Source organism: Atheta coriaria, unplaced genomic scaffold (assembly GCF_025399875.1).
Source record: "Atheta coriaria isolate IRGN ID8LTWV9N9 unplaced genomic scaffold, Caltech_Dcor_3.1 hic_scaffold_5_pilon, whole genome shotgun sequence".
In the NCBI taxonomy this organism is placed as follows: Eukaryota; Metazoa; Arthropoda; class Insecta; order Coleoptera; family Staphylinidae; genus Dalotia; species Dalotia coriaria.
The window spans coordinates 5,069,650-5,192,112 of record NW_027045447.1 but is presented as its reverse complement, the minus strand read 5'-3'; the positions used below and the strand labels follow the sequence as shown (position 1 = coordinate 5,192,112).

The 122,463-nt window shown below is 37.2% G+C and overlaps 21 protein-coding genes, 4 long non-coding RNA genes and 1 other non-coding gene across 40 annotated transcripts; 14 read left to right on the top strand and 12 right to left on the bottom strand.

Moving 5' to 3' along the window:
* The first annotated feature begins 10,002 nt into the window (after positions 1–10,002).
* Positions 10,003–10,074, top strand: TRNAD-GUC (transfer RNA aspartic acid (anticodon GUC)). The gene has a single exon. It is a non-coding gene; the product is annotated as a tRNA-Asp (tRNA).
* A 6,433-nt stretch (positions 10,075–16,507) lies between these two features.
* LOC135791786 (uncharacterized) lies at positions 16,508–19,300 on the top strand. Its single transcript, XM_065302326.1, has 3 exons — positions 16,508–18,117; positions 18,435–19,043; positions 19,127–19,300. The coding sequence occupies exons 1-3, from the start codon at positions 16,689–16,691 to the stop codon at positions 19,129–19,131; spliced, it is 2,043 nt and encodes a 680-aa protein (XP_065158398.1). The 5' UTR covers positions 16,508–16,688; the 3' UTR covers positions 19,132–19,300.
* Positions 19,301–19,336: 36 nt separating this feature from the next.
* Ankle2 (ankyrin repeat and LEM domain-containing protein 2) lies at positions 19,337–23,539 on the bottom strand. The gene is made up of 7 exons (XM_065302325.1): positions 22,777–23,539; positions 22,417–22,722; positions 22,183–22,338; positions 20,829–22,119; positions 20,602–20,770; positions 20,404–20,541; positions 19,337–20,350 (listed from the first exon to the last, which is right to left on the bottom strand). The coding sequence occupies exons 1-7, from the start codon at positions 23,251–23,253 to the stop codon at positions 20,131–20,133; spliced, it is 2,757 nt and encodes a 918-aa protein (XP_065158397.1). The 5' UTR covers positions 23,254–23,539; the 3' UTR covers positions 19,337–20,130.
* Positions 23,540–23,930: 391 nt separating this feature from the next.
* On the top strand, positions 23,931–26,687 carry LOC135791787 (uncharacterized). The gene is made up of 3 exons (XR_010548119.1): positions 23,931–24,138; positions 24,752–24,839; positions 25,011–26,687. It is a non-coding gene; the product is annotated as an uncharacterized lncRNA (long non-coding RNA).
* Positions 26,688–33,386: 6,699 nt separating this feature from the next.
* Tim8 (translocase of inner membrane 8) lies at positions 33,387–34,044 on the bottom strand. Its single transcript, XM_065303561.1, has 2 exons — positions 33,818–34,044; positions 33,387–33,714 (listed from the first exon to the last, which is right to left on the bottom strand). Exons 1-2 carry the CDS (start codon positions 33,917–33,919, stop codon positions 33,550–33,552), a joined length of 267 nt encoding a protein of 88 aa, XP_065159633.1. The 5' UTR covers positions 33,920–34,044; the 3' UTR covers positions 33,387–33,549.
* Positions 34,045–34,171: 127 nt separating this feature from the next.
* LOC135792808 (protein AMN1 homolog) lies at positions 34,172–37,440 on the top strand. Its single transcript, XM_065303553.1, has 5 exons — positions 34,172–34,549; positions 34,846–35,407; positions 35,474–35,639; positions 35,790–35,856; positions 37,320–37,440. Exons 1-5 carry the CDS (start codon positions 34,299–34,301, stop codon positions 37,321–37,323), a joined length of 1,050 nt encoding a protein of 349 aa, XP_065159625.1. The 5' UTR covers positions 34,172–34,298; the 3' UTR covers positions 37,324–37,440.
* Positions 35,843–38,706, bottom strand: Clc (clathrin light chain). 5 transcript variants are annotated; one of them, XM_065303554.1, is made up of 8 exons: positions 38,431–38,705; positions 38,093–38,191; positions 37,933–37,965; positions 37,618–37,662; positions 37,466–37,558; positions 37,175–37,286; positions 36,986–36,997; positions 35,843–36,813 (listed from the first exon to the last, which is right to left on the bottom strand). In XM_065303554.1, exons 1-8 carry the CDS (start codon positions 38,564–38,566, stop codon positions 36,630–36,632), a joined length of 714 nt encoding a protein of 237 aa, XP_065159626.1. In that variant the 5' UTR covers positions 38,567–38,705; the 3' UTR covers positions 35,843–36,629. The 5 variants fall into 5 exon arrangements, with proteins under 5 accessions (XP_065159626.1, XP_065159629.1, XP_065159628.1 ...); XM_065303557.1 differs by lacking the exon at positions 37,618–37,662 and having other exon boundaries at positions 38,431–38,706; XM_065303556.1 differs by lacking the exon at positions 37,933–37,965.
* A 225-nt stretch (positions 38,707–38,931) lies between these two features.
* On the top strand, positions 38,932–39,872 carry mRpL21 (mitochondrial ribosomal protein L21). Its single transcript, XM_065303559.1, has 4 exons — positions 38,932–39,191; positions 39,254–39,417; positions 39,483–39,639; positions 39,712–39,872. Exons 1-4 carry the CDS (start codon positions 39,038–39,040, stop codon positions 39,813–39,815), a joined length of 579 nt encoding a protein of 192 aa, XP_065159631.1. The 5' UTR covers positions 38,932–39,037; the 3' UTR covers positions 39,816–39,872.
* A 474-nt stretch (positions 39,873–40,346) lies between these two features.
* On the bottom strand, positions 40,347–61,371 carry Btk (tyrosine-protein kinase Btk29A). 5 transcript variants are annotated; one of them, XM_065303547.1, is made up of 12 exons: positions 60,781–61,371; positions 59,453–59,657; positions 54,732–54,917; positions 44,488–44,636; positions 44,051–44,115; positions 43,914–43,979; positions 43,612–43,740; positions 43,228–43,421; positions 42,996–43,167; positions 42,519–42,925; positions 42,305–42,438; positions 40,347–42,208 (listed from the first exon to the last, which is right to left on the bottom strand). In XM_065303547.1, the coding sequence occupies exons 1-12, from the start codon at positions 60,934–60,936 to the stop codon at positions 42,107–42,109; spliced, it is 1,965 nt and encodes a 654-aa protein (XP_065159619.1). In that variant the 5' UTR covers positions 60,937–61,371; the 3' UTR covers positions 40,347–42,106. The 5 variants fall into 5 exon arrangements, with proteins under 5 accessions (XP_065159619.1, XP_065159622.1, XP_065159620.1 ...); XM_065303550.1 differs by lacking the exons at positions 59,453–59,657; positions 60,781–61,371 and adding an exon at positions 56,163–56,621; XM_065303548.1 differs by lacking the exons at positions 54,732–54,917; positions 59,453–59,657; positions 60,781–61,371 and adding an exon at positions 51,236–51,879.
* On the top strand, positions 59,781–60,836 carry LOC135792812 (uncharacterized). Its single transcript, XR_010548471.1, has 2 exons — positions 59,781–60,110; positions 60,173–60,836. It is a non-coding gene; the product is annotated as an uncharacterized lncRNA (long non-coding RNA).
* LOC135792813 (uncharacterized) lies at positions 61,359–63,121 on the top strand. 2 transcript variants are annotated; one of them, XR_010548473.1, is made up of 3 exons: positions 61,359–61,602; positions 62,100–62,436; positions 62,516–63,121. It is a non-coding gene; the product is annotated as an uncharacterized lncRNA (long non-coding RNA). The 2 variants fall into 2 exon arrangements; XR_010548472.1 differs by having other exon boundaries at positions 62,100–63,121.
* A 1,922-nt stretch (positions 63,122–65,043) lies between these two features.
* LOC135791791 (intraflagellar transport protein 74 homolog) lies at positions 65,044–68,074 on the bottom strand. 4 transcript variants are annotated; one of them, XM_065302333.1, is made up of 7 exons: positions 67,568–68,074; positions 67,420–67,437; positions 67,093–67,356; positions 66,286–67,034; positions 65,837–66,223; positions 65,529–65,753; positions 65,044–65,470 (listed from the first exon to the last, which is right to left on the bottom strand). In XM_065302333.1, exons 4-7 carry the CDS (start codon positions 66,361–66,363, stop codon positions 65,249–65,251), a joined length of 912 nt encoding a protein of 303 aa, XP_065158405.1. In that variant the 5' UTR covers positions 66,364–67,034; positions 67,093–67,356; positions 67,420–67,437; positions 67,568–68,074; the 3' UTR covers positions 65,044–65,248. The 4 variants fall into 4 exon arrangements, with proteins under 4 accessions (XP_065158405.1, XP_065158402.1, XP_065158404.1 ...); XM_065302330.1 differs by having other exon boundaries at positions 67,093–67,344; positions 67,420–68,074; XM_065302332.1 differs by having other exon boundaries at positions 67,093–67,338; positions 67,420–68,074.
* On the bottom strand, positions 66,384–67,167 carry LOC135792100 (intraflagellar transport protein 74 homolog). The gene is made up of 2 exons (XM_065302720.1): positions 67,093–67,167; positions 66,384–67,034 (listed from the first exon to the last, which is right to left on the bottom strand). Exons 1-2 carry the CDS (start codon positions 67,165–67,167, stop codon positions 66,384–66,386), a joined length of 726 nt encoding a protein of 241 aa, XP_065158792.1.
* LOC135791789 (zinc finger protein 143-like) lies at positions 67,743–69,633 on the top strand. The gene is made up of 4 exons (XM_065302328.1): positions 67,743–67,841; positions 68,127–68,833; positions 68,885–69,289; positions 69,352–69,633. The coding sequence occupies exons 1-4, from the start codon at positions 67,838–67,840 to the stop codon at positions 69,577–69,579; spliced, it is 1,344 nt and encodes a 447-aa protein (XP_065158400.1). The 5' UTR covers positions 67,743–67,837; the 3' UTR covers positions 69,580–69,633.
* On the bottom strand, positions 69,532–70,478 carry LOC135791793 (ferritin-1 heavy chain-like). Its single transcript, XM_065302336.1, has 2 exons — positions 69,984–70,478; positions 69,532–69,928 (listed from the first exon to the last, which is right to left on the bottom strand). Exons 1-2 carry the CDS (start codon positions 70,476–70,478, stop codon positions 69,668–69,670), a joined length of 756 nt encoding a protein of 251 aa, XP_065158408.1. The 3' UTR covers positions 69,532–69,667.
* Positions 70,412–72,242, bottom strand: LOC135791792 (soma ferritin-like). Its single transcript, XM_065302335.1, has 3 exons — positions 71,861–72,242; positions 71,166–71,390; positions 70,412–71,107 (listed from the first exon to the last, which is right to left on the bottom strand). The coding sequence occupies exons 1-3, from the start codon at positions 71,975–71,977 to the stop codon at positions 70,916–70,918; spliced, it is 534 nt and encodes a 177-aa protein (XP_065158407.1). The 5' UTR covers positions 71,978–72,242; the 3' UTR covers positions 70,412–70,915.
* A 27-nt stretch (positions 72,243–72,269) lies between these two features.
* On the top strand, positions 72,270–72,678 carry LOC135791794 (uncharacterized). Its single transcript, XR_010548120.1, has 2 exons — positions 72,270–72,404; positions 72,460–72,678. It is a non-coding gene; the product is annotated as an uncharacterized lncRNA (long non-coding RNA).
* On the bottom strand, positions 72,391–74,513 carry LOC135791790 (PHD finger protein 21A-like). Its single transcript, XM_065302329.1, has 7 exons — positions 74,198–74,513; positions 73,935–73,973; positions 73,662–73,864; positions 73,355–73,598; positions 73,088–73,298; positions 72,898–73,029; positions 72,391–72,840 (listed from the first exon to the last, which is right to left on the bottom strand). The coding sequence occupies exons 1-7, from the start codon at positions 74,282–74,284 to the stop codon at positions 72,446–72,448; spliced, it is 1,311 nt and encodes a 436-aa protein (XP_065158401.1). The 5' UTR covers positions 74,285–74,513; the 3' UTR covers positions 72,391–72,445.
* A 381-nt stretch (positions 74,514–74,894) lies between these two features.
* Naxd (NAD(P)HX dehydratase) lies at positions 74,895–76,116 on the bottom strand. The gene has a single exon (XM_065303332.1). The coding sequence runs from the start codon at positions 76,020–76,022 to the stop codon at positions 74,964–74,966; it is 1,059 nt and encodes a 352-aa protein (XP_065159404.1). The 5' UTR covers positions 76,023–76,116; the 3' UTR covers positions 74,895–74,963.
* A 120-nt stretch (positions 76,117–76,236) lies between these two features.
* On the bottom strand, positions 76,237–78,998 carry LOC135792669 (N-acetylgalactosaminyltransferase 6-like). The gene is made up of 8 exons (XM_065303330.1): positions 78,400–78,998; positions 78,129–78,343; positions 77,905–78,071; positions 77,482–77,848; positions 77,191–77,419; positions 76,905–77,126; positions 76,597–76,851; positions 76,237–76,542 (listed from the first exon to the last, which is right to left on the bottom strand). Exons 1-8 carry the CDS (start codon positions 78,544–78,546, stop codon positions 76,372–76,374), a joined length of 1,773 nt encoding a protein of 590 aa, XP_065159402.1. The 5' UTR covers positions 78,547–78,998; the 3' UTR covers positions 76,237–76,371.
* A 234-nt stretch (positions 78,999–79,232) lies between these two features.
* e(y)3 (enhancer of yellow 3) lies at positions 79,233–84,642 on the top strand. Its single transcript, XM_065303336.1, has 5 exons — positions 79,233–79,672; positions 79,762–82,757; positions 83,243–83,485; positions 83,544–84,233; positions 84,296–84,642. The coding sequence occupies exons 1-5, from the start codon at positions 79,531–79,533 to the stop codon at positions 84,500–84,502; spliced, it is 4,278 nt and encodes a 1,425-aa protein (XP_065159408.1). The 5' UTR covers positions 79,233–79,530; the 3' UTR covers positions 84,503–84,642.
* On the bottom strand, positions 84,643–87,915 carry LOC135792668 (V-type proton ATPase catalytic subunit A). 2 transcript variants are annotated; one of them, XM_065303328.1, is made up of 5 exons: positions 87,766–87,915; positions 87,140–87,222; positions 86,736–87,076; positions 86,387–86,676; positions 84,643–86,326 (listed from the first exon to the last, which is right to left on the bottom strand). In XM_065303328.1, exons 2-5 carry the CDS (start codon positions 87,210–87,212, stop codon positions 85,189–85,191), a joined length of 1,842 nt encoding a protein of 613 aa, XP_065159400.1. In that variant the 5' UTR covers positions 87,213–87,222; positions 87,766–87,915; the 3' UTR covers positions 84,643–85,188. The 2 variants fall into 2 exon arrangements, with proteins under 2 accessions (XP_065159400.1, XP_065159401.1); XM_065303329.1 differs by having other exon boundaries at positions 87,711–87,868.
* A 206-nt stretch (positions 87,916–88,121) lies between these two features.
* On the top strand, positions 88,122–89,886 carry Vha36-1 (V-type proton ATPase subunit Vha36-1). Its single transcript, XM_065303333.1, has 5 exons — positions 88,122–88,283; positions 88,390–88,507; positions 88,577–88,724; positions 88,830–89,045; positions 89,106–89,886. Exons 1-5 carry the CDS (start codon positions 88,243–88,245, stop codon positions 89,330–89,332), a joined length of 750 nt encoding a protein of 249 aa, XP_065159405.1. The 5' UTR covers positions 88,122–88,242; the 3' UTR covers positions 89,333–89,886.
* Positions 89,887–90,323: 437 nt separating this feature from the next.
* Positions 90,324–92,599, top strand: LOC135792672 (uncharacterized). 2 transcript variants are annotated; one of them, XM_065303335.1, is made up of 4 exons: positions 90,324–90,509; positions 90,919–91,147; positions 91,591–91,860; positions 91,920–92,599. In XM_065303335.1, the coding sequence occupies exons 2-4, from the start codon at positions 90,950–90,952 to the stop codon at positions 92,103–92,105; spliced, it is 654 nt and encodes a 217-aa protein (XP_065159407.1). In that variant the 5' UTR covers positions 90,324–90,509; positions 90,919–90,949; the 3' UTR covers positions 92,106–92,599. The 2 variants fall into 2 exon arrangements, with proteins under 2 accessions (XP_065159407.1, XP_065159406.1); XM_065303334.1 differs by lacking the exon at positions 90,324–90,509 and having other exon boundaries at positions 90,769–91,147.
* Positions 92,600–93,753: 1,154 nt separating this feature from the next.
* Positions 93,754–112,152, top strand: LOC135791708 (sushi domain-containing protein 4-like). Its single transcript, XM_065302195.1, has 7 exons — positions 93,754–94,766; positions 101,942–102,145; positions 102,257–102,487; positions 102,552–102,787; positions 106,302–106,462; positions 110,735–110,928; positions 111,101–112,152. Exons 1-7 carry the CDS (start codon positions 94,052–94,054, stop codon positions 111,229–111,231), a joined length of 1,872 nt encoding a protein of 623 aa, XP_065158267.1. The 5' UTR covers positions 93,754–94,051; the 3' UTR covers positions 111,232–112,152.
* On the top strand, positions 95,002–98,679 carry LOC135791709 (phosphatidylinositol-binding clathrin assembly protein LAP-like). The gene has a single exon (XM_065302197.1). The coding sequence runs from the start codon at positions 95,300–95,302 to the stop codon at positions 97,118–97,120; it is 1,821 nt and encodes a 606-aa protein (XP_065158269.1). The 5' UTR covers positions 95,002–95,299; the 3' UTR covers positions 97,121–98,679.
* Positions 112,153–122,463: the final 10,311 nt, after the last annotated feature.

The following is a 122,463-nucleotide window of genomic DNA, read 5'->3' as shown; positions in this document are numbered from 1 at the left end:
TATAAAAAAGCTGTTTTTACAACATTTTGAAATGTTTTGCATATTGTGCTGTCATCTTACATAAAATTTGAGTTTTTTTATTCTGTTCTTCAAGTACAGTTACAATTCTATTGATAATAAAAAATCTGGAGTACTTTTTATGACGCTAATTTAAGTATTCTGAGAAGAAGTTTTCTACCTACTTGCTGAATGAATTTCTTCGTTAAAATCAGGGCAATCTGTGTTAACCACCAGCAATCACCACATTTTCAGCTTAAGCACTCTTAAAAGTTCAGCGAAACATTTTTCTCGACGAGATCAATATCAACGTGACGGCTGTATACTGTATCATATCTCCTGCGTCATCTTTATATAGGATCAATAGAAGAATAGCCAGTGGAAGAAAGCTATAAATGTATAAAGCTGTAGAGGTATTTTAGGACGAATTTGGATTGAAATTGATAATCGATTAAATGCGTAGATAAAGTTTGTTATAATGGTCTGTATTGCATCATTAGGTATCACATTAATGCCTATTTAAAGCACATGAAAAACACGTTAAAAATATTATTTCATGATTTAATTTCATGTTGACAAAAATTTTCTCACACCTACAATATGTTTACATTCATATTTTAAATTTGAAAAAATATTTAAAATACCTCTGGTGTCGTGTTAAGCAGATTTTGAAAGTATTATCGTAAGAAAAAAGTCATCGATGCGTGAATTTCATCATTTCGGTCGTTTTTAAAGAGATATAATGCCAAAGTTGTCATCGGTAACTTATACCCATGCTACATGTACGCATCAGAATATAAGCAAACATGTCAACCGATTGACTTAAAATTTTATAATCTGACCGGTCGTGAGGACAGAATGCAAAAATCCGATTTTTGACTTACGTATATTTAACGTCGCTTTCGACATCAGTACAAGCGATTTTCAAAATCCAATGCAGTCATAAGCGGATTTTTTCCCACATCGACATTGCTCATAGCTACACCAACCATCAACACTTTTACGAATTTATTTCAGTTTGTAATATTTTTTTAGTATTATTTCCCAGGTTGTAAAATTTTTGCCTAGTTTTGTACATGCACTGATAAGTCACAAAGAGTCGCCGAAAAGATACATATTCATTTCGACAATTTCAGTAAAGTCGCGTGAAATGTGATAATATTTTTGCTAAAAATGGATTTCTGTCAACGATGTCTACACCAGCGGCAGCGGTGACAAAGGGTGCAAATAATGGCACAAAAGAAGCGTGTAAAGAAAAAGGGTTCATCGATTTACATTGTGTTGTTATACCTTATACTGAAGTCAGCACATACGTGTTGGTGAGCTAAAAAAGAAAGACGGAAAAAGTCTGAAAAGAAAAATCGATTTTTTCCATCGTTTGACGAGCCGATGACATCGCACAAATAGGCTCACGACTCACTCATTGTGTCGTGATACGTTTTAACAACAAATCCATTTCGATACGCAGCTACTCTTTTCGTCCGCCGAGCGAAAAGTTGCACATTGCTAAAGATATTCATTCTTGTGCACTTGAAAACTCAACCGATGATAATGGAGCAGATTGAGGAGAGTCCCAAAGGGCTACTTAGTGTTTAGTTGGTTTTGCTTTGTGCAAATGATTATAAAAAGATGTCAAAGGAGAAAAAAGCTTGCTGTGTGGTAAGCTTTTGGTAGATTATGAACCGATTATTGTATTAAAAGATTAGAAATCATAGATTACTAACATTTTAATCAATTATTACTCAGCCAGGGTTCAATAATAGGTAAACTCATAAACAACAAAAACTTACCGAAAAGTTGAAACACATTCACAAATAAATATTTTTTTTGTAAAATTATCAGAACACGGACTGCTAGTGTCATCTGTGTGCAACGCAAATCACTAAACACATTATTTGTGTTATTTTACGCCGTTTATCTTGACCTCTTTTCTGATAATAAAATCATTACTAAAATATCGAAAAAACTTTTAAAATGAGTCATCAAACTCAACAATAATAATAATATTATTAGTGGCCTACCAATAAACCATTTAATTGCATTTTTTCACATCCCTTTCATCCATCATTTCTCTAGCAATTCCTCAGCCTCGTTCGTTTGTTTTTTGTTGTTGTTTGAACAAGCAAGCTCAAGACGCAAGACAACCTTTATGATACTTAGTTATATTACACATAGTTAAATAAATGTTACAGGTGGGATTTTGGAAGCTGCATCGCAAGATACAAGAGGTTTCGAGCACAGGTGACCCAGTAGATGCATACTAACACGCCGTCATCAGACGCTTCTCGTGATTACAGCCATAACGAGCATCATAAACGTGTCTATTTATTCGTTTATTTACAACGCGCAACGCGAGGTTATGGACATTCTCAAGACGCTTGAGACACATGTGAACCACGCGGGACAATCAGTGTGTTTAACATTGCACATAAAAAAATTCAACATTAAACGCTGGGAGGTATTTAGTCGAATACATTTCTGAATTTGTTGGTTTATTACTTAACGAACCCGTGAGTTACACCATGTTGCTAGTGCATATATAGAATGTAGAAGTATTCAAAATGGAAGCCGTGGTACAATGACAACAAGTAAAGATTGCAGTGGTAAGAGAAATTGAGCTATGTTTAACGAATCAAGTCATAAAACAATATAACACACCGGTGACGTTGATATATTACCACAGACAAAGAAAATTATAAATCTTCTAAAATTTTTAATTGGAAATAAATGCAAAATTTAACAAAACTACGAGTATAGTGTTTTTCTAAGATTTGCTAAACAGGTGAAGAAGAAAAATGTAAAAATTATGTTTCTATAACACTAATTCCAAAGTTTCTAGCACGTAATAGTTATAAAATTGATTATTATCATTTTACGATCGAATCATGCCTCCGAAAACGCACATTCTCGATTGTAATGTCCGCGCGCATAAAAATAAAAAATAAAACCAACAATAAACTAAAAGCCAAACATAAAACGAACGCATTGGAATTTAAAGAATCCTAATCTAAGCATCCTATTAATGTTATACTCAACATAGGTAGGTACCTACAATATCAATAAACTGACAAACAAATAAATTAAACACAAATATCACTCCTGGATTTCATCGTACAGCGTCGAAACGTCGTGTTTTTCTCGTTTAGAAAAAAATACTCAAAGGTGTCTGAAAATCGGCTTAAATTTTTGATTACAAACAATAATCGCTTCTTTATGTCTTCTTTAAGTCACCGCACGTTGCATTAGCTTTATTTTCGTGTGTTTGAAGTTAAAAGAGTCGCAAGTTGTTAAAATAACTCAAAATAAAGCGTTGACAGGTGACTTATTGATTCTTTAAAAAAGAAGCCTGAAGAAATGGACACCACGGGACGCGACAGGACAATGACGAGATGCAAAGAAGAATAAAGAAGGTCATAATAGAGGCAAGCACACATCAAAGTCGACCGCGTTGGACCGACAACGACAAAGTCGGAAAAATAACAATTTCGTTACGTTCTTTTTTCTATTAGTTACACGACGTTTGTCGGATTGGTTGCGGAAGATTAGGATTCATCGTCGTCCAGAGGTAGAAAAGTGCACCATGCGCGCGTGACATTTTACCTATTGTTAATTATTACTTTAATGTTTTTTTTTCTATTTTTTTTTCTTGTTTTGCAAAAAGATGCAAAAGTTGCAGATGTAAAATGATCACTCTGTATAATTTATGTTTACCACTTGTTGCGAACGCTACCCGTCTTTATAGATGCTTTTGTTTTTGGAAATTTTTGCCAATAAAAGACAAGCTGAACCCAAAGCGCACGTGATTTATGTCGGACGATAAAAACAAACAAGGCCCAAACAAGATAGAAAAATGAGAAGCTCAAAGTCAGTCCGCTAGACACGCAAGACACAACACTGACACAAGAATTATTGACTCCCCGCATCGGTAATCGATATCTGTCCTTTATTTGCGTTTTGTATCTTTCTATATATCTTTTTGCGTTAATGCGACGACAGCAAGGGAAAAAATAAGAGAGATGTCAAAGTCGAAGCCGCCAAACAGCAAATCTATGTGTTTTCGTCCGAAATGCACTGATGTGCCGCAGTCAGGCCAAATTTCACTCAGTGTTGTATCGATTGAGACGTCGTCGTCGTCGGAGACCGTCTGGACAACATAATTTTTTGAAAAATGCTCTCGTGGATAGGGCGTGACCGCATCGTTTGGTTTTTGGCGTGCACGGAATGTGAGCGCAGTCGTTCGGAAGGGAAATATTATGAGGTCAGTTTTGGAACGTTTTCGAAAACATGTCACTACTAAATGTCTATATCCACTGCATTTTGCAGTCGAATAGGGAGGAAACTGAAGGCTGCAGAAGTTAATTAATCGTTTGTTTCGTAAATACATATTAGGCGAAACGGACATCTTGCAAACGGAATGCGAAAAGGAATCTATTTTGAAATAGTTCCAAGAAAACAAAACACCTTCATTTAGAAAACATTAAGAAAATAATAAAAATATTTTTAAAAATAATAAACACAAAAAAATACAAAAGTAAAGAGCAACTGATGAAGAATTGATCATTCATCGATTAAATTGAGCATCACTCATTAATTCATGCATAATTCATGAACATTTATTAATCTTCAGGGTCGTAAAATCTTTAAATCTAAATGAAGCCACAAAAATGTTATTAAATACTATTCTATTGTCTTAGAATATCTTGAATGGCTTTTGTTGACAATTCTTTTTAACTTTTGATACGTTTTTGATAGTCAAACATTCATTCAAGTTCAGTTACGCAATCAAATTCGAATTTATCATCGTTACTTTATATTACAACTTAAATCTGTTGATGTTGAGTGGTTATATCGCGTAGAAAGCATAAAAGACGATTAATTTACAATTCAAATTCAATCAATGACAGCTTATCTTCGTTTTGACACTTCATCATATTATTTTCATTCATAAAAATATATTTGAATGAAAGAAATCAGTTTTGATTAATGAATTTAATTCTGGTAAAAAACTTAAATTTTAGACTTAATATTTATGCATAATTTTTCTAAAAAATTGAACCACTGCTTCCGGATATTATTTCCTTGTAAAATTTATTCCAAGTTGTATAATTTTATAGTTTTATTAGATAGCACTTTGAGGTTTACCTCCGTGGAGTAAATATAATATAAATTCTATATTTCTACAGCATCTTCGCATCTAAGTTTTCAAGAAAAAGCAGTACAATGTACCTAAATCACAACCAGCAAACAGTAAGTTACAGTAGCGCGTCAAAAAAGAAACCAAATTTTATGGATTTAACTCTATACGGATGGTAAACCGAAAATTTTATGATTGCTATTCTTCCACGAGCGGATTTTATATTCCTGACCCACAGACCACATTTGACTCGCTTTCATTTCCATGAAAACTCGGACCGAAACTTTCACGTTTCACAAATTTTACGGTAGTACGTTCAACGTTTGTCTTTTACTACAAAGAGGTATATGGTAAGTAAACAAGATACAAGATGGACGCCAGCAACCATTTATGATTTGTTTTTATTGCACTTGACTTGACTTATGCATTGTTGAAGGTGCACAATGTCAATATCGCACGTTACCACCCTGAATTTCAAAATCTAAAGCAATTTTTTAATTTCAAATTTATTTGGTTTTTAGAACTCTGACAAACAATCAGAGGGGTTTTATTCGTACCTAAGTAAATGTTCTGCATCTGTCGATCGCCGCACTAGGTGCCTACAGAACCCTACAAAATACTTTTAATCATCATAGGAATATTTTAACCAATAAATTTCTAAAATTTTATTCCCCTGGTTGTACACTGCACATTATTTGCGTTTGGAAAAACTTTGCACGCCATCATCCGTTAAGCAATTGATTATTATCGATTGTTTGCATTCTTGTGGCGCGTTTTGTGTTTGTGCGATTACACTGATTGGAATAGCATGTGGGTCACTCGAATTCAAGTCGAAGAATGGATTACGAAGCGTGAAACTTGAATTCAAACAAGGGCCACATTGGCGAAACAATAGAATCAATGATTATTGCACACGAATAATAAGCGCAACAAAAATCACTCGATTCCGCAAACAATACGCCCAGAAACAACCCAGAGGTTGGCGGTATTAATTATTTCTTGATGACCACACAAAATAATTCTCATGAGAACTATAAAATTAACACAATTAGTTGTTTTGATGCACTAGTTTTGAAGTTGTTGTAAAGTTTAGCTCGGAGCATAAATTCTTATTAAATCCGAAACCCTCAAGGGCTGAAATAATGTATAATATTGCGTCCATTCGTTTGCGTTGACCGGTACAAAGTTTGTGTGCATTTAACAAGTCAGTACGCTCCGATTCGCACTTCTTGTATTTCACTCGTTGGTTGTTAGGCTTGCACAACTTGCGAACGATGTTGGACAAACGAGCCCACGCGAATTCGAGCACGAGCGCACCATAACGAGAATTGGAAACTTGCGTAACGAGATGCGAACGTGCTAAAGGAATAGGCGGACTCGTGCCGTGGACGTCTGGACCGTGGCCAGTCTCTTGTTACATTTCTCCAACTAGTATTAAACTTGTATTAGAGAAGAAAATCAATTCGATCACAAAATGTTATTTCAACTTCCGTAGGGTTACGACTATAGCAGTCTGAAGTGCTGAAGTTGTACCAACATTAAATTTAATTCAATTAAAACTAATTGCTGTGCTCGCTTTTAATTTTCAACCCGTTGGCTGTTTCGACCACGAAAACAAACAAAAATGTTTTAATGAAATGAGTTTGTCGGTCGCTATTCATTCGGAGTGTGTCCGCCCGCAATGTCATCCTTTCCGTTTTATTTTTATGCCTAATGTCAAACGTCGCTGAGACGCATCAAGGTTCGTTGTGCGTTTCCATTCAATTTCATTGACCAACTGAACTTGTGTGCTGCACGCAAGCCGGGGATGTTTACCCATCAATTAGCATGCGGCGCGGACCCGCATCCAACGCAATTCAGCCATGCGTAGCATGCATCAGCTTTTATTACAGATGCGTAGAAAAGTGAATGAGACGATGGGTTGACCAGGGGACGATTGTCCTAGAGTAGTGTGTCGGAATTTCAGCGTGTAGACACTTCAATTGACGATGATTGCATTCACAATACGCCAACATGTTGCGAGAGAAGATCTGCGGAAATAAAAATTCATTTTTGGCATTTTATAAATTTATAGGTTTACGTTTAATGAAGACGTAAAACATAAATTATAATCTGTAAATTCTGTCAACAAAAATTAATATTATTGAAGATAAAATTATGTTTGTTGTTTGTTGTGGAAATCTTCAATGCATTTTATGAGAATTAGAAAAGGGGACGCCAATATAATAGAAATATATGTTTCATCTATCATATTGTGAGATTTCCGAAAAACTGTCGGAAATATGCTGGTATATTGTAAATAAATCAAAATTTATTTGAATTATTGCTTGAATCCACATTAATTTCTCAACCAGATAAAATTAACTAATATTTTACTCCGTCCACGACAATTTTATTTCCCTGAATGTAAAATTTTGCTTGTTTACATACAAAGTTTTGACTTTTCAATCTTTTACTAATCTTTATTGTTATACCATCTGACTTTTCACGCCCACGTTATAAAATTAGCGCGTGCCCTCCAAGAATCGACCGTCTGCAATAAATTGCTGTTAATCTTTAAATCCATGCAATAAAATCACAATTTCAGTGAGTCGTCGCATGTAAAAATAGTAGGCGTTTCAATTTGCCCCAGCGAACACACGCGGCAATAAAATATTTAACTCCGAAAGCCAATGTTTGCGTGGCGAGTGTTGACTTCTTAATCCTTCAACGATTGTTGCTAATATGCGAAAGTCACCTTAATACAAGACACCGCACGACAACGGTCGTAAAATTTCTCCGCCCATTTCTCAATATTTGATGAACGCGATGCGAATAAAATTATCCAGTAGCTAAAGCCCTTTTAGCATGACTTTTATTTAACTCTTTCTTCAGCGATGCGCTTGACAATGCAACAATGCAAGCGTGTAACTTGAGTGACTACGAAGCAATCACCGAAATGATTTATTGATGCTTGTTCCATGAAGGCAACCTCCTAGTCAATTATATTCTCATGCAAAATCGAAATGTGAATTTAAATATTTAGACGTTGGTAGTAACTAATAAATATTACATTTTGGATTATGTTTGGAAAGTGAGTAAATGCCGTTTTAATCGTTATTGTCTACAGTCAGGCCATGCAGGCTGCTTTCTATGCTTAATAAATATGATCACAGTTTCAATTTATGTGGAAGCGTAGCAAACGCGAAGAAATTTCGATTTTGATGGAAATATTTTCTGCCCGCATCATGTGGACTGTGGACATGTCCACTCAAAATATTCACCCTTATTTATTAACGCAAGAGAAACTGTGGCATAACATAATATTCCCACGAATCTAATATAAACAAAGTTTAAATTATGATTTGATGAAAAATACCAGATTACTTAATGAATTTAGTAAAAAATACCAAAATAAATATTTTTTCGATTAATATTGGTATTATTCATTTCCTAAGCTCAAAATACCTCAAAAAATAACATATGTCCAGATTTTGAACCTATTGATTGTCAAATAGTTGACGTAAACATTTGTCCATGTAACACAGACATCCGTCCAATTTTTTTTTTCTGAAAAACGCACAAACAACTAAATAAAGGCACATAAAACGACTCGTTAGCTGGACATTGTACAACCGCATAGTGTTTTTGTTCAAGCCGTGCTCGTGCCAATCGCCAATTGGAAATAGATCATGCGGTGCGTTTTTGGCCGACTCAACACAATGCACTTCCTGGTAAGCATGGCGGCGTCCCAAGACGCACACGCATTGCTTAGACAAGAAAAGCCAAAGCCAAAAAGTCAACGCCGTGCGTTTAACGCCAAAGCACACAGAGGAGCAGATGTTGGAAGTCGATAATAATGGCAAAATGTCAATTTTCAGCGGCAGGCCTCGTTTAAATGTAGTACTAATAGTGGGCTTGTGCTCGTTGCGCGCGTTGTGTACTTCCCCATTCTTCGCCACTTTTTGGTCGCTTTTCTGGTTGCCTTTTGTGTTGCTAAGCGTCTAAACGTGGTTGAATGAGACGTCAAGTTTTACACAAAACGACGATTTTTTGTTGTCGACAAGCGAGCAACGGGACAGCACGTTCGCAACAGGAGATGGTGATTGAGATGCATAATTGGAAATCGTAACTGCTTGTTTTGTTATTCTGCTGCTAGGCTTTCATTTTCTTCTTTTGCTTTTTGGCGCATCTTAATAGATTTCATTGAAGTAGTCAATGACAATTGACTCTGGAAAATACCTCCACCTTTAGATTTCAAATCATTTACTAATATTATTAACTAAGCGTGTTTCTTAACGACACAGTAATTGTAAGCGTGTAGTAGATTTTTATCAGTTGACTTTTAAATCTGTATTTGCGATGTAATCGGCATACTTGGTTGCCTAATGAGATTTTTAAATCGTTTGTTTATATAGTGATAAGTTGACTTTATAATCTTATCGTTATTGTCTGACGCGTTTATTACAATTTCTACGAGGAATTGTAAACTTTCCGAACATATAAACTAATGGGAATTAAACGCTTGTGAATTGACTTTTAAATCTTTATGCAAATTTCGTTATTGTCTAGGATAATATTAATGTCTTTAGGCAGAAGTCAGGTAGCTTAATTGCTTCGGAAATCCTTTGTTTATATTCAATACTTTTGACTTTATAATCCGTTTCTAGGCGACATACATTATTGAATTATTGACAATAGAAGAATAACAAGCATCACTTTATTAAATTTCAGAATACAAGAGTAGATTTTCGTCGGAAAATATATTAAAAATTACTTTTTTCTGGGTATACATGAAATAAACGTAATGCTGTAGTGTTGAATGGTATATTTTAAGTAGTTAGACGTAACTTTCCTGCTAAAAGCCTAATTTTTCCTGCTACTAACACAAGTCCTCGGTAGTATAGTGGTCAGTATCCCCGCCTGTCACGCGGGAGACCGGGGTTCGATTCCCCGCCGGGGAGGACCTTTTATCCTTTTTCATAATTTTTTATAAAATTTTATTTTAACCCTATATTGTTAATCTATTTTTATATTGAATTTTAGCCATATCGGGCAGTTATTAACTTTATTTAGATCATGGTCCAACTTTTACAGGTTTCGAACTGTCTATATTATGTTAGTGCTAAGTGCATACATTTTTTGTGTGTATACTAGTGTATTCAAGAATAGTTTATTTATGTTTATTTTAGTTTATTTTATGGGAAAATATTTATTTAAAAATTGTTGCTGATTTTTGAATGTTAATTCAGTGTAATCCGGCAGAGGGCGCTGCAATGGAATTTTTAGATATGAAAAAATAATTCATTTTAGTCCCGATGGTGGCGCTACGATCAGAATCAAGAAAGTTTTGCAACTTTGTGCTGTTCTTATGTTCTAATAATTCGCGTGCTTATTGTAATATTACAGTAAGATATACCTAGGTAATTAGTGTGTGAAGGGTTTGGAAGTGCTCATAAAAGACTATATGCTTTACTGATTCAGTGTGAGTATTCAACATGATTCTTTTTATCAAATGTACACGCGCGCTGGTTATCAACCAATCAAACCTACAAATTTTTTTGTGTCGTTGATTTCATAACACATTTTTTAAATTCAGTTAAACATGCGTACTGGACAATATCTGTTGGGTCCGCTAGTAAACAATATTTCAAATATTAATTAAAATCAACTAACACACCCACACAATATTGACAGAAGGTGGTAAATTGTTATCCCACAAGATTATGTAAAACAAAGAAAAATATTTATATTGCTTTGACATCCCACATCTTGTTTCCTCTGGTAGTGTTTTCAAAGTATAATTTAATACCAGCCAAGCAAAACCACACAATCACGCCGTTGTTTATCCACCACCGGCACTAGTCCACCCTAGTTCCAGTCGAAAAAGCACCCCTACGCTGGCTGTGTGGAAGTGAATGATGGCACAGAACAAGAAATCAAAACAGAAAACAAATACACATTCCCATTACACGTTTGTATAGAAACGGCATTTTCTCAATTCCCAACGCCCCGCCGTTTAGCGCAACAAACCAACAAAACGATAACGCACGTATTCGTAACGAGCACGCACTCCAGGCGCTCCAGGCGATGATGCAAGCGCGGATGACCCGAAGTCGGCGCCGGAGACAAAAACATTAAACCACTTCGGAAAAACGTCGAGCACGGCGGGGCACGGGTGTAACGCATGCCAAATGCGTAATCAAAATAATCACGCGTTGAAAAAAGCACACCCCCTCTGAACCAGGACGTGTGCATTGCACGTGTCCAATGCCAGTGATAATAAGATCTCACCATCTCTATTATTATTCAATCTTGTATTACTATATAACCAGGAACGGGCTTAATATTATTCGTACGATAGTTTCATAATATAAAAAACCTAGATACAGTACTAAAACATACTACAACACAACCAACTTTAAACAGTAAAAATATTGCCCTAGTCCATCCCTGTAGTGCGTGGTTATCGTTAGATAAACAATTACATTGGGTTTTTGGGATTTCCGATTTTAATAGACGCGATGAACAGGATCAACAGATCAGAACGAGCCGGCACACGCGCGTTCGCAGGGTGCAGCGAGATGAAAAAACAACGAGCCCAAAACAACATTATAATGAAGTAGGAAACGTGCGCCGCAACAATGGGCGTCGTGTCCGCACACGCGTGCGTTGTTTGAGACGCGAAAAACGAAAATATAGTACAGTGAGTCTCTCACATGAAGGGGAACCCCCGCGGCTTCCGCGTCATAATCTCCGCGTGTAACAAAACCAAAAGCCTGCGACTATGCCGTGATAACAATGCGCGAAACGGGCGAGTGCATAATGTACATAACAACGATATAATTGTAATAACAAGTAAACGATGCGAGACTGCGTTCAGACTAACATAAATAAAGGGGTGCAGGATGTAAAAAATATTAGTTTGGATTGATTTATGATATTTGTCATTAGAAACTTAAATTTATTCAGTTCATTTGTAGTATGACTTGAGTTTCATATTATGGATTATTAACGCGTTTCGAATTGACTTTTAAATCCGTCTGGAAATTTGCTTACGTTTATAACTTAATCTTTATTAACTGTCGCTAGTAGAAACAGGTAGCCTAATGACTTTTCAAATCCTTTGTTTATATGCTTAAAATAGTGACTTTATAATACCTTTTATTAAATTTTCTAAAAAGGAGCCACTTGCTTTTGTTGAACTTTATTAATATTTTTATAGTGAAACCTTAGAATAGAGAATATTGATAAAAACTTGCTGTGAAAACTTGTCATAAAGAGTTGACTTCTTAATCCGCTTATCAATATATGCATTGTGCGTTTATTGAGGGCAATACAGTAGCAATTTATCACCGAAAAGTCTGCCTTAAGTCAACTAAACCTCATAAATCCTCCGTGATTGCAACTAAATGTGAAAACAGACGTCGGAATTGTAGCAATAAAAGTCTTTAACTTCCAAGCCAATGTTGTCATGCAAAATGTTGACTTCTTAATCCATTCTCGCTTATCTCGCTTATTGCAATTGGGGGGTTGACTAAAATCAGAAGGATTATTGCGATTAATATTTGAATTTTATTGCTACGTATTCTTCAGCTGTCAAAACTTCAAAATCAGCAATCCGATGATTTACCTATATCCCAGAGAATTCAAACACTTTGTATATCTGCCTTTGATTTCGTGCGATATTTGTTATTTTAAAAGAAAACGGCAAATATTTATGTTTACTTTCCAATAAAACGAAAATTTACTTTGTACTACATCGAAGAAATTACACATGATTCACAGCCGCGCGCCGCGAGTTAATTTCTATAATTAATTTTGAAATATTCCCTCTGATCTGCGGCGTCTGAGAAGGTTTTTCCGCGAAACTTTTTCCTCTCGCGCATGTATATTATTGTGAGTCGTTTGTTTTTGATGCGCGCGCGGTGCCGCCTTTGATGCGGAAAACATCGATCCGATTGATCAAGAAGTGGCCGCAGAGCACACACACGATGCGCAGCTCAGTCGGGCACACGGTGATAAATATTTACGCGGGTACGTTTCGGACGATACGAAACACATCTCGGTGCTCGTTAGAGCTGCACGCACTCGTATGATGGCAAATAGGTAGTTGTGTATTATTTGTGCGCGGCGTGGACGCGCCGCCGAATAAAAGATCAGACGGAATCGACGTTTGAAATTGTTTTTGATGTGCTATTGGTGTTTTGCTTTCAAAGCGCGCTGGTCCCTAGAATTTGGGCTGATCACGAGAATCGTGTATTCTGGAAATTACTCAATTTGATGTAACCTCAATATACCTATTACCAACAATTTCTGTTTTGTATGATATTTAATATTTTTAATTAAAATTTGAACTTAATTTGGTATGTGCCATGGCACAAAATGCGTTAATTTCTTTTGGCCAATATATGCAAATAATAATCCCCCTGGCAAAGGATTAATAAGTCAAGAAATTGCATGCAAACATTGACGTTAGAGTTAAATATTTTATTGGGGCTATTCAAATGTTAATCTTAAAATATGTATGAGATTTATAACATTTAGTTCCTAATGATACAATTGCACTTAGTTATAGATAAACGGATTTGAAAGTCAAAACTTTAACAGTCAAATTCTTAGATTCTATGCTTTTCCAGTTATCACAGTATGAATTGTTTTTTAAACTTTCGAATTCTACCATATTGAGTATTGAAACGTTTGTTAACTTTACATTGAATGTTCAAATTTTCAGATTTCTAATTTGATTCATTCGATAATTTACACCCCGGTTGTAAAATACTCGACCAATGTAGAACGCATTGACTTTTGGTCAGTTTTATAACCTACATTCACGTTCAGAGTTGTAAAAATGAGAAAATATGACACAGTAAAGCCTAGCCAGAGATTTTCGATGCGCACACGCGGACAAGAATGCAAGAATGCCACGAAGAACAAATGGATGCTTACAATGGCAAAGAATAGCATGGTTGGCCAGAAGATGGCCCAGAAAGCATTAGAACTCGGTCACGTTTATGACGGCCACCCTCAATATATCAATTTTCTTGCTCCTTAAAAACGGAAAATTGAGGGCAATAAAATTGGGCATCTTTTTCTTACTTGCTTCCCTTTTTTCTGTTAGAACTGATATACACTGAAATGACACACTGTATGAGTGTGTTATGTTGATCGTAAATAAATCGAACAATGGCATCGATCGTATAACCCCAGAACTCACAATCGACAACAGTAATGTGGAACAAAACGATGGCAGCCTTCATAGAATGGTGACTATTATTTTAAGTTGGTTTTCCAAACATCAGCGCAACAATGGCGACTGCCCACCGCGTGGTTTTCAAATGCTTTTTGTCTGCTTCAATTGCTTGATTTATGATTGACTTATAACTTGTTAGTGCTGTAAAATTGGGAAAATATAACAGTATCATTCGATTAAGTTTTATCAAATACACGTGTGGAGTTAAATAAAATGGCGCCTCCTTTTTTCTATTCTATTGATTAGTAACTTTGTATGTATTCATAGCTTCCATGAATATCTAAACATAAATCAAACAACTTTAGACAAAACGAGTAACTTTCCGTTAAAAATAAAAATTAACGATTGTGAAGCACAAGCTAAAAACAATAAGCGAATGCGTAATAAAGTTAAAACACTAAATAAAAGAATAAAGCACCAAATAAACCCAAAAATTACCAAACTCAATAAATCATCCACCATTTTACGCACGACAATGATTTATACATGGCACTTAAAGCGCTATTTCGTTTTCCATCGTTACGATGCTTATTTGTTTCTTTCATTATAAGGACATTATGCTGTGTGTTAGTTTATCTCAAATTGAATTTCCCATCATTCGACTCCACTGACTTTTGACTTACAATGTACGCACAATGAATATTTAACGTTCGGTTTTCGTTTATTGTTTCTAATATTTGGTGAGTAGTAAACTAAGTTGTGTGTATTTCTGAGAGGAGCCGAAAAAATAATATAATTTTTTGGTTTATGATGGTATTTAATTTAAGTGCGAGTTAAATTTTTAGTACCCGTGTATATTGTTGATTCTATCACACGTTTTATGTGGCTTTTTGTAATTCTACGCGTGGACCAATGAGGCCACCTTGTCGTCCAACTGTGAAAACTATTCAACAATTATTTAGGAATCAAGCTGTGGCTTGTTATTGCATCGCAGGCTGTAAAACTTGTAAAACTATTAAAATATTAACATTTGAGAAGACTGCTGCATGTTAATATGGAGTTAAAACACAATAAACAATATGATAATGAGAATTTTATGTTTGGGTAATTTTTAACCACTTTTTATTGCAATATTTTGTAAATGAGTGTGCATTTTAACAATTTCAAGTTAACACATTGTTTAGATTAGTTTATTTCCATAAATTTTGGGATAATGTTGATTTTTTTTTGTATTGTTGTACCAATTTTATTGCTTTTACAACACATTTTCAATTTAAAAATCAACTCACTCAGGTTATCTCAACTCCGTAAAATTGCAATTATTGTGATATTGTATACGAAACCAAATTCCAAGGATAGCCGTCTTGGTAAGACTCATGTAATTCGAAAACTGTGAATAAATTGCGCAAATTATGGTTATGACTTTACGGCAATTAAATCAGTATGATATCAACACTATTTATTTGTTATTGCTATTTCGTTGGGATTGTAAAAAATCGCAAGCATGTAAATAGGTAAATAGCGTGACATATTTTACTACCCTGTTCATTATAATTTGAACGATTGAGACATAGACACGTAGGTACTAGGTTCTTCATAATCGGTAAATTTCTGAAAAAACGTTTTCTCGCGCTCGCACTTGCAGTAATTGATTTGCACACTTGCCAATCGATATTTGAGACGAGTTAGCGTTGCGGTCACAATTTAACAGCCCTACCAGATGGCAAACATTTCAAACATTGTTTTATTTAATAATAGCAAAACGCACAAGCGCATCGCGATGTCGTAAATACTTCTACGCGTTTATATGCTTGATTATGAATTTTAATTTCGTTTATATTTCATTGGTATTAAAAAAACATCGATGTCAAAACACACGTTTTATTGATTTCGTTTATTGTCAGGTTCTAATAGAAATAACGCGTGCATGTTTTTTATAATGCATACAAAAAATGTAAACAATACAATATTTATTTTGATTTTATGGTTGATTTTGATATATGTGGCGCCATCTTTCGGTTCTAGTACAAATTATACGTTTCATTTTATTTGAATTTTAGAACCTAAACAAATAATTCAGTTCATACTACTATTATTATTATATTCAGTGTTAATAAAAACTGCAAATTATTAGTTCATGTAGACATAAAAATGTTATAAATCATCGGCAATGTTCGATTAGGCAACTTGCTCGTCGGTAACCCACGCGGTCGGTTTGTTTACATTGTTAAATTTCCTATGGTTGTGTTCGGGACGTTTGAAATTGCATCAACAACTTTAAATAACAATCGAATAACAATAAATTAAGTGTCAATCAAATGAAAGAAGAGGTTCGTAGAAAATTCCCGTACGAAATTATTTATTCTCTATTCATCCACCAATATCATGGATTTGGAAGACAAAATCAAGCCTGCACTCAACATCATTCATGGCAAAGAACTCAGTACTGAGGAGTTCCAACATTCATTGTTTGAATACTTTGAAGAAAAGGGTATTTTATCAAATTTGAGGGCACACCTTCGGTCGCAGATGGTAAATGTGTTGCAGGAGACTTGTTTGGGTAAAGCAATTATATCAAAGAAGCCTGAAATATCACCAAAACTTCAAGCACAAAACCTATTAATTGCTGAGTATCTGCTTCAAAGAAACTATCACTACACATTGTCCGTATTAAGTTCAGAAGTACCTTTAAACAATGTGTTTCCATCTAAGCCCATAGATTGCCAGAACAAAAGTCCTGCATTTAGATTTGCAAAGAATGATTTGAGTGATATCCTAGAAGCTATAGGCTTCAATAGACAGCCAGAATTGGCTGACATGCTTCTTTTGAACTATAAATCAAATGATAAGGAGTCATTGCTTACATGTATATTGCAAAGTGTTCCAGGTTTAATAGGACAATGTAATACAGCAAAACAAGAGAATGTTAATACTTGGCTGAGCAAGCAAAACATGAATTCACTAAATCTAGAATCAATGATTGGCTTGTTCAGATCAGCAGGTGTGCACATTGATACCATTTTACAAATTTGTGAATTAGTTAAAGAAGCAATTGTTAAAGAAGTCTCAAGTTTGAAGCAGTTGAAAGATGATCAATTGTCCAAAATGAAAAAGAAAATGCATCATGAGGCGTCGTGTAAAATAAAGAGATACAAAGAAAAGGTTGCTAAATTAGAGACATTCTACAAACAAGAAAAGAAGCGATTAGAAAATGAGTTGAAAAACACAAAAGCAAATTTAAATGAAGCAACAAATCAGGTGCAAGCTAAGTATAATGATATTAATGAATTAAACACTCATATAAAAGAATTAGAAGCGCGTTTGAAACAACAAGAGGTAACGTTGCTAACCAAGGAATTGACGCTTCAGCAGCGTCAGGAGTATCTTGAGAATAGGCAAAGCCAAATAGACCAGCAATTTGACGAAATACGATTGGTATCGCGGTCTCAACAAGCATTACCGATTGTTATTGAAACTTGTGAGCAAGAAACGGGAATGCGAAAAACTGAATGTAAGGAAACAGGAACGAAAACCATCACAGGAACCACGGCGAGTGTTGAAACAATGGAAAATCAGCGAGAAGTTGAATTAGTTGCTGAAAATACACAATTGAAGCAGAGCAGCGCCGAGATGCAGGATAAAATCACCAAGCTAAAGGATGAAAACATATCATATCAGAATAAAATTCAGGAGTTACTTCTCCGAACGAATTCTCTTTTAACACAACTTGAATCACGTGGCTACGATGGAAGAATTCGATCAACTATTTCCATGCGCAATATGCGTCTTTTCTTTCAAGACGGCGGCGAAGAAGGTATTTTATTGTTTTTAATCGGTTACTTGCGAGTGCATAGGTTCTGCACCAATGTTACTCATTTGTCCTTCAGTTTGGTACTGAATTTTATCTGTACTACTTTACAATTAATTGGTCAACCTTTTTACATTGATGGTATAGTTAATGTATGCAATTATTACATACGCACAGCGATTGCACGTCAATGGGGATTTTCTAAGGAATAAAATAATTTTGGCACATTTCAATTGTTTTATTTATTAGAAAGTCGTTAGTTGTAAGGTCATGCGTACCACATAGAATCATGATTTACTTATTTATATATTTGATTTATATAGATCAGATTGGTCCTGCGTCGTCACCCCATGAATCACGCCGAAAGAAACCTCCCTGTATTGTCATTCCATGTAGCAGTTCCGACGAAATTACACCAACAGATGAAGTTTTGCAGGAAGCAAAAGAACGTTTGCTTGAACTGGAACGCGAAAGTGCCGCTATTGACAAACACTTTGAAACACTACCGAAAGGCACTCTGCGCACTGTTGATTCTAACGCAGCTTGCTTAATTCAGAACTTTCAGAGCAACGTAGCGTTAATTCGTGACAGTCTAACTAAGATTTTTCCAACTGAAACACGTCACAACCCGACCCCGCAGAGTATCCACTCTGAACTTAATATTCCGGGAAAAAACTGTGTGAACAATACCAATGAAACGCATGAATTTACAGAAGTTATAGAAACATGCAATGCTGCTGGTGACGGACCTCAAGTTGTGTTAGAATGTAAATCTAAACCACCTGAAATAGATGTTATATGTGAAGAAGATGAAGAAATTGATGTTTATAACAGTACAACCTCAAGTGGTATGATCATCAACACGTCGATATCAACCGTGGATGTAAGTGAGGAAGCTGGTCGATGTTCATCTCCAATGTGGCTGGATGTAGGTGAGTTATAATTTAAACATTATTTAAATCTAGCTAAATCATACAAAAAACTACATTTTCACAATTTTCCTTTGGGTTTTAAGATTAATTTGGATTGGTATTTAATGTTGCTGAAATGCAGTTGTCAAGTTTATGAACATTTGAAATATTGGGTTTATGATCCTCTAGTCAACAAAAGAAAACTGATGGTTATTGTTGGCTTGTTAGGTGAATTATCTTGTAATAATCTAGTCTGAAATAAACGTGTGATAAAAGTACATTACTTATTCAGATAATTAAATTAAGTCAAACAATTCTGTTATACGTTTTTATTTTACTGTAAAATCCATTGTGTATAAATTTTTGGCATTTTATTTTTATTGTGATTAGTTTAATTGTTAAGTATATAGAAAAATATAATCATCACATAATTTTACAGCGGTAAACTTACTTGAATATATCAATCTTCATCGCCTAACTTATTTAAATTGTGTTAACACGTTTCATTTCTGACTATTTTATACATTTCACATCTTAGCAAATTCTTCTTTGAACTCTGAAGTCTTTACTTTATACTCCAACACCCAAATATTAACCAGTTGAAAGAGTAATGTTGTAAAGGTTGATTAGTATTTTTGTTTTCAAGTTAATATGAAAGCTATAATTCAACAGTCTTATTTCTTGGTAAATGTTGTCTAAAATCTTTAATACAGTTCTTTGTTTTGAAACTTTCGATTTGTGCTTTGCATAAATGCATATTTCTTACAAACTAGAAGACTATGCGGTTTTTAGAATTCTTTGCGGCTTTCATTTCGCTTATCAATTACATATTTCAACACATAAAATGCACATTTGCCATTGGAAGAAAGAACAAAAGGGAACATTTCAAACTATCTTATAAATAAATTACATAATATATTGTCCACATGGACTTCCACCTCATTTTTAAAGACGGGTATACATAATTTATAGATTATAGTGGCTGGAATACGTGTTGTAGAACGAACAAAACATGTGCTAACTTCACATAAATAACTCACCGTTGTCTTCGAAACAATAACTTGTTGCTTTTGCGAGTTTTAATAAACGCAACGCGCATGAATTTTGCTTATGTATTAAAACTGGCGTTACCTCGCTGCAATTTCAGGCTGGCGCGCGGTGAATTGGCACCGGTCACTCGCAGCCATGATTGTGGCGGTGTGTACGGTGGCGAAGATGAGAGAATGTCTTTCGCGGTTTGGTTGCCACGGTTTGTACGATGGGATACAGGAGTTGATGTAACACTGGGTGATCCGATGTTATATTTTACTACACTTGGACTTGCCCAACTGAAAAATAATATGTGTAGAGATTTGGGTCTAGATAGTTTCGTGCAAATTACCTAACGCGTTCCTTTTCATTGTACATGCCGACAGCATGATGCCATCGGCATATATTGGGATAGTCTTTTGAATTCAAATCAGCTTCAGCGTACTTTAAGGCGTTAAATGCTGCGTAGTCGATTTTAGTTGGAATATCCCTGTAACGTAAATCATTTATACAAGTTGTATGATTTTGTAGATAAGTTAGATGAGTTTACCCTTCAATGTATATGTCATCATCTGGAAGTTGAGTTTCTTGGAACATGTCATCATCATCTTGATCATCTTCTAATAAACTAGGTGTACCAGGCGGGGTGTAATACATTTCATCGGTGTCGTCATCGATCTCTTCACTGCTTGATGTATCACTATTTCCATATGTAATAACTAAAAGAAAAATAGTTAAAAGCAAGTTTTTTAAGATAAATATGACTGTTAAATATACCCGCATCAGGATTATTTTCTTCAAACGACAATTTTCTGGGTATATCGTGCAGGACCAAAGAAGCGAATTTGTTCTTCAAATGCAATCGCTTGCTGCCATTTTGCTTTTTCGTTTTACATTCCCATGTACACCCGCACGGTTTCATATGATTCCAGACGTCTACGCATTGCGTTTCGGACACAATATCTTCGTGCACACAATCGCTACTTAAAAATTCTCGCAAACATTTCAACAGACAAATTGTATGCTGACTTTTCGAATGCATTGGGCTGTTGCCTCCTTGTGCGCTTTCATCATCCGAAGAGAAACAGTCTCCGTGCGTGCCACTGAAATCCAGCCAGGACGCTAGACGTTCCATGACTCCTTTAGCAGACATATCGTGCAGATATTTAGAGAGTTGCGCTTTAATCAAATACGCGAGGCGAGAATGAGCAATCGAAATATCAACTGTTTCGAAACGTTTGTCGCATCGGTAGCTCACCATCAGCAACTGCAATTGTTTAACTTGTGTCTCTATAAGCGTACAGGTTTCACTTTCAGCGTCGATAAGATAAATAATATCATTGGATATACGCTTTGCAAAAACTTGCAGGGATTTCTCAATGCACAAAGTGGGATTAAGGGTCAACGAAAGAGATTCGTGACCGTTCATCGTCTCCGAGTCGCGGAGATGAATTGGGTTGCCATTATTGTTCATAGCACAAACACCATTGGTATAACCACCATTTATATTCGAGTGTGAGTGATTGTTGTTGGGCGAATAGTAGCTGTTATCATTTAATTTACATGCTTGTAACGCACGACATAGCTCCGTGAGTGGGCTGCATTCCGCGCTTCGATTGCTCGCCATTTGGTCCGCTAAGCTTGTATGCTCGGTAAAACATGGAAGCTTACCCACTCCACTATGACGTGATGGAGGTGTTGCTGATGTTGTCGGTGACGGGGTATCGCAGTTATACTTGGCAGCCATCTTTTCGGCTAAATAGTTCTCGAATTGTCGCAGACCGTCTTCGGATGCAAGGTCGACGAAACTATCCAAGAAGGGCCAGTATTCTTTCCAAGGCACGTCCATTTTTCTAGCGAGGTTGTTTCCGAGTCGTTCTAAACCTTTTTCGTGATCTTTTAACTTAAGAGACGCAATTGTAGCTGGTGTACGTAGTGGACTGCCAAAATTTAATATTCTTGGAGGCGTCTTCATCATTTTCCGAAATCTCTCTGCACCTTCTTTATTCATTGGGCCGGCGTATGCGTGAATTTCCATTCGTGGACTAAGCGGATCTTGATTAAAATTCTAAAAGCATCATTATGTATCATATACTGTTACCCCATTTATAATGAATTTGAGTATATTTACTGGTGGACTGGTGGGCGAAAATGGTGTGCCGATAATCGGTGGCGCACAATTATCTTCTGACCTGAGAACTGGAACGTAGAAGTTATCTTCAAGCAGACCAGCGATTTCTTCACTGAATATTTTTGCGTCTGGTCCATCATATCTATCACAAATAATCTGAAACACATTGTAACATTTTAATATTCGATTGTTTAGATATTGCAATTAGTTTTGTCTATGAATTAAGTTACAAACTTCTTTCGGTAAGTTCCCGTGTTTATTTCGTAAATTTTTATCACATTGTGGAAATGAAACAAACACTGCAACACATTTTGGTGCGCCAAATTTAACAGCAAAATGCAAGGGCGTTTCATTAAGTCCCTTATCTGGTGTGTTCAAGTATAAATCTAGCAATATTTTTGCCCTCTCCTCTGGTTCTTTGTCATCTACATAAAGCTTCTTAATGAACTTGATATTAGAGATTGTGTTTAAGATCAATTCACACATTATTGGATTTTTGGCTTTTGCTGCAACATGAAGGGCATTATATCTGAATCCCTCCTAAAATATAATCAGTCAATTCACAAATATTATTAGAAACAATGGTTGTATTACTTGAAGTATTGATGGTGTATCCCCTGCCCCAATCAAATATCTTGGATTATCCCATATAGTCTTCTGAACAAAATCAACATCACCAGTCTCAATTCCTTTCCTCAGCTTGACCAAATTTTGTGATGTGGGTCCCCTGAATGGGCTGTGTTTCTCACCAACACTAGGACTATCCCCATTTTTGACAACTTCTACAACTGTGTTTGGATACTCAGATCCATTCTCAGCAAATTCTACAGCATCTTTACTGTAATCAAATGCTTTGAACCTGGCTTTTTTGTACTTTTTAACAAGCTTTAATGCTTCTACTTTGTTATCAAACACATTCATGAATAAATCTGTTTCTTGCACTTGCACATCTGCAGGAATGTATACTCCATAGAATATAGTTTTTGTGCCAATTGCATCAGTACTTTCGTTCATATCGATTGAAGTTTTCGTGTTGTTTACCACCAGATCATTGTCTTCCTTTTCACCCATTTTGTCTGTTATTTCTGTGGCATGAGCCACAGCACTGAGGTGCAGCAAACTTTGAATACGTTTAAGGTTAAACGTATGTTTTTCTCATTTATTTCCGTGGAAAGTGCACTAAGATGATCTAAATTTGAATGGCCCGTTTCGAAACAAGGTCGCGCAGCGTATTTCCGTGCGAAACGTGGTAGATAATCCAAAAATAAAACCTGCTACCGTGGTTTTTGTGTTCGCTTTTGTGGAACTGAAGTCGTTTTGAAATAACACGTCAACTGTCATACATGTTGTTTGTTGTTTTGCGACAGTGGCGCTGTTTGACGCCGATCACGCCGAACTCGAAGGTTACTCAGGCATTTGTGACAACGGGTGTTCGATCAATTTATTAAAACAATGATTCATATTTTTATTATATTTGCATAGTTAATAGCTGTAATTTATTAGGTGAAGAAAGTATGCGGATTAATTTAAATGCTTTATGTCGCTCGTACAATATTATTTCGCCTTGAGGCGAAATATGCCAATCTCAATTTAAAAATTGAAATCTGAGGAATAGTGTTAAGTTTATATAAAACATAATTTGAATTTTAAATAATAGATTACGTATTTTTAAACAAATATAAAACCCTTTGAATTTATTTATTCATTGTTTCTGTTATAAAATCGTGTAACACTGCGTGCTTTGCACATGCGCTGCACGCATTCCGCCATATTGTTTACTCTCATCGCTTTCATCCCGTACATCCCGTACACGAAGTAGGTATATATCTATACTTCGTGATCCCGTAGGTCAGTCAGTCCGTAAATCGAGTGTAGTGTGTGCGTACCTGGCGTAAAACAATACTTTCCATTATATCAAATTCAAGAAGTGCAGAGAAATTAGTCCAGCATAAAAGTGTAAGTTTTCATTTTATTTTTTATCAAGGCGGTTTAGCGCTTAGATCGTAGGTGTTATATGCCGGTAAATGTATAACGCAAAGTTTTAAAATCGCTGCCAAATTCCTATGATTTTGTGTGTTTTTTGAAGTAAAAGTTCTTTAGAATCGTTGTGGTTTCAAAATTAATGATACGACACTAAAAAGATTTAAAAGATATATAAGGGGTATTCCATGCCAAATCGACCACTTTTGAACCCGACCCTTTTTGATTTAGCTGAAACTTTTCCATTCTTTTCTACCCTTTGAGCAACGTTTATTAGAATTTTTCAAATTTTTATTTTCTAACCTCAAAAAAGTTATAAATTTACCAAAAAATGACAATTTAATTTATGCATCGTTCTAGAAGTTATATTCATAGGCGTTCTGTATTTTTTAAATGTTATGCCGGGTTAGAACGAAGAATCTTATCTTGTGAACATTCTTATCTATTTGCGTGCGGTGAATCAACAATCTTAAACTTGTGTATCCGTGTCTAGTAATATTGTTTTTAAATATGATTTTACTTAAATTCTTGGTGATTGTTTTTATTTTATTTTGTAGTATTATTGTGATTAATTGTGATTTAATTTTAGAATTTTGAGCATTTTGTGTTAAATTCACGTCAGTTGATGTGTCCCCCTTGTCCATTTCCAGTCGTCTGCATGCTCACTGCGATAAAAGGTATAGTATAGAATTCATTATTTATGCTTGCTGGAATTGTAAATTCTGTATGTCAATTCTGTTTTATTTATACGCGGCAGTGAACTTCACATCGCATCACATGTCTTTTTATTAAAATATCAAATTTCTAAACTTTTCCACTTTTATTATGATTAATTATTTTTATTTTAGAAATTGGAGCTTAAGGAACTCCTTGATGCAATACTACGGTGGAACATACACTGGAGAATCGCCTGACATTCGATGTGATGTCATCTCACTGGCTTTGCTACGACATCAACCCCAAGGGACACCAAGTGGACTATTGCTTGAAGACCACCTTAGTTTCAACGGGATTCGATACCTCTATAATTTGTTGCTCGTCTTGCAATCATTTGCGCCCACACATCCTTTTTCAAACCAGTACAAATAATGCGCACATGGAAGGGTACAAGAGAAACTTCCCGATTTTTAAACCACGAACGCATTCTTTTAGTTCACTTATAATTAGAATTGTATATATTTAGGGACCTTTGACAATCAATTTGATGAATGCTTGTGGAATAATATGCAATGTAAACTCTTTATAACGATACTTATAAAGATTAGCTGATTTAAGGACGGATTTTACCCATACAATAGATAGAATAAACCTTCTTGTACATATTTTTACGTCATTATAAAAAAGGTTATCAAGAGTTTACATTTTATTACACATTTAAACGCCTCACATTCCTGGTCGTGTTTATAGGACGAGTTTGCGTTTTATTTGTTGGTAATGCGGATAAGGGTATTTGCCGCACTGTTGTTGTCTAGCTTTAACTCTCGAAGGGGGCGTTCCTAGGGATGTTAAATTAAATTCTCCGTCGTGTTGTATTAGTTTGTTGCAGGAGCGACGCCTGCAACATTGGTAAATTTGAAAATTGGGTGGTTAAGTGGAATTTTCACATGAAGAGTGAAATTGTTGGAGTTTTTTCGGAATAGCTTGCGAGGGAGGCGGGAAATTTCCGCGCGGTCTCTAGTGATGTCAAATTAAATTCTCCGTGGGGTTGTATTAGTTTGTCATAGAAGTTGCGTTTGCAACATATCTAACGTCGAAAATTAGGTGGTTAAGTTGGATTTTCACATGTGGGGGAAAATTGTTGGGGTTTTTGGATATAGCTTGCGAAGGGAGCGACCTAGAATTTTCAACACGGTATCTGTTAGAGAAGCTTCAACAACAGTGCGCGTAATCCTAGATTTGTGTACGTGCGTGTCATACTCTGGAGCACATTTCCTTGAGTGCTATTTGTGATATGTAATTATGTATGTATAACTTGAGAACTCCTTTTATTGTGTATATGACGTTACTGTAAGAATATTTGGGTTGTGGTGCTAATGTTGTGCAACATTTTTAACTTATAAATGTATTTTCACTGAGGGCGTTTTTAGACGAAACAATTGTAGATCCTTTAATCAAATCCAGTGCAAATAGACTAAAAACGCTCTCAGTAAAAATACATTTATGATTTTACTGTATTGTCTTATGTATTAATGTGTACATACATTTTGTTGTACTGTCCTCGTAGAATTCGTTTTTATATGTAAATGTTTTGTATTGTAGTGTAGTTGTTTGTGTTTTAATGTTTGCTTGCACCTTGTGTTGTGTGTTTTAATTAGTATAAATAAACAACGTTGATACCTGTTGAAGAAGTTTAGGAGCACTTGTGCCAAGGAGTCTACCGTTTCCATCGCAGAAATGTTACTGATGTGCGTCTTACAAGGCAAGTTTTACTATCTGGAGATTTAAGAACTGTCTATGATTTTCAATTTAAATAAATGTATGTAGTTTTTAATGTTGCTAATAAAACATAATGTAATACTATATAATTCTTCATAATTCTTTCTGCTTTCCCGTTTGCGTCGAGCGTGTACAATATATAGCTGTTGTTTGTGTTGTGTTGTTGTTTTAAAAAGTTAAATAAAATAGAATTATAAATAGAAGAATCAAATGTCAATGATAAAATCACTCGGTGGATGAGTGGATACGTGCACCTGCTGGCATGCTAGTAGACACGGATCGAATCTCAGGTATAGAAGGCATTTTTCTCAAATATAAAAATAACAGGTGTAATTTGGGTTTCATATGTAAACTCAAATAAAATATAAGAGAAATTGTAATACAAATGAAGAGGCAATAAGAGAAGTAAGAAAGTAGTAAGTGTAGGAACGGGGAACAGAGAAATATAGGAGAAGTAGAAGTAGAAGATCTAATAGCAGTGAAGAGAAAGAATAGAAGACAGAAGGAAGAGAACAGAGTAGAGAAGAGGAGGAAGGAGATAGAAGAAAAAGAATAGGAGAGTGGATGGATGAGATTTTTAATTTTTTTGGCGGCATGGCGTTATGACAGTCCACTGCTTCGATGCGTCCATTGCTCCCGGCCCATCCTACAGCTACGATGTCTCTACGCTTCATCCCCAGAATACTCAGGCATACCAACAATTTTTATGGTGGGGGATCACCCCCAAAGAGAGGGAACTCCTTATAAGGACAATCCTTATAAGGTTTTGTTCAAATATTTCTAAGTTTTAAGTCGCCTCAAGAGAGGTGACACTTAAAAGATTCTTACAAGTTCTGACCTGTAGCTGAAATGAAAGAAGCAGCACACAAATCACACAGGATACCTTAACAATTTTTATAGTGGGTATCATCCCCTGAGAGAGAGAACTCTCTTAGAGACCTGTTCCTGAAATGATAGAAAGGGTGCACTCAAATCAAAGCAGTCAATATATCTTACTATTTATTTATTAACAATAGAATACAAGTTTATATTTTACAAGTTAACAGAATACATGCCGCCATATTGAAACAGGACTTACGACCTGCATAGCCGCGCACATGCCAAAAGTTCTACCGAAAAAAGAAATTAGCAATAGCCCATTTTCTACGTTGTTAAAAGGGAAACAAATATACAGGGTAATACAAAAGGAAAATTTAATGTGAAAATAGAAAAACATTTTAACACTACAAATATCATTCGTTTTTCATCCGAGGCTCCGGGAAACTAACATACAGGGTGTCACAAAAAGAAAATTTAAAGGGCAATGAGGAAAACCCTAAAAACCACAGTCAAAGCAAAATTAATATATAGGGTGTTTCAGAAAGAAAGTCTCTAGTTGGAACAAAAAACACTCAAACCACCCAAATACCGGCGATTTTCTACGTAGTGCTATGAAAACTAATATACAAGGTGTTACAAAAAGAAAACTTAAGAAACTACTAAGGGAGTTAATATTCACAACATGAAGAGGGAAAGTTACAAATAAACAACAATATTTTAATATAAAATCCAAGATTTTACCCGAAAATCATAGGGGAAATTGAGCAAAAAGATGGTACAAAAATTAAACACTTACATTTTAACATAGTGTGAATGTATATTTATTAATTTGCATCAACTGCATAAAGTAACCGACATAAATTGATAGGCGGAAAACATTCAAATAAGCTGCCGGTCAACAAGAAACTTCTTAATTTAATGATGCTAAGGAATACAAATCGATTAAAAACATTCACGTGTTCAGCAAAAAGATGGCCGAGCCGACGGCCGATGGCAGAGAGAGCGTGGTCGACCATATGAATATTGCCAATTTTAATAATCTTCAGATACTTTTTTAAAACAATGTTGGTAGTAATTAAATCATCCATGTTATTTTCGGAAACGGAACCAAGAATTCTGATAAAAATGTTACATACCATGTGTTTGTAATTTGCAAGATGATACATGCAAATTTCATATCACTCAAATAGAAAAATCAATTTAAGTTAAACCGGCGTAACTTTCCGTAATAAAATTTAATTACACCTATGCATTGATGAACGGATTTTATATCCTGGAATATATTCTATCAACTTAAAACACACGCACCGATTAATGGACACTTATTTCTTATTTAAGGAGACTCTAAACGCCACAAATCATTAAACAAAACAGGCACACATGCCTAGTGCGAAAATTTTGCCTGATGGTCGAAAAAGTACAAGACGATTAATCCAATTAAAACCTCAAAACGCACGGCGATTAGAGAAACACGTTCGCGGACCACGCGGTGAAACGACTGCCGTGTGCGTTTCGCTTAGCCAGGTACCAGGCTGGTACGTAGCGATAATACGCGTCAGTCGAACAAAAAAAGTTGTTTATACACAAACGTACTGATAAACTCGTAGTTGAAAAGACCAAACTAAAATTTCACAATGTTGAAACAACCGACATACACGAAATCTACTTTTACTTTCAATATTTCTCGGCATTAGAAAAGAATTTATTGGCGGAGAATTTAATTCCGCATCTTTAAATGCCACGCTGAAGTTATTGAGACGCTATGATCGCGTGTAAACTCAAAAAAATACAAACATTTCACGAGAAAGGGTGACAAAAATCACTCTTTTATGGAAATTTTCGCGGGTTGCAGGTCGAATTCCTGCAACAAACAAATACAACCTGACAGAGAATTTAATTCCACATCTCTAGATGCCGCGCTGAAGTTAGTGGGCCGCCTAGTTCGTGGGCAAACCCGAAGAATTACAATCATTTCACGAGAAAGGGTGAAAAAATAATCAGATCGTGCAAATTTTCGCCGAGTTCATACGGTGCCCTGAACACGAGTCACTTTTACCGCTAGCCTCGTAAGGTTCCTTAATTCGAGTCACTTATAGCGCTAGCCTCGTAAGGTGCCCTGCACGCGTGTCACTTCTACCGCTAACAAATACAACCCGACGGAGAATTTAATTTCGTATCTTTCGAGGCCACGCTGAAGTTAGTGAGCCGCTTAGATCACGCGCAAACACGAATAAATACAAACATTTCACGAGAAAGGGTGACAAAAATCACCCTTTTATGCAAATTTTTGCGGGTTGCAGGTAGAATTCCTGCAAGAAACAAATACAACCCAACGGAGAATTTAAAAAGGGTGACAAAAATCATCCTAAAATACCCGTACCTATGATACAAAAAGAGTATCCGACGGCCGACGGAACATCACTCACGCTTTACCTCTGCGTATGTACAATCCGCGCTTAACGAACGCCGCACAGCACCCGTGCACAATCGAAGGAGCATTTAGAAACAGTACGTAATAACGCGACATAAAATTAAGGAACTCAAAATATTGTACCGAAAATATGCGTCCAGATCACCTGACGACAAAAATAAGACTAACGTGGTACGCACGCCAACCGCGTGACCACCGCACATAACTGCAGGAGATAAAGAAACTTGTTTGTTTGTAAACACTGATACTTTCAGTGTGGTAGTGTTGAACATGAGAAAAATTGTACTCGCAATATGCATGGAACTATTAATTTTTATTAAATTCTTAACCGGATTCTGATAGATAATTTAATTCTATATCGTTTATTACGATACGGTGGACCATCAGTGGTCCGCGGACATTTCTCCCATCACGTAAGCAAACCAAAATAAAAATGTTACAATTAACTTACGTAGCAGTTCTTTATAAATACTTAGTAAAAATTTGTTGTTAAGAAAATATCACTGATCCGCAATTTTTTTTAACGAATTCTACTGGTCCGCGGGTCAAAAAAGGTTGAGAAACGCTGGTTTAGACCCTATTTTCAATTTTAGAGAAAAATGCAACACGACGTTAAGAAACTTCAAGACTTTCTACACCATATTGGCAAATCACTTTGCAGGGCGGTGTCGGATTAAATTGTCGGATTATAGAGAACTGCTTAAGACCCCTTACAGTCCGGAATTTTTTACAAAAAAGTACCTTGTAATCCGACAAATTACAAATCCTAAAGTACAAACATATGGCATATGACCATGTCGGATTACAAGAGGTGCCGGATCAAGCCGGCTCCGGATTACCGGAATTCCACTGTATATTACAAAACTAAAGAAATACTGTTTTGTCACATGGAAGCTAGTAATTCTAATATTCTAATACACAAAATAAAAATGCACATTTTGGGCACTTAAGGCGAAATTTCGCGATGGAACCGAATTGCAACTTCAAGAATGCCTCTTGGGCTAACAGAATCCGTAGAAGAAATGCAAATATCAAGAAGGGTTCGCGAGATATGGCCCGTTTACCACTGCAAGTTTTAAAAATTCGAAAAAAAGGCACACTAGATTGAAAAAGTGACTCTCTTTCAGGGCACCGTACGAGGGTAGCGGTAAAAGTGACTTCCATTCAGGGCACCGTACGAAGGTAGCGGTAGAAGTGACTCTCATTTAGAGCACTGTACGAGAATACCGGTAGAAGTGACTCCCATTCAGGGCACCGTATAAGGGTAGCGGTAAAAGTGACTTCCATTTTCTATTAGCTAAGCTAGTGAAATTGGAGATCTAAGAGATTAATTCATTAGAAATTCATAAGAATTTATTATTCTAATATATATTCTTATAATTTTATAATTCATAAGAAAAAATGGGAAAAGGGGAGTGCTGCATGTTTTTTGAGGATCTTCGGTAGTGAATACCTTATAAACTAAAAGAGATAGAGAGGAACGTACTGAAAAGTATTAATTTTCTATAAGACAAAGTATTGAAATATTGCATGCAGTTGGCCTCAGCCAAGCAAACAAGGTCGCAACAGATAGCAATAGACGATACATGCGATATATAACTCAACTAAACTCAACTAAAACGCCAGCAGAGCGAGACTGGAGAGGATGGCAACGACAACACACGGCAAGTTTGGACGTTGCTATACGCACGGTAATAAAAAAGTGTAAATCGTATTCAAAACAAACACAATTCTCATGTCGAATGCCTACGTTTGCTGATCAATATAGATATAAACAATACAAGTCTGTTTTATGATTTTTAGTTCATGCTAGTGCCATTTACAAATGATACAGGTAGTAGTTCCACAATTTAGATTAAATGAAATTAATGAAATAATTAAATTCGATTTATGAAATTCAAAAGTATTATGCTGAATATTACGCTTTTACATCAAATATTTAAGAAAATTTTACTAAGATAAGAAGTTGAGGAATATGTATTACTGAATCTTCTCCAAATATAACTTCAAATTTCTGTTCCTAATGAAAAAACTTTGTCATTTGGTAATAATGCAGAAAAAGAAACGAAGAAAAGTAACTCTTTTTATAAATAATGAAATTATTTTACTTACCAGTTATGGAAGACGGTAAATCGAAGGTAAGTTGCTAGATACTGAAATAAATAAGAAACATAACATTATTTTCATTATTTATATGTTGAAATAAATTATAGTTCCGTCGGAACGCAATCTCGAAATTTAAATTCTTGTTATTCGCAAAATAATGAAAGGTATGACAATATTTACCAGGTTGAAAATTAGTCCATGCTCCTCTGTTGATGACACAAATGTTTTGCACAGTCAATTAATTATTGGCATTCACAAAATATCGCCGACCGTCGCCCGACGGCAACGGACTCAGAAACACGTGAATAAATGAAACACGCAAAATTTAGAATTAAGAAAATTACACACGCGATAAATAGTTGATAACATATCAAACACGTTTATTAATACTAATTATCACCGGCGATCGGGAAATATAACGCGATTTAGCCAATTTATATCAAAGAATAACACGAGCCGAAGGTGTGGAATGTGTGCTCGTCGTTAACGCACCGATGCAACAAGACAAAATTCACTCGCTGGAATATTTTGAGATAATACTGCATTGTCGCGCCGTCTGAGGACACTTTCGAGTACCTCACAAAAATACAAAGTGTGTCAAGCAATGTGGCGCGCATATGTAGCAGTGAGTGGTCATGCACTTAGCTAGCTGCGTCCGCGTGATACACGTACGCGACAGTGTGCATGCACCACCTAGTCTAAAGGAATAGCAGTTTTGTACACAAATGCAATAAGTTAAACCCAGATGAAGCGTGATCTTCAAATTTAAAATTTGAATTTTTCGTTGAATGAATTAAATTAACCACCCATGACTTTCGCTGTTCTTCAGTCTAATTAAATTGAAAACAAAACAAAAAGTGTTGCGATGTCAGTTTCATTCTTCCTTTATAATTCATGGCAATATTCGAAAAGTACAGAACTTCATCACTTACATTTTGAAAACAAATCCTCCTGTAGCTCGTTGCGTAGCAACCTGAAGATGCTTTTAGTCATGAATTCCAATTGGCTCTTCAATTTCCCATGAAAATCTCGAAAGGCAAAACAAGAGAAATTGGCGTAATTTTTGGGGTGGCAATAGCGCATCGTTAAAAATAACTCACGCGCTATTAAATATCAAAAACGGTTCACGAATAAATTTATGTATAAATCGCGAAAAACACACTACGGTACATGCGTACTAGCTCTGGGATAATTTGAATAAAAAAATGTATCATTTGCGGTACAATTCCCACAAATAATAATTAAATAAATTCACAGCTGCTCACAATACATCCACCACGAAGGCTACACTCGACCCGATCTGTGTGCAATCAGCCAAGGTCTACATTTGTAAAGCAACCGAACGCGCAAATTGGGTGGCCTAACAATAACGATATTTCAATTATTGTAGACAATTTGATTGACTTGGCTATTTTATATAAAACTAAATAAATTCAACAAACATCAATTTATTGAAAATTTTAACAAAAAAAACTTAATGCTGGAATTAGCACATAATAAAATTGCTTCCATAATATTCACACAAGTTATCTATACACGGTCACATTTTGATAACTTCTACATTATGCTAAATTGTTCACTTAGTGAGATACAGTTTATGCACTTTTTTGCAATAATTGCGCAAAACGGTTTGTGATTAACAAAGACACATCAATAAATCTATCAACACAGTTTGTGAGGCATGTTTCTGTTCTACTGTCCAGTTTGTTGCTTGGTTTATCAATGCATTTATCCCAGCACACATCGTTGAATTCGTGAATCTAATGAAAAAAAATGTTTTATACATTTAATTTATCTCTAAATATACGCCGATAGACGAAATCGGGAATATGTCGCTTCTAGGTTAGAACAAAAGTCACTCACTTGTGCGTTAAACTGGGCCTTCTGTTTTTCCATCATCAAGAAATCTTGCAATTCTTTATCGCCGGCCTTATCAGCAAAGTTTGTATCACCAAAATCTGTCATGTTTAATTAATCTCGCGTTATATTTGAATGGCAGTGAAGTGTACCGTATTTGTACAACCAAAATCGAAAGGCGACTCTGATCCAGACTGAACTCACACTGAACTTATAAAATCAAGCACATGTCACGGATGTCAGTAGATACGCTTTAGTTTCTATATTTCAAAAGCGAGGGCACTACATGAATAATTCAAATGTCATACGTGTAAAGTCTAATGAAATATATAATATTAAATTAGAATAAGTCCATATTCAATCTTAATCTTCAAACTTTAGTTCAAATTTAAGTTCATTGTAATTATTTTTTATTGTAATCGATTTCGATCAAAACAAGCGGTAGAAACAAAACAAACTCAACCAATCAGAGCTTGTTTTACATCACATGGCTAACTGTGTGTTTCTGTGGGGGCAGTCGGCCAATGTTCTTGCCAGAACCCAAACAAAAGTGTCGCAGTCGTGGTCGTCCTGTTTATGTTGTGTCAAATTAAGAATATATTTGGAATTTAATTTTATTTCAATCATGTTTCGCGCATGGAATGTCGAAAAACCATTCATTCTTGACCGTCCGCAGCAGCAGTCCCATCATGATCCATTATTGGACTGTAAGTGCTTTAAAGGCGAATTCTCACTCAGGTATGTGCATTCTGGATTGAAAATATATAACAATTGTTAAAATAAGTAAATACCAACGGATGAATCCCTGTTGTATTGTTAAAAAACATCATCTTTTTTTTTAAATAAAAGTCGAATTTTGTTAGATATTGATTATTTGGAAGTTAATTTTCTCCCATTTTTGTTTGTTTTTAATGTTCTCTACATTTTTTGTACAATATTAATCTTATCATACAATAACACTTTTAAAACACGCCATACCTGCATTAATCTAAAACTTGAATTGCACAAGTCCTAGTATAACGTTCAAATCATAGTTCCAGCGCGGTGCAAGCATTTATGAACAACCTTGACCGTTACACAGACGAAGAATTGGATTGTGTTAAGTATTTTCCTGCACACGTGAAGTCTCTCATCGCCCGAAAGTTCCTCTCATCCCACGCCTTCATCCAACATAAAAGCGTCAATCTCAAGAAAATAATCAGCGTAATGCTTCATGATAAAATGGATGAAGTTAATTTCACATTTTATGCTGTTGACGACGAAGTCATGAAGTCGTTGGAGGTGTGCAAAAATCTAGAAGTTTTGCGCATCGATGGTCGTCCAAATGACCATCTTGTAAGATGTTGCGGCGATTCGGTCATGGCAAACTTATCGTCGCAGGCAATTATTGAAGCGCTTGCCAATTTTCCTCGTATGCTTGATTTGCGCATTATAAATTGTGATGCTGTTTCGGACGAAGTCGTGAGTGCTATCGCAGCGAGTTGTCCAAAGTTGCAAAAATTAAACTTAAGCAATTGCAAATATATTACGGATGAAGGGCTGAAGGCATTGCTGCATTTGCGTGAATTGATTGCGTTGGACATATCTGGTTCACAGGTAGTATCCCATAAAACTTTTGTTTGATATCCCATAATTATAATGTGTTTTCAATTATTTATATAGGTAACAGATGAGGGAATGAATGCTCTCATTAATAGTGATTTTATTGACATCTTGGAAGATATCAGAATTGATCACTGCAGAGAAATCAAAGACTTTGATTTGAGTTTGTTTGCCACCAAATGCAAGGCGTTGATGGTGTTCTCGTGTCGGGGGCATATGAGTGCAGGTTGGATTCTTTACTTTCTTGTTTTGTGTCAATGCTTTCCGCTTGCTATACTTCCAATAGATTAAATATTATTAAAAAGTTTTTATCTGCCTGAAAAAATGTTTCATTTTAGTTCTGAAATTATAAATTTAAATTACGTTCTTATTTCAGATAAAATGAACAACTTTAATTCCGAACATCTGAAGAATTTGAAGCAGCTTAACTGGGCTATAGAATGGTAATTTTATTTCTAATATTTTTCATATTTCATCATAATCTTTGTCATTTTTTGTCTTTCAATTCATTTACACATTATTTTCAAGCAACGATTCTTTAGTTATCTAGTTTTTTCTCTTCTAAAAGTAATTTCACATTTGAGTGTGTTTTGCACAAATTTTACATTCTGATTTTTACATTTTGCCATTATTATTGTTGTGTGTTTTGCATGTCATTTAACTCCTAACAAAACTGCGTTCAACATTGGCTTATAGTTCGCTCATTGTTAAATGTTCGTATCTTGTAACATCATATCATTTGTTGTTGTAATTTTATAAAACAAGATACATGACACGCAACTATACACAAACGAATTAATAACTAATAATTCGACGGAATGCTATACAACAACAATCAACTCAAAATTTCGGTGCTCACTTTAATTTAACATGATATATTTGATTGCAATTATATATTAAATGCTACAATCTAAAATTTTCATTACTAAAATGAATCAGTACGGTATCAGTAGTATTTTCGTCTGAACATAATACTCGGTTTGTTTCGGAATTACATTAAAGTATACACGTGAATAAGATGAAATATCGCCACCACTTACTTAGAATTAAAAATACAGGGCGGATAAACAATAGTACAATTCAATTACTTAGATCGTGTTAATCATACACAAAACAATCTATGATGAAACAAACAAACATTGAGTTAACCAAAATATAATAATAAAATTAAATAGAATATGTATATTTCTCGTTTTACATACTAGATAATGTCTAATTAGGCATTGTTCTTCATTGGCAGAGGCGATTGCTTCAATTGCAGAATCATTGACCTCATACGCGACACATCTTTGCTGCCCTGCTTTGCTTTAGGATTGAAGTCGCACAATTTGGCGATTCGCTCCCATTCCGTGCCCGGTTCTATTTCATTATCGTCGGCGACGAATTGTTTCTCAGCATTCCTAATATACAATGACAAGATGTTAATATCGCACCGGCACGAGATTTTTAGATGCAAACATAGTCATTGTTGGTCGTGATCAGATAAAATATGCACTGTACAGACTGCGCAATAACATATTACACATCTACGAGTTTAAGATAGAAGAAAACGAAGCACACGCATATACTTACTTCGCCGCATCCCTTCGGAAAACGCAAGCATGAGAACAGCACATTTGTATAAGCGGGCGTTACATTAACATAATAATATTAACAGAATTAGTTGGGTCAAACCAGCCAGAGATATGAATATGAAAGTTAGTATCAAAAGTTATCATTGATTTTCCGAATGCGTAAAAATTGAATACTAGTTTTGGTTACCTGTTTGCTGCTTTTGTTTTTGCTATCGTTTCTTCGTGATTTTTGTACCAATCTTCGAGCTCCTTTTTCGCAATTTCCCGCCATTCCTTTTTCTTTACTTCTTCCTCTTTATCTGTAACAATAATAATTTATTTTATATTTTCAGGTAAACTACACCTGACTGGAATTTGGATTTATCAGCACCAGCACTTTTGAATTTATATTTGTACATGCAATCATATATGTATACACTTGAGAATAATAATATATTTATAATTGTGATCCAATTTTAACTTTAATTTTACTACACACCTTTTTCCTCCAGACGTTTTATTTGTTCTTCGCGCCACTTTTTGATCTTTTCAGGCTCCTCTCTCACTTTTTGTAGAGGTGGCGATGGAGAAGCTAAAAGACAAAGTAATTTAGTCAATGTGTTTAATAACCAATGTTTGATTGTAATTTACCATCATCTCGTCCATACATATCAAAATCATAATTATTAGTATTACCTAAGAACAGAAAAATATCAACTAGATGCAGCATGCATGTACATACAAAAAAAGGTAGATGCAATAAAGTCTAGTAAGATTATACAAGAATATATAAACTACAATTTCAAATAGTACCAGCTTCAATTGATAATTTTGCAATAAATAGTATTCAAAGCTAGTAGCATTTGTTTCAAAAACTATAAAAACTAAATTGCCCAGAAAAAAATACAATTTTCCTGGACAACTTACTAAAAATATATATTACTACCCAAGTACAGGTATCCTTACCTGTTTCAATAGGCTGATTGAAAAAATTCTGTTCTACAAATAGGAGCCAAAGGAAAGAAAAGTAAGTATGAAATTAGAAACAGAAAGTAAAGAGTGTGTCACCATTACTTTGCAAAGAGCAACTAAGATCAGAATTTACAGCCCCCAAAAAAATACATACCAGATGGGTTCTCTTTATCAAAACCATCCTGTTCTAGCCCATCAATCATTTCGAAGCTGGATCCAGAATTTTCTTTAAGACCATCAACATGAACACCATCTACAGTGAAAGCTCAACTTAAAATTCACAAAATCTTAGCATGCTCAAAAGCGCACAGTCCGCGAATTCATGGTGAGTGTTACATGGTGTGCGAAATAACAATGCACGAAGAGTAATCGAGCTTTACGTTATTTTCATTAGTGAACAATCATAATCAGAGATGGTAAGAAGTAGATAACAGATAGAAATAAAACGGGGGGCGGACTGAGACATGGGAGAGGTTAGCTCGATGGACTCACCGCCGTTGACCTGCGACATCGGATTGGACGGCTTGAGATCATCGTCGATGATGGCACCCAACTCGTTCTGTTCACGAGCGAGGAACTCAGCCGCTGGATCTACCTCGTTGTCGAAATTGTCACCGAAGTCCGCCATTTCTTCTATGATTATTCCTATCACTGGTTTCTCAAGCGCAATAACAAAATCAACTGCGGGTGACTCGGCTGACACAAGATTGTCGGAAAATTTGACCGAGTCTGACACGACACACGAATCACTTTCTGCCGCCCGTAGGTGCTGCCCTCACTCAAGTACGGTGGATATGATAACTAAAAACATTTAAAATTGGATTACAACTCAATACAATTCAGGGTTTATTACTTTTTAAATATTAAATAGATATATTTATAACGTTGTAATTATTATAAATTAAACTATTATTATTATTTAACTATGAAATGTATACATGTTAGCAGAAAACAAATATTCCGGGTACCGCGGTAAAGATGGAAAAATGGAAAGGTTTGCAACTTGCTACACATTGCTAAGGTTAACTCCGCTCATATTTCCCACATGAGTCTATAAACATCTAAAATCCTAACAAATTTGTTATAATTTGTAGGAAAAATGTCATTAATATTAAGAAATCTATTTAAACAACTATCAGTAAGATCTGCGCTTAAACCTCCGGTAATAAGCACGGTGCCAAGACATTTTATGTCCAGCAAACCAGTCCCTTATGAAATTGTTGATCCAAATGAGAAAAAGCTTCTGAATCAAGGTAGAACTATATTTGGTAGTCATTAATTTTAATATATTTACCTCTATGTCTTTTATTTGTAGATATAATAAACAAAGTAAACTCACAGATTGCCAATAATGAACAAGGCAGACTGTTTGCTGTGGTGCACATCAGTGGTAAACAATTTAAGATTACTGAGGGTGATATTATTATTGTAGAAGGCTATTGGCCTCCAACAGCAGGGGATAAAATAAAATTGGAGAAGGTATTATATTATAATTCATGTTTCTAATCAAAATATTCTACTTTTATGATGATTTTTATTTCTAGACAATGCTTGTTGGATCAAAGGACTTTACTTTGATTGGTACTCCATTGTTACAAGATGGATTAGTTGATATCTATGCAACTGTTATAGAAAAAACATTATCCCATACAAAAACAAACTTTAAGAAGAAAAGAAGGAAGCAGTACACTAATATTAACTGTAAGTATTACTTTAATAACATAATAAATAGATCAATGTTTGGGAATAATTAGTAATGCTGTGAAATTATAGTCTACAGAGTACAACAAACAATGCTGAGGATCAACCAGATTGTTATCAAAGGAACAGTGGATAGTCCGCCGGATGTAACTGGTCTTGAACATCGCATTTTGTAAATGTTTATACAAATATAGAGTAAAAATAGAAAATAAATTTCACACTACAAATATTAATTGAATTAGATATTCCTTTCTACACGTATTTGTATATTTAAGTTGTTACTTCAATTTATTACAAATTACAATGCAAATGCATGAACACAGTATGAAAGATTAGATTCCCTTAGGGCTTAGATCGTACAAATGTGGTAGGTAAATGATACAGAAACGTGTTTGATCAGTCGTGATCAATTTAAATGCGGATTATTAAAAACTGGTTAATGTGGAGAATGTACAAATCCAAGAAGTATTGTATTATCCTACATATGATCATGCAATTCATTAGCTTGCAAAACATACCCCTGTTCTTTCCATATTCATCCTTAAAGTTAACGTTTAATTATTTAATTGTTCTGATTTTCTACACAATTAACGTTTACTTTTGTTCTCTATTGTTTGGAAACTGTAATATGTTGCAATCAGGCTCAACGTGTAAGTTGTTGTCTCTGAAAATATTCTGATAATTTGTTTCAAATAATAGAGGCACTATTTGGAGTGACAAAGATATATTCAAGTTTTTTTTGTTTGTTTATCTTATTGTGATCATGTATTTTCTGTGAGCCTGAATATGGGATCTTGAAAAATTGCTTTAAGTTTTTTCATTGGGTCTGTTTCCACAATTGGATGTTTCCTGCCATAGTTCTCTCAACTACCCATTTACAAATTACAATCATCATTATTATAATTCTATCACATTATTATTACAGACTATAAGTTCAGCACACATTTATTTATTACTTTCTGGATGATTTCTGCCAATTTTTGTTACATTTTTTGTCTGTTCAGTAAAATTTCCAACTTTTTTATACATTAAAACATTTTTTTTTACATTTCACACTCAATTACACTTAGTGTTCCGTTCATTCAATCATTTCTCTAAATTTATTTGTATGCATCCGAGCATTTGCATCATTTTTGCTTGATTACATACCTAATTAATTAATTAAATACAACTGGCGTTTCCATCGAGCGAAATGCGTACGATTATCTAAAATTAAATACTTCATAAAAGTGATATTTTAAATCGCAAAATACAAGCTTGAAAATTATCACAAAAATTATCAATCAAAATTATAAGGTTTATGTTTGGCATCAAGATTGACAAAGCTCCAATAGCAAACACTACCTATTTTTGTCAATCATTGTCACAAAAAACACAAATATCTAATAAAAGTTATATCATAATATAATATCTACGATGTATTGGTAAATTCCGGTTCATTCAAGGTTCTCAATTCATAGTGTTGCGTTTCGGGGGCTTGAAAAACATTTATAATGGTGATGATCTACTATTGCTATTATGAATTGATTGTTTTATCAAGTCGTCGTGAGGCTGAAACCTCAAACGGCCGCTTTCTGCGCTTCTCGTGAATGTAATATTAGATTGTTCTAGAAACTTGTTCCATGGTTGGTTTTGTTTTCAGTGTGTTAGATAAATTGGTCCAATATACAAAGACTAGCATTGGAAATTTTGCAAATACACTGGCACCAAAATATTAAATATGTATCTCATTATTACATAGTATCATTAATAATAATTCGTCAAAAGTTATTATTTCTTACAAGTTATGTGTATGTTTTGTTTTCGTCGGTGTTCATGGATTTCATCCGTGACTTGTGAAAAAGAAAGATGGATTTCATCATCATCTCAGGTCAATACTTAATCAAATTGCAAAGGTCAACTGCACTGATAAAACTCATGCAATTAATCAACTTTGCAATTGGTTGATATTAATTAATTGGCTTCACTTTTCATTTTAACGCTTTAACATTGTTTCATTGGTATTGGAAATATTCAAGTGTTGATTAACTTATCTCTTAAATACATATTAAATATCCTTGCAGCATCAATCGATTCGATTGACGCTGTACATATTGATAGTATTAAATTAATTCATTAATAAATTCAGTCGTTTAGTTATCGTTCCTTCGATTGCCAACAAATAAATGCTTCGGAAGAAAGCGGTCCTTCCGCAATGGAAAACCATGAATAGCATAAATCGTAAAAGTGCGTATTTCATATGTCGTTTTCTCTCCAATTCGATTTATATTATTGTGCACAGGTCTTATTTCTTTTTTTGGAAGTTGCGTTGATATTTTTATTGTTGCTGCAGCTGATCGCGCCGTTTCGCCTCCCTGCACAGCGTCTGACAGAAGCCGATCCAGGATTGCTCATAGTGGGTGCACAAGTCGCAGCTGGACGCCGAAGACGAGCTGCGCGTCGCCGTTTCGCACACCAGCTGGGCCAGTCAATCAACCAAAATGCCCTGCGACACGTTGATTAATTGCTCTTTGAGGTTGCGGAACGATGGTCGATGTTCTGGCAGCGGGCTCCAACACTTTCTCATTATCTGTTAAACCACAACATAAAAAAAATAAATATACCAGCGTCATTAGCAAATATCAGACTTTGATTGAACGTTTTAATCAAGAAAATTGTCACATACATCGTACACCTCCTTATAGCATCCCTTCGGTTTTTCCAAAATCATGCCCTTCTGCACGCGTTCGACAACCTCGGTGTTTTTCAAGCGCCCATACGGCATTTTGCCACAAGTGAAGACCTCCCACATTAAAACGCCTGCAAAATGAAACTCAGCATTAATCAAGTGTCAAATGCGCGAAGACCTAATTATTCTAGTTGAATGTATGCGCAGTTACCGTAAGCCCAAATGTCGCTTTTCGATGAGAATCGCGTGTAGTTAAGTACTTCGGGGGGTGCCCATTTAATAGGGAACTTGGTACCCCCAGAGGACGTGTACTGATCATCGAGCACGTATCGTGCAAGTCCAAAATCGGCCACCTTGACGATGTTCTCAGATCCAACAAGACAGTTTCTTGCGGCGAGATCACGATGAATATAGTTATGTCGCTCTAGGTATGCCATACCCTTGCAGATCTGAATACACATATCAAGAAGGAGACCTTGGTTACTGGATAATGACTGCTCATGTCGTCGCAAGTAGTTTAGCAAAGAGCCGTGTCGCATGTATTCGGTGACTATGAAAATGGGCCGGTTCTTGCTGCAGACGCCGTAGAGTTGCACGAGATTCGTGTGTTGTAATTTTCTATATAAATGAAGAGAAACAACAATAAATAAGATTTAGTAGCAAAGTTAGGGCAAAATTGCGGACATACGTCATGACTTTGGCTTCCTCTATGAAATCATCTTCGGACATGGTGCCTTCCTTCATCATCTTAACAGCCACATCAATAGATCCCCGCCATTTTCCGCGTCGCACCACACCAAACTGACCAGAACCCAATTCCTCTAAGAGCATAAGTTCGTGTGGATCGATTTCCCATTTATCTAAACAGTACACAACAATGAAACATCGTTTTTCCTAGAATAACTCATAAATGGATTTACCATGACTTAAACCAGCTGTGGCGGGCGCGGGCCGATCGCATGGGCTTGTTTTAAGACGCGACGCCAAACCGCCGCTGTTATGCTTGTGGTAGTTTATGAGGTCAGGAATTGACGTGCAGCAGTGCTTCTCCGATAAGAAGAATTCCCCTTTCGAATTCTGCTTAATATGATAATGTTTGACGTGCGGATGCGGTCTGAAAAAGCAACGCAGGTTGTTAACGTAATTTCTAATCATTTAAACGTCTCAGCAGGCGAGCCAGACTGAGTGGGCGATTAAAAATAGGCCATCATCACGCAAAAGACACTCTTAAACAATAAACTCGACGCGCGTCAAAGTCGAGTGCCTCTTGCGTCTAAAATATGATAATGAGTCTGGACACTTACACTTTTGTATAAAGCGATAGCGTGTAGAGGCCCCTCGTCGACGAATTTCGCACGACGAAGCAGCCCTCTTTGTCTTCGTGCTTCAGCAACGATTCAGAACGTTGACGCGACATGTCGTTCACGTACCATCTATAAAAAAACAAGAAAAAATTAATATGATTTCACCATCTCGGCAACAAAAACTATGTTCAACTCAATTATAATCATTATGCTTTAAATTAACTTTAATTAATTAATTAATTAGGACGTAAAGGCATATTTTACACGCGGGAAAAGAACGTATGGGTACGTGCGCGACTTACTCGTATTGCTGCAGTCCAATTAGTTCTTTCTCCTTCACGTAATTGCTTGGAATGAAGCCGATGGCGCTGCAATGTGGCGAAGACGTTAGACGTGTGCAAAACAATGCGAGGAGCATATTGTAATTATGTCATCTTACCCGTCGCGGTCGCGCACTTTCCACCAGTGCTCTTGCGAGTCGTCCATGACTTCATACTCGGCATTCTGAAAATCGAACGAAAAATGTTGCATTACAAAATTGGCGAACGTTCAAATTCCATGCGATCCGTAAGCATATTGTAACGTGCGCGCTCTTTACGATCGAAGTTTGATATTTGATCTTCTTTGTGGTCTGGCATAACTTTGGTAACAATTTTATCAAGTTTAATTTAATAGTCTGTCTGTACGTTGAAAGTTACAAAGTTACAACCACTTTATTTTAGATGCATTCGATCTAAATAAATTGTTATACAAGTAAAGTTATCATGAAAAAATGATGATAATTTTTTATCACGATATAAAACAAGTATGAAATTACTTACGACCTTTACCAGGGTGTGCAAAAAGAGTAAAGAAAAAAGAGACGTAATTAAATACCTTTTCGAGCGACAAATCCCCGGTTTCGATGGCTTTGTAATTATACAATGCGACGACGAGCTTCGGCCGTATCATCGACTTTTCTTTTTGCTTGGCACTCGGGGTGCCCGGCGTCGCACCACCCGGCATAATTGGACTTGACTGAGCACCTAAAACAACAACAAAAAACCAGGCACATTTAATATTGGCTCAATTTTTCAGACTAATATTGTACTTGCAATTAATAAATTTACATAATAAATTTTAATTAAACGACACTCGGCGTCTCTTAACAACACGAACTGAAAACTACAGCCTCCAGACTGCACTCAATCATTTATTATGAATAACATATGAGCCAAAGTGACCGCCAATCAAATATGTCACACCGATAATAATTAATTAGGATGTTATTTAAACATCGCGTCCTTAAAATGATTAATTAGAAAATTAAGTTTACAGTGTCAGCGTGCGCACGATAACAAAGTGTTTATTGTTATTATTAAATGCATGCGTGACGAGTTAATCATTATTTACAGTTTGTATCCGAATAGATAATTTATTTAACTCCGGGATGGAAGATTTTCATCAAGAAGGGTAATTTATGTTTTTATTGCATGTAATCGCGACTGCACGTTTTAACAATGTAATTGCCGAGAGACAAAAATGATCCGAACAAAAAATATCGTTGCATGATGTAATTGATAATTATACAATAATTATTTGCTCATTACACGCTAGATGACAGCAACGAGACGAGGAAGAAATCAAAATTTAGCTTCGCGCTGCAATTACGAAATTGCAGAAGCAATTAGTAAATCATAAATGAATCAACACATGTGACACAACACAGCATAACATTTTTTCGCTAATGACAATTTTGCGAGGCGAAAAATTATTTGTAAACTATACACACTTTTTTATGTTGTTGTTACTAAACTTTGTTTTGTTTTGTTCTGCGCGGAATATTTTTAAACCGTAATTATTGCTATAAATACAGGTACCATCATGTTATTGTCTATGAAATTGTCTACGAACGGCAATAATAGCAAAATGAAATTAACTATTGCAACAAATGGATATATGGGTAATATCAGCATGTGTGGCTCTCTAATGGCACACATTGCGCAAACATTCGCGACATCGCAATCGGACAATAACTGATGGCAAGAAGCCGCCGTCCCGCAAGCACGAATTACGTGCTACGTGCGCGCAGATTACACACATTGTACACACGCAGAATAATGCAGAATTTAATAGACAAACTGGTTGGATAAAAATGTTGAAAATGATCATTGCGGCCACATCCGAAGCCATAATCATAAATGCAAACGACTAAAGCAACGACGATGTTGCATGTAATTGCGAGGCCTATCAACATTTTGCCGTGCCGCGATTTGCAATTATTTCGTGCCGTTTTAATCGACTTGGTGAGCTTTAGTCTGATCTTTTGTATATGCGTAAAGGTAAATCGCGATGTATTGGGGAAATTGTACGTTTGCGTATTATTATCGGTGTCGTAATCGGTTTTTGGATTTGTAGGTTTTATCTTGAACATCATAAGAGTCAAACTTTCAATTATAGTAACACCACTCTGAAAATAATTTTTATATTGATGCAGAAATATAAAAAAATATTTTTATAATTTTTACCGAAAATAAATAATTTCATTGTTAATTATGAAATTACCGCAAAATTAGCTATACATTTAATAATTACTAAAGTTTCAAAACATTTCAAAGTCATGATCACAGAGAAATCCCACCAAACAAGTTAATTACCAATTTCAACAATTTCAATCGCGCGTAATTCACGCGAAGGACTAAAAATCAAATCAACTAATAAAGTTTTAACGCTGCGCATTAAATCGCTTACCACCCACGTCGCAATTCGGAAAAACAAAACTGCAACTGCAACGTGAATACAATTTCGCATTAAACCGATTTAATTCATACGAAAACCAAAGGTAAAATATACCCAACCAAAACGGAAATGCGAGCGACATAATTATCATCTTACCATGCAAATGAAATGCAAATTGCGTCACACAATGCAAACGGGAATTTTTTTTCTCGTATATGTCATCGCTCCGATGTAAATGCACTTGTGTAAGCTGCGGCGGCCGTTTGATATCAGTTTATCTCAATTATTCGTGCTGCTGCGCGTCCCAGGTATACAACAACTTGAGCTGTGCTACTGGTCTATTCCTAAGCGTATTTCAACTTCGATTCGCACATGCGATATACACACATGCATATGGTAATCCTTTGAATGCGCAACGTGACAGCGAACGCAAAGTAAAAGGATGTTGCCGCCAGTCAGAGTCGGTCGGCGTCAAGGCCTCTTCGTAATTAGGGAATATGTATAAGTAAATAAGTATATGAATATGTGTGTATAGTTATAATGTTGTTTTATCGTTACGTTTTAAATAAAAAGTCCGTTCGTTCATGGCTAATCGTAAACGTTTCGCATTCTTTTTTAGCTGCTAATCTGTAAACACTTTATAAAATGCTGGTTTGTATTTTATGGAATTTATGAATTAAATTTAAATTATGTATACACAGAACATGTAGTGTTCTGGTAGAATTAGGATGAAAAAAATTTGCGGTATACTTGAGTAATTTATGAGTAGATATCCAGTAGGAACAAGTTTTTATAAAATTTTAATAAAATTAATTAAATATGTGTTGAATTAATAAAAAAAGAGAGAAAATAAAATTTAAAGATAATTTTTTATAAGTTTGGTTAATTTAATTTTTATATACCGCCACCAGATGGAGACACTACTCGCAAGTTCAAAATTAGGCAAATAATTGACATATTGTATTACAATACGTATAAAATTTGTTTAACAGGTGTACAACATTCCATTGTTTCAAATGTCCGTTACATTATGCTCCATTACAACATTAATAACACGCCCGACGAAAAACAAATATATTTAAGTCCACCCACAACTTATTGAAAACTTCATTTGGAACTTACATCATTATGCTGCCAAACAAAAATCAATTCGGCGAAGAATTCTCCACGTTTCGAATCATACAAATAAATCAGCGACGTGCCCGTATTTGGAAAGCATCGAACGGAACGCATCACGATCTTCATTTTTTCGTTATTTTGTTTTCGACGTTAATTATCTATCCTCGATCGTAAATCAACCCGAGTGGCACATTTTTATATTTCATACCACTATAAATGATTGTGTTTAGTATTTAGTACAAATGACCATAATTATAACTGCACGATATATAAAAAAAAAGTTGCAATACCATAACAGCAGACGATTAATAATTTATAAAATATACTTTGTAGAATAATAACAAAGTTCAATTTCCTTATTTGAAAATCAAGAAAATAATAAAAATTAAAAATATATTGGCAATTTTATGTAACAATAATTATTTAGAAGAGATTATTAACGAATGCAGAACGATTTCTATCTACAAATATGATTGCCGATTAACATATTTACATACCGAGCCTGGATTTGTTCTGTTCTGAATAATAAGAATAATTTAGTCAAGTCGTTGTTGAATTGTAATCCTATGTATACAGAAAGTACGTTTTGCAACCTACGCCCACGCTACAATAGATTAAATGGAGGTAATGTTAATTAAGTTTAACCGCAAATTAAAGAAACTGATGAATACAAGCGATTAATATTATTATGCTCCATATTTAAACCGTGTAGAATGTGTGAAATAAATTTATTAATACCCGAGTCAAATTGGGAATTTGCGAATGAAAAAAAATTAAATTCGCGTGTATCTTATTGAAAGTAACACAAAACCTACATTATAAAAATTACTTTCGCGAGTGTTCAATAATAAGATTATATTCAACATTGAAAGTAATAAAAAAAATAATAAGATTGTTGACATTTCTAAATCATTTATCGTCAGTCCAAACTTTTTTAAACAAACAACTCTTTAAAAGCGTAAAAAGTTATAAAATATTATCAAAAGTTTAATCAATAAAATGATTCATTTATGACGCTAACAAGAAGCCACTTATAATTAATGATTACAATTATAATTATTATAATTTCAGCGAGGACAAAAGAAAGTGTTTCCACTTGCTATGTAACCCTCCAGGAAGTAATTAGAAAACTGTCTTTTGATGATCTTAATTAGGTAATGGCAAAGCATACTTTTTTACATTTCCTGAAAATGTTTGCTTCACTTTTTACAGCAACATGCATATTTAGTTAAAATGTTAATTTAGGTCTAGTCACATTATTATTAGTATTTAAATTAATTATACTGCATAACATTTAATAGCTTTTTGCGTGTGTACACTGTGCGCAATTAGGTACCGAATGTATTTGTTCAAATTGCAAATCTCGTCGCAGTCGTGCACTTGTTTATCCGTAATTTACCTTCTATTAATTTTCATTACAAAAGCCCTACCTAAATAAGGGATCGTGCACATCTACATAAACACCTCTCACAGACATTATTTCATTACATTTTCTACTGCTAAACTTTATAACGAAAAGGTTGCTGATAGAAAATATATGCTTTTATTTTGAAAGGCAAATATCGCATAAACATGCAAATAGCATTTCATAATTTCATGTATTTTTTCTCCTCTGCAGCAATCGAAATGCTACGGGCTTAAAATAAAATGAAAAAGATGAGACGTGCCCAGATAGTAACCGACATGCAGTTACTGCGCTATTCATGTTCGTTTGCGTAGTTTCTCTTCACAGCGTTCACGCACACACGATTTTTATATGTAGAACAACAACAAGTGGCTGCTCGTCTTCGGCATTTTGAACTGAACTCACCAGTGACGGTCCGAAAGACGGACACGAGCATGCCGCCGAAATTTCGGCACAGCTGTGTGCTCAACGGTAATACGCGCACGATATCCAATTCGCCTGTTTTCACTTGTCACGGTTCGAAGAGAAGATGCACTCGCGCCGCCACATGTATGCCAAAGGTACCCACAACGCCACAGAGTTTAATTAGTATCAATATTGATTCATTCGACGGTGGAAGGTAATCTTCCTGTGAATGTCGGCAAGCAGGTACTGTAAGGATTGCGACGCGCTAAATTAATATCGACGACGTCGACGGTCGCGCGCGCGTACATTACTTAAGTTAATCAACATGGCGACTGGCGACTAGTCGACTACTCCGCGTTGTTCTTGCCGCAAGTTCTCTCTTTTCCGCGCCGTGCGAAGACCGCAATGCACGTTGAGACTGGTTAAGACTACATTACGCCGACCCGCTTTACCACCACCTTCCTGCGGAGCGGTGTGTGTCGGGCCAACGCAAAAGTCAAGAAATATACAGGAAGTTTTATTTAAACAAAAAACATTAGACTTAAATCAAACACACAAAACCAAACTTTAAAATTTGTTAAAGTGGCGCCCTCTTACGACTGAAAATAAAACCAGTGTCCCTTTGACAGAACCTAACCAAGCTTAACAATTATTAAATATATGCATGTCGCGTTGTCTTTGGGTGATTTAATCCGCGTCCTCTTCGAGGTGCTCTTCATCGGCTCCTTGACAACGAGCGCGAGAAACGCCGCACCATGCATATAACAACCGTAACACCGTTAGGTTCTTATGAAGACAGGTTTCTCTCAGCGCACGAACTACCTGTACGCGTACAACCTTCGTACGTTTGCTCACGGCTTCCACGCAGAGTTTTACCCATACACAAGCACGTGCATGTCGGCAATGGGCTAGTTATAAGTTATGAGCGTTATGAGTATGATTAGTTTGTGTATAAACAAATGGCCCATGCGCGCCATGCTCACGCCGGGTAGCCATGAACGTGGCCAAAGTTAAAACGTAAATTTTGTGCACGAAAACTTCGTTCCTATAAATTATATCACCAATGGATGTGGTTATTAATCTTTGTTGTAAATATTTTATCGTGGTTTTCTTTTTCAATTCGGTTTTTTTGATATTTCTGCTACGATGAAAGTTAAGAATGCAAAAAAGTTGAGCGCTGATAACATAAAACATGAAAAACGAATATTTGAACTTATTATCATTTCGTCGAGTATTCATACTCTTTTTATTCGTGGCCTTGGTGCTTCTTCGTAGCTTTATGTTGATTTGCTCTTTGTTCTTTCGACATTGTACTCCGTTATAAATTTCGACGCTCCTTAAGCGAACAATATCCCGATATTAGGCCTTAAATCGCTATGATCATTTAGATTTAAGATATCAAAACGAAGAACAGATGTTGAAAATAGTTAATCCGAGATTACAAAGTTTGGCAATGCTTCCACTGAAGATGAGTAATGAAAAAAAAAATCAGAGAAGCTTAAAGTATCAGACAAAAGTATCATTTAACAAACAAGATAATACGCAAAAACGATATTTTTTTAATAGTACTAACATTTTATGCATATCTTTGATATTCAATGTTTTGCATTTTTTGCGCATTTCAGCTGAGAAATTTGATAACAATGGGTTGGAATTTACAGACCTTTTTTTACTTGCAATAGAAAAAAAAAAGAAATGCTTTACATTATCATTTCATTTGAATGCTTTCACTGGAGAATGTTAAATTTTTGCACCCGGACTGACACTTTTCATTCGTTTTCGGCGCAGTTACAAATTACCATTTTGCCATTTCAGTGCTTCGTTTTTTTTTTTTAATATTCGTCACGTTCTTTTTAACACCATTTAGTCATGCTGATAATAATTTAACAGTTTGCTGATGTAGTTCAATTAAGTGCCGATAAATTATTCTATGTTCGCGTAAATTGTTAATGAAAATAAATCAAACTAATAACGAACCTGGTGCCAGCGGCCAAAAACTCCATTTGCATCCTGTAAACATGCGCATCTTGTCGATGATTAAAACCATATTTTCACTATTGGTATAACTAGACTTTCTGACAAACACACGCGCACAAATTTCACTCTCTTGTCGGTATAAATCAATTAGTGATTATACTGATGATTATGTAGGCTGCAGGCAACAATTTAATAGTGATTAGCATGCATATTGCATTCAACGCGCACAATATCCAAACTGTACTGAACGAATTGACAATTCGACTATGGCAATACGTCGATTGTCGCGAGGCGCGAACGCAAACCGCGCGACAATGTGTAACACCGACGCGGATTATAAAGCGCGATTATTCCGCTTCGCATGCTCGACGCATCTGCCAAGCGCGTCCACTCCGCATTCGAATTAAATCGAAAATCGAACTGGGCGCAGAGAGCTTACGGCGTTACGCGGGCCAGTCCGGTTTTTTTTCATTGCACATCCGTCCGGGCACAATGGTCTCGGTTGACTAAACGCTTCCGATACCACGGGGCAACCAACACACGAAACCGTCGACGACGCGCGCTACCAACACATGGAGACCGGTCTCAGGTATTGTAATATATGTGTACATATTACAAAACCGCGTGTGCAGCGTGGAGCACATCGAACGCAGATCACAAAAAGTACAAAACGCACGAAAACTGGTAACGGCCGCGCGACCAGCAACACGCCGAATGTTTATCTATAGGCTACTTGATGTTCCTGGAAGCGACGACTTGTAAGATGACCATCAGGACAATAAACAAACTAACCAACAACTAAAAAATATTTATCAAAAAGCAGTAAAGAAATTTATCGCTTTATGGTAGCCATAATCTATGCTTTTGTCATATCTATTTCTTCGTTTGTACTTTTAATTTTATCTTATGACACATTAACTGACGCATGTGTTGATGATTTATTTTTGACCATGATTTTTCTTTCATGAAATTAACATTCAAAGAGTTAATTGCAATAAAATCATGTGTCCCTCAAAAAACACTTAAAATTCCAAAAAAAATATCTATTTAGGACTAAGTAGGTAAGTACTTAAGTTAATATGGCAGATATGTTTTTAAGGTTATACTCATGGCGTGGTTATTATTATCAATAATTTAGTATTGCATTTACTCAAATAATTAAGGCCAATGACATCGCTATTCAACGAAATATAAAAACTATGAATGTCCAAATAAACAAAAAGACGAAATTTACTAACTTCCGTCAGGTTACCTTCCGGTTCAATTAAAAAACGATAAATACATGCTTTTAATCTTTACTGCACGCAACCAGCAAGTCAAAATTATGAATATGTACTCTAAGTTGCCTATATAGACATATAATTCAAAATACACACTGTATATTTTAAAATAACAAATTCCATGAATTCTAAGACAAAATATAAATCACCATAAATAATGCTTGCTCTAATAAGTATAATCATTTGCGCTTTAACTTAAATTATCACCGTATTGCTCAAATTCCGTAAAATAATTATGACAAATTGAGATATCACTGCGCCTGCTGAACCAAATCACTACTATTCCTTATACTGCTACAATTTGCTAGCACTAACCACTTAAAATCTGCCTTAAAAGCATATTAAAACATAAGCTCGATGAAAAATTCAAACAATTTCCGTTAAGCATTGCGCCGTTAGCCACTGAAACACAACGATAATAACACACACACACACACACACTAAAGACTGGCTGCAGATACAAACTTAAAAATTTTAAAGTTTAATCGCGTTTTAACACCATGAATTTAAAATTCACACCGTGGATCACTTCGCAACAGTTAATACGACGAGCTTTAAAGCGTTTAAAGGAAGGCGATGACCATACGCGACGCGCACGTCCACGACCGTCGCACTCGCGATTGAAAATATTTCTATGCGCAAAGTCATAATAATACAGCTGCGGACAACACCGGAGGAATATTCATCAGGCACGACAACGCTAAACGCCAAACACATCATATACACACACACACAGCAGTCATAAACTCAAATAAAAATAATGAATATTATAATGGCATAATAGAAGAGACCATGTACGCGATTTACCATATAACATTGCCAAGTGTAAATGAACGCTATATACACTATGTTCAAAGAAAATTTAAATTTACATGAATCAAAACGTGTTTTATTCATTGCAATTTTATGTAAATTTAATTTAAACGGCGAAAAATTATAATTAACTAAGGACTGTGTATGTTCTGCACAGGTTTCCTATTGTATGTGCCTTGCATGGGAGTCGAATAGGTGTGTTATATTGAATTTGATTATGTTGCTAGTTGGCTACTTCGAATGTGCGCACGTTGTTTGTCGCTGGTCGTTGATCGTTGGCGCTGTGATGGCGATGGCGTAATTATAATCGTCGGGCACGACGACCGATGAGCAGATAATTAAAAGTACCTACGTGGCATGGCGTACCACGTCAATGTACACATCATAACAAATATGGATTCATGTGCACATATTTAAATTGTTATAATCAGATAGGAACAATGGGTCAAGTTCAACTTGAAATTTGTGTGCAAATTAATTCATTACTGGGGGTATTGTCATTGAAATTGCATAAACATTGAAGACATTAATTAATTTCCTCTAATTATCATTTTTTCCGATTGTGCTTACGAGAATTTAAAAGGCTTTGTTGTCAAGTGAAAATCGGTTATCACTTTATCGGTTGTCGTATTTCGAGTTGATTTTTTTAAATTTCACGCTTAAATTTCGAGCATAAATTTTTAACAATGAGATTCGTGACGTGAGAGAATACCGGTCGAACCAATTTGAATTTGAATTTAAAAAGTCGTTACCAAATGTTTACAATTTACAATACAATAACCGAACGTGGGTAGAATGTGGGTCGCCATGTTGTTGTTCCCCTCTGATAAGACCGCACCAGTTGAAATCAACTTCGCTTTTTTGGCGCATTTAAATGTGGTTTTTTTCTCGGTCATTCGAACGTGTTGTTATTCCCATACATCAACACTATACATATTGGCTAGACCATGAGTGAGTAATCGCTTTGCATTCGAATTCTAGTTATTCCACTTATCACCGCATACAATTAAAACCGCAGCGCTTTTTTTACAAGTTTCTTTACGTGATTGCTTTGTAATATTCGTTGGAACGCTGGAAGTTGATTCAAGCAGTTAAATCAGGCCACCGAATCGATACCAGCGATACTGACAACATCGCTCGAAATAAAATTTAATCCCAACAGCAGGAGAGCAGCAGGATAAGCTCGGCTCGGCCTGTACCTTTTTGGCGCACATGTGCTCTTTATATTTAATCTGTTATGGCGAAGCGGAGATATAAAAGTTTTAGAAATGTCAAACGCTTCGGATTAGATTATGGCCTGAAATGGTTTCGGCCTCAACTCAACGCAATAGAAAATATTTGAATGTCAAATGAAGATGTTAATGTTACACTTAAAGTGGAAGAAAAAAAAACGGTTTACTTACTCTGTTGCTTCTGATTTTCCTTGTTATGTTCTAAATCCTCTTGTATTGTGAGGTTGGTTTGCGTCCAGAATGTGGCGTTTCCGCATCCAGTACTGAATTTCGTCGTTTCCTTACAGCAGGACCAGCGTTTGCTGTTCCACACTCCTTGATGGAAGCGCTTGCGGAGATTTAAATTATTGACACACACTGTAAATGCAAAACAATACATTCAGACACATTTATTTACTTTGTATAGAATTACGTAAGAAGGTAAATTATTTGAATCAATCAATGATTGATTGCGTTCGCAGCAATCTATTGAAATTATTCAATCAATAATTATACTTGATAGTGCCTGTATTAGTTCCTTAACGTGGTTCATTTAATTGTAGAGGAAAAATAAGTACCTGTATTTATAGACATTATATTGTTGCATTGTGTAGAAATGTAATTCATCAATCAATTCATTCAACGAGTTCTCTTTAAATTATTAAAATGTTATTATTTATATATTACGGATTTTCCAAGTATTTATTTGGAAAACCTCTTGCGATTTTCATCGGATTGGTGAGAGGGCGCACCCGTCAACAACGTCGGCCCTTGTGTGACTAAGCGCGCTTAGGTTGCGCACCAGATGATAAGCTTTCCCCCACTACTTTTTGCGGGTGGCCCACGGGTATGAAAGCACAACCCGCACCGAGCAAAGTGTAAGCCGAGCCTGGATCACCCAGCAGTCCACCCGCTTTCTCCGTTTCTCCTCTCCTCTTTCTTATTTCTAGTTTTCGGTTCAGATCGGGTTGTATTGCGCACAGAATTTCCTATTTCTACCGCATTGCGCGCTCTCTGGTGTCGTAAATTGCTTCATTTTATTACTTCTATACTGCTGTTTTTGTTCATTATCTCTTTGCTTTTATTTAAAAAATTTAAAATACAACCAAATTATTACCACTATACCTACTCTATCATACTACTACTTTACTTGTGTAAAGACATAAACTATTAAATGTAATGTCCAAACTAAAGGTAGTAGTAACACAAGTAATACTACTAAACTAGGAACTATTAACGACCACATTTTGTACTAGCAACTTTCATTCAAAGAAGCATAAACCGTGTATTCGCATTAACGCACCAGTAAAAGTTGAACAATATCAATGATATATTTTCCGCATAGGCCACATATCGCAATCTAAGAAACTTTATGAGTCTACGAGGATTTATTAATCAAGTTTTTTAACTGCAAAAAAGTCGACGTGAAATTAATACGCGACAAGTTGGTGAACGATTAATGATTACAGTGTTTCTACTACATCACAAATAGTGTACGTACGAGTGTATTAATGCATTCACAATAATGTACCACAACAATTGATTAAATTATAATTTAATGAAACCTTAGTAGTTTGGGAAACCACATATTAAAAAAAAAACATGTGATAAAAAAAACTGTACCATGTGTGGCTATACCGGTAAATGGATGTTGTTAAAAACACTAAGTCGCATTGATGACTTTATCAAGATAGATCTTCGCTCGTGTTAATTTTTTGTTCTCCGTTGGCATTGCTGTCATTCACGATGTGTTTTTTCATCGACATCTGTCGATTCGCAGGCTTTTCTTCTTTCGCATTTCTCCACCTGCGCGTCGCTTCGATTTCGCCTTAGTTTACTTCATTTATCACCGTTTTCATTATGCTCATCCGCAGCAATTCGTTATCGGCTATTATTTCGCACTCGCGACGCACACTTAATTCACGTCAGTGTGCTACCGCGCAGCATGCGTTACACTTTTCATGGATTCGACCAATATAATATACACACAGACCGCGCGCGTCTTTCAACACAATACAATTAAATTAACCCTGTTTCATTTACGCGTGGATTGCGGACGAATGTGTCGACCGGACGGACTATAGGCGGTATACTAAACCGATTTGCAGACAAGCAGCAGCACAAAACAGCTTTGCTTCGCCTGCCACACCAGCAGGTAGAAGTAGACGGATAGACGATACGATAGAGACGTTTATTTGGACTTACAAATTACTAGAGCGTACGGCGACAATCCACTTTAATACAATAATGGCGCGCGCATGTGAGTGTACGGTGGATACGGGCAGAAACAATAATGCAATCTACACTAAACTAGTATGTTGGTATTATATACCTCACACAGAGTGTTATATAAAAATACTGCAACAACAAGGTAATAAAATTTCCCCACGATAAAAACAGACTATCGATCTAATCAACCTAATTGGATAAAAAGCAGCAATTTAATTTTATACTTTGTTTAACATTAATATAATTTTAAATTAAATTAAATTTTTGTTTTGAACACTCTGTAATAATATACATATCGTATAACTAATGTGTATCATGTTCATCATTTATACAAGGAGTATTTTAATTCCAAAGGCCTAAAATTGTTTAAACGGTTTCAGTAATTATTCCAGGTTATACTAGTTTTTAATTTTTGATTTACTGCTTCATATAAAATTAATTGTCATTAATGTACGTGTGTGGTGTTCAGAAAGTTCAATGTGGGTGGTCAACATAATATTGTAACGCTTGCTGTCACATCATCAGACATGTTCATCTAAAATGAGTAAGGCACTTCCACGCTTTATAAAGTCATCATTAAAAGTTTAACTAATTGGATGTCAGTGTTAAGTTTATAAAAGTAAACTTAAGTTTAAAAATATTTTTGGTAATTTTTTAACACTCTGTGTTTTTGTATAAAAATTTGAAGTGAATATCCGCATATCCGTTCATTGAGGTGACTTAATCGTAAGGCGCACGCGCGATAGCCACCGCTTCACACTTCACATGCAACCGAACGCAGCGCTCTGTTTGTTGCCTGCTGTTCGCGGCACGCCGGCAAGAAGCCAGCAACAAATCGTAATAAATTTAATTAAAAACTTGGCGTGATGGAATTATGTGGCCGACCGTCGGCGTTCGCACGTGGTACGGATGGCAACTCGCTACGGAACGAAATTGCCGTGTAATTTCAGACAGACCAACGCGCTGCGCCGCGCAGATTGGGACAAAACTGAGTGCAGAGCATCGAAAACCGAGAAAACACCAACTTTATGGCCAAGAGTATTGCGCGGAAAACTGTTTACGCAAACAACGCCAGCTTCATGCCCTAACAAATGTTGACTGGAATTCAACAGTGCAATTTCACACTAATTTGTATTGAGAATGGAAAAAGTAAGTGAATAAGTAATCAGGTAATTTTCAAATCTCGGTGAATTTAGCTCATTTAGGGCCAGTTTTTTTCTTATTACATTATCACCCAAATTTACTTCAGTAAATAGTTCGCGTAGGTTCCGCTTAAATCCACCGGGGTACTTATGCATGCACACAGGACAGAACAATGCAAATGTGTTCATGGCAGAGTGGCACCGCACTCGGCTTCAGATTTCAAGCGAGAAGGATCCGTGGAAAGTGGAATTGAGTTTTCTCTAAATTCACCACCATCATGCCATCTCCACCACTCACAGGTTCGCAAATTGCGCCCAAATTTGCGGGACCTGTCGTCACCGCGTCTAGACTGGAAATATTCAGCGCACAATAGTCCTACCAAACTCCAAACCGAAAACTCTATTAGGGAGTTACTTTCTACTTTAGTCTCCCAAATGGCATATCGCGTGTATGTAACACATAACAATACCGCAAGTTTCTTCGCATTTTCTGGAGTGTAACAATATCCTAGATAATATAAATTATCCTAGATGCATTCTACTGGAAGATAATAAAATTCTAATACAATTTTCTGCTATTCTCATCAACTTATACCAATACAATATAATAGACATAAATATAAGTTGCTTCATTTTAAATATCTTCTAATCCTTAATAAATTTACCTGAGAATCACCATTTCATCATTTATAACGGTCCGAGAAAATTAGGAAATGTCATAAGTGGCATTTAAATTTATGACAATACTATAAAATGCAAAGTGGAATTCTTTCAAAATGTCTTAAGAAACTTATACACGTTCAATATTGGCACTTGAGCTTGCTCTTAAACGTTATCGGTCATTTTATGACACTACTTTAGTGCACAATTAGAGTGGCGTGAATAAACGCAAACCAGAAAGAGAAAATCATTCCACAGACGTCTTTGACGTCACCAATGTGTCATCATTATTCTCTCATTTTGTATACTGAACCAAAAAGGCATTCCGCAGTTGAACCAAACAAAAAGAACAGACTGTTAAATTCTTTAAATGCCGAAGCAATGCGTAACAAGAACGGTTTACTTTTTTTCCTTTGATCGGTCTTCATCTAGCTGCCCATTCAAGACATGGGTTGCAGACATGTTCGAGACCTTTTCATAATGTTATTCAGTTCTACATACTTGCTGTATTCTGTACTGAATAACAGTTGGGTGTGCGGATGCGGTAGACACTTGTGTATCTTGTCTGAGGGGGTTTTCGATTTCTTTCTAGCGCTAAGCGGAAGACAAACCCTTTTTGAACGAGCATATTTCATTTCACATTTCACGTAATAGACAAGCAGTGCGTCCCTTTGTTATTTTTATTTTATTTTATTTCTAATGCGTACAATAGACGCAGTGTTATGTTAATCTCATCAGTCATAATACGCGCAGGCATGCTACCACCAAACGACTTCAATCTCCGGCGTGCTGGCCGAGCTCATTTTTCATTCCCCGGCAGGCTTCACTCAGCACGCCAGGCACTATGTTAATAAGCACGAAAATGCATTCTGAATAATATACCTGAGCGCAACGACTTGATCCACTCCTGCCGTTCGACGTCCGACTGGGCGTTCAGATAGAGGGTGTAGTCGACGCCGACTTCCGTGTAGCCGACCAGGAACGGATAGTGTACGGCCACCGTGTTCTCCTCTTTGAAGCTCGTCTCGTCGGCGACTTCGATCGTGTGCACGCTATCCCTGTAGATGCGTCCCTTCTCGCGGCGTTTCTACACGCACCAAACCGGCAAACAACAAAATACGCAATTACACAAACGCGGAATAAGACAAGAAGACAATCTGTCTGAGGTTGATAGAAGCGTAGGGCTGGTTTGCAATTAGAAAGGTGACTGTGCTCGGCGGTGTGGCGCGGCGGGCAGCGAGCCGATGTTTACGCGGACGCCGTTAGGGCAGAGGGTGAAAAAGTACGTGTTGGCGTCGCGACGCCGCACACCGATCCCACCCTAAATGTGCGCGCAGCTCGCGCACGCCGCGCTGGAGGGTTTTTAGAGAGCGAGCGATGCATGCTACACAGCTGTGTGTTCAAACGCATACGCAGTGCGATTACTCATCGTGCAGAGTTCCAGATTCACCCTTTAGAGGGAGACCCTTTTATAAAAAATCAAAATACCACGAGTCATATTATTCTAGGACTTGTTTCAACTTATTTTTTTAAGGAAAAAGTTAAATAAAGTACAAATAAATTAAAATAACCTTAAAATACTAACACTGGAATAATTTTTAGGTTAAACAAACATAACCACAGCTAACAAGAGTTAAAATAATGTTATTATATCTATTATCACGTAATTATCAAAATGACTCATCTAAAATTGATGGGATTAAGCAAATGGAAGCTAAAATAATATTTGAAATGATATAAGATCTTCCTACCTTTAGTTATGATTTATGTTTTAAGTTTCATAGTAAACTTTTGTGTTTGCGCAGTAACAGCGCCTGAGTGTCAGCACGCGCAACTAAAATTAGCAAAGAAACAAAAGCAAACTGCAGTTTGCCTTGCCCGTAACCCGTGCACACTGCATTTGCACCGCATTTTCTTCATCGGTAGCAGCGCTATCTTGGCGACTCTAAACATAAAACCGAAAACAGACGCACGCATAATCTAAACAAGTAACTTGAACTCACCGTGTATACACTAGTTCAATGTGATAACTCGCTTAGCATATTATTTATAAACAATCAATGCGTTGTTGCACTTTGCGTGCACGAACATATTTTAGAAACAAACACATTTTACGACTATATTGCAAACCAGCGCCACACATACATATCATATGTTGTTATTATTATTATTATTTATATCGTAACTAGATAAAATTGTACAATGTATACCTCTTTGTTATCAGTGTCGTAATAAATTAAAGATGTGTTGGAGAGCACAAACCATCGTTGTTTGAAATTGACTTTTGTGTAGGGTTTCTTGTTTTGTGATCGTTTCACCATGCAACCCTCCTTGACGACGGTGTCCAAATATTTATTACTTGGCATTTTGTTTACGATTTTATTTACTTATTTTGTAAAAAAAAGTAAACACAACACTGCACGATTCACTTTTACATCACTTTCGATAGTAAATACCGTATATCACCGAACTTAAGTCATAGTTGCGCTTATCTGTTAAGTCCGCTGGGCGATTATCGCGAAACAATGAAACTATAACATGTTGTCTTGTCTTTGCGCCCCGCGCCGTCCGATGTTAGGTTATAACTTGTCTCATGCGTTCGTTTCCCTTCGACTTCGACGTCCAACTTCAACTTGGGTTTTTGTTTTCTTCGGCGCGCTCACGCGCCTGTGCATGAGGTGCGCGCGGCTCCCCGTTCCCTTGTTTTCGTCTTTTTTTTTTTGTTTCACTTATTTTCACCCAATGGGAGCGACGAAGGTCACACTATGCGAGTTAAGTCGAGTGCGCGTAAGTCCACTGCGCGCTCACTTCTCACATGCCGCTGCACCTTTGCGCTCAGCTCCGCGTTTACGACTCTCAACCGTGCGCGCACAGGTTCTTTAGGTTTTAACTTTTCTTTATGGAGCATGCGAGAACGACTTAAGTTTCAAACTTAAGTACATATCTTCGCTTTGAATATTCATACTACAGTCTTACCGCCGTCTACGCCTTAGCAGATTATCTACCATTGGTTGGTAAGCAGAGAAATTGAGGTAATGAATAAGTGCACTTGCTTTACACCAGTTTTGAGTCGTTAGGACATGCGTCCGCACTTGTCTCCAACACTGCGCAACGCAGACTAATCCAGTTGATGCAAGAAGTACGCGTGCGTTATTGAACTAATTCTTATCTGCGCGTTAAATAAGCGCATACAATCAAATTTTACACACCACCTATAAAATTTAACCACGCAATGTGTACACACCCTAACAAATAAACGCTCGCAAACAAACTGATTTGAATTGGTGAATTGTGTATCACACTTCATAAACATATTCCATATTGAGTGCTAATTTATACCGAGTGTACACATATGATAACACCACTTAGCATAATTTAAAATTTTATATTTTACTTTCATTGCACACGTTGTTAACATGAAATAAAGTCTGTATGATTCATTTATTCAAATTAAACGTCGTCGAAATATACTCAACCATTTTGTATTTGTGTTAACACACTGTTTTCATATGTATCAATTGATTTCCAGGAATAATTCCAGGAAGTGTATGACTTCCCACTGTGGAACGCGAATAATCTTACGATGGAAATGATCTTAACAACTTTACATCTCACTTTAAACATGTACAAAGAATTTTTAAAGTATTTTTTAAGTGTGTAATGGAACTGCTGGATGACACTTGTAGTCTATTGCTTGTTGAAGCACTCAATTAACTAGCTGTTTTAAATAGAAGTCTTTTAGTGTTAAGCTGACTGAAATACCACTTTAATTGGTACTTCCTGTACAATACGATATAGATATGTGTGTGAGGCATGTGAACATCGACATGTGAAACAATCTTCAAACCGCACGTTGAATGATTATGGTATTTTTAAATGTAAATCCGCATTGTGTGCGGTCAAAATAAAATTGCAATCACGTACGATTAATTTTGGTATTTCCAGGAATTATTTGCCGAAATTTAACTTTCTGTCAACTATTTTGGGCAGGTTTTAATTAATTATGTGCGAATGATTTACACGTTAACGATCTCGTCTGAATTTCAATGGGCAAACAAACGTTTTAAACACTTTGTGTGCATAAACCGCACGATGGCACTAATTCGATGAACACACATTCGAACACGATGATATGTAATGTCCGACTCTAATGAGCAACCGCGAACGTTGTGAACTCTTTGTCACTTTCGACTTTGCCTCGTCTCTTTCAATCCGAACACATCATCGCACTAACGCGTCCGGGAAGTTTACGCATTAACTTCTTCAGTTGGATGATATATTTGCTTCGTGGTTTTATTTTTAGACACTGTTGGACTTGGCGGGTGGCCTTTTTTGTAAGGCACGTATATTAATGTGTTAAATGCAATGTTATTTCAATGTTGGAATCAAAATCACGAACTTGAAGTTATCTTATCATGTTGTGCAATCGTAATTTAAACATACGAACAGTTAAACTATTTGACGATGTATAACAATTACGCATTGTTTGAGTTTTTACATTTTGTATAAAATATTATAAATTAAATATTATACACACTGGTTTTACTCACATATTTATTAGAAATTGTATTATTTTGATGTAATTTGAAGAATTAGTACTGCGTATGTTACTGCTGCTCCAACCATCTGCAAAGTATAACAATTTTTAAGGTTAACTTTGGTTAGACCAAAGTATTCAATGTGTAACTTTGTTCAAAATTCAAACAAAAGATTAGGTAGGCAACCAATATACTAAACTACATATTCTGGGTACTCTTCATCACCTGAAGTTTCATTAGCAAGTTGAAAACTTTGTTTGAATATTGAACAAGTTTCACAAACTTCTATAAGCACAAATAAACCTATGCAAAATGGCGAATATAGTTATTTACATTATACATAAGAGAATTCTCGATATTTATAATCCCCACAATCCAATACTCAAATTTTTCATGAACCAATTGCAGTGAGAATTGTTTCATTATCATATAAAGTTCAGCATCCTGTATAGTTGGCAACCATACATGAATCGTTCCTATCAGTTCAATTAACTAGAAATTAGAATACTTCTAAATGAACTGTTTGATTCAGTATGATTTTTATTACTCACTTGGTTTTTTACTTTCTGAACTGAGTTGGTCATTAATGTGGTTTGGAATATAAATACCATAAACCATAAAATCGTTAAAATTATTGTTTCCTGATGAGTGCTATAATCCAAAACTAGCCATTTGTAAACAAGCAATGTTATATTAATAAAGTTTGAAGCAAGTGTTGAGCCCAACCACAGATTAAAACATCCATTGATGTCTCTTCCAATGTCAAAAACCTGAGAGCAAAGTTTTCTCACTTCAATTATCTTTATAACGATTGTAGAATTTGTGAAATTTACACGTTTAGTTTCGTTTTCAACATTTAATACGTGTAATTCTTTAGTAATTCCTTTGATAACATATTCAAGTTCTCCCAAAATTAAAGAGAAATAAATTGTCAAAAAGAGCATGTGTGTTCCACAAACAAACAAATAAATACTGAAAGGTAATGTTGATACAGCTTGTATTCCAATAAGCAGAGATATAAAAATAATTGAATATAGAAAACTGTTTGGAAACTCATTTCTCACGTTATTCTGGATTGACAACTTCTGTTTTATTGATGAAATGCTGGTAATTGCACGTAGTAACTTCTTTTCTTGTATCCAGGGTTCTATCAAAGCAGTTGTGTAAACTAAATCATAGAAACATTTAGTTATAATGTCCACAGAAAGTCGTCGGGGTATAAAGGAATCCACCCATATATTTGCAACAATTAAGGTAATTATAATACATCCAGAAAGTATTTTTGCGCATTGGCGTGGTTTTTTGTTGGGCGAGAGTATTTTATGCGAATAACCACCAGTTATTAAAAGCATATAATAAATTAAGTCATATTTTAACCAACGTGCCACTTTTATACGTGTAGAAATAACTGGAATTACATTTTCATCGCGGTTTACATCAGTTTTTGCCAAAGCCATTAGTAAATATATTTTTTTTAAATCTGTAATTTATATTACAAGTATAACCGCAGGGCAAGTCAAGAAATAAATTGCGAACGAGTTTAATTTTGTTGCATTGCTCACTTTTCATATTTCATTAATCAAAACTGGGTAATAAATAATTCAAAAGTAAAGTGAACGTTATCGCCGCTTTGCGATATGAATCTGTAATGATTGGATGAGTAGTGTACATCCTTTGGCTTTACTTTCTTTTCCGACGTCGTCGCGCTCGTTGAATGGTTGAAGGCTACGAAAGGTTTTAATTAAAAGTTATGAAGAAACGGAAATTGATTTGATTATTATCGAATGCATTGTTGCTGCGAGCGCAACATTTGATGCTATCGTACGTTTAAACAGTGATGAAAAGAACTTAATTGCGCTTGTAAACTGAAATCGGTGCGATACTTTTTCAATTCATATACAAACCTATGTATTACATTTACAGGAAATGAAAGTCTTGTTTATAATCATTTTTCTGATAACGACTCTGCAGATATGATTTATTGCATTTGAAAGCACCTAAAACGTACAAAGAGTTTAACAATTGCATTATTAACACTTATTTTGATTCACATTATAATTGACTACGTCAAACTGTGTGAATAATTTTGATTAATGTAGTACATATAACATGAAAACATAAAAACATGAAAAACACGCTTTTATTCAAAGTTTTTACGTCCGTTTTTCTTTAAGTTATCAATCAATTGGGCATTGCGCTTGGCAAGCACTTCATGCAATTGCACCCACAAATTATCCATTTCTTCATTGCTTGATTCAGCTTTTATAGCATTTTCCAATTCATTTGCTTCCATTTCTACATTTTCAATGGTTTTCTCAAGCTTCATGATTTCATTAAAATCATCGTTTTCTTCAATGCGTCGCTATAAATTTAACTAGTTAGAATAATTTACTTAATATTTTTAGAAAACTTATCAGTACCTTCATATCTTCACGCTTTTTCTTCGCTTCTACAACTGCCATTCGAGTAGAATCCAAAGTATTTTGCAATTGTCGTTGCTTCTCAAGTAACTGTTCCTTCTTTGCTTCTTGAATCATTTTACCCTTACCTATATCTCCATACAATTGCATCTCACCCTGCATTTTGACCATTTTCTCACGCATATCTGATATTTCCTTTTGATACTTTTGACGCACAGCAGAAATCTAAACAAAGGATTATGTAAACTGTTAAAGTGTTTACATAACATAAGATATTATGTGAATTATATAATAAATGTAATTCATACTCGAGTAATTTGTGTTGTTAGCAATTTGTATTTGTTGGACCATCCCTCGAGGGTATTGTGCTCGCTGGTGTTGAACTTGACGTCTAATTCTTTCAAGTTCACCTCAGCAAGGTTTTCTGACATATGCTCTAAGGCAATACCGATTTCTTGATTGAGTGACTGAATCTTGGTTTTTAAATCAACAGATTTTATTTCATATTCAGAAATGAACTTCTCCATGTGTTCACCTCGCTCGCGTAGTTCCTTGTGTTTCTTTAAACGTGCGTTATCCTTGCCGTCCAGTTCATGCTCCAATTCACCAAGACGCGTCTCATTGTTTGAAAGCTCTTCTTCAACTGATGTTTTTACTTTTAGTAAAGATTCTATATCTGCTTTGTCTTGTTTTACCTGATTAAAAATTAAATTAAAGAAATTTTACCAAACATATCAAAACAATGTGTTCATCTTACTTGTTCCAATAATTTTTCCCGTTGTTGAGCAGGTGTCAAAGTATTTTGAACAAAAGCCTCTAATTCCGTTTTCTGCATGTTTAATCTTGAAATATTCCTCAGTATTTGTAACTTTTTCTGTTTGGCAATAGACTGAATAATATTCCCTTGTATTTCTCGATAAGTTCCTTGGATTCTTTGATTTTTTCTTGCATATGAGCAATATTTTCTAAAGTCTTTTTATTTTCCTCAGCTAAGGCATAATATTTTTCTTTAGATTCCGGAGATAACTTCTCAATTAATGATTTTATAAACGCTTCTTCTTCGGTGATTTTCTTCTTCAAATCTTCAATTTCTTCTTCTTTTCTAACTTTCTTCTGGAATACGTTATCCAACTCTTTTAGCAGCATCTCATTCTTTTGCTTCAATTCAGAGGTTTCCGCGACAATTTCTTCAGTCCGTGTTTTACTTAAATGCATATCTAATGCTGTATTGTAAACAGTGAGCAATTCTTGTTTCTCGGTGAGTTTTTTTGCTGTAGTTTCGGCAGTTTTGCGCATTTCTTGTCGATTTGTAGACGCTACACGATAATCTAATGTACTGCGATTAAGACGTCCAATTTCTTCACGGATTTGATTCATGTGAGCTTGGATTCGCGACATATAGTAACGTTTATCGCGATAAATGCGGTTTGTTCCTGCTCCTGAAGTTGGAGGAGGACGTAAACCAGAAAGACCTTGTTGAGTAAATGGTCGTGAAGCTGCTGAGGTCTTAAAACAATTAAAATCTGTTTTAATTTAAGTGAAAACAACAAAAGAAATGTTTTACCATTGCTGTTCTAGGAACAGGAACTGCAGACGGAGGTCTCGTAGAAATTGGTCGTGCAGATGGTTGCCGATCCATTTTTAAATACAATTCGGCGTAATATTTAACTTTACGTAATTAAAGACACCCAAATATGTAAAGAACGCAAACGTTTTGTTCAGGTTTCTGTCATGAATCGTTTTTTGTTCTCGTGGAATGAAATAGCGTGTTGTATTCGTCGTTGCATGGTTACCAGAATTATTGATTTTTCTTCAACTCGCAATTCCACTTTATTAGAGCAAATAGAGACGTATATAAAAAAAACATCTCATGTTTTGTATAAATACTTACTTTTTTGTGATGAGTTTACTTAAAGTGCATTAACATTTAAAGTTGCAAGAAACATACGTTAACCGCAATACAACATTAAATAAACGTCTGTTTTAAGTATTATATCCTTGTGTCATGCCTCAATAATTATTATAAGAAGAAGACTTACATTTCTTTAATAAACCAGGTTTATATATAAGTAGCATTCAACAAATACAAGCAAAAAATACTTCGTTGTTTAAATTTCATGTTCATTTCAATTCTAAAGCCGCAGTTCAACGTTTTGCAGCGCCACATTGTCATGTTCAGCGCTTGAGCGCTCCGCAGCGCCCCCCAACGCAAAAGTAATCTCATTACATTTAAGCAGGTTAAGCAGTGACAGCTAGTTGATGAAGTGTTAGTCGCAGTTGGTCGGAAACGAAAACACGTCTTGTTGATCATGGGTAATTTCCCATCATACCTTTTTTAGTTCGATTTTAAGTTGATTTGAATTCATCACGCGCCTTTGTCAAACTTTTCAAACACACTACACTCACTCAGCGCAGCTAGGTCGCACAACTTGCTACACGCAAACGTGAGCAAACCACGAACACCAGCACGCAATCAAACAAAACAATGGCATCCAAATCAATAATTATCCACAACGGCATGATTTTCCTATTTAGTTTACTTCAAACTTATGCCATTTCCAATATTTACCAACTAACGGCCGGTTTACGTGTTTGCAGTTGACAACAGCACTGGAGAACAAGCTGTGTATCAATACTTCACAATTATAAGAGATGAGGATTCTTTCATTAGTGAGCCAGACAACACTGATTACACATTCATCAATAATCCTGTTGGTAGCAAGGATGAAGATGATCAAGAAGTCATGTATTTGGTGGAGCCAGTATCATCTGATGTAGTATTAAATAGTGCTGTCTCTGATGAGACAAATAATGAACAAGTTAACAATGAAGATTCTGAATATGAGTATGATCCACTTGTTTGTCCTAAAGTTGAGTTTGTTCTTGAAGATGGGCAAATGTACATGAAAGATAGTAATACTTTGAAAGATGTTCATGAAGATTACACATTTGATCCTGAATTAATTAGTGTACTACAAGAAGAAGAGCAGGAGGAGTGTGAAGTTGCAACTCAAGAAGAAATAGAAGAAGCAGTTGTTATTCCAACAGACTCATCAGCAACTGAAATAACTGCTGATATGTGTAATACTGAAGATGATGAAACATCAACAGGGGAATCTAATTTTTGGAAAGTGCAACTTGTTGATGGCACATGTGCATATATCAATAATGATTTACTAAACAGCCTGATTCAGAACATTAAACAAGAAGAAAAGCCTAAAATTGTTAGTCCTAAACAAGATAAAAAGATTGCCTGTTCATATTATGGTTGTGGGAAGGTGTACTCTTCAATTCATCATTTAACAGTAGGTGTTAAATTAGATTATGTTTAAATATCTAAATATTCTATAATTTAGGTTCATATGAGAAATCACACTGGAAGTCGTCCTTACCAATGTCCGTTTTCTCACTGTGAGAAAGCTTTCGCCACTGGTTATTCCCTTAAAGCGCACCTGCGAACGCACACCGGTGAAGCACCCTACGGTTGCGTGGTGTGTCAAAAACATTTTAAGACATCCGGCGATTTACAGAAACACGTGCGCACCCACACCGGTGAGAAACCTTTCAAATGTCCGATTGAGGGATGCGGCAGGTCGTTTACCACTTCGAATATAAGAAAAGTCCACGTGCGATCACACACCGGCGAACGTCCCTACCGCTGCACACACAAAGATTGCAACAAAGCATTCGCATCGGCAACCAATTTCAAAAATCACATGCGAATACACTCAGGAGAAAAACCCTATAAGTGTCCTGTAACCGTAAGTTTACCTTTTACTTGTAGTAATCATAATGTTTTGAATTGATTGGATCGTTTTCAAAGGGTTGTGGCAAGTGCTTCACAGAGTACTCATCTCTTTTCAAACACAACGCTGTGCACAAGCCATTCACGCCGCTCAAGTGCGAATATTGCGATCAACTATGCAAACATGAATCGACGCTGCGAGCGCACAAGCAATCAATGCACAAGATACTCGTCACCGAGGATGGAACCGAAGTGCAATTACGGAAAGAGAGCGATGGCAACTATATATTTTGCAGCAATGAATGAATTTAACTAAAAATAATAATTTAAATAAATGAAGTATTTGTGCAATCTTACAAAGATTTTGTATGTCTAAACAAAGACATTTTGAGTTTTACTTGAACGCCTTCTCATTCTCTGTGAATTTAAGTGCATCCTGGTTCGTCCCATTAGAGAATTCAGCATGTAGCTCTTTATCAAAAAGAAAATCAGTGCATTGACAATTTCCACAACCCGACATCGACTGGTAACGTTGTAGAAGACGCGCATATTCTTGTATTGACTTCTCTTGCGCCTGGATGTAATCCGCAATTATAAAGTCTGACAAGGAGAAATCTTTGTGTTTTTCGGCGACATGAGTAACAGCAATCAGTTTCTACAATAAAATTAGTTGATTTGATCCTACAATTAGTTCCTCTTATCAATTTTACCTCTTTGACTTCCTTTTCCATCTGTAACCCCTTTTCAAGGCTTTGCTGTACATTCCATTTACAATCTTCTACTGTTTTGAGCCCACAAAAAAGAACTTTGCCTCCCCTCATGTTTTGATATCGAATCAAATTGTGCGCGTGTCCAAGTTCTTCTAAATGCATTTGGAAAAAGAAAGCATAACAACCTGGCAAAGCTACTTCACTGCGGCCAAAATGTGATGCCATGGCAAGATAGGTATAGCAAGCGTTCAATTCGGCTTCAATTTGTTCGTTTAATAACTTTTCACATTCGTCGTGGAAGCAATGTCGGTGGAAATTATTATTGCTTGTCTTTTTCGTTGCTTCTGCACTTTGTGATGCATTGCGATGTATAATTAAAGGTGAATTACGAAACCTAGATGGGTTGAATAGGTTCATTTTTAAAATGCTTCTGTTTAAACATGATGAATTACTATAATTTACGAATAAAGCCCCTATAAAACACTTTGGTAACATTTTAAAATTTATAAACTTTTAATTGCATTGACTTTGATGTATCATAATTTTTTAATCAAAAATATTAGTTTCTCTGGCAACAGATAATAAGTATTGAAAATTTCAAAGGTTTCTTTCTGTATTTCACTCATAGTCATAAGTCTTACTAAAAAGCATTAGAGCATTTCACAAATTGGTTTTTCACATGTCTTTTTGTCAATTGACGAATTTCCTTTATCAAGCCAACAGTCTTTTATGTGCCCAGTTCTCGAAACTCTATTTTTAAGAACTAAACCGAATATAATTGTTAAATATCTTTTGCAATGTTATCACACCATCATATCCTAATAATAGTACAATTATTATTTTAGGTGTGCTTTCTATATACGTATGTGACAATGTATAATTGTAATTTACTTCCCTTGCAAATTCGTATTCGTTGTCATTGATTTCATTGCTTAGTCTTGTTCACCCAATTCCTTGTCAAACAAAAACACGCCGAGTCCTTCGCCTACACGTTTAAGATTGGTAACATGGCCTGCTATTTCTTTTATCGCATCAATTTGCTCTTGCAAATAATGCGTCTCCAAGAAATCACAGAAATTGACGTCCATGTGCCCTGATGCAACACTGTGTAAATTTAACAAAGCCTAAAATTGAAGTAAAACATTTTATATGACATAAATTTCTGCTGGTTAATAAACATACATCATTGACTTTTCGTTCCAAATCCAATGCAGCTTGCATAGCATCCTGTGCATGCCCCCAGTCGCTTTTCTCTGGTGGTGCAATATCTGCAAGAACAATATGTCCGCCGCGTTTGTTCATATATTCCATCAGCAGTTCAGCGTGTGTGCGCTCTTCATACGAACACTTTTTAAAGTATTTATGCAGTCCTGGCAATGCGACATCATCGCGATCAAAATGATAAGCCTTAAAATGTAATTATTCTTACATTCTATTACATATCTTATGACACCACAATTTATATCTTGGCATTCGGTGGTAATTTTATAGCCCGTTATTATATTTATGCCGACATTCATGATTCACGTTAATGTAGCTATAAGCCGAGGTAGAATTTGTACAAATGCCAATAACTAGGCTTTGAAGGACCACAATGTTTTCTCACTTTTTTAAAAATATTTTATTCTATTGCTTAATCTAAATAATACGTAGAAGTAAATATCATCTAAATACAAAATTCAATTAAACTTAAATTGCAACTAAAAATATATGACTTTAAATATTATTTTAGTGAAAACAAAATAATAGGTCGCATTTCACTGGTCGCAAATCTTTCAGTCGGACTAAATATAAACAAGCAGTAATGTTCGTGTTTTTGAGCTGCTGTGTGAATATGCATGTTTACAAACAGGAACATTTACGTAACCGATACGTACCATTGACAGGTATGTGTAGCTCGCGAACAATTCCAAATTTATCTGTTTGTTAATTGCATCCTCGCAGTCTTTGTGGAAGTTCTGGCGCACCTGCGAATGGCCCAACGAGAGCGCCATAATACAACGTTGTAATAAGCTCGTACACGGCCGCGATTATTTTGTGCACTTGTCGTCAACCCGGCGTGCCTTGCGCTTTATAAATATTAGTGGCCAGAAATCGGGTAGAATGTGCGCAATTGCGAGAGTCCTGGCTCGCGGAGCAGAATGGGAATCGATCGACCCGCCAGCGAGGTCGTAGCGTGTATTTAAACTTAAGAAACTAGTTTCTTGTTCAGTCGGTCACACGCGGTACTAAACCAATTTGATCAATAAATCATACAAAGAAAAAAATCGGCAATACTAGGCGACTAAAATGTTTGTGAATTTCTTGATAACACTGAAATCAACAGGGTAAAAGTATATAACGACGCATATCACAGTTTCCCAATAAATAAGTCAGTTGCATATTGGGGCCTTAAATACTAGAAAAAATTTGTTAAAAATCGTAATGAAGAACAGCATTCATTAGAATGAATATCATTAAATTTAAGCTGTTTCAGCTGTGTCTTCACCAATTGATTCAACAGTTGGAGATGCAGGTGGTGAAACCATTGAATCCATCGTCTCAGACGATTGTAGATTATCAATCAATTGATTATCATCGAACACTTCTTCCTTCTCCTCAGAAATCGGTGATTCCGGGGGCGGTGATGAGTCTACAGCAGGTTTGATACTCTTAGGCTCCTGAAATGTCTTAATAAACGCAATAAGTGTATCAATCTTAGTTTCCACAGTCTTCTGAGCCGCAAACATCTCTTTTTTAGCCACGTCTTCAATTTTCAGCGACTCTTCCAACTCGGAATGTTGATCTTGAAGTTTCGTTAATTCCTCGGTTAACTCTTTGTTCTTTTCTTCAAGTTGCGAACGTAATAATAGTTTTTCTAATAAAAATACGATTGCTATGGATTTAAATTCATAATCACAGCACACTATCTTACCAGAAACTTCAGCCTCATGTGCTAGGATACTTTTCAGACATTTAGGGCAGTGGCGTGGAGTTTGACTCAATGGACGATTGTGACAAGTCACATGAAAAGCGCAACCACACACTTCACAAGCCAATAAATTATCTGTGAAAAAACAACATATAATTTTCATTTATAAGTAAAATTTAATAATGATTCATACCTGGTTTTGTACATTCTGCACAAACTTGTTCCTCTTTAACGCGTTCGATTGTCAAATCACTGGGCCACCTCTGGCCGTAATTCTTTTTATCAACAGGGGAGTTTGGCCTGGAAGACTTGAATTGTGGCGAATTGCTGCGTTTATTTTTCGACGATTGACGTGTATTTGGCGGGGAAACATTTGATGCCAAATATACGTTACGTTTTCGCTTCTATAGAAAAATTTAAATTGTTCAACACATTAAAATCATATTCACTGTATGCTTACTGATATGTCCCATCCGCGAGAATATAAAAATTGCGGGTTTGCAGTGCGTCGCCGTTTTCTCTCGGCGCGTTTGTTTTGAATCTCTTTAAATACATCATGTGTGGCTAGACCAAAGTATGTTAGGAACTCTGTTTGACTAATGTCCTGTGGATTGATTGGATTGAATGTGGTTGGTTCAGGTGTAGTAGGCGTTGATATCAAGTCTGACTCATCAGACGGAGATACTGATTGTATGATGCTTGATCTATAAAATATTTGCAAAATTAATATAGTAATTAAATGAGATATGAGAATATCCGTATCTTACATATTTTGTTTTCTAGCGCGTACAAAAGAATTGGTCAAATTGATACGACGATCTTCTACACCGTTTTTAATCACATTTGTCTTCTCTTTATGTTGATGTGCTTTATGTTCTTTCCTCAATTTGTCAACCAGAGCTTTTTGCTCCAAACCAATAATAACAATTTGTTGTTCAGTTTCATTTATTAAATCTTGTACTTGTTTAACCTATAGGGATAAACCAAAAATCGCATATTTTAGAGTCGAAATATGTAAAAATGAAAAAATCGGTACTTACCAATCGAATATTTACTTCTTTCATTCTAAGCATCAGTTTCTGAAAGAATACGTTTTTGTTATGATAAACATCGTAAATAATACAGAACTTATAAAAATTCCTATAAAATATAAAGCTTTAACATTTAAAAAAACATGGCAATGGTTGTGTTTATAAAAAAACAAAGTTGTGTAAGTTTTGCAAGAATTTCGTTAGGTTAGGTCTTTTTCGCGAAAAACACAATAAACAATTTATAAAATGCATTAAAAGTTATAGGCACTAACCTGATGCTTGGAAATTGCTTCTTTCATCTGCATTTGGTTGGTGAGAATTTTGCATTTCAACTCTCGTGGAACTTCTGTGTTAATCATCTTGTCGAGTTTTTCCGTTCACTTTACAATGTTATCCAAACACTCGCAAACTATTTTTTCACGGTAGACGCGCCCACGCGAAGCAAAAACTTTGCTTTGAAATGAGTAATTCGATAGTTTGAACAGTTGTTTGTGATTTTTTTCACCAGTGATTATCGTTAAATTGCTCGGATACGCAAAGAAAGAAAACTCCTGACATTAGAAAGGGTGATAACATAACAAACGCAAACAGTGCGAGCGTACAAGCACCACCTGGCGGTGCAACGAATGAAAGCGGTAAATTTGAAATAAATTGTAAGATATGTCAATAACTTGAAATAAATCATCTAATTAACTGTCATTGTCCCAAAATTGTCGCTGATTTCTTATAATTCGATACCTATAATGTTACAAATAAAAAATATTCTCACATAAAAATTTGTAAACATTTCTGTTTACACATTCAGTTTTGCGGTTGATGCGACATTTGGTGATTACATTATGTTTTTCTTGATATTACCTATATACCGTAAAAACAAAGATATTTATTTCCCCACAAAAACAAATGATAAAAGGTATCTTGATGTGCATGAATAATTCAGTACAAAAACGTATTATAATACAAAGAAAATCAAAATTAGAATCGTATTTATTAATCCATATCAAAATACCAGTTCTATAGTGTAACAAAGCTTATGTTTTATATTTGTGGTGGTTCAAAATAAACATTAAAAGCAGAATGAATCTGGTTGATCATATCCCCGGCCATCATACTACGACCCATTTCCAGATAAGCGCGCTGGTTGCATTCTCTTGTCAGTCTGCATGCTGCAAATGCTGCTACAAATGTTCTATTCTCTAACATTTCTTTCTTCATACTCCAATTAAGAAAAACAGCCAAACAACCACCCAAAATGTCCCCTTGACCACCGCAGCGTCGTCCAGAGCCACCCAAATCCGTTAAAATTACCTTCTTCTCGGCATTATAAACTTGATCATTTGCAGCTTTCACCAACAGAGTAATATATTTACTCCAATTGTTCTTTTTAACCATACGTACGACATCGTCATCACCAATAGCTGCAGGATTTGTAATTCCTGCAAGACGCGCAAGTTCCATTCGATTAGGTGTGAGAATTACATCCGATTCAAAACCGTGTAAAATTGCAGGATGTTCTGTTATTAAGTATAATGCATCTGCATCCAAAATTAAGGGTTTCTTCAATTGTTTCACATATCCGATAATCTGTTTAACAAGATTTAATGTTTCAGTATTGCGTCCTAGTCCACAACCAATCAAAATCACGTCCATTCGTTGCAACCATGTGGTAATTTCTTCTAATTTATCGAGTTGTAGAAGTGGGTGGACAATAAGTTCAGGGCTGTAACATTTGATAGGAATTGCAGCATCATGAGTACAAAAAACGTGAACCAAATCAGCGCCTGTTTTCAGAGCACTAATGGAAGCAAAATACGGAGCGCCAGTATATTCAAAACTACCGCCAACGACGGCAATTTTTCCACTGGCGCCTTTGTGGTTTCCCTTAAAATCAAGCGATGGTGCTAGCTTGGCAGATTCCTGTTTTAGTACATTCAGGAATAGATTATTAGCCTTCTGTTCATCCACCATCTTTTGTGATAACAATCGTTTCACTCCCAATAGATTTTCGCGAAGAGTTTGGGTAGTTAATGTACTAGGAGACGTCACAACACGAGTAAAGATCACAGTGAAACTGGTAGCAAAGCGTACGGCACGCATACCCAACTAGCCAAACAATTACCGGCTTGACATTACACACGCACTCCTCCCCCATGTCCTTTCCATACGTATCATACATTATGTACAAAGTAAATGACATCATTAATGTTTGCTTGTATCACAGCACATCAAACATTAACAGCGGCCTCTATCGACGCAAACTCATTATTATAAATTTAACGTTACCATGGCGACTAAGTTAACTTGTACCATATTTTCGGAATAAAATAGGGTTTCTTTATTAAAGTTTTATCACAGATATTTGTAACGTGGATAAATATATGGCAAGTTTAAGTATGTTTAAGGAAGCCGGTATTAAAAATGAATACTGTATACCGCATCAATTAAATTATGCAGGACCAACGCTGTCCCAATTTGCCAACATTGTCAAGTTCACATTTTCGATCCGCCATCGCTGCGTTTTGGACTCATTATCGCAATCGCTAACATAGACACGTTGACTACCTGGATCACAATCCATGCAACGTTGATTGGTTCCATGCATTAGCCACTGTTTGTCCTAAAACCAAAATCAATAAAAAAAAGTTCGATGATAAGATAAAATAAGTGTTACAATATTATAGCGCCACATTTGATTTCCTTTGCCACCATGGCACGGATATAGCGTGATATCAGCCTTGTTTTTTGACGCTGACACATCCAAACATAAAGTTTTTCCTTTAGGCCGTATATCTTTGTGCCACGTCAGCGTAAAGTTTTGTTCTCCGCGATTACTGGTTCCTTTAATGCAATTGCGAAGCTCAACGACAGAGTCACGGCTTTTAAAATTTGTATCAACGCAAAACTCTGGCGCACCAATGTTTCTTATCTATAATAATTTAATTAAGATTCATATTTAATAATATTTCTTCCAAAACTTACTTCTCCAAAAGCAAAATCTTCCGGTTCAATCATTGGATACTTTCTAGGCAAGTCAAATGCAATAGTCTCCATAAACCACTTAAAAGTTTTACATTGCAACCGATTGCGAAGCGCTACTTGTTTAGAAACATCACCTGGATCCATATTACGCATATTCGGCTTACGTTTATAAAGGTACTCGGCATATTCGTCCATCCACACGATGGCAACACGTTTATAATTCTAAGAAAACAGAAGATTCGCACAATATTAAAAGTATATAGTAATATTAAAGAAGTGAACTTACTCTGGACACAAAATCACCAACACCTGGATTTTTAAATGGCGCATATTTTCGATAAATATGTCCAACTCTTGAGCATGGCGCATCCACCATTTCACCACCGCACATCCATATCTTAAAACTTAATTCATACTGTTCCCCGCCCCAGATATCAAGACCCTCATCATAGCCTTCCAGTTCCCAGAAAAATTTGGCACTAATGGCAAATAATCCGCCAGCCATTATCGGACTCCTAAATTAATTATTTAAAGGTGGTTACTTTATAATACTCTTGATTTCTTAAGTGCTACTTACTTAAATGGCTCGGTGGGATGTTTCAAATCATCGGGCAAGAGGGGCAGGCGTTTATAATAAAATTCCCAATCGAATGCACCGCGGGCCCCACTATCTTGAGCTCTATATTCAAAACTATCATACTGAATCACATCAATAAAAGGACACACACACGTGCGGTAGTTTTGAGCAATCGGTTCCAGTAATGGCGGCAACCAATTCACGTTGGCTTCAGTGTGAGAGTCTAAAAATATTAAGATTTCACCGGTCGCAGCGCGTGCGCCGGCAAGTCGCGCTCTTATAAGTCCTGAACGTTCAGGCAAGTGAATTATTGATACTTTGGGCATGTGCTCAGCTACATACGCATCTAATTTGCTTTTTAAAAAGTCTAAAAACAAACATTGCAGTTATTATAACCCAAAGGAAACAATATTTCATATTTACCTTTAGAACTATAATCATCAACAAGTATAATTTCTTTTATTAAATGTGCTGGAGATCTATTTAACACACTGGTGACTGTTCTAAGTAAAGTTGTCCAGTGTTCATTGTGAAAGGGCACTATTATACTCACAGAGCCTAAATGCTTTAAATACATTTTTTTCTTGCAACTGTAACAACAATACAATAATATAAACAAAATAATGCAGTTTATAACTAGTACTTACCCTTCATGTCTTATGTCAGGAAGAGACCTATCTAATGCAATTTTATCACTTAAAGCACCATTAAAACCATTTACTTTAAATATGGAATCATATAAACTTTGTTCACTTTCTGAAAGTTTTGCTGGTGCTCCTTGTTCACCAACACCCTTCCTCTGCAAATCATCAATGATTTGCTTGTAATCATGCCAATCTATCTTCTCATTGTCCATGAAGCTCTGAAACATCACAGTTTAGTATAAAATTTACTAATTGAAATCAGCTTGATTCTTACATCAAAATGCCTAAGTTTTGCTTGTTCTGGTATCCCACTTAATTCACCAGGACTTCCTCTGATAAGCCTGTAGAGAACAATGGTCACCATCATGGTGATGCCCATCAGCATCACATATTTAAAAAGTTTTACCACATTCCTCTTCATTGTATTACTCTAAATAAAATGATTCCAATTGTGCTACTACAGCCCAAAAGTGCAGGAATGCTTATGTCATGTGATGACACGTCGTATCACAGGCAAGTCTAATTATTTATTGCTGATAAGGATAATTTGTGTGCTTGCTGTGAAGTGCTTGATCAAAACTTTTCTAACCATATTTGCACAAGTATCGAAAACGTCGAAAATACTTGATTTACTTGGTTCGTTTTGAGCGTGTCGTGTAAACAAAGCGCAAACATGCGTGAATTAATGCCATAAATGCGATATTACAACGGACATAACTGCCACACGCACTCTTCACAACCACAACCATCCCAGCCACTAACTGTGACAACAAACAACCACCTTGCTCCTGTTTGTGAGCCGTTAAATTCACTCAATTCGCTTAAATCGCTTGCTTTGCACTCGCTCTGCACGTCTGCTACGTGCTGCCCCCTGCCCCTGCTGGTTCTGCTGCTGATTCCGTGCCGGTTTGTTTAGACCATTTCAAATTCCACGCAAAGAAAGATAAATTCATGCGAGAGTCATAAGTTGAAATGAAATAGAAAAAAATAAACTCTAAAGCTTATTGAACACAGGAACTACTGGTTCCTACTAATGTAGGAATACTCATACTTTAAAGGGTTGTAAATCTCTTAGAGTAGGCAATAATTTCTTTAGAAAAAGTAAACTTTAGGTGTAGCTTTTGTTTTAATTTATGCAAGTGCATAAATTTGATAGTATTACCATGGGTAACTATGAAGAAGTGACAAGTGAGGTAAAGAACTGGATGCGCTAGTAAGCTATGGTAATGAGTGTAAGAGAGAAGTATAATAAACAGAAATGGCGGGCTGTTGTTAGTTTAGCTGGTGTTTCTTTGCTGTTAGTGTTTACTGCTTCGAATTTAACAATTCAACCAAGCGACCCGACGTTTAATTCCTTTATTTAAAGCGGCCTTTTCGTGAATGCTCGTGTGATATTAGTGAAATCATGGATAACGAAGCCGCGGATGCCGCGGACGCAGCAGACAGTGCTTTAACCTCAACCATGAATACCATCAACACGACGCCGACCACAGACGCTGTTCCCAGCTCATCATCGGACGCTAACAACGATGCAATGGAAAGCAAAGGTAACTGCGCGTTTGCAAGATTTAAATTTTTACATTCGGCGCACATTTTCTCGTTTGAAACCCTATTAGAATTGCTCCATTTCTTTCAGCCATGGAGGATACAATCACCAGCACATCTGATGAAGTTGATCAAGTTGGCATTGCTTCAATTGCATCTAGCACAATCACTAATCTAGGCACAGAAAAGCTTGATTTTGATAAGGAAGCAGATATGTTTGCTAATGACTTGAATTTGGCAACTACTTCAACTGTAAAGATTACTGAAAATGTAGATGACATTGTTTCAGACTTGGAAAATTTACTAGGCAATCCTGTGGTTGACTATAAAGTTGATGCAGGGGTAGCTAAAGAAATAACTCCTAATAGTGAGCTAGAAGAAAGTGACCCTGAGCTTAGCTTAGAAAATGTTCCACTAGTTCTAAACAAGATTGACAATGTTTTAGAGCCTTCTACTCAGACAGAAACTGATATTGTGGTTGAACCCACTGAAAACCTTGCTGTTAATGTGACACAAAATGTTGATGAAACAAATGCTGTAGCTGATCATGTAATGATTGAACCAGAAACAGTAGCAGAACCAACATGTACTTCAGAAGAAATCCAATGTGATTCAATTCCTGTTGAAATTACACCCATTAATCAAGCAGAATCTCCAGTTGAGTCTATTGAAACTCACAATAATATAAACAATAAGGAGGCAATTGAGATGCCAGACACAAAAAATTCAGAAGTAGAAGAATTGTCAACATTAGAAATTACTTCTAGTGATGTTAACACTCAAAACAATGAAACTGATGATGTAAATTCTATTACAACTGATACTAAATCACCACCAGCTGAAAATGTAATAAGTCATTCTGAAGCGACCGCAACGATAGATCTGAATATTGTACCTAATATTATGCAAGAACCTGAGGAACAACCTATTATACCGCCAGAAGAAAAAGTAGAAGATGCAGCTGTTCCATTACAAGCAATAGATGAAGTGCAACAAGTATTAATTTCAAATACAGATGGAGATATTCCTGATAATCATAATATGTCATGTGAAAGAGATACTTTAATAACATCAACACTTGTTGATTCAAACAACGCGCCACCTCATTCTTTACCAGATCAACAGCCTTTAACTGAGTGTACAGCATCACAAGAGGATGAAAAATTTGTGGAGTTAATTTCTATTATTCCTAGTGAAGCAAATAGTTCAGAATTAGTAAGTGCCATTGAACCAGTTCTGCCTAATATAAACAATGATATAAAACATGACAAAACGCCGGATATCATCACCTCAGAAAATATGATATGTGAAAACTCGGAGAAAATTAACGTAGAAAAGATGATTGTTTGTGAGGAAGAGGATAAAGATGTGAACCAAGAGCAAAAAAGCGCAGATATTGAAACACCTAAGTTTTATCCTGAACAATTAGGTGTGAATGATAAAATATCTGAGTCTGTTCCTGAAGCAAAAGTGGACGATGAGCCGGAAATTGACCAGGAGGCTGAATTAGTTCGAGCTGCAATAGAAGCATCTGCATTTAGACAGGATACTAAATTAGATGACAGACAAGTTGAAGTTGCATCGACGCTTATAAGTGATGATGATGTAATAAGGGCGGCGATTGATTGCACTGCTCGTAATGAGGAGGAAGATTTAATCAAAGCTGCACAGGAATGTCAAGTCCGCGAAGTTTGCGAATTAGAGTATCCATTAGAAACGCGAAGTGTTGAGTTACAGGTAACGTCAACAACTGTACCTGTGGATACGGATACTTCCCGAATTGTTGAAGAATTAAAACCAATTAATTTGATTCCAATGGTTGAAGACATAGACCAGATGACTGATTATCAAAAACCTCTCGAGATTGTTGTTGACAGCAGTGCCAAGGAGGCCGAATCAACTACTATGCATGAAGATAGTAACAAAGAGTCGTCGGATGATGATAAACAAGAGTACAGTTCCAAAATATCACAGAGTCAAGAGTTAAAGTTAACTATTCGTAAAACAAAAGCAGAGGAGTCGTCAATATTGAAAATATTTGATCCTAAAGAACCTGTTATTGAGATTAGCCCATCGGAGTCGGAAACTGATCAGGAGCCGGAGTCACCTCTTCCTAAACTTGTTATCAAACAGGCGCAAGTGAGCCCGAAAAGGAAAAATGATACTTCCAGTCCATTCAAAATTACGATCAAACCAATCCCTCCAAAGGGACAAGATGAAATTGTTGTGCAGAAGTCAAGTCCGAAGTTGATTATAAAACCGATTGTAAAACCCGATGAGGAAATGCACCACAGTCCGAAGATTACTATAAAACCGATTCCCAAACCAGAAGAACTTGAGCGTTGTAACAGTCCCAAAATTACTATCAAGCCTATAATTAAACCTGAAGCTTGCATCAGTCCCAAAATTAAAATCAAACCCATTGTTAAACCCGACGAGGAACCACATTTCCACGATGAAGAACGCATTGTTCTTAAAATTAGCAAAAGGGAGCGTGATTCGACACCTAAACGTGGCTCGACGCCAAAACGCGACGCAACTCCGAAGCCTGAAGAGAAAGAGGAGAAAGAAAAGTCAGGGAAATTAAAAATGAAATTCTCTATGAGTGGTGGTGGACATGCTCATATTGTAAACGAAGATGATTCTGAAACGTCGCTTGAAATTGAGACGAAGCGAATCAAACTCAGTAGCGATACTACTTTTAATGACTCACTAGTGTCGATGGATTCATCTTTCATGACTAACATTGATAGTCCGGTGGAGAAGCCCGTCACTCCAACACCTAAACGGCGTGGCAGACCACGGAAGGTACCATTGCAGGTACGAGTCGAAGACGAAGAACCTGTTGTGGTAGAGACTCCAATGGATATGGATCAGGACCTTGATGGGTATGACAATATTGGACATCAAGAGGCCGAAGCAGTAGATGAAAGTAAAGGAAGAAGTGGACGTCCGAAGCGAAGTTGTCGAGGTCCATCCAGCGTCCGAGATACTCTTGGTTTAAAGCCGCTTGGGGAACGAGGACGTGGTAGAGGCAGAGGACGGGGCCGCGGAAGAGGCGGGGTAGAGGTCGAGGACGAGGTCGGGGTCGCGGTCGTGGTGCGAAAGCACAGGATGCACTTCTGGAGGTAAGAAGTGATCGTGAAATATATGTTTTTGATGTTTAAGTATATACTCGTACGATCATTGCAGTTGCACGCTATTGATGAATCTGATTAGAAATCCGCTTCAATTTTAACCGCAATTGATGTCACATTGTAGTTTGAGTGTAAATAGGAATGGATTCACATTTATTTTGTAAAGTTTTTAACAATTTAACGAACACCAACGCGCGCGATGTTGGGAAGTAAGTTTATTTTTAGCCGATCATCACACCAATCTCTCACGGGGAAACATGTGATTATTAATAGATAAGTTTGTATTCGTGCAATCTGTCGGCTCATATACTCGCAAAACGATTTCTATGAATTTAATTTAAAATTTTACGTGCGTTGGTTATTGTAGTGTTTGGCAAAATTTTTCAATATTTACCACGAAATTTCTTCACGATATTAATAAAAGAATAAATGCAGAAAGAGAGGCTCGGCGAATCGAATTTGAAACTGATCAGAGAAGCTGCCGTCGCTGCGCAAGTAGATTCGTCGTTCGATGAGGTATGCGAGGATGTCGATGTGAATAACGAGGCATCCTTTGGGACACATTCAGGTGGTAGGAACCCGTTGGAGGAGCAAGAGGCCGATCCAGACCAGCCCGACGTGATGATGTATGAGGAGGATACTCGAATGAGCGCTGATATCAGCAGTCCCGCCAAGCAGGTTTGTGTAATCGAACAGCAACTTTAGAGTTGAACTGATGTATGTATTTTTTATCTAGGTGATTAACAATCCGATTATTGTGGAACTTATTGATGAGTCACAGTCGTCGATTTTAAGCACAGCGACCACTGAAAGCGCCAAAATGAAAAAGAATAAAATGGAGATTGAACCAGAAGGCGCTGTGATTTCAGCGGATCAGCTTGCCGAGTATTATTGGGGTGGCGGTGGACCATACATGCTGCAAGAACAAGTAGCACAATATCTGGGCATCAAATCATTTAAGCGAAAATATCCGGGTATTCCACGGCGGCAGGTTGATATGCAGGAGCGTGATTTCATTCGCGAGAGTGGTCTTGCTAGTGAGCACATGTGCGATCTGGGACTAACTGTTGTTAACTCTGCGGACATTTTGGATTTGATGTATTCGGATTTCCAACATAAGTATGAAGAATACTGTAAGCACCAGCGCGATCGACAAACAAAGGACATTGCTAACAAGCAGAAAGCTATGAGTTTGGCAGCTAGCCAGGAAAAGAACAAAATGGATATAATGCAACAAGCCGTAGAATCAGCGGCGCAGTGGAATGCCACTTTTAATAAGCAGCGTCGTGAAGACCGCAAGGCATGTATGGACTTGCAAACATTCACGATCAATTACCCCAAGGGCCGAATAAGGCAAGTTGACCCGCAGAAAATCGGACATTATCCGATTGCGCTTGTGCCTGGCCAATACACCGACTATTACAAGGTAAGACATTCGCTACCTGACAGGAGTCGAGCAAGTTTTTTTAAATTATTTATCAATTTCAGACGTATACACCAACAGAACTGAATAACCTGCCGTTGAACACGATGTTGTACAACCCAATCAACATTCCTGAAGATGAAAGTCAAAGTTCCGGTTCGGAGAGCGAGACCTCTTCTTCCAGTTCCGAGAGTTCTGATTCGGATTCCTCGGAAGACGATTGCAACTATTGCGCTTCGCCCGCGGCGCCCAATCGACGAGTTTACACTTGAAGTATTGACCTGCATTTGCTCTCGAAATGCATGAGCACCTACATGACCCTGTGTACATAAAAATCCTGTATTTTTAAAGTGACTGTATAGCATTAGAAATTATAAAACTGTCGAGTTTTTTTACGATATTATCGAATGAATTATTGTGCTCATTGTTTCTCATATATTTTCTAAATGTATTATTTGTTTTCATGTTTTTAAACTTTACATTGCAACAACAATTGCACTACGCTTAATTAAGTTCCTCAATCGACATCTATAACATTTTCTACGACGCTATAATTATTATCGGAGTAAATATTTGGGGGTGTAACAACATTCAAAAAACTGTACATTGGACGCGACTTAAAAACAACGGATACGAGTCAAATGGCGGGGGAGTGGATGCAACTTAGTGCGGTAATTTTGCGCGGCGCCTGCAGACTAATACTGGATTTAACAAAGCACCCGCTTGTTCTGCGTTGATAATCATAAAAACAAAACTTAACAAATTTCTGGAATGAATCGGTTTAGAAATAGTAGCCCTCACCGTTTGCGTTCTCTTTGAGTTTAAAACATTAGATGATCCTTAAAAATCTAATATAAACAATCGTTCGCATTATTGTACATTTAAATAGTAATGATCCGTTCGCGAGGAAGCAAAACTTCCTACACGCCGTTAGATATTAGTTATGCGCGAAGTGCGTTTAATCTTCCAAGTTCCTGAAGGCCTGCTGGATATCTTCATACAGCTGGTCGAAGTCTGCCTTAATCTTGGCTTCGCCGTCCTTCACGGGGTCTTTGAACTTCATACTGCTGAGCTGGTAGAGGATGTTGCCCATGGAGTCCCTGATCACGTTCCACGTGATCTTGTTCTCAGACTGCGCCGTGCTCTCAACCGCGTGCCTGGACATATCGTATAGGCCAATCATGTTCTTGAGCATACCGACGGTCTTGTAGAACGGGCAAAATCTGTCGTATGACGAATAAGAGTTCTGCTGGAGGAAATCTTCCTTCAACAGCTTGGCAACCTCAAGGGTGATCTTATCTGTTTCGGCGAGGGAAGCCTTACCGACCAATTGCACGATTTCGGAAAGATCTTCCTCTTCCTGAAGGATTTCCTTGACCTTGGTACGGAGCGGCACGAATTCGGCGAAGTTCTTGTCGTAGAAGTCATCCAGAGCGCGAGTATATTTGGAGTACGAGATGAGCCAGTTAATAGATGGGAAATGCTTACGCTGGGCGAGTTTCTTATCCAAACCCCAGAACACTTGGACAATACCCAAAGTGGCGGAAGTGACGGGATCGGAGAAGTCACCACCGGGTGGCGAGACAGCACCGACGATAGATACGGAGCCCTCACGATCTGGATTGCCGAGGCACTTGACGCGACCAGCACGCTCGTAGAAGGAGGCGAGACGTGCTCCCAAGTAGGCTGGGTAGCCAGAATCGGCAGGCATCTCAGCGAGACGACCAGAAATTTCTCTCAAGGCTTCGGCCCATCGAGAAGTGGAATCGGCCATCATAGACACGTTGTAACCCATGTCACGGAAGTACTCGGAGAGAGTGATGCCAGTGTAGATGGATGCCTCACGAGCAGCGACAGGCATGTTAGAGGTATTAGCAACCAGAGCGGTACGCTTCATGATAGACTCGGTAACTCCGTCGATTTCAACGGATAGCTCAGGGAAGTCACGAAGTACTTCAGACATCTCGTTACCTCTCTCACCGCAACCGACGTATACAATAACATCGGAGTTGGAGTATTTGGACAAAGACTGAGAGATGACAGTCTTGCCGCAACCGAAAGCACCAGGAATGGCAGTGGTACCACCTTGGACACATCTACAGAACAAAACCAATGATATATTAAACGGTTCATATTCTGATTTCTAAATAACTTACGGGAACAAAGAGTCCAATACACGTTGTCCAGTCAACAGCGGATGGTTAGCTGGCAGCTTTTCGCTGACCGGACGTGGCTGACGCACAGGCCACACTTGCAACATCGTATACTTGGTGCGCTCACCATCAAACTCCGTCTCAAGCACCACTTCATCGACGGTATAGTTACCAGATGGAGCAACGTATGTAACTGTACCCTTGGCCCTGGGTGGCAAAATCATCTTCTGTTTTACGAGTGTGTTCTCATGCACAATACCATAAATGTCACCTCCGGTAAGATGCGCACCCATCTGTTAATAAAATATAATTTAAATAAGATTTGTAATGCATCAATATGCAATCAGTTTACCTTGATGTTCAATGGGTTAAATTCCCACTTGGCAGTCCTAGACAATGCCGGTACGTTAACACCCTTCGGAATGTAGATACTCTGGGTTAAATCGTTGATGTCCTTCAGCGGACGCTGGATACCATCAAAAATGGAACCCATGATACCAGGGCCCAACTCAACCGACAACGGCTTGCCAGTACGAAGCACGGGATCACCCACAGTGACACCAGAAGTTTCTTCATATACCTGAATGGTGGCCATGTCGCCCTCCAGACGAATAATTTCGCCTACCAATTCATAGTAACCAACGCGTACCAACTCGTACATAGCCGATCCACTCATCTTTTCGGCGGTAACAACTAAGAAAAGATTGATTTATAGAAATTATAGGCTGATTTGCAAAAATTGTAATTTAAACTTACCAGGACCAGACACAGCATGGACGTATCCATAGCTGGCCTCCTTGTCCTCATCGCGAATTTTGGGTAAGGACATCTTCACGCTTCTGTATACAACAAGATGAACAATTTAGTTCAGTGTATTTTGTGTACTATTGTACTATCGTAGGCTTAAAGTAAATCAACTTTAATTGAACCTCAGCTGCTAACACTATAATACGCGTCACGTGAATATAACACATAGTTCACACCCGTATCTCGAGTATGCGAACCACATGATGTAGATTGGTTGTGTAGATAAAATGGTGGAATGTCATGTGCCGCTCTCTAGTTATTGTGTACTTAACGCGGACTGTACTGACTACGCCTTGCCCATGCATGTAACTAACAATATTTTATGTATGATTTGGGCATAAAAAGCGACTTAAACTAATGTAAATGGTATCCTCATCAAGATTGTGATCTATTTTTAGACTTAAGACAAAGTACGCAGCGTAAATTATGCGAAATCAACGATAGAAGGCGCAAATTAGGTCGATGAAACAAAAATCAATAGCCGTCTTACGAGGGCCTCTAAATTTTTAAATCTGCTTACCGCTAAAAGTTAGCTTATGAATTTCTGATTGTTTGTGATGATCTCTAACACTTACTTGCCGAAAACACAAACGATCGCCCGAACTGATCACCCAACAACTGAATTTCACTCGGCGGTCCGCACCACTAGCCGAGATCTTGTGATATAGTCAGCTGACCCAGCTGACTTACTCCACTCGACTAGCGCCATCAATATTTTGGCGAGGACTTCAAACATTTTAATGTTTTTTTCATTCAATAAAACTAATTATTGAATTAATTAGTTCTTAAATTACGGCATTTACATTTGTCACAAATTGTCAACTATATCTGAAATATACTTGCATACTTTAATGTCAAATTATTTAAAATAAATTCAAAATCAGTTTCTGCCATCTATGTCGCACTTGCCGTATGAATTTGGATTACTTAAAAGCATCATATGACCAAATGTCAGAAAAACAGGGAAGACTGTGAACGCTGTGTGAATTTGCGCACAAGTCAGCTGACTCCTGAAACTCCTTTATAGTTTGCACAGGGAATACTCGTCAAAAATGTCTGGAAAAGAAAGGCTTCCCATTTTCCCCTCTCGTGGGTAAGTAATTTGAACATGTATTATGTCAAATCAAAGAAATTCCAGGTCTTTTCCACTTGTTTGTATCATGCTGAACTTGGGAGTAACCCCATGTTCTCTTTTTCAGTGCCCAAATGTTAATGAAAGCTAGACTAAAGGGTGCCCAAAAGGGCCACAGTCTGCTGAAGAAGAAGGCGGATGCGTTGCAAATGCGCTTCCGTATGATTCTTGGCAAAATCATTGAGGTATGTTAGAAGTGTGTCATTCTAATTTACTGAATAGTATTGATCTAAACAATATTTTGATTTCTGCAGACCAAAACATTGATGGGTGAAGTAATGAAGGAAGCTGCCTTTTCATTAGCAGAGGCGCGTTTCACTACTGGAGATTTTAATCAAGTGGTTTTGCAAAATGTCACAAAAGCTCAGATTAAAATTCGTACTAAGAAGGATAATGTAGCAGGTAAAGATTTGATTTTATAAATGCAACACAATTTTTTGTATTGAACGCTAAATATTCTCCCAAACGGTCGTCGTTATTTGTTTTAATGAATATAATTATTTTCAGGTGTAACTTTGCCTGTATTTGAGAGCTATCAGGATAGTACAGATACTTATGAGTTGACTGGCTTGGCCAAAGGTGGGCAGCAGCTTGCCAAGTTGAAGAAGAACTACCAGAGTGCAGTGAAACTTCTTGTTGAGTTGGCGTCGCTGCAGACATCTTTTGTCACACTTGATGAAGTCATCAAGATTACTAACAGGAGAGTTAATGCTATTGAGCATGGTATGTATTCTCAAATAGGTTTGTGCCGAACTGAGAAGTAATTAATATTGATTTTTATAGTAATTATTCCAAGAATTGAACGTACATTGGCCTACATTATCTCTGAACTGGACGAGTTGGAGAGAGAAGAATTCTACCGCTTGAAGAAAATTCAGGATAAGAAACGCATAGCACGTGCAAAAACCGATGCGCTTAAGGCGGCTATGATTGCCGAAGGCAAGTTGAGGGAGAATGATCATCAAGCTGGCAACATGCTCGATGAAGGAGACGACGACATCCTGTTCTAATACATCACGCGCTCCCATATATCCGGCTACTCAACAATTGTAAGATATTATTTCGAACACACAAGGTGTCGTATTGCATTGAGAAACGTCAACTTAAATATGAAGTCATTTTCAATTTTTAATTCGGTTCATATCAACTCGGCTTATATGATTTCTTGTAAATAATTGTAATTGTAGAAGCGAAGAATCCGTTCATATTAATCTATTGCACTATAAACGATTGCAATAACATTAATATGATGCGAGTAGTCAAAACAATAATAAGAAAACGAACCAGATACATGTCCGATAAGTAAACAAATACACGTTAAAGCGATGTGGAGCATAATAAAGATTCCATTTTACATTAGGTTACTAAGGTAAACAGAGTTGATAAAGCATAGAACATTTATTTAGTGCAAGTTCTTTTATTCTAATTTAAATAGCTTAGATGCGTTCTTGACGCAAACTGTTATGTATTATAGATTCATAATAAATCTATGGTGTCCACAATTATTTGCGTGTTGAAAAAAATTTAAACATGTACTTGTTGCAATAAAACGTTTTGATGTTAATATTAAGTTTTTAAAACTAGGGATGCGAAATACCCTGTATATCCTGATCAATTGAACAATTTAGCTCTCAGATATATTGACATATGATATTTAAACCCTTTTATAACTGGCGATTTGTAATTGAGATATGAAAAGTAATGCCTCCATTCAATTCCTTTTCGGTTAAAGAATTAAATACCACCGCGATCACCGCATCAGTCACCCGAAATTTCCGAATACTTGACATTCCTAAATTCCCGCGTGTCGATCGTTTGATTAAATTTCATTTGGTCGTAGCAGTGCGGTGCGCGAATGCCCGCGCCGATACGATACGCATTCCCAACGTGCCCGTAATGATCCCGGGCGTTGCTGGAGGCGACAGGACTCCACTCCCCGATTCGGGGCGCATGGCATGCGTACGAAGCAGAGGACGAAACGGTGAGCGATATAAATTTCAGAGGCGGCTGTTTAGTACGCGCCGAAAGCTCACCGTGAAAAGGCCTATCTAAGAATAAGCTAAAGTCTTGCTCCTACTGGCCTGACAACGTAAGAAGAGCTTTGTTAAATTGATCCTTTAAGCCGTTGACATCACATATAGCCTACAGGTTGCTTGCAATAATTTGTTCAAAAATATCTTGCAGCAGGTAAGAAGCTAGTACAAAATCTAAATATGTTGATTTCTATTGCTGGTGATTGAAAGCAAATGAAACAAATGAAATTCAAGAATTTTTTATTATTTGTTGGATATAATTCGAACTGAAATAAGTTTTTAAAACAGGCAGTTGCGCCATGCACATTACTAACATAAGAATCAAATTAAATTGGCGGGCAAAGCAAAAACAATTTGACATTTTTTTGGTTGGCATAGATTTTTTTGTTATTTTTTTAAATTCCATTGATTGAAGAAGATTGACTTACTTTTAATTTAAAATACATTGTTATTGTAAAATTAATTTGAACATAATTCTATAGCCATTACATATAAAATTTAGTTTAAGAACATTTTAAGGGGAAAATGAGTAAATTATTGGTTCCTTTTCGCATTTATTATAGTTCTCAGAAAATTCAAAACTTCAAAGGTAAAATGGAATTCGCACCAATTCGCGCCAACAAATTTCAAGAGGTCATCGAACATTTGCGCGAACACTTCCCCGACGAACCCTTGAACGAATGTGTTGGACTGTGTAAGAAAAACGAACCATGTGAGTTGCTGGAACATCACGATCTACACACTCTCGAAGAAGGACTTTCTATCATGGCCTACGATCCAATTACCGGTGAGGTATGAATAATTTTCGATAGGTATTTTAGAAATATGTTTAATACTTCACACTAAAAATACATTTCTACATAGCAGTGCAATTATAATTTCAAATTTTATAATTAAATAATTAATAGACAAAAATGATTTTGCTCTTGTGGTCTATTTCAATGTGCTTTAGAATCAAACTAAATGAGTAACTGCTAATGATGCCTGCCAAGCCTTTTCACCAAAAACAATACGTAAAATACCCGCAAATATAAAAAATAGCGCGCTGGAATTTAACCCGAAGCGCTTTTAACCCCACACCCCCATTGACAATAGCTCGGCATATCCACGTCGTAATTGGAATTCTTTCGCGCTCCGAGGCTTCACGCTCCTTCGCTTTTTATAAGCGCTAGTCCTTCCTGTACGAGGATTTAATGAAGCGCAGCAAATTCTTTCACAGTCCTGTTTGCTTGCAGATAGCAGGCGTAGCGCTCAACGGCGTATCGAACAAAGGCGACAACGAGAAAGCTATCGAAGAGATGAAGGACATTGATAATCTCCAATACAAACAAATTTTCGGCTTGTTGTATAATACCAACCAAGAGATTGACCTCTTCGGAAAGTATGGGATTGATAAAATCTTTGAGTTGCGAATACTTTCAGTGAACTCCAAGTTTAGGGGCAAAGGCATTGCAAAGGATTTGTTTGCCAGAAGCGAAATGCTTGCCGAGGAATGCGGATATAAAGTAATGGGAAAATAATTAATCTTGCCTTAAACTTAAAACTAAGTGCAATTATTTTACAGTTAATGAAAGTGGATGCAACAAGTAGGTTCTCTCAGCGGGTTGCAGAAAGCCTCGGCATGATTACGGCAAAAGCAGTCCACTACGGGGACTTTCAAGATGAAAATGGTAAACACATTTATCAAATTGAAGCGCCGCATGAATACTACAAAATAATGATAAAGGAGCTAGGAAAGAAGAGTAACTAAACTTGTAATGACGCGTCTTGTGCCTGGGACAACTTAGCACTATGCTAAGAGACAATAAGAGTATAATTGAAACATCTCAAAACAAACGTATAATGTTAGAGCTGCCACTGCCATGCAGAAGTAACATTTGCGTACTTGTTACACACCCAATTGTTCCAATAAAACCCCTACAAATGTTTACCTAGTCAAAGGCAACTAACGCATAAACAACAAATTTAATATAACTAAAACAAGAGGCCAAAAAATACCATTAAAATATGCAAATCTGTTATAAATCATTTTCCAATTTGAGAATTGGATAATGGATAACTATTGCCTATTGATAGGTCTATTGATGTTCGTATTGTTGAACAATTTGTTATGGACTGAGTCGGGCAGAAATGATGTTTACAAATGTCGATGTTTTGTAATACCTATTACTATGTAAATGAGTGCAGTGGAAATGCGCGATCTATATTGAAATACATATACAAATATACGGAAATTGCAACGAATGCACTATGTATACTGGTTATCCTGGTGTAATATACTCCACATCACATTGATTTTTATTTTGCAGCAAACGAGGAAATTGCATTCTCTTGTTTAATGTTAGATAATATAAATATGTAAATTTGCAATTTTGTTTTCAGTTTTTTTTTTATAATAATTTGGTTTTGTTTCTAAATATTATTTTGTACCCAGTAAGTTGATATGATTTAATAAGACGAGACGCATCCATCCATGTTCATCTTAAACCCGGCGCGCCGGCTGTTCTTGTTAATATCATATCCTATTCCGGTCGGGGGAGTGAAACGGCTGGAATGTGGCGGCGGCAAGCGATCCCCCCGTTGCCATGCCGACCCTAGTACTACTGGTGATCGTATAAAATTGACCTTATTCCCCATATCTTCCAGGCATTCGCCTCGTCATGTCGTATCAGCCGTCGCCATTTCAGACCGCCGTTTCAACATGTCAACTATTCGTTTTTGCTCTGCAGTGCCAACTTGTTTATTAGTTTATCAGATAATGATTAAGAAATTTAATTAAAAACTCATTTTCTTTATTACATTACAACTTCCAGGGATTTCGGACCTAATTCAATAAAACCCCGCTGAATAATGATTGAATTATTTATAAACTCAGTCGCAGAGGTTTTTTGGTATAATTAAAAGTTGTTTTTAACAAGGATCTTCGTTTACGAAAATAAAATAGTGTGTTTTGTGTTTTGCGTTATTATTGTGAATATATTCAGAAAATTTATTGTTTTCTTCAAAGAACACTTGTAGAATCATATTTATAATATAAGCAAATTTATTAGGAAAACTGCTTTGCATAACATATCCTGCACCTGTTTTTGGTTTATTTTTAAAGTTGCTTTATGCATTTTATTAGAATATATTCAAATAGCTTTATTATGCACAAAACAATATAGTACTCATCCCAATTACACATGCACTCAGCATTCTAGGTCAAAGCAATTTGCATTGGGCCTGAACTAGGACAAAGGATAACATCCGCAGGATTCGCAAGCCCACCCGACCCAACCAAACCCAAAATTGCTGAATCTCTTTACTCCATTTCCCGCTCGGCGTCGCCAGTCTGCACTTTGCAAGCAAAACTCAGCGACAACGCACGCAGTTTGATTTCCCCCCACGTCTCTTACACACGAAGCGGCCTTGACTCGATCAGCTGATCAATGCACAAACGACTTACATTTCAGTTTACTATCCGTACCGTCCGTACGGTCCGTGCACAACGTGAATGTGATCAAAACAATGAATTGCTTTTTGTGCTGAAGGCGTTCGCGAGGTGCGTGAAGTGCTGAGAGGCGTCGATTAAGTGTGCATCGCATTAATGACAAACAGGTCAAATTAAATTGGCTATTATGCATTAACGTGGCCGTTTAAAACAAAACAGGATCAAGCAGGCGAGAGTCGTCCTTTGCATATAGATCAGTAACAACCATGGCAATGGCAATCGACGACTTCCATTCGTGTACCATACTACTTCTTCTGCTTTTTCACCTCGGCGGTACTAATGCTTTAAGCACGCTGCATACCAATAACACCGTGAGCGCCTTGGTGACGCTTTCGTGTGCAACTTTTGACGACATAGAGCACGGTGTTATAAGCCTGGAACAAGCCGATGACTATAGTAATCTGCAACAAGTTCTTCACGTGCGCTGTAATCCAGGATATGATCTTTTTGGACCACCAAAGATCCTCTGTATCAATGACTCCTGGAAGATTGATCAGTATCCAAAATGTATTGCAAGATGTCATCCACCACCAAAACTATCCAATGGAGATGTTGACATTGATATGAATTTGGGGACTGACAAGAAGTACAGTAAAGGAACAGTTGCTACCTACTCATGTCATTATGGGTATCTACTTCAGCCTTCTGATGGTCAGTATAGAGTTTGTGAGAAGGGCATTTGGACAGGCACCAATGTGAGTTGTGTGTTGAGTGAAAAGAGTTCAGAATGCAAACCATTGAGAGACATTGACAATGGTTATCTTCTGCATGAGCGTGTCATGACGCAGTTGGACCCGGATGATACATTTATTGTACATTATTATTGCAAGAGTGGCTACAAGTTGAAAGGTGCAGCAGTGCTAAAGTGTTTGCCTGATGGAACTTGGTTTCCCAAAGTTTTACCTCAGTGTATTTTAACAGGTGAGTTTAAGTATACATTTATTTAGCTGTGGTATTTTCATTACTTTATGCATCTGAGTCAAAAGTAGTCATTTGGAAGGAATTTAAAAACAAATTTTAAATTATTTATGACCTTGGACTCGTTGTAGAGCAGCTTGCACACACTAATCTTCAAACCAAACTTGAAGCATTTTGAAGCTACTTAGTTTGGTTCATTGTTAATCTGCAATTTTATTATAAATACATGATGACTAATGTTCAAATCGAACAACAAAGTTACAATTGATGACTTACTTTGTAATAATTTACTGTAGAACGAAATAGTGTTTGTGTACATGAAGCTTTACGTTTCGTTGCGCTTTCTACTTGCGGCGTATAGATGTCACCGGTCGGACGTATTGATTCAATGTGCATACTGGCCTGATTCCTCGTAATCGACCCGTTCAGTACACGGCACACCGAAACGTTCTTTTGAATTGAACACTCTCAGCTGTGTCGGTGTGCCTGCCGTCGTCGAGAAAAGTGCGTTGTGCAGTGTAGAAGACATCCGCGAAATGGCTGGGCAAACGATAAACGATCGTTTACTCGCCGCGAAGCACAGCATCGCCGGGCAGGGCCTCGCTAAATCCGTGTGCAAGGCGACCACCGAGGAGCTGCTAGGCCCCAAGAAGAAGCATCTCGACTATCTTGTGCACTGTACCAACGAACCGAATGTTTCCATTCCGCAGATGGCCAACCTGCTCATCGAGCGGTCGCAAAGCACCAGCTGGGTGGTCGTCTACAAGGCGTTGATCACAACGCATCACGTCATGTGCTATGGTAACGAGCGTTTTACACAGTATCTGGCCTCCAGCAACGTATCGTTTCAGCTGTCGAACTTCGTCGATAAGACGGGGGTTCAAAGTGCTGTTGGGGCACGCACCGGCTATGACATGTCGCCGTTCATACGCAGATACGCGCGTTATCTCAACGAGAAGGCCCTCTCGTATCGTGGGGTAGCGTTTGACTTCTGCAAGGTGAAGAGAGGCAAGGAGGAAGGTTCAGTGAGAATGATGAATTCAGAGAACCTACTCAAGACACTTCCAGTTCTACAGAATCAATTAGATGCTCTTTTAGAATTTGATTGCACTGCAAATGATCTGACTAATGGTGTTATCAACATGTGCTTTATGTTACTTTTTAGAGATCTAATCCGCCTGTTTGCATGCTACAATGATGGAATCATTAATTTGCTGGAGAAATATTTTGAAATGAACAAAAAGCAATGCAGGGAAGCCCTGGATTTATACAAGAAATTTTTAATCCGCATGGATCGCGTGGGCGAATTCTTGAAAGTTGCTGAAAATATTGGCATTGATAAAGGTGACATTCCGGATTTGACTAAAGCACCAAATAGTCTTTTAGATGCTCTTGAACAACATTTGGCTTCACTGGAAGGCAACACTCCAACTTCAGCCAGTAATCAAAAGAGTCTAAAAAGCGGTGTATCTGCGCTCTCTAACACTAGCAATGCGTTTGCTGCAAGCAGTTCAATAGATGATGCTTTGAAAGCAGCACTTTCTGAAGAAGAAGCTGCGATGAATCACTACAAGGCTAATGTTGGCAGTCCGTCAAGCACCAATCCTTTCTTGAGCTCGCCGGAAAAACCAGCCGCAGCAGCTGCTGCCCCAGCTCCAGTATCGAATCAAGCAATTCTTGATTTATTCTCCGCTGAACCCACTCCTGCTGCAGCACCTCAGCCAGCGAAACCAACCAGCGCCTTGGATGATCTACTTAGTCTAGGCGGTAACCCGTTCCAAGATATGTTTGGCAATGGTACAGCTGCGCCAGCCCCAACAAACGGTAATATGTTTGCTGCACCAGCGCCAGCACCTGCTCCAGCGCAAGATTGGTCCAACGGATTTGCTGCTCAGCCTGTTAACCCAATGTTCCAACCACAGGCGCAACCTCAGGCATTCACAGGTAGCGTGTTCAACAGTAACGAACCTTCTGTATTTGATCCACCAGGCACCATGCCTGTGGCGGCACCAGCTCAGCCCGCAGTACCACAACCTCAGAAACAACCAGCCAAGTTATTCACTGGTGATCTAGAGAGCAGTCTGTCTTCCCTGGTTGATAATCTCACAATGGACTCCAGCAAAAATCAATGGAACTCGCCGAAAAATCAGCCAAAGATGGGCACAGCACCGACCGCAGGTGGTTGGCAACAACAACAGCAACCGGGTGCTCAATTTCGCCCTATGGGGGGCGCGCCAGGAACGATGCAATATCCCGCCGGTATGCAGCCGATGGGCAGTCCTCGAATGGGCGCACCTGTTCAACCAGTGGCCCAACCTCCACCAGAAGCCAGTTTCGATCCATTTGGCAATTTGTAGGATTGCTAAATGCGGCGAATCTGCTGAAATACTTACTTTACGCAAAGAAAGTAGTAAAACACTTCGTTCTTTAGTTTACAAAGAGCCAAAAATTAATTTAATTAATTTGTTAGTCATTCAAACCGCGATATGAATGAGAATAGCTTGCATTGTAAATGTATTTGTCGCCTTTTTTTCCTCATAAACATAAAGGAAGTCAGAGCATTAAAATGTACATACACTCTAGAAGAAAGTAGTAGCAAGGAGTATACTTTTGTTGATTAAAAATACTTGTGATGCACCATTATATTGGTTTATGTTGTAAGATAGTTAATAAGTAGCAGAATTTTAAAGATCTGTGGTGTATGCACCATTTATGATTAAGTTAATGCGTGGATCATTCAAGGTGCAACTCAACCTGAACATTTTGGCATTTATATTTTTACATTCCATTTGCAACATTTCGAATTTCATTTGAGCTAGTCTATGAATTTTAATTATCTCTCTTGTGTGCTTCACTTTGTTCAAGGAGAGTGCTAATACGTTCCTAAAACAAATTAAAGTCTACGCAAATTATTTATTTTTGTAAACAATTGTTAGATTAATTTAATTAATCTGTTATTTATTTTTTTGCTCTATTCTGTCGTGCTGTGTTGTAAATTATTTAATTTGCTAATACAATTAATTAACTTCCTTGAACGTGCATATTGTTGAATTGTGTACGCCTTGTGCAGTAGAAACAATGTAGTTCATAGGTGCAACGATGAGTTATTTTGTAAATAATTACGAAGAACTATGAATGAAACAAAACATACGTTTTGAAATGGTACGCAACATAGATACGAGGATATTTATAAATTAAGTAATTAATAAGCAGAACGCGTTTTGTTTATGTTGGCTGGCGATGACATTATTCACGTCCCCTACGAACAAAAGGATACGCAAATGACGAAACATACAACACGAAAAAGAAAGTAAACAAGAACTACCACGTACATTGATTGTATAAATTAGGTTTACGAGCACACTTGGTCATTATAAAATAATTGATATAATTATCAATAGCGTACTATACAGGAAGACAAAGCAAATACCAAAAACATTATTAACCAAAATATTTACTAAGCCTCGTTGCATAATTGCTGCGAATTCACATCATCAATTAACTCGTGTCATCACATCAATGTGTGGTATATTGCAACAACTAAATATCAATCCTTAGGATCACGGATAGCAGTCGAAGAAAGTACAGGAAAGGAACTCATGAATATTACTAACAAACTCAAATGAATAAATTTAAACAAAAAAAATAGTTATAAGCAAGTACATACTATCAAATATTAATTAGAGAAGACGTCTAGCAACAAAGGAAACTATTGTAAACTAAGATAATGATAATTACCAATGCAGATTACGAAGTGCGTACATGTATATGAAGTCAGGGGTCAGTTGTGAACCATGGATTATAATGAGAAATATGAGATACAAAGATTATTGAATATAATATTGAATGATGTAATCAATATGTGACAATATATTTAAATGCTGTTAATAAAATAAATTATGCTTACATGTTATAAGATGCATCCACACAAAATCTTATTGCCAACTTCTTATCATCAGTCATCTAAAAATAAGTTGTTTTTGGGAGTTTTTATTCGTATTTAAGTTGTAAATGTCTTGTTGAAGGTAAGCATATATTACAAAACAGCAGCTGTAAACTTAAGTGGCAAATATAACAAGCGGAATTGTAAAAATGCATTAAATTGCATTTTCTTATGCAATAAAAGTGGTCCATCAGGGTCAATTCCAGTTCAACTTTGAAATTGTTCTGAAATACAATTTTAAATACAGTTTTTGTGTAGACTTGCATAGGTTTTGGCAGCTACCTTTTCTAGTTTTATTTATAAAACATATCTTGGCCTAGGTATCATTTGGAAGTATTTAGTGTTTTGTATTGGAGTCTTTGTTCATGAAAATCTGCTTCATGAATTGCCGAATGATGGAATTAACTCCCAGTAAAATTTTTATTTATATAAAAATATTCAATTGTTTTTAAAGAACACGCAAAGTGTTTCAACTTGCACGAATACGAGTGTTATCATTAGAAACAAACAACTTACGGTCACGAATAAACGTGTTTATGCAAGGTCAAGTCGAAGGTGTTCTAAATCATTCCGAGATGGCACTAAGATGCACTATTTTACTAAAAATATTCTAGCGGTACAGTATCACTTTGCAAATATATGTTAGGCTCTTTCGCACAAGTTTTAATACAATTTATTTCAATTAAATCCTTTTGACACTTATAATAACAGATTGGTCCTTATATTTTTCTTAGTGTTCTTGCTCTCAATATTGTCAATAGTACAAGACGTGAATATTATAAGTCGCAAATTTATTAGCATGTCATTTTCCTACAACATGCATAGACTGCTGGACACGTGTCGCAACTTTAATATGATTTCTTCATCCTTTTTATCTCTGTCCGTCACAATATTGCCATTGTGATACTGTTCGCCCTACTTTGTGCAGTCAGGGTGGCTATAATTAATCCGGGGAAGGGCACAACACGGTCGACATTAACATTCATGTCCGATTAAGCTTAATGTCTATGCATTTATAACATATTCTTTGTGCTCGAGCGGCTCGCGAGACAGGTAAGCAGGCAGGACGACAGATAAAAGTTATATTTTTGGTCTCATTCAGGCTGACCGCGACCGTTCGTAACAAGACGCACGCGTTTCATATTAATATGCGATACCGCGGCGCATTAATACAGATATTTGGTGACCTCCCACGTGGAAAATGTAACGTTTGCGGTGCAGTATCAAAAGGTATCAAAGAGCGCCGGCTCGTTTGGAGATCTCCACGGCAGAAAAAAAGGCAACGAGCGTACGACGTTTTGTCTTGCGGTCAGCTGCGGCAGGGAAAATGTACGAGCGCGCTGAATGCAGCCGGACGTTTTGTATTGTCGACATGTCTAACTCGCGGCTGGGTACGTTTGCGAGGGCGGACATACACCGTGTACCGACTGTATTTTTCTCTCCGGGCGCGCCGCAATGTTTGCTTTGAGTACAATATTTGTATCTATAAGCAACGGTGCACGTATGGCGAAACGCGAGAAAACAATTAATTACGAGTTCATGTTAAGCGGCGCATTAAATGCTTGTCCGACTTGTCGTTTTGGGCTTTTGTTGCTTACACATTTTGGTTAATACGCCAAGATATTTAATTACCGAGGAAGATGGAAATTAAATCTTAATCCTGACCGACTGCGACTGATGACGTTTGCGCCGACATGAGGGGCTCAGCTTCTACTAGCTCGCGTGCTTAGATTTGTTGTCTTTAGCGTTTAGATACGCATAAAAATAGGGCCCACGTGCACCACGTGTATCTCTGATGGTGACGTGAAGTTGTGGACACCGGACGCGTTTCTGCGCTTGATGCATGTCATGGTTCTAGATTTCCGTCCGCATTATTTTGAGTTTAAGATTGTTTTTCGTCGTTGTGCTCGCTCGGCTCGCGCTGATTTAATCTCGGCGTCCGAAATGTCGCATGTTGGCTGTCGGTTTGGTCGAGTTTTACGACGAAATCGTACGTGGTAATCTCGAAAACCGAAAAATTTATAAGCGTTTTTCGCCGGGACATCGGGCGCAGATATGGTGTTGCATTATCTGGCATCTTTGCGAAACGCCCGCGTGTAAAATGACACAAAAACACAGAAATACGCGTGTTATCGAATGCTTGCCTCGAGAACCAAATCGAAAAAGTAAATTGAGATCAGTGAAGAGCTCCGAGGATGAATGCATTAAGCAGAGTTTTGGCATATTAGCATGTTAAAAATTGAGTGCATATATTCAACAAACGATCCCATTTGATACATACTTAATTAAATTTCTGTTTATCGCTTTTTTATGCGTTTAATATCAATGAGTCATTCGCATCACACCTACACGGTCTATTCTGACCGCGACATGTTTCATATTTGCAAAAACAACACTCACTTTCCAGCCAAACAATTCGCAACAACAAAAAATCAATAAAAATCACTGTCGGCTTTCATCACTTATATTAAGCAAACCATACTCTCTAATTACAAAGCGCTTGCCGCGAGCTTGACTCAATTGTCTCCGACATTGGGGGTCTCATTGGCATATCATGAATATTCGCGATAAATAATTTTTTATTTCATTTAAATCTGATCCTGTCCTCTCACGTCGTCCGCGTCTTTAACGATCGCACTCTTTGTCGCTCCTCATTATAAACAGCAATTCATTTGCGATGCCCAACCTAGGGCGCGATGTGATGTACAATATGACTTGTTGATTACATCTCGCGCGGGCATTGTGGTCTCGCGGGCCGCGGGCCGGCGAGGAAACAAAAAACGCGGCGCGCACACAAAAGGGCAAAAATAAAGAGCGGGCGACGACGCGCGCGGCTACGGCGCGCAATGAAAGACGCCCGATAATCACCATTATTTAACACAAAGAATTGATTATTATGTGATCAAGATGACGCCCTGGCCAGGCCCGCGGGCAGCTCGCCGCGCGCGATCTCATCTCGTTCGGCTCTTTAACAAGTTCATTATCGTCATTTAATTGTTGCATTCACACGAAACGCACCGTTTCGTTCCGCCGAACTCAGCGATTGTGTTGTGATTTTTTACGACGTGTCATTTCTTTTATCAACGCGGCGAGGATCACGATCATCATCGCACCGCAAATCACTGAGTACGATGTACAAAGTAAAGAATCGATCATCATAGCGTATATTTTGGATTCACTTGGATTCAGACATGTTATGCAATGAAGAATAATGCGATTTTTCTTGGATTTACAGACGAACCTAACTGCCCTCTGCCAGAAAGCTATCCGCACGCGACAAGCAAGATTATCGCTGGAAATCGCCTGGATGATATGGTCATCTCCGGCACTGAAGTGGAATTCAATTGTTTGCCAAAATATCGAAATGCAAACAATCCGTGCGAGCCTTCCCGGATGCGTTGCATGGAAGGCAAGTGGATGGGCATGCCACCAAGTTGTGGTAAGTTTTATCATTTACGCTAAGTAAAGTTAAGTAAACACTTACTGTACGCTTTTCATTGTATAGTTGTATTTCGAAGTGTTGAGAGTAAATTTTTTTTCGGTTTTGTAGAAATTGCAAATGAATGTGATTGTCCGCCGAAAGTATCCTGGGCTACTTCATTGATAGTCACCACTACAGAGACAGGCAACAAATGTCACTATCCTATCAATACGAAAGTGACCTATGAATGTATGCCCGAATATGAGTTAAAGGGTAACATATTTTTAAATTGTTCCTCAAATGGCTGTTGGACACCCGTCGAACCTCCAGTGTGCAAAATCAAGCAACGATATTACTATCGTATGTATTCTTTATTGTTGTATTTGTAAATTGTTTTAACTTAATATTTTAATTGTTGTTTTAGTGGAGACGAATGGTGGTGAACCTATTATTTTTTCCTTGGCGACGGGAGCTGTGGTTCTCCTCATTCTGGTTATTGCATGTCTAGTTATTGTCTGCCGGAAACGCAAACCATTTTCGCGCACAGTGGCGATTCCACCTCCTGTGCCACGTTCTGATCTTGCAGATCATGCGAGTCTTTTGCACCCTCCGGACCGACTTGCGTTGATTGCGTTTGCGGATGGCATGCAGGTCGGGCAGGTAAGACTTTCACTTATAATCTTACAAGTGGTACTGGTTTATTAGTCATGCGGTATTAACGTCTCTTGTTTGTGACTATCGACAGCACCTTGACAGCGCCACAAACTGAATTATGCAATGGTGTCAAGAGTGGTTGATTGCAATTACGCTATTTTCTAATGAAGCCGCGAAAGCGGGGCAGTCTCGGTGGCGCTTCGCTTGATCCGCTCGAAGCTGACTGTCGCGCGTTGTTAATGTTAATTTTGCGTTGTTTTTTTCGCTCTCGCATGCGTTTGCATTGAGTAATCAATTGGCAGCATCGTGCTGACGGCACGCGGCGGTGGAAAGTAGCGGAATATATTTGAGCGCGCTCTATTAGTGCGGCTATCAATAATAATTATGGGAGCGCAAACTAGGCAAACATCTTCCCTATAAGGCCATGAATTTTCTGTACCACGGCCGAACGTCTCGTGCGGCGCAAACAACGCGCAAACACGCCGCGCGATTCTAATCAGGCGGCGTGTGAATGTTTTGCCAGTTTTACCCGTTTCGAGTGCCTAGCACGAAACAGAAGAAAGCGACAAACTTTGAAAAACAAATAGGATAAACATCGCAGGCGACAATGACTGGCACTGCTGCGTGACACGTATTTTTTGTTGTTTTCTATTATTTAATTAATTTTGTGAAATTTTATTTAGTTAATTAGCTAAAAATTAGTCATCTATTAGCAGTCATTCTTTTGCGTTGTATAATATATTTTGTGTTGAAAAATTATATAAATGATGTAATTCATTGATTACATCTTAATTTTTTTTTTAATGCGTTATTGTCACAGTTAGTTATATTTATTTTCACTCATGACTTAACAAAAAATCTTAAAAATCCGCGTTGAAATGTTTCTAAAGAACGCGCATGATGATTTGACATCCGGGCGAGCGTTATCATTTACCTCAGTGATACAAAGAAACCAGCCGAACAATTGTGTTTATGCAAGGTCACGTTGTAGATGTTCTAAATCATTCCGAGATGGCAGTAAGATGCACTATTTTACTAAAAATATTTCACCGTTGCAATAACATTGCAGCAACAATGTTACTTCGTGAGGCATGTTTTTAAAGTAATTTTTATGCATAAATGAGGTGTGAAATTTAAACGCCATTTTCAAATTGAAAGTGTTTTATTTTACGTGAAGGTGAAATTCGCCATTATTCCTTCTTTCTCATAAAATATCCGCATATAAGAAACGCCGCTGAAATTTATGGAATGCGATTTTTGAACGTCCACACGTCAATAATACAAGCAACCAAATCAAATTTCATTTATTATGTTTCGTTGGTGCATATGCATTATACGGAGAGTTTCAAATTTATTAAAGAAATGCACCCGTTTCGGATGTATGGAAAGTAATTGCAATTATTTCGATATCGAGCAATTTTTGATCCAAGGCGAACATTCAGTGTAAGAGGTAGTCGCCCATTGTCTTTTCAAGATGCGTGCATGAAGTATGAAGAATGATGCCCCATTTGGGCGACGTGAATAGCAACATCGGACAGGCAACAGATCGCGCCAGGAGGAATCAAAGTTTCGGCGTGCAGGGCCGCGACGCGTCGGTATCAATCATTCCGGATATTCGGCTCTTACCTACTTCTCTCCTTCGCATATCGAGCATGCATCGCGCACGTATCGAGTTTCTCGTTCCGATTAATTTATTACGGCGCAGAGGAGACCGACGTCGACGAAAGTGCGAAACGATATCGACGACGATTAATAATTGAATCGATATTTTCGATTCGAGCGCACGTACATACTGGCCGCGCTTGCCCCTTGCACATCCAACGCGCATCACTGCTACCATAGCAAAGATAAAAGGAATGAAAGAGCCAAACCGGCGGCGAGTAAAACGCTCGATTCGATCGGACGAAATGAAATTGATTTCTTTTCACCAGATCACAGGGTGACCTTCCAGCACGCTCCGTCTCTGATCGCCGACGCTTATTTGTTCTTATTAACGCCGCATTGTGTTTGCCTTTTTTTCTGATCCACACATCCAAAAACGTATATTTCAAATACTTTCTTTCCACTCTGCGTTGTTTTTGATTGCTTAGTTCACACGTCGAATCAGATCCACATGATTCAAATAATAAATACTCACCATATACGGGTACCAACCGCCTTCCACATACTTTTACAGTTTGCGGTGTGTGTTTGTAACGCTGGTAACACTACCGTAATTGCACACTCGCAATTTGGCATTCGGATTAAATTTAAATTACAATTACGCCGTTTAATTAACTAGCAAATTAAACGTGTTGGAGTGATAAATTCGCCAGCACATCGCGTCACGCTGCGGTAGTATATTAAATTACATTGAGTCTTGCGCAGTCGCTATTAGGAAGAGGCATAAAACGTGAACTTTTGCGCTTCAACGCCTTGGAAGGACAACGCAATTTCACTTATGCATCTCGCATGCCACACGATGCATCACCAACAGTGTATGCACGCACCGTTTGTGTAAATTAAATTAGTGTTATCTCGATTATGTCTGCATCGAATTTCGTCATTGGCGTGCGGTTAATATTAGACGTTTGGCTGCTCAACGCCTCCCAACTAGCGTTTATAGGTATATTAGGTACGGTGATTGATTTTTCTTCGTGCTGTAATGTCTGCTGTTTGTGTGCAAAATGTAGTTGAAAATTCTTTACATTTTAATAGAGTAATTTGATCAGTGTGTTCGTGCGGCGAGGATTTGCTGCGGCACATTGCTTCGCGGTTCTTGCACGAGTAGCTGTGAATAATTCGTGCTTACGAAGATGAAACGAATGCTGATTATCTGTTTTATTCGCGTTTATATGCGAGCGAGAAAATTGTAGCAATTTGAGCAACGTCTATAGCGCTTAGTCGTGATCTATCTTTAGCTATGCGAACAGAAATCGCTCAATCATTTAATAATGTTATATTTATAATAATATTGTGAACATTTTTGATCGGAAATCTAAGAAAACATTTTTATTTGTAGCGAAACTCTTTAACTTCTTGTGTGGTCATTTTTAACACCTTTTATCGACCATTAACGACCGATTGTCTTCGCTTTAATGTCGTTGTTTAATTTTATTCTTTTACACCTATAATCATATCCTAATTACCGTCATCACCTCACTGCTACGATGATGGGCGCCCGTCGTCAATGATGATGTTATGGACGCCGTCGCCTTTCCCGAGTTCAAAGGGTCGCTCGCAACATAACAAAACGCTTCTTTTGTTTATTATTATATCGTTCCGAAGCGATGCACACGCCGTTACCTTAGTATTATATAGTAATGCGCATTAAATACATGAGCACAAGTACTTATACTATTGAGACATTATAAAGCGTAATTAGCGTGACAATTTACACACGTCTTTTACTCATACAAAGTTTTATACGATTGGTGAGTTGTTTGGTATAGTTCATCATATGTAGATTTAAGATATAACGCTCTGATTTCAGATAATTTGTTGTGCGTTGGCTCATTTGTGTGCTTTTTCTCTGTTGCAGTCCGGTTTGCCCACTTACGAGGAGGCCACCAGAGACCGAAGCGGCGGCATCGGCGCACAAGCGGCGCGTCTGCAGCGACCCCCATGGCCCTCATTAGCCGGCAGGCGGTCGCGGAATTCGCCAAATCCTGACAATATGCTCTTCACGCGGCAGGGCTCGTTGTAAGTGATTTCATCTGGGCCTACAGTTCGTTGCAGAACTCCTTGGATCCATTTAGCGCTCCTTTTCAATCTGCGTGCCCGCTTTGCTTACGCAATGCACGATACAATTCGAGCACTTGTTTGATCGCCACGGGGGGCTTCGTAATTTTTGATATCGTTTTTATTTTTTATTATCGCATTTTCTCTTTTTGGTCGCGCGCCGCCTGTTTCAGCATGATTGTATATCGCATATTAGTTTTCACTGATTGCTTTTTTTCGAATTGGCACGGCGGCGGCTCTGTAAAGTTGGCGCACTCGCTGCTCTAAACTTTAAAGTCGTTATTTATGCGTCGCTTGTCGGTGGACGCGGAGCCGACGCGCATCGCCGCAAAACGGATTGAAATTATGATATTGTGAATCGGCACGCAGGTCGTGTTCGGCCGTTTTGCGTTAATTAATGCGGCAATTACGCGCTGGCACTTGCACGTGGTCTCATCACTGCCATCATCCGCAAATTGTGAACCGAAAACATTCTTGACGCACGTAATTCAATAGTATAATGATCAAACATTTAAAAAAATCGAATTAATTAAAAAATATCTATAAAAACATAAATGAAATATAGAATGTCTCAGAGTAAATCGGCGCCACACGAGAACTACACTTATGCGCGCATCTCATGTTTGTTATTATGCTTTTATTGTTATCACATGAATATGAATTTCACGTTCGATGCGCCGTGCATGCCTCTTACAGGTACACAGATGAACGAAATCTATCAAACGCTATAACATATGAGCGCTTGGCGTCTAGCGCAGTGAAACAAAAAGCTCATACGTCGCTTGTGCAGAGAAGAAGACAATGGTGGGATGGGCGCAAATGCACATAATAAAATACACTTGAATGCGGGCGCGAAGGGGGCGCCGCGTCGGCGAGCGAGTGGCGACACGACCATCGTTCGGGGTTCAAAGGGTTGACCTCCCATCGTAGACCATTGCGAGACTCGCAGGGCTTTACGTTCACGACTACGAAGAAAAAACAAATAATGGTTGGGGTCGGGCCGCGAGCACACGAGCGCAGAACCTCAAATTATTAATATTAAGCACCCGCCGATAATATATTGCCAAACCAACGACTAATAACACAGTCCAAGAGATCACGAATTGTTTCTCACCGTACCTCAAACGACGAACAAATTCTCGGTTGAAGCTTTTAGTAGCATGTTCTCAGAAGCACTTCTTCACTGGGGGATTGTGCAGTACAATAATAAACTCTGTTTTTTGGCATGAAATGTGAAATTGATTTTAAACGATACTGAATGAAGAAGTGCGCTGTGATTGAAGAAGTCAACCGAGTCAAGTGCTACTCAATCGGTATCCACTAGCAGGAGTTGATGTAACCGAGCAAATCACTTACTCGTATATCATTGAGCTACCAATTCATTCATGTGCTTACCAGGTGGCTTGGCTAAGCACTGCTATTATGCTTACTCGGCTGCAACTTCTTCGTATTTGTGCATGCATGGGCATGCATAGAAAACGTAAACCAGCGGAGCGCGTAAAAAGACAACGCGTGCAACCATAAAAGGTTAAAATATGCAAATGCGCGACGATTAACGTTAAATAAACGTTGCGTTTATAAGCTATTAATGCGGTTATTATAAGTACCTATACTGCGACGTCTTTTGAATGGGCTGGCTTGGCATAAAAGTTACTCCATATTGAAAGCATAGTGATGCTGGCACGCGCTACCACTCGTAATAGGCGCCGAAGCAAAGAATCATTCAACTTTTCAACGTTTGCCGCGTATTGCGGCTTACATTTATAACTCGCGATATAATAAAACGAACACCTTACTTGTAAACAATGATTAATTGGTTTGTTTATTGCGCTCGATATGTGTTTACACTTTATATAGTCGTAAAAAGTGTGCCGTCGTTGTCGTCACTGAGCGCGCAGAACCAGATCAATCATAAATTACCTATATTAATATTGCGGCTCCATGTTGGTACTAACTTGTCATAGTAGCGGTCAAACATAAACTATTCAAGAGAATTGAGTGTCTAATATAATAGTGCAAATAAAATTAAACATTAATGGAGCAAGTGATTAAATTATTAGGATTTTTCGTATTTTTATTGCAAAGTAATGTTTTTACTTTTGTTTTAGTTGAATTTTATGTTGCTCCGTCATTAAAAAGCTTTATGCTTTCACATAAAACTACTTAACTTGTAATGAAATGGTTCCGCGTGTATAATAAAATCTTTAAACATAATTTATGGCGCCTAAATTTTATGAATTACCAGCCAAGTGCTTGGTGATGAGGCGTACGGCATACCAGTACGTGAAATAGCCAGATTTCCACCGTGGCAATGTTTCTCATTCGCATCGCGGCCGAACCAAAGAGTGGACGGCATAATTTTTGCGTAATAATTGTCGAAATGAGCACTCTGGAAGCATTTTAACAAGATGTTCGCCTCGAGTGCCGCGCGCAACCAAGCAGACGTATTTTTATGTCCAGCCCGCTTTTTACGTGTTTTTTTTCGTTCGATTCAAACAAGATCCGCGTGTAACCAGCCGTTGCGAGCATTGGCATTGCATTGACAGCAGCGATCGAGCTGTTTGGTCGCCGTTTAGTGACCATTAGTCATCTTGGAGCCGTGTAATCATCATCGACACGCTTTCGATATGTTGTGCATGGAAATCACAACAAAAAGTAATGCAAACGCGGACGGGCGCGTGGAAAACGTTTAAAGTTAAAGACAGGACAACGCGATTGAGCTAACTCACTCGTTGGAATTGTTGTTCGATCGGTCAATTATCGTAAACGATCCGGAATTTAAAGTTAACATAAGATGAGAGCGCGAATATCCCTGTGGTTTTGATCACGAAGGCGTGTGAACATTGAAAAATACGATTTCATCGTGATTTTGCTCATTTAATCGCAACGTGCACAGAGAAAAAAATCGAAAATACCAGATATGAATTTGATTGCCCCAATTTCTTAACGGCAACTTAACAGCAACAGCGTGCGCACTGGTTACACAATCAAGTAATTAATAATTAATCGAGTCGATGGTGCGCTGATAAAAAAAATAGTTTGCATTGAGCAATCGATGCTTGTATTAAACGTGCATTAAAATGCATTAAACATAATGAAAACGTCTTAATAACACTGCGATAGCAATGAAGAAATAAAATGAGGCGCAATGCGAGCGTTGTCGGCGCAGTGGAGCATGCAACAAAACCAATAAAAGTGGCGAATTAAATGCGAGAATGCGAATTAAAAGACGAGCGAGGGCCAAATTTACGCGTCTCATTAATATTGATACTGGCGCGCATTTTGGGCGTGCGTGTTCGCGCACATAAGTTAAATTTAAACGATGTCGAGCAACCCTCTCGCCGCTGCAAGCAATAACAATAATTTTTGCTGGTGTCCTTTTATTTCTGAGACGTGGAAGCAATGAAAAAGCAGCGCGCATTATCGTTCTCGCACAATCGGTGAATTAAAAGCACGTCCAATGCGTAACTGTCACGAGCAAGGCTATCGAAAGATTGTCGATCTGCCAAATCATTCGCATCGCTAAACTTTCCTACACTCAGCCTACACATTAACAAAAAAACATATCGACGGCTATTGATGAAGATAACAATTTTATATCAGTCTATACTTTCATCTTCTCATAAGAATTGATATCTTTGGACGCTATTTTTAAGATTATCATAAATTGAAAACTGATGCGACATTTGTCTTGACATTCGGTAGGTGTTGCGGCTTCAGATAGATAACTTGATAGCATCGCATCGGATGCGAGTTATTTAAATTATTGCATTTTATGCAGTATGCAAATCGGTCATTTGATCATCATTTATTTCGAAAATTGTCGCCTCTCGATGTTGTCAACTTGATGGACATGTTAACGTGCATTTCTCACTTGGAGGACGTTCTCTACGTCCAAGTGCAAATGTGTAAATGACGTCGAGTCGGTGTAAATTACGGGTTATGTATTTTCATGTTGTTTCTTTGTGCAACTCACACTAGTTATTAACTATCAGTACTCTATTCATTTATATGCTTATTTGTCGCAATTTTTCATGGGGATGATTGAGATTTAAACTCTAATTTAATAGCACCATGATACTGTTTTATTTATCATGAGGCTGCTCCTTTCCTTTTCCAGTTTTTCGTCCTGAAAGTGTGATTACCATATTAAATGTGCATGTAAATGATTTTTTATAACGGTTTTTACTTTTAAATTGGGATATAATGTAGGGTTTTGTGCTATTTTTACAGCGCATCTCACACGGCGAGCTCGCGTTCGGGCGGCGATCCGATGGGCTCCACCGACACGATGGCCGTCTCGGAGAACTCGACGACGGTCACGCTCGACACGGCGTCTTCTCACAGCGGCTCGCAGCCGGCGTCGTGCCGTGCGCATTGCGGTAGCCTCGCGTCTTTCGACACCAGTTCCGTACTTAACACCGAAGGTATGCCATTACCTATAATCATGGGCATCGCGTAACGTAAGCGCAACCCAGGGTAGCACAAACGCACGCGACTGAAGCCACTTAATGTGGGATGAGATTCTTTTTAATTTTCAATTATTTGGACATGCTTTTTTAAAACTTCGGTTAACTTTTTTGTGCTTGTATTTTACAGGAGTTCCTTTGCTTGAAGAAAGTGAATTAGAAGAGATCCAATGCGGCGAAACCGTCTCGTTGGCGATGGAGAATCGGTCCATGTGCGACAGTTCGTCATACAAGCTGTCGACGGCCTCAGACATTGCTTAGACTTATCATAGATGGTCATTACTACAAGCACTATTGTACAATACTGAATCATTGAGTTTGTTCCTTATGTCCAAATGTATTTATTTAAGTTGATTTGTGTGGAGGGGGTTAGTTTATATGTTTGACTTGATGATAACATATCGGATAATACGATTTTACTCTCGAATTCTGAGCTTACGGTAAACTATAGCTACGCAGCGAAGACATTAGAAAAACTACATGTTCTATGATTGTACATAACTCGCATTGGTTTAACAAAAACATAATGGTTTAGTAAGGTAAGAATGTTCATATTAATCAAAAGAAACTCAGAAATTTCATAAATGTCAAAACGCCACGAAAACTATTCTTCTTAGATTTGTTTTATCGTGATTTTTAATTTGATTATTCAGTATTTTAGTAGAGTGTAGATATGGCGTTTTAACATTTGAAAGTTTTTGAGTCATGATAGATTATAAAATTTAAAATCCCCATTCTATTTTCTTAATGCAAAAACACAGAGCATAACTACTATAACGCCTGATAACGAACGTATTATCCTAATTATAGTCGAATCCTAGCAAGTAAGGGAAATTTGTGACCAAAGTTTAGAATATTAGCCACCTAGTCGAATCGAAAACGCTATAAACATTTTATTAGCAAACCTCTGTAACTTTCCATCATTCAACGAGGAAACATTGACAGCGACTTCGTGTTAAATGTATAATATCCAGAAATGAAATAAATGTAAATATGTCATAACCCTCGCCAGGTGAAATTTAAAATTTAACTTCAACTAACCGCCCATGAAATACAAAACATGACGTTTGCAATAAAAATGTATTACTTAAACGAGCGTAACTTAAATTGTTTGCGACAACTATCGCATAATGTGCATGGTTAATTGCGAAATGAAAAACGAATAAAAATAAAATATGCAAACATTGTCTTTGTACCTGTAATTCTATATTCCTATATGTTTAATATGTGCTAGAAATTCTGACCTTTCATTTCCTTTATATTTCTGCGGTAAATCTTGCGCCCGAGGAAATAAAGACGTGCGCGATTCGTTTGCTTGTCCGGTTGATTATCGTGTCAAATGTCAAGCGATGATGCGGCCTAATTGGAGCACACCTTGCGACAAAATTTTTAGCGATAATCGGCATGCAACATCGCGAATCGCCACGCTATCGGCTCGCACTAATTGGTTAAGATGTAAACGTTCGAGAATGACGCGCAATAAAAATGCGGATAAACGCATTGCGGTGCAGCGCGCTCAACAAAAAGCATGGAATAGTGCACCTGGCCGCTATGGCAAACAAGCAGTTTCGTACGAATCGTCTCGTTCGCAGAGGGATACCGAGTTTGCGGTGAAAAAGATAATCGTCTTTCTTTTTATTTCTATCGATTATCGACGAGACCGGTGGTGATTTATGTGCGAAATGCTGCGGACGCTTGCGTTGATGTACTACTACGAGGTGAGCCTCACAAAGAAAAAAATAACACCAACAAATAAATAAACCAAACGACACTCTGCGCTATGCAGCGGGGACACAAAAAATAAAAACATAAAATTGAAAAGTAACTTAAAACCCGGAGACACAATCGCTGTTGGAACACTGGTCGAAGTCTCAAGAAGAAGAGCGCAAAACACTAGTCGTCCAGTTTGAGTAAGAGTCATTTGTAATGTTTTGCAGTGTCGTAAATAAATGCGGCTTTTCATTTTTCCCACATCATGTTCAGCATTCATCATTTAAAGTGCTCGTGGAGAGTAATATTTTTAATCCGTACTTGAACGCTGGGACAGCACGAAATATGTATCGCTGATAACTTGAAATTAATAAGTTGCACCAGTGTAATCTCGGAATGCGCAACCATCGCACACCCATGGTCCCACCAGCTTTAAATGCAACCTTGAAAAGCATTTATTATCAATTTGATTTATCGATTAAATCGTTTCGGTAAAAGTATCGGCAGTGGCGTGCAGGAGCGCGCGACTTGTCGGGTCGGCCCCAATGCGATCGACAAATGGATTTTTTAGCGCTGGTAATGGCGCGAGCGTTCTACACCGGTAATTATCAAATATTTGATTGGTCTTTCATTATTGCTCGTTATCGTGAGTCAGATAACCACGATGATACAGACATACATAAGAAAAACTTCGAGAGAAAGAAGCACAACGCATTTATAAAAATGAATAAATTAATTTGTACATGAAACTTTCAAATTGTAGAAGATTATCTTCTACTTTTGTAATTTTGTAATTTTCGTTCCTCACTGTCAAGCAACCAATCACAATTTGCTGTTCTTGGTTCACAATGACAATATCGTAGCTATATCTTTCAACGGTGAATAAATTCGTAATGTTTACACGCCCATTAGACAGACACACATTGAAGCGTTTGCATTACGCACTTAATTTTCCACATTAAAACTTAATGTACGTGCCTACCAGTTGCGCCTGGTTTGTAAATTACTGCATTTCTGGGCGTATACATACCTACAGCTATCGCTGCGAGTAGATACACTATGTTAGGAAAAATGAAGACACACTTCTAGCTATATGCCCACAATCTCTTGATCGTGTGAATAAATAATGGAAATTGAAGATATTCATGATAGAACTGCTCGCAGGTATTAATTTGCTTTGCATGCAATAACTGGCGCTGACAAATATCATTACAAGTTTGCAATTAATTAAATAAAGAATTATAGATTTTATCATTTGATAAGTGTATCACATACTGTGAAATCAAATCTTACTGCAAATAATGAAATTATGGATTTACCACGTCAGAGAACGCGCAATTCTGCAGAAGTAGGAAGGAGAAGGAATCTGTAGATTTGAACAGCTCGATGATTCAGACACGACTGAATACTTTGCTCGCTGCGCTAGCCCTTTTATGACTCCGGGCAACCTGCTAAAAGAGGTGGGGGAAGTTTGCTAGCAGTACTGCTGTAGTTCTGAACTTTCAATTAACGCACTTTCCAGCTAAGCAATAAATTAATAAATTATTCTTCTCGTAACGGATAATTAATTATTTATTTATTGTCGCACAAAAACTTACACACCTTGCATTGAACATTCTATGATCTGCGGATCATCTTGACGTGCAAAATTCCATCAAGCTTTTAAGTCGTCGTACGCATAAACAACCTCGAGCAAATGTCGCAGTCTGCGACCAATACATCAAGCGTCGGCATCCATGGATAATATACTATTACAATGACTTATTGCCACTGGTCGAGTTTAATTGACCATCGAGTTATTAAACGTACTGGCGCTGCGCCAATTTGTTTCACTGGGATATTTAAGACGCCACGTTGACAGCTATAGACACGATATCCGACAATATTTACTAGCAATTCTCAAGATTTGAAGTAAACTTTTACCAAAAACTAATATATCGTCATTTCAAAGCTAAGCTTCATTTTGAGGCTAAGTATAAAATCTGAGAAAGCACTAGCCGTTTTCTTTATCTCGACATTTCGCGGATTTGAATGTCGATTATCACTTCGCATGAGTTATTCGGCCGTCCATCGTGTGCTGTGTGACCACGTCCATCGATGCTTTTGCGGGTTCGATGGTTTGGACGAACGGACGAACCGACGCTAACGAGTAACAAACAGACAGACATAAGTCAATTTTATTTACTTAATGACGGGGCTGGTGCGCTTTGCGGTCTCAACCGACGCGCTCGGGCTATCGGTATCACCAAACAGCGCGCGTTCGCCGATAAAAAACGCATTCGATATAATGAGCGCTTTGAAATGTCATGTCGCATGTTATGTAAAGAAATGAGATATGCCCGTGCTGGTTTCTGTACTACTGACCATCTCCAACTCAGCATGGAAGAGAGAAACAAAATCATCAAGACAAGCGTCGATCAATTTGTACACTTATTAAAAAAAATTAACAGAGTATAATTTATCTACAGGGTGTTTTAAAGAAAAAAATCTAAGTCTTAATTAATAACAAATTGAATTTTATTGAATCCTTTGATTACTATAACGGCCACACATCTCACCTCGGCAAGTTAACAAGTTAAGCAAATTTCAGCTCTGAAGAAGAGCTTAGAATAAAGCAAGCTCGCAATTTTAATTGGAATTAAATTACATTTGCGGCCGGGGCCGGTCGCTTCGTCTCTGAAGTCGCGGACACCGAGTTCATCACGGTGCCGTGCGGGCAGCAGAAACGTTAGGTAGGTGGTCGATATTTTTCCATGTCAAAAGTCAAACAACAAGGCGCTTTGCTTTTCCACATCGGCCGTGCCTGTCCGGCTTTTTATCCGTTTTTTGCACGAAGAGTTCAACGCCAGGCGCGCACCGTTCGATACACTCGATCAATCAGCTGCCCGCAAATTGCAAACGCAACAGCGAAATAGAAGTATGATATAAAATTAAATAATGCACAACTTGACTTGCTTATTCAATATTTTGACTTGTGCATTGAGCGCATCAAACGGTAAAAAGGTTTAGTATGAAACTGTGTGAGGTAGATGGATATTTAACAAAAATTAAAGATCGGACAATTTGACGTAATAAATCTAGCGCTCACGAGCTGGAAAGCGATTAATAATTATTGTTTATCTGTGCGGCTCAGTGGAGGCCTCACCCGAAAAATGTATATTTATGATAATTACAGTAATTACTCCGTTATAAAGAGTGCGCCCTTCCTTTTAACATGTTTAACATCTTTTACAATATGTTCGCGGGCAGGAACGTGTTAACAATCCGCTTGGCACGCTTACACGTTGTGCAAAAACTGCACACAGTCTAATTAGATTTGTAATTTATCGACATGTTATTAAATCATTACGGGGGCATTTTTACGATGCTCATCGTTGGAGCACGTTTCGGCTACAAAGCATTTTATTTTTTATCGTCGCGATAACGATTACCGATCGTTACGATAACGTCGCACAATGTTCGCCGAAAACAACGCTTTCGGTAGTTGGGTAGCTGTGCCCGCCGTAAAGAGCGGTGTGCGGCAGCTTCGCGCCGGTATCTTCAAGATGTAGAAAGTGATTATGCAGAATGTCGGGACTGCTCCACATCAGCGTTGTGTTAAAGAGTCAGAAGTGCTTGATCATATGAAATGTTGCTTTGTATATGCGCATTGTAAACCGCATGCGTAGCCGTAAAACGCTACTGTCATTAAATGCGATAAATCAGCTATCGAGCGTACGAAAACCACCAAAAAGGAATACCAAACGTGATTTTGCCAAAATTGCCCAATTCATCATTCGTCCTAGTGATTTAAATTTCAAGTTTGTGTGCCAATAAAAACAAATACATTTATTTCGTCCTAAAATTGCGCCGAATACCAAAAAGTCTTGGATGGAATCAGATTGTATGTTTTTTAAGTCGGATTTTTTGAGCTGCACGTCGATGCACTTTTGGCAATTGATCACGGCGCATGAATGATGCAAATATCAGTGGCGCATTAATCAAAACCGATGGCATTAATCAAATCGATCTCCGCTGGTTGTTCATTCCGGTTTGGCGTAACATTTATTCAGTGACCGAATACGAATGCCAGATTACGAAGATGTACATATCTTTTGGACAAATTATAAGAACACGTTCATTTGCACATTCATATTACACAATTTTGTCTTATAAGTATGTGCTATTTTTATTTTATTTAGAAATAGATTAATGTACCAATTAATATCGCATTTTTATTCACACTTTGTATAATATTTCAAGAAAGTTAAACCCGTTCTTGAAGTACTGTAGATTTCGTACGCGTAACATATGTGTTTACGGTAAACGTTTCGATCACACCTGTCTGCATCCTGAAATGGCACTTCATTCTTTGAGTTTGAGCTTTACGGCATTACGATTTTGCATCGATCTTCCCAGTGCGCCAACTTGGCATCCGAGTTACTTCTTCGCAACCCGATAAATTAACGCCGAGTTACCATTTTTGCAATGGGCACGTATTGTAACAGCGAATTGACTGAATCAGTGTTCCTGTTCCTGGATGCATCAATATAAAAATCAAATCCAAATGAATACAAATAAATTGTTTTGTTATTTCGCTTATTTTCTTTGATGTAAGTCTTGTTAAGTGATATAACTAAAGTGGATTAAAAAAGTTTCTGTAAGGGCACATTGTATGCAAATAAAACAACATTCTTGCACTGTTGCTACCATGTAAGCTTCAAATTCACTTTACTGAAGTAGAATTACATGCTTCAGCAATAGATAAAGACAAAACAAACATAAAAGTATGATTTTTGGTTAAAACCAAATCTCTGATGAAAATTTGATAACATTTTTATCCTGAGATGCTTTTACCATCGTTGAATCTAGTGGCAAAGTGCACGTTTTATGGTTATCGTGTGACAAGATGCTATTGATCACTAGACAAGCACTAGCAACGTTTCGCACACATTCTACAAAAATTTATAGCAACATCTGATTGCCTCTGAAAACTGTCGTGAGTATGTCACATGCTTAACCACCTACAAAGTAACTTCTTGACTTATCACGATTTTAGTAACTAATTTCCTTAGTTTTAATAGATAGCTATATTGTGATATTATATTAAGTAATATAATGTTTTACTAGACGTTAATAGTATTTTATTGGGTGTTATGTTATGTTTTAATCTGTTTTGCATTCTTGGCGTGTCGTGTCAGCCAATTATTTATCAATAAACACCTGAAAATTCACGTAAACACGACGCTCGTATTTTACTGATGGTACCACTAGATCACTGGGTGTTGATCGAAGCTGTCGAATAATATAAGAACATAAAACGCGTTTAATGATCAAGAAGTGTTTCATTAAACGCTAAATAACGAGTTGAGCATTTTTACACGCTGCTCGTTACTTGATTGGTCGTTACACCACTTGAAAGCGGTTACCAAATCGTCACGAGGCGAAAGGTAGCTCAGTGCACTGGATAGTAATCGGATACATTAGTAGGTGACTTTTTTCTCTCGGTAATTAGGCACTAGTTGCATGAGCGCGCTGGCGTATTATAACACAGCCGTATGCGCCCGGCATTCGAAAAACGAAATCAAATTGGAGTTGCACTAATTTGGAACACGACATAAACACCGAATTTCGAATGCTTCGGCTGAATATCCGAATGCCTTTTGCCCATCTCCTGCACGAGGTAAGCCAAGGAGACCAGTGTAAAAGAAAGCACTTAAATTCGACACCGCGCAGCGTTGGTTAACAAACGATCCTCTTCCGATAAGCATTTAGTTCTTAATTGGGAGGCGATATTCAAATATTAATAGGTGGTGCGGAGCATGAAGTGTCCGCTGCCACCGTAAAGACGCACTAAAACGTCTCAAAATAAATAAATAACGAAGAAAAATGTGCCTTAATCGGTGGAAACAATTTTAACTTTGACAGACAGGGACGTATTAATAATATTTTTATTTCGAATTCTGCAACTGGTGAAGGTATAGTCGATGTAAATTTTTGTTTAATCCGAAGCTGTGTTGCTTTTTTAAGTTTCTCTTCGGTTATTGAAATGCGAGCAGTGTGACCAGTGAATCCGTGTCTAATTACATTCCTTTGATTCAGGTGTTTGCCTTCGAAATTGTCGGATTGTCGAACGTGATAAACATGAAAAATCGCTCGACGCGACTTTTAACACCGTAATGCATTAAGCCGGGTGTAAAAAGCGATGCATTTTTAAAGCGCTGCATTTCATCAGGCGACGACTAAAAACCAAAGTGTTAAAGACGCTACTTGGCATTCGCGCGATTGGGAATTCGGAAAAAATTATAAATAATTAATTTTCCGAGCAGACGCAACATGCTGCCGGCTACTCGTTTTTAGTGCGTTCGTTCATTGGTTGTCTGGAGGAGTGTTCTCGTTTTTCTGCATTGCTCTGGGCGCATAATACAAATATGATGGTGGTGTTAGTGCGATGGTGCACATTTTACGCATATAAATTGCATTCGAACGTGACAATGTCTTTTGGCAGACTAAAATCTCCAATTAAAAAATGCCATAGTGGCATGTTTGCAATGCCCATGTCCTGTGGTGACATAGTACAGCTTTAAATAAGACCAATATAATTAATTTTTTTAAATAATACACGTTTTGTAAATGAAAACTTGAATATCAAAATACTTGTAGATGGCATTTTAATTGATTTAAATATTTTTGGTAACACCCTGTGGGTGAATTCAATGAATGCGGTAATACCGGCACATTTCTTTGGCATCCTTAGACACCAGGCATTGAGTCATTGAGTATTCGATGCCATTCGCAGCGTCAACTCTTCCTGCGAACCACAATGTAAATGTTAATATGATGAAACGACACGAATGTCGCCGTTAACTAACATGGTCTCGTAGATATTGTATGGAAATTGAATAAAATGTTACTGATTTCTTTTCCTTTTGGTTAACCAGGCATTTATGCGTAAATTGGTTCCGTAAATACACATTGCGTTCAATTCTTTACATTTTTTCATTGCTACACTCTAAAAGAGCCATTCCTCATTTTATAATAAGCCTTTTTTCTAAATAAAATTCAGTTGTAATAAAATGTTTTCTATAAATTTCACATTTTGCCAGTAGTAGGTAGGTAGTGAGTATGCGCATGGTGCATTTATTTATTACATAAAGACATTCTACTTAAATAAATCCTCTTTTTCGAGCATGCAAGGCGAGCAACCGGTGGCGCCGTATTAAATATTTATCTTCTTTTTTTACTAGACCCGCAAGCGCGCGCGTTTTTCGTCGTTTTGTTCCATTTTCATTTCTTTTATTCGGCCCGCTTCTCCGTACTATTATTTCGCTTTTGTCTTTTCCATCATGTGGTCTCCCTTACAATATATTTTTATTGTTCCGTTTTATTCTACCTCAACCATGGTCGGCTTTTGGTTCTTTTATATTGTTTCGATGCACAACAATTCTCTTCGTTGGATCTTGACGTGAACCACCCGACCCGCAAAAATACAACGTGTCTACAAAATTTTAATAAAAACACGAATGCGTTCATTTTATTTCTAGAATCAGGATTAATATTAAATAAAAATGATTTGCTGTTCAGTTCAGTATTCTTAATATTAAAAGGAAACTACTTCAACTATGCGGAATTTAATAAATAATGTAGGTTTTTACATGGTATAAAAATGGTAAATTGTAAAAAAGAAAACAATGAAACTTGCTTTTACAGTATCCAACAACTACCTTTTAATTTTTCTCCTTTTTTATTGCAGTTTATTCCGCTTAAATTTACTCCAAGGCGCAGCAATTGGACGGCGTCCGGGTGCATTGTTATTAATACCGGCTAGCGTAAGCATGCGCGAACTTAAAAATTTCACAATACTTTGTTAAGATTGCCAAACATAAAATAAAACAAAAACCGTACAGCAACCAACGAGAAGATGCAAGACTTTAAGCCAAAGCACAGCAGCAAACAGGAGCTCTCGCGGCTCTCGGGTACTTTAAAAGAATTGTCTCGCCGACCTTCTCGTACGTGCCGCACATATCGATGTTTCAGCTTTGTGGCCATTATGCGCTTCTTCGAGGAGTCAACGGGTTCGAATAACCAAGTCGGCACCACTTCATGGTGCCTGCAATGTTTTTCATTCGTACATATATTACAATAAATTACAGTCACTAAAAAATAATTATAATAGACAACATTTTTGCAATTTATCTTAGAAATGGTCTGTATTAATCTTTACGTGACTTGAAACATATTTTTGATCTCAACTATGTGTCTAAGATGTAATAAGGCAGCGTACGCCCCTCTGCATTATCCTTCAAACCGTCAATTAATTAAATTAAATTCATTCGATAGATCGACCCAACCGATTCGTCGCCGGCGCGGCATATTATAACACCATTTAAACTGGTGCGCGTCCATACGTCGATTAGTCTCATTTATAATCCTTGGCATAGAAGATCAACGCAGATGACTGATGCGTTTCACGCAGTATTCGAAACGCATTGCGCGCAGTGATTGAATCATCAAAATAATCGAATGACAAGACAAAACTGATCCGCCTCGCACAGTCAATAAACGAGCGTGAAAGGCAAAAGGAGCCAATCGCCAATCGACTAAAAGTCTATTCAAACATCAATGCGGACAATCGATCGGAATCACTACATCGGCGATGGCAGCACGCGTGTGCAACGAGAACGAAAAATATGGCGCTGAACACAAATTGTAATCGTAACAAATGGTAACAAATTGAAGCCGAGTCATTTTTGTTTTAACATCTTGATAACAAATATTCGAAATTGAATATGGACGAGCACGACGCGCGTTTTGAATGTTGAAAACTCGAAGTGTTGCCTTTTACTGGCGAGTTAATTTTTCTCCCGGGTCGACAGTATCTTGATTGTACTATGATTGATTTGCTCAAATATGCTTTCAAATTGTTTCTATTCACGCTTACTTTAGATAATTACTAGTACAGTTTGATCACGCCAAAAAAAAAAACGGGAGGAAATTTTCAAATTGGAAGAACTACTCATTAAAACTATATTTTAATTTGAACAAAAAATTTTATTTAATTTTATATATCTGGATTGCACACACAAAATAAAACAAACATTGTGATTATATGAGCCGCTTATTTTGAAAGTGGCCTAACTCCATTTATCTTCAAATCGAGATATTGAAAGTTTTGCGTTTCAATGAATTTAAAATATACGTATAAGATACAAAGGAGTCATACTGCTTAAGCATATCTTAGGATGTTAAATTTAAAGTTCCTGTTAAAATAGTGGCAATTATTAAGTAAATAACGTGCGTTTCCTTATCTAGAATGGAGTTGGGCCACTTTCAAAATTAACAGCCAGATTCATTATAAAATTTGAAGATGCCCAAGTCCATTCAACATAATTTAAGATGTTTCAAATTGAAAAAAAGTCTTCGTTTCACAGACAGCTTCGTGAAGTAATACATTTTGTTTGTTAAATTCTACCAAACCCCAAAACTTCTCAAAAATATTCTTTCTTTCTTCTTCATTATAATTTTTGTGCACGCATTCCGACAACCACAATCTTTGTTTTCGAAATTTTTTCATGAACAATACTTCCGGTTTAACTGCAATATCTTTTCCTGAATTCCGTTTTATCTTTCGCACTTTTTGGATATATGGTTCATCAATCTTTTCTCCATTGTTATTTGAATCTTCATCCTCTGACGAGGAATATTGTTTTATAACTCTTTTTCTTATTCGCTTTTTTTATTAATTACTATTTCTTTTCACTATCTGAACTAAGTGGTTTTCTTCGGTTCTTCCTCATGGGTGCA

Bases quoted from the DNA above. Each gene is read 5' to 3' on its own strand.
- LOC135791786 (XM_065302326.1), top strand. From the start codon at position 16,689: ATGGATTTGGAAGACAAAATCAAGCCTGCACTCAACATCATTCATGGC. The intron at 18,118-18,434 runs GTATTTTATTGT...TGATTTATATAG, and splicing joins TCAAGACGGCGGCGAAGAAG to ATCAGATTGGTCCTGCGTCG.
- Ankle2 (XM_065302325.1), bottom strand. From the start codon at position 23,253: ATGGGTGAAAAGGAAGACAATGATCTGGTGGTAAACAACACGAAAACT. The intron at 22,339-22,416 runs GTTTGTAACTTA...AATGTGTTTCAG, and splicing joins ACGGGAACTTACCGAAAGAA to ATTATTTGTGATAGATATGA. The intron at 20,542-20,601 runs GTAAACTCATCT...TTTACGTTACAG, and splicing joins GATGACATATACATTGAAGG to GGATATTCCAACTAAAATCG.
- Tim8 (XM_065303561.1), bottom strand. From the start codon at position 33,919: ATGACAGATTTTGGTGATACAAACTTTGCTGATAAGGCCGGCGATAAA. The intron at 33,715-33,817 runs GTGAGTGACTTT...TTTTTTCATTAG, and splicing joins AGGCCCAGTTTAACGCACAA to ATTCACGAATTCAACGATGT.
- LOC135792808 (XM_065303553.1), top strand. From the start codon at position 34,299: ATGGCTAACTGTGTGTTTCTGTGGGGGCAGTCGGCCAATGTTCTTGCC. The intron at 34,550-34,845 runs GTATGTGCATTC...TTCAAATCATAG, and splicing joins AAAGGCGAATTCTCACTCAG to TTCCAGCGCGGTGCAAGCAT. The intron at 35,640-35,789 runs GTTGGATTCTTT...TTCTTATTTCAG, and splicing joins TCGGGGGCATATGAGTGCAG to ATAAAATGAACAACTTTAAT.
- Clc (XM_065303554.1), bottom strand. From the start codon at position 38,566: ATGGCGGACTTCGGTGACAATTTCGACAACGAGGTAGATCCAGCGGCT. The intron at 37,663-37,932 runs GTAAGGATACCT...TTCTGTTCTTAG, and splicing joins CAATCAGCCTATTGAAACAG to GTAATACTAATAATTATGAT. The intron at 37,559-37,617 runs GTAAATTACAAT...TTTGTCTTTTAG, and splicing joins TATGTATGGACGAGATGATG to CTTCTCCATCGCCACCTCTA.
- mRpL21 (XM_065303559.1), top strand. From the start codon at position 39,038: ATGTCATTAATATTAAGAAATCTATTTAAACAACTATCAGTAAGATCT. The intron at 39,192-39,253 runs GTAGAACTATAT...TTTTATTTGTAG, and splicing joins GAAAAAGCTTCTGAATCAAG to ATATAATAAACAAAGTAAAC. The intron at 39,640-39,711 runs GTAAGTATTACT...GTGAAATTATAG, and splicing joins GCAGTACACTAATATTAACT to TCTACAGAGTACAACAAACA.
- Btk (XM_065303547.1), bottom strand. From the start codon at position 60,936: ATGCCAAGTAATAAATATTTGGACACCGTCGTCAAGGAGGGTTGCATG. The intron at 59,658-60,780 runs GTATACATTGTA...TGGTGCGTGTAG, and splicing joins ACGACACTGATAACAAAGAG to AAACGCCGCGAGAAGGGACG. The intron at 42,209-42,304 runs GTATGTGACAAT...GTGGTTTAACAG, and splicing joins GCTATAAGGAGGTGTACGAT to ATAATGAGAAAGTGTTGGAG.
- LOC135791791 (XM_065302330.1), bottom strand. From the start codon at position 66,363: ATGCAGAAAACGGAATTAGAGGCTTTTGTTCAAAATACTTTGACACCT. The intron at 66,224-66,285 runs GTAAGATGAACA...ATTTTTAATCAG, and splicing joins GGGAAAAATTATTGGAACAA to GTAAAACAAGACAAAGCAGA. The intron at 65,754-65,836 runs GTATGAATTACA...TCCTTTGTTTAG, and splicing joins TAACAACACAAATTACTCGA to ATTTCTGCTGTGCGTCAAAA.
- LOC135792100 (XM_065302720.1), bottom strand. From the start codon at position 67,167: ATGGATCGGCAACCATCTGCACGACCAATTTCTACGAGACCTCCGTCT. The intron at 67,035-67,092 runs GTAAAACATTTC...AATTGTTTTAAG, and splicing joins CTGTTCCTAGAACAGCAATG to ACCTCAGCAGCTTCACGACC.
- LOC135791789 (XM_065302328.1), top strand. The intron at 68,834-68,884 runs GTAGGTGTTAAA...TCTATAATTTAG, and splicing joins CTTCAATTCATCATTTAACA to GTTCATATGAGAAATCACAC. The intron at 69,290-69,351 runs GTAAGTTTACCT...TCGTTTTCAAAG, and splicing joins CCTATAAGTGTCCTGTAACC to GGTTGTGGCAAGTGCTTCAC.
- LOC135791793 (XM_065302336.1), bottom strand. From the start codon at position 70,478: ATGTTACCAAAGTGTTTTATAGGGGCTTTATTCGTAAATTATAGTAAT. The intron at 69,929-69,983 runs GTAAAATTGATA...ATTTTATTGTAG, and splicing joins TGGAAAAGGAAGTCAAAGAG to AAACTGATTGCTGTTACTCA.
- LOC135791792 (XM_065302335.1), bottom strand. From the start codon at position 71,977: ATGGCGCTCTCGTTGGGCCATTCGCAGGTGCGCCAGAACTTCCACAAA. The intron at 71,391-71,860 runs GTACGTATCGGT...TTACATTTTAAG, and splicing joins GCTACACATACCTGTCAATG to GCTTATCATTTTGATCGCGA. The intron at 71,108-71,165 runs GTATGTTTATTA...CTTCAATTTTAG, and splicing joins TGGAACGAAAAGTCAATGAT to GCTTTGTTAAATTTACACAG.
- LOC135791790 (XM_065302329.1), bottom strand. From the start codon at position 74,284: ATGATTAACACAGAAGTTCCACGAGAGTTGAAATGCAAAATTCTCACC. The intron at 73,974-74,197 runs GTTAGTGCCTAT...GTATTCTTTCAG, and splicing joins AAGCAATTTCCAAGCATCAG to AAACTGATGCTTAGAATGAA. The intron at 72,841-72,897 runs GTAAGATAGTGT...TATTTTTATTAG, and splicing joins ACATGAGGCTGAAGTTTCTG to AAAAACTATTATTACGTTCG.
- Naxd (XM_065303332.1), bottom strand. From the start codon at position 76,022: ATGCGTGCCGTACGCTTTGCTACCAGTTTCACTGTGATCTTTACTCGT.
- LOC135792669 (XM_065303330.1), bottom strand. From the start codon at position 78,546: ATGAAGAGGAATGTGGTAAAACTTTTTAAATATGTGATGCTGATGGGC. The intron at 78,072-78,128 runs GTAAGTACTAGT...TTGTTGTTACAG, and splicing joins CCTGACATAAGACATGAAGG to TTGCAAGAAAAAAATGTATT. The intron at 77,849-77,904 runs GTAAATATGAAA...GTTTGTTTTTAG, and splicing joins TGATGATTATAGTTCTAAAG to ACTTTTTAAAAAGCAAATTA.
- LOC135792668 (XM_065303328.1), bottom strand. From the start codon at position 87,212: ATGTCCTTACCCAAAATTCGCGATGAGGACAAGGAGGCCAGCTATGGA. The intron at 86,677-86,735 runs GTAAACTGATTG...TTTTATTAACAG, and splicing joins TTAACCCATTGAACATCAAG to ATGGGTGCGCATCTTACCGG. The intron at 86,327-86,386 runs GTAAGTTATTTA...TTTGTTCTGTAG, and splicing joins GTATTGGACTCTTTGTTCCC to ATGTGTCCAAGGTGGTACCA.
- Vha36-1 (XM_065303333.1), top strand. From the start codon at position 88,243: ATGTCTGGAAAAGAAAGGCTTCCCATTTTCCCCTCTCGTGG. The intron at 88,284-88,389 runs GTAAGTAATTTG...TCTCTTTTTCAG, and splicing joins CCCATTTTCCCCTCTCGTGG to TGCCCAAATGTTAATGAAAG. The intron at 88,508-88,576 runs GTATGTTAGAAG...TGATTTCTGCAG, and splicing joins TTCTTGGCAAAATCATTGAG to ACCAAAACATTGATGGGTGA.
- LOC135792672 (XM_065303334.1), top strand. From the start codon at position 90,881: ATGAGTAAATTATTGGTTCCTTTTCGCATTTATTATAGTTCTCAGAAA. The intron at 91,148-91,590 runs GTATGAATAATT...GTTTGCTTGCAG, and splicing joins ACGATCCAATTACCGGTGAG to ATAGCAGGCGTAGCGCTCAA. The intron at 91,861-91,919 runs GTAATGGGAAAA...ATTATTTTACAG, and splicing joins CCGAGGAATGCGGATATAAA to TTAATGAAAGTGGATGCAAC.
- LOC135791708 (XM_065302195.1), top strand. From the start codon at position 94,052: ATGGCAATGGCAATCGACGACTTCCATTCGTGTACCATACTACTTCTT. The intron at 102,488-102,551 runs GTATGTATTCTT...TTGTTGTTTTAG, and splicing joins CAAGCAACGATATTACTATC to TGGAGACGAATGGTGGTGAA. The intron at 106,463-110,734 runs GTAAGTGATTTC...CTATTTTTACAG, and splicing joins TTCACGCGGCAGGGCTCGTT to CGCATCTCACACGGCGAGCT.
- LOC135791709 (XM_065302197.1), top strand. From the start codon at position 95,300: ATGGCTGGGCAAACGATAAACGATCGTTTACTCGCCGCGAAGCACAGC.